The 120,708-nt window shown below is 39.9% G+C and overlaps 2 protein-coding genes across 4 annotated transcripts; one reads left to right on the top strand and one right to left on the bottom strand.

The window, feature by feature from the left end:
* Positions 1-9,285: 9,285 nt before the first annotated feature.
* APOO (apolipoprotein O) lies at positions 9,286-64,092 on the bottom strand. Of its 3 annotated transcripts, XM_041741902.1 has the most exons (9): positions 63,837-64,089; positions 43,039-43,146; positions 41,839-41,958; positions 39,261-39,315; positions 36,175-36,270; positions 28,946-29,037; positions 24,899-24,979; positions 14,326-14,391; positions 9,286-9,537 (listed from the first exon to the last, which is right to left on the bottom strand). In XM_041741902.1, the coding sequence occupies exons 1-8, from the start codon at positions 63,843-63,845 to the stop codon at positions 14,356-14,358; spliced, it is 597 nt and encodes a 198-aa protein (XP_041597836.1). In that variant the 5' UTR covers positions 63,846-64,089; the 3' UTR covers positions 9,286-9,537; positions 14,326-14,355. The 3 variants fall into 3 exon arrangements, with proteins under 3 accessions (XP_041597836.1, XP_041597839.1, XP_041597838.1); XM_041741905.1 differs by lacking the exon at positions 24,899-24,979 and having other exon boundaries at positions 63,837-64,092; XM_041741904.1 differs by lacking the exon at positions 14,326-14,391 and having other exon boundaries at positions 63,837-64,092.
* Positions 64,093-64,312: 220 nt separating this feature from the next.
* On the top strand, positions 64,313-89,288 carry CXHXorf58 (chromosome X CXorf58 homolog). The gene is made up of 9 exons (XM_041741901.1): positions 64,313-64,363; positions 67,411-67,546; positions 70,617-70,716; positions 73,035-73,129; positions 73,918-74,029; positions 80,427-80,558; positions 85,796-86,025; positions 88,201-88,363; positions 89,111-89,288. The coding sequence occupies exons 2-9, from the start codon at positions 67,431-67,433 to the stop codon at positions 89,285-89,287; spliced, it is 1,125 nt and encodes a 374-aa protein (XP_041597835.1). The 5' UTR covers positions 64,313-64,363; positions 67,411-67,430; the 3' UTR covers position 89,288.
* Positions 89,289-120,708: the final 31,420 nt, after the last annotated feature.

Here is a 120,708-nt window from a genome sequence, read left to right on the forward strand (position 1 = left end):
TGGTTTTGTAACTAAGAAAGCATTGCCAAATAGAAGGTCATGATTTACTCCTATGTCGTCTTCTGAGAGTTCTAGTTTTAGCTCGTACATTTAAGTCTATGATTCCTTTACAGTTTCCTAAAAGTCTTACCTATTTGGTAGTGCTTTCCCAGAAAATATTTATGGCACTATTAAAAAACAATTAAACTGTTGTGTTAAAAACAAAATGTGCAATGTGTGCTCTTTAGCATTCTAATCTAGCCTGAGAACAATATTTGAAATGAGCCAGTACTCTCTCTGTAGGACAAATAAATGCTTTCATAAGTACGTCACTTTTGAATGGAGTGCAGTTTATGACCTATTTACTTATGAACCAGCCCAAACAGCTTGCTTCCATAGTGTGAGGGAAGGAAGAAAGACTCTATTGTGAGAATCAGAAAAAATCTAATCGCTAATTTGGTCTAAACAACAGAGCTTAGAGCTTTCTGTGGCTTTCAAAAACTACTTTCTCTTTGCTTGAGAAAGATGAATAAAAACTGTTTTTTAATGTCTTGTGACCTGGAAATATTTAATGTAAATATAACAGTCCTTTTATTTATATTTTTCCTCTAATGCTGAAGGGAAGATAGCATAACATGAATGAAACAAGTATCATCTCAACATGCTGTTTCAGGGGATCCCCAAGATTATTCACACGTGGCAATTCACTAAAATAACTCACAGGACTTGGTATACAGTTGTACTTAGGCTTGACTTATTATAGCAAAGGGCATATGACAAGACCAGCCAAGGAAAAAGATACAGGCAGAGTGTGAGGAAATCCATGCACAGGCTTCCTTCATAGGCTTTCCTTCCCCGCCTGCGAGGGATACACTGAATGTGTTCCTTTTCTGGCAGAAAAAATGCAGCCACATTTGTATAATGCTTCTACCTAGACAAGTCCATTAGAGACTCAGCACCCAAGATTTTTATTGGGGGCTAGTCACATAGGCAGGCTAGCCTAGCAAATACCAAAATTCCCAACCAGAAGGAAATCAAGTGTTTGTTATAAATCACATCATTTACACAAACAATATATGTGTAAGGTCTGGTGTCCCAGCTTTTACCAGCTTGGGAAACTTCTGAGAAGCTGAGTTTCCTAAGGCCAACCATGCAAGCAGGTCTTTCTAAAGATGGCAGTCTTGCACCTGCTATGTTAACTGTCTTCTGCACAGAGGCCGTGGTACTCATTCAAGTGGTAGTTTAAAGTTTACTTAAGGAAACACTCAAATTTGGTGTCTAGGACTATTCTGAATTTATCATCATTTCAGTGAGTGGAAGTTTATCCCATCTATGAATTTTTAAAGAGTCAGTATATTACTATAGTAAATACTGTCTAGTGGCACGTTTAAGCTACTAAGAGATTTTTAAAGGTCAGTGGCATTTGGGTCTTAATTTTAAATAAAACATATCTATTCATTAAAGCAGGACATTCAGGATCTCATCTGGTACTACTCCTTAGGCAGATGTTGAAATTCCCATTTGTACTTGAAAGTAATAAAATATTAAATCTTATCCGCAATAACATTAAGAATGAGCTAGAGGAATCCATCAAGGGTGCCCCCAAAGCCCAACCCTAAGGTAACTTTTGCCAGTCTTGCTGGGGACAGAAGGTGTTCTGAAAGGAAAACAATAAGCACACAAAGAAAGCATAGGTTAGGTCCTAACAGACTAAAAAGTAAAACATTCATATAAAAGCAATATCTTGTTGTACGAGGCTTGTTTCCTCTGATTACTCTTCTTCCTTCTCTAAAAAAGTTAGTGTACAAAAAAATGTAAAATCACTCCTAGGCACCTTATGTTCCCGTTTTAGACAAATATCCTTGGGTGCTTTTTTGCATAAGACCAATGGAATCACTATCTGTCTGATAGTTAATCTGTACATTATGATGGCGTTGCCTCTAATTACCGTTTTGTGTACTTGCTTTGTCTTCACATCTGAACTGTACACTGTATTTCTCTTCCCTGTACAATATAACAGGATATCTAGACCAGGCACTCAAGGGGTGCTTAATCAATCTAAGGGGAAAAGTCACGGGGATTAAAGGCCTTTAAAGAGTACCAAGCTCAATCTCCTCTGTTTTTAGATTCCAAAGTCAGAAACAGAGGGACACACACTCTTGGATCGGTGGCAATCAAACAAACCAATGCTTATGGGTATCCTCAAAAGCTCAAATAAAACCAAATCATAATGCTATTTTGAACATTAAAGAATACACCCAACACACATTTGGCCACGTATACATCAGTGCATTAGGTCAGCGCTGTGGGCACGCTAGGGAGAAAGACACTCGCCCTGGTCTCAGGGAGAGCAGTCTGCTAGAGAGCAGGTGTAAACTAACAAGGGTAGAACATGCACGAGGACGCAGAAAATCTACAAAGTGATCCAGGACTTCAGAAAGAGAAGGTTTTCATGTCAGGAAATTTAGTTCTTTAGAAACAGAAGAGCAGGGACTCAGTGCTCAGCGGTTGAGCGTCTGCCTTCGGCTCAGGGCGTGATCCCAGGCAGAAAGGATCCCAGGGAGCCTGCTTCTCCCTCTGCCTGTGTCTCTGCCTCTCAAATAAATAAATAAATAAATAAATAAATAAATAAATAAATAGTAAAAAAAAAAAAAAGAAAGAAAGAAAAAGAAATGGAAGAGTGATGGTGAATTCAATAGGAATGCCAAACAACTTAAAAAGGTTTTATAAAGGTGCAAGCTTTTCCTACATCTCACAACCTGCCGAGAAATGAGGAACAAGAACAGAAGAAGGAAACCCAAGGGAAAAGGAAGAGTTACACAAAGAATCTATTAGTAAATTAAGCATCTTTAGATCAGTGGGGCCCACAAAGAGCCAGGAGCACAAAGCGAGGAGCAGAAAACAATGTCACGTTGCCTGACAGGACAGAGAGGAGATGCAGAAAGGAGGACGTGCCTCCTCAGCAGCCTCACCAGCAGGAGGCAAGTGCGGACTGCGAAGTGGGGAAGGCCCTGGGGCACGATGGCCGCTTCCAGGTCTAGAGAGCTTCGCCTAGTTGAATACACGAAGCAGTCTGTCTTTCTTCATGGAAACTACACGACTTTCGATCCTGGGGAACATGCCCCCAAACGAATCAGAGCCTCCCTCTGTAGTAATGTTGTAATCAAGGGTTGCATTCCTGAAGAAGGAATCAGAAAGTAAATCAGAGAGAGATGACCCACAAAATGCCATAGATAAAAGTCACACCAGAACCTTCTAAAAATTGACAAAACGGAGAGCAATGGATCATACTGCACTCATGACAGGAAAGGCCCCATTGAACGAAAGCACGGAACCGAAGCTTACAAAGTAAGTAGGAGACTTTTAATGTTAACTTCCTTGCTTTTCTTAGAATTCTTTTAAGAAATGTTTTTGTGGGGACCCCTGGGTGGTGCAGCGGTTTGGCGCCTGCCTTTGGCTCAGGGCCCGATCCTGGAGACCTGGGATCGAATCCCACGTCGGGCTCCCTGCATGGAGCCTGCTTCTGCCTCTCTCTCTCTCTCTCTCTCTATCATAAATTTAAAAAAAAAAGAAATGTTTTTGTTACTTTTGTTTGTGTCACTGTTATATGGGTGCAGGGTTTCAAGGGTCAAACAGTTCCACTAAGTGTGTTGCAAAAACCAGGAGTCCCATTGTTTCCCTCTCCCCATCCTTTCCTTGAGTGCTAATGCCAACTTAAAAAATCCCTCTTCCTAAGGGGGAAAAGCATTCCCTCTCTTACCATCTTCCTGGGGTCTCAGGAGAAAGTCATACATACGTGCATTCAGACACTCATTACCTGAGGGCCATTTTCTCCCAGTTTAGAAGAGATATGAAAAATAAACCAGACAGCTGATTTTTAAAAGCAGTCTGCAGCGAACAAAGCATTTAAAATCATGCCCCCCCCCCAAAAAAAATAAAATAAAAATAAAATCATGCCCCCAACCACACTGAAATTTGGAGTCACTAACAAAATCTGAGTATCGCGTCCTCTAAGTTTTGGAAGGACTGGCTACGACTTCACTTTTGAGTGTGGGGAGCAGTCTCTGAATCCTGGATTCTCCAGCTTTGCCTTGACTTCTGTGCCCACTTGTCCTTTACACTCCCAAGGCAGGCCAGCGCTGGATGGAGAGTGTTCCAGGGTGTACCTGAGAAGAGAGAGTTTACGGACTGACTCTGCAGGTACTGAGTCTGAAGACTCTTTCACAGGTTGGGGGTGGGCAGGGAGAAGAGTCACGTCCTACGCTGTTCTGCCTTCCAGAAGAACTGTTGCCTGCAATAACAAAGCTCTAGAATTAACTGAGAAGACAAAGGCCCTTAAATATGAAATACAGGTCACTCATTCAGCACTGCTAAGTGAACAAAATGTAAAACAGTGAAACTCTTTGCTTATGAGAACAAACCTGCTCCATCCAGAAATTTCTTTGGCTATCATTTCCCAAATATAAATAAGCCTGAACTTCGGTCATGTCTAGAGTCTGATCTAATTGTACCTTTAGAACTATGTCCAAGCTAATTGTGGACTTGCAATTTGAATCTATCAAAAGGGAAACAAAACATCAGACAGGAGGTGTACAGGGTAAAAACCAAAACTGCAAGTTTCTTTCAGCTGGTCGTGAACGAAAACATTATTTATCATTTTTTTTCCATCATGATAGGTGTACTCTTTAATTTCCATCTCCTATTTCACCCATTCCCACACCCTCCTCTCCTCTGGTAACCATCAGTTTGTTCTCTATAGTAGACTCCATTTCTTTCTTAGTTTGTCTCTTTTTCTTTGCTCATTTGTTTCTTAAATTCCACATATCAGTGAGATCATACAGTATTTGTCTTTCTCTGACTTATTTCACTTAGAGGAACTCTCTCTGGCTCCAGCCATGTTGTTGCAAATGGCAAGATTTCATTCTTTTTCATGGCTGAATTATATATATATATATATATATGTATATATATATATATGTATGTATATCTGTATGTAACTGTATCCACTTCTTTATTCATTAATTGATGGGATAGTTGGGCTACTATTTCCATAGTTTGGCTATTGCAAATAATGCTGCTTCAAACATACAAGTACATGTAACCATCTAAATTAGTGTTTTTGCATTTTGGGGGGTAAATATCCAGGAATGCAATTACTGGATCATAGATAGTTCTATTTTTATTTTTTTTTTTGAAGAACCTCCATACTGTTTTCCACAGTAGCTGCACCAGTTTACATTCCCACCAATGGTGCACAAGGGTTCCTTTATCTCCACATCCTCACCAACACTTACTGTTTCTTGTGTTTTTGATTTTAGCCATTCTGACAGGTGTGAGCTGATATCTCATTGTGGTTTTGATTTGTACTCCCCTGATAATGAGTGACAATGAACTTCTTTTCAAGTGTCTATTGGCCATCTGGATGTCTTCTTTGGAGAAATGTCTGTTCATGTCTTCTGTCAACTTTTTTTCACTGGATTATTTTTTTTGGGGGGGTGTTGAGCTGTATCAGATATATATATATATATATATATATATATATATATATATATATATATATATATATATGAGAGATACTAATCCTTTATTGGATATGTCATTTGCAAGTATCTTCTCCCATTCTGTATGTTGCCTTTTAGTTTTGTTGATTATTTCCTTTGCTGTGTAGAAACTGTTTATTTTGATGTAGTCCCAATAGTTTATTTTTGCTTTTATTGCCCTTGCCTCAGGAGACATACCTTGAAAACTGCTGCTACTGCCAATGTATGATAAATTACTGCCTGTGCTCTCCTGAAGAATTTTAAGGGTTTTATTTATTTATTTGACAGAGACAGTACAAGCAAGGGGAGAGGCAGGCAGAGAGAGAGAGAGGGAGAAACAGGCTCCCTGCTGAGCAGAGAGCCTTGTGGTGGGGCTTGATCCCAGGACCCTGGGATCATGACCTGAGCTGAAGGCAGATGCTTAACTGATTGAATCACCCAGGTACTCCTCCTAGAGGATTTTTATGAGTTCCAGTCTCAGATTTAAGTCTTCAACCCATCTTGAGTTTATTTTTGTGTATGGTGAAAGAAAGTGGTTCAGTTTTCATTCTCTTATCCTGTTTTTGTTTTTGTTTTTTTTTTTAATTTTTATTTATTTATGATAGTCAGAGAGAGAGAGAGAGGCAGAGACACAGGCGGAGGAAGAAGCAGGCTCCATGCACCGGGAGCCCGATGTGGGACTCGATCCCGGGTCTCCAGGATCGCGCCCTGGGCCAAAGGCAGGCGCCAAACTTTTTTCCCACTGTATATTCATCCCCTCTTTGTCAAAAATTAATTGACAATATAATTGTGGGTTTATTTCTGAGTTTTCTGTTCTATTCCATTGGTCTAGGTGTCTATTTTTATGCTGGTACCATACTGTTTTAATGATTACCCTTTTGTAATATAACTTGAAACCTAGGATTGTAATACCTCCAGTCTTGTTTTTCTTTTTCAAAATCACTCTGGCTATTTGAGGTCTTTTGTGGTTCCATACAAATTTTAGTATTGTTGGTTTAAGTTCTATGAAAAATGCTCTTGGTACTTTGGTAGGGATTGCATTAAATGTGTGGACTGCTTTGGGTAGGACAACCCAATTATTCCAACCCATGAGCAAGGAATGTCTTTTCATGTCTTTATGTCATCTTGAATTTCTTTCATCAGTGTTTTATAGTTTTCAGAGTATAGGTCTTCCACCTCTTTGATTAAGTTTATCCCTAGATATTTTATTGTTTTTGGTGTAACTGCAAATGGCATTTTAATTTCACCTTCTGTAGCTTTATTTTTAGCATACAAGAACACAACAGGCTTCTATACATTGATTCTGTATCCTGAGACTTTACTGAATTCATGTCATTGATCCACTAGGGAAGTACTTTGCAGTACAGGGGCCACTTGTGGGCTGGGATCCAGCAGTGCATTTATAATAAAAACTGCTAATCCACTGGCCCAGGCACCTGCTACTGTACCACCAAGGTAGGCATTCCCTCAGCTGGCCCTGGTTCTTCTAGCTACTACTATTGTTTTGATTTTGTCCCAAATGGCAGCACAGGTGGTAAGATTGATGAAGGCATTCTTTAGCATCTCTAGTCCCTTTCCTCCCACTGAAACAACTGCTTTACAATCTTGATTTGCGATAAAGCAATCTTTCTTAGGACTCCAACCACCACATTATTACAGAACAGACTACACCACATTTGTCTCTTCGGAGTCCCTTAAATCACTCTGTATGGTAGAGAGCGTTCCCTCCAAAGTCTCTAAAGTTATTAAAATAGAATTGTCCTGGGCAGCCCGGGTGGCTCAGCAGTTTGGCGCTGCCCACAGCCTGGGGGATGATCCTGGAGACCTGGGATCGAGTCTCACGTCGGGCTCCCTACATGGAGCCTGCTTCTCCCTCTGCCTGTCTCTGCCTCTCTCTCTCTCTCTGTGTCTCTCATGGATAAATAAATCAAAAATCTTAAAAAAACAGAATTGTCCTGATTAAGTCACAGATAAACTGAATTGAGATTCACAGTTTTATCATAAGGGTAATTGGTCATAAAAAAACAATAAAAAGGGGGATCCCTGGGTGGCTCAGCAGTTTGGCGCCTGCCTTTGGCTCAGGGCGTGATCCTGGAGTCCCGGGATCGAGTCCCGCGTCAGGCTCCTGGCGTGGAGCCTGCTTCTCCCTCTGCCTGTGTCTGCCTCTCTCTCTCTCTCTCTCTCTCTCTCTCTCTCATAAATAAATAAATAAATCTTTAAAAAAAACAATAAAAAATATAAACATAAAAACAGAGTACTGATGTCAGGAATAAGCCAAGGAAGGAAAGATATAAACTAGTACTGTGAAAACTAGAAAGAGCTGGAAAAATGCAAGATCTTATAATATGCAGATGTTTTATTTTCTACAGTTCAGGGTTCATGGAAGGCAAGTAAAAAGTGATAAATGTAAAAGGCAAGCAGCATTGGATAAAAATCACCAGATAAGGAAAAGATTATATAATATAAAGAGCAACTGAGTTAGCCTGGTTGGAAAGTGATGACCTTGCTGACCTAAACAGAGACCACATACTGCTCCGAGCCGGCTCTGTGACCCCCACCCCCATTCCCACCACTTGGAGGATTTAAGAGGTTTTAAGGCAATGTTTCAGTATCATCTAAAGGATTAAAAATGGAAGTAATACTTTACAGTTAGGAGGCACTCAAATACCTTTTGATTAATGATCTCAAGAGCAATTTCTTCTCTAGATAAGCAATCTCAAGAACGAGGAAACTTGGGGAGTTTCTACTTTCTGTGGGTGATATAGGAAGCCAAGCCAATGGGAAAAGCCTGAAATAATAATAATATATTTATGAGATATTAAATTTTGGGCACAGTAACACAAACGTATCTCAGCAAAAAAAAAGAAATACAGACTTCTGGATCACTATGGGGATTATTCTAGGGACAAATTTGCTTCACCTCATTAGTCCGGTGATAATGCTGGAAACATTCTTTGCCATTTTGGCTCTATCATATGTATTTAACATTAACACGAGCACATTCCATTTGTGTACTACTATCATACCAAATGCTATCAAATCTGGAAGGTCAACAATTAGGGATTAAATTGACACTACAAGAATACAAAGATACCTTTTAACTTCCAATCTCATTTCAATTCGGAAATTCTCAATTTTGCTTCAGAGGCCGCTCCCCGGCCATCTTCCCTCACTGGCTGACATGTCAAAAGGGGCTCCTGCTGTTCCCATTGGCACTGAAAATACAAAGCTTAATAAGCTGCGCATTCAGGGGTCACAAAAGTGAATAAACGGCCTACATACACAAAATCAACACACATGACCACATGTCATTCCTCCGCTGGCAGAGGACAGAGACTACTTCATTACGTATCTCCCACTGGCATTCAAGAAGTGCAAGATCTGTATAAGCTGGGAGGCAACAGAATGCAACCAGGGGTCACAGTTACTGTTTTCTTTTGTATGTCTTCTAATCACCGTCAGGCCAACTATTACTTACAAGTTATGTTCTCGTGCTGGCCATTGAAGCATTGTCTGTCATCTCTAGAGCCACTCTGCTTGACTCCACACTTGTGGGGCTTGGATCTGGGGCTTGGACTGTGCAGACTGCCAGCTGGTGCTGCCCTGAGGGGAGTTAACGGTTTTCTTTAACACACACCCACATCACACACATACATGCACAGAGAGACATACCACACGTACAACCATGCATACATACCACACACATGGGCACCAGATATGCTTAAACTGTCACTCAATAATACATATTAACAAAAACCAGAACAACTTTTTTTTAATTCAGAATTTTAATTATGTACATAAATAGCAACATGAGAACCAGGAGTTCTAATGCTGGACATTATCTCTAGGTGAAAGGATTTCCGATTAGTCCACTGGTAGTATGGTATCATCCAAGATAACAAAGAAGCCTGGTATATAGTTTTTCCTGAAGAAGAAAGCCAATTTACTACATTCAGTACTGACTTCTCTGCCATTTTTTCTGTAGAAAATGCATGGAGTTTCCAATGTTTACCTATAACTAAAAGAAAAAGAAAACCATAAGTAAATTGCCAGAAAAAAAAGACTTTAAAATTTGGCTTTTTGGGGATCCCTGGGTGGCGCAGTGGTTTGGCGCTTGCCTTTGGCCCAGGGCGCGATCCTGGAGACCCGGGATCGAATCCCACATCGGGCTCCCGGTGCATGGAGCCTGCTTCTCCCTCTGCCTGTGTCTCTGCCTCTCTCTCTCTCTCTCTGTGACTATCGTAAATAAATAAAAATTAAAAAAAAAAATTTGGCTTTTTGAAAATTCACTAGGGTTAAATTGAGAAACCATATCAAATATTTACATTACCATTATATGACCATGAGGATCATAATGAGCCATAAAAAAACTTATTTCCATTTTACAGACACTTAAACTACAAAGCAGAAAGGTTTTGTGTTTCATCCAAAGTACATTCAGAGTCTCAACTGGCTATGTACCTGAGCATAATTAAACAGATGGATGGATGAATAAATAAAAAATAAATGCTTAAATGGCACAGCACACACCACATGTCTCCCCTTCTGAAAAACCAAACAACTACATTTCTGTCCATCTGCTGAAGGAGAACGTGATTATATCTCCGTCCGTCTGACGTATGTATACCTTTCTTCATATCATACCATTATTCTTCTCTGGAATGCAACACACATCATCCAAAGACACATCAAAGACAAACTGATTATTTTTTCCTGCCCCGCCCCCTAACAAACTGATTCTTCTTCAGATTGCTTTTTCCCCCTAATACGTAAGTAATCTACTTAGCAGTTAGAGATTTTAGAGATATATTTTTAGAAATAAATATATCTTCTATTTTTTTTAAAGATTTTTATTTTATTTATTCATGAAAGACACAGGGAGAGACAGAGAGAGAGAGAGAGAGTCAGAGACATAGGCAGAGGGAGAAGCAGGCTCCACGCGGGGAGCCCGACGTGGGACTTGATCCCGTGGACTCCAGGATCACGCCCTGGGCCAAAGGCAGGAGCTAAACCACTGAGTCACTCAGGGATTCCCAAATATATCTTTTAATATAAAACCAAAACTTAAGTTAAACATATACACCTCTAGCTTACCTTTTCCATCTCAGTTTATTGATCTGTTTTGGACTTATCTAAGAATCCAATACATTTACTGAATTGTTAAAACTGCAAAATGGAAATGACCAAATTGATAAGGATTCAATAGGCCATGGTAGTCCATATTAGGAAGTTATTAAGCAGCTAAGAGGAGGAATGAGATAGATCTCTAAATACTATGAGAAAAAGCAGCACATAATATATTAAGTGAAAAAAGGAAAGTTACTTCATTTGTTCAACACAGCTAAACATAGCACTGTCTATGAAGTATCCTTACCAAAACTAAACCTAAATCTGATGGAGCCTTCGGATCTATCATCTTATGGGAAATGCAGAGAAGAGAAGAACCAAGAGATAAACAGAATGACACTAAATGGATGCCCTCAGCCAGCCAGAATATGGGATCTTCTAATGAATAGGCCTGTTTTTCAAAAAAAATAATGACGGGGGGAAATGAAGGAGATGGAACTATTACAATTTATTTTTTTAAGATTTTATTTATTTACTCATGAGAGACAGAGAGAGAGAGAGAGATGCAGAGACACAGGCAGAGGGAGAAGCAGGCTCCATGCAGGGAGCCCGACATGGGACTCAATCCCGGGTCTCCAAGATCACACCCTGGGCTGGAGGTGGTGCTAAACCACTGAGCCACCTGGGCTGCCCCACTGTTACAGTTTAAAAAGGACTTCAGAGACCTTCGGTCAACTGTAATGGGTAGATCTTGTTTGGATCCAGATTCAAATAAACCAAGTGCAAAAAGACAATCAGGGAAATCTGCATACTACCTGAATATGAAATATTAGACAATTAGTGTTAATTTTTTTAGGTGTGATAATAAAATTGTGATACGTTCCTTCATGGAGGTTTCAGTGTACTTGCAAAACAATTCAAGAAATATGAGCTCATTCTGTCAAAAAAACAAAAGCAGGTATGGATGTGCACACATTTATTTACATAGAGAAAAAAAGTCAAATGGTATGCCAAACTATTAATAGAAATTAACCATGGAAAAGGAATAGAGGATAAGACAAATTTTTAAAATATTTATCTAAGAAAATTTTTTTCTTAAAGATTTTATTATTTATTTGAGAGAGAGAGAGAGAGCGAGAGAGCATAAGTAGGGGGAGGGGCAAAGCAGACTCCCTGCTGAGCAGGGAGCTGGACTTGGGGCTCAATCCCAGGACCCTGAGATCATGACCTGAGCCAAAGTGAGACACTTAATCAACTGAGCCACCCAGGCACCCGTAAACAAATTTCTTTACAACAAATATGTATCACTTTTATAGATGAAAACTCCATCTCCAATAGAGAAATAAAAAAATAATCAAGAAATCAAGGTTGTGCATACAGTAAGCTGAAGTCTGGCCCAGAGTATTTTGGAAAGATGAAAGAGATATTTAAGTAGTTTCCCTATATTCCAAGTTTCATGGTTTCTGAAGAGAAACATAATATATTCAATGTCAAGTTTCTGGAGGACATATGTTGTTTCCTGGCTGCTCGTGTTCTAGTCTCTCTTCCAATAGCAGATCCATCCAGTGCACATCTCGCCCTGCTCTCCAGAGATGCTGGGAATTCTTGGGTGGGGCTTAGGCCTCTTTTAACAAGCTCCTGCGGTAATTTGTTTGTATAATAAAATTTGGGAAGTACAACTTGGGGTTACCATATGAAGGGCTGTGATGTGAAAGAGGATCTGTGTTTGTTTTCTGTGACCTCTACGGCAGGATCAGAACCACTGCACAGGAGTTACAAAAAGACATATTTTTGCTTAGTGTAGCAAAGTGATTAGTAACGCTTACTGATTCCGAAAAATCAGAAGCGTCCCAAGATGGCTGCCCTGTGGGGTGAGCTGCCTATCAGTGAAGATGAAAGGTGAGACCACACAGGGCTACAGGGTATTTATGCTTGAGGCTTGCTCGGGAGCCAGATGACCCCTCTCAAATTCTAAGAGTATATGACTCTGCGTCTCTAAAAATATGGAGAAAGCTTGAAAAAGAAAGACTTCAGGGGATCCCTGGGTGGCGCAGTGGTTTGGCGCCTGCCTTTGGCCCAGGGCGCGATCCTGGAGACCCGGGATCGAATCCCACATCAGGCTCCCAGTGCATGGAGCCTGCTTCTCCCTCTACCTATGTCTCTGCCTCTCACTCTTTCTCTCTCTGTGACTATCATAAATAAATTTAAAAAATTAAAAAAAAAAAAAAAAAAAGAAAGACTTCACAACTGAGTGCTTTCATGGACTGTAAACAGCAGTCATGATTTATAATAAATATAGTGGTGATTTTAAAAAAAGACTATAAAAGAAAATTCATATTTGCTGCAGAAAATTTTAAAACAGGACGTTAGGGATCCCTGGGTGGCGCAGCGATTTAGCGCCTGCCTTTGGCCCAGGGCACGATCCTGGAGACCCGGGATCAAATCCCACATCGGGCTCCCGGTGCATGGAGCCTGCTTCTCCCTCTGCCTGTGTCTCTGCCTCTCTCTCTCACTGTGTGCCTATCATAAATAAATAAAAAATTAAAAAAAAATAAAACAGGACGTTATATAGAAGAAAAACTATTTAAAAAATCCATAATTCAAAAAAAAAATCCATAATTCTACCATCCCAAGATATATACTTAAATTTTTTGTTGTATTTCCTGGTCTTTATCCTCTCTAAAAACGTATCATACTACGTTTTTTTTTTCATTTAACAAGTTTCCATGCAATTAGGTATTACTGAAACATAATAACATTCTTCTTCATGGATATACCAGAATTAAGCCACTTTTTAAGAAGATTTTTATTTATTTATTCATAAGAGACAGAGAGAGACAGAGAGAGAGAGAGAGAGAGAGAGATGCAGAGACACAGGCAGAGGGAAAAGTAGGCTCCATGCAAGGAGCCCAATATGGGGCCTGAACCCAGGAATCTGGAATCACGCCCTAGGACAAAGGCAGGCGCTCAATCACTGAGCTACTCAGGCGTCCCAAATTAAGCCACTTTCTGCAGCTAAATATTTAGATTGTTTCCAAACTCAATATAATCTTATATAATGAAGAAATCACAAGTGCCATTATATAATTTTTAATATATATAAAAACCAATATTAATATAACTAGGGTTTTGTACTTAGCTGGTACTCATGAGTAAATATTGAATAAATGAATGAAAATAGTGAATTGAGTGTGAGAAGGAATAATACTGATTTTTCTGACTTCATCTGGTATCCTAAATTTCTCTAGCCTCAGGTTACTCAATTTTTAAAGAAAGAATAATTATACCTATGAATTCCCTATGGCACTTATAATATTTCTATATAATCTTGAGCTTCTCTACAACCATCATTCATTCAATAAATGTTTATTTAATGACTATCAGATGAATACAAGGGTACCTACTATAGTAAAGTGCTATTTGAAAAAAAAACATAAACCTAAGAAATAATGACACTTTTCAATTGTTTGAAACAGTTTTGTAGACAAATCCCAACTGCCAAGTTCTAGCTTGTCTAAAAAAAAATAAAAACAAAAAACCCAGGTGCTTAAGAATGAACACAAACAAGTGAAGGCACTTAAGTCCACAAATTAAGGATGGAATGAAACATTATCCCAGCCCTTTTATGTATCTACATGAGGCTGAAACTGATATAATTAATTAAGTTAAATTAAGGACAAGTCATTTCAGCTGATGCTAACAATACTAAAAATGACTATAGCATTCTCTTGTTCTTTACCTGATTAAAATGGGCAGAGCATGGAGCATTCTACTTATTTCCAGGTGAATTCTTCACATTTCCTGGCTTGTAAGACAAAAAGTAAGAATATTAATACAGTTTAAAAAGGAAATAGTGAAACTTCTAAAGAAAGAGTGGAATGTCTCAAAGTGCCCATCTTTAGTATTTGGCTGAATACAACATTAAATATTCTTATAATGCAACCTGACCTACTTCTTAGTTAACTGAAGGAATTACTAGGGTTCCCTGAGGGCTCCACTGTAGACAGTGACTTAGGCTTGGAGTAGAGCTGGGACTAAAGCTTCATTAATCCTCACCACAGAGATTCAGCCTAACAGCTGATTCTATAAAAAAATCAAGAGTGAAAAGATCTCTTTACTATTTCATGCTGCTACCATTGTTCAAGTATTAAAAAAAATAAAGAATAAAGCTGTTCTGTGTGCATCATCCACCATAGGGGTCAAATCACAAAACACGTTTACAATGAAAGTGGTTATAATTGGAACACACCCATTCCACCTGGCCGCATCTGGGAATGTATAATTAGGTCATGTCATCTACCAGAAGTGATGTAGGAAAGTTTCTAGTAGGAAAATTACATGCGCCAGATGTTTAAGGCTTTACTTCCTATATGTTTTCAATACTCTATTTGCGGAAACATGTTGGTAAGAACTGATATCCACCATGGACGTGAACGTTCATGACATGGCAACTGCAAACAGTAGGCTCCAAGTGAGTGGTCAATGGGGCTGGAATTCTGGAGTCTAGACTGGGCACAGATTCTCTTGGTGGCCTTCTCGCAGTTATCCATGGGTGAAGGAGCAGGGGGAGTGAGAAAGCAAGAATACATAACTAACCCCGTAATTTCAGAGCATGGTTTCTAAGCAACTCCAGGCTTACTGAAGTGATTGAAAACTGGTCTCTCAACACAGTGATCATATATCCCGGCTTGCCAAGTTATACTGATTTATGCCCACTGTCCTAGCATAATTAATAGCACCCCCTTCACTTTCAAGCCTATTCTGACTTGGATGATAAATTATATGGTTACCCTATCTACAGACCACATCCATTTGATGATGAACTTCTGGGCAACAAGGCCTTATGTATTACTTGGTGGATCATCATACAACACCCATGTCTACTTATTGCTCTGAACAGAGCTCTACAGAACTCAGTACTGTGTGCCTTGCTGTATTCTTTGAGAGCCACAATCACACAAACACAAACAAACACACCCAGAGGCCTTCTTGCTGTTGCTTTTTCAACCTGCCAAGCTCTTTCCTAGGATGAGAACTTTGCAAAATGTATCTTTGACCTAGATTGGTCAAACTCAATTTCTGCCTAGCTAAATGCTATTCATCCTCTAGATCAAGGCTGTCACATGTCCTTCAATTTACATGAGAACCTTTTATTCACATTCACAGCATCATATGCTTCCTGATTTGTATAATTCTTCCATTCATTTACTAATACATAAGTTGAATCATTTACCAATATATAGGCTTCATGAAGGCACAATATTCCTAGAACCTCCTAGCACATGGTATTTAAACATTTGTTGAATAAAAAAATTAAATGCAGTACAACCTAGAGATCTGATGAGGTTAAAAAAATGTTTGGGTATGTAATTAATGAAGAAAAGAAATAAAAAAAAAGAGGCTTCATTTATGAAGCTAAGTGAGATAACCACGTCCGGCAGTGGGGTCTGTCATAAAAACCATGGAGTTCTCTACCTAGTTAAATATATTTTAGGTGTGAACTACCTTATGTAATGCTTGCCAAGTACTTCTAGTGATAGTCTTATATATTTTACTATCTATACTTGCCAGCATCTCAATCTCAAAAATATAATTCATAAGTTTTTTTTAATCTTTTGGACATTAAGAAAATGAGCACATGAAATATTCTGGTTGAGGAAAACAACTCTGTTGCTAGGAAATTTTTCTTGTTTGGTTATGTATCACTTATAGTATAACAAAACATGACAGTCAAATATCTCACTAAAGAAATATTGAGCCCATCCACCCTATTACAAATCAGATCTCTCTTGGCATAAACTGACATGATCTCAGAAAAAAAATAAAATTCTCCAACTTCAAAAGACAGATTGTGATTTAGTACAAGCCAGAAATTAATTTTTTTTGCATTTTTCAGACAGCTGTATTTGAAATATTTTATAACTAATTCTCCTTATAATTTAATTTTGATACCTATCAGGTTTCATTTTTTTTAAGATTTATTTATTTAGGGGTGCCCTGGTAGGGCGCCTGTTCTCAGATTTATTTATTTTAGAGAGAGACCACACGCATGACTGGGGGGGGGGGGGGTGGAGAGGGAGAGAATCTTAAGCAGACTCCCCACTGAGTGCAGAGTCTGACACAGGGCTCAATCCCAGGGCCCTGAGACCATGACCTGAGACAAAATCAAGAGTCCGAAGCTCAACTGACTAAGCCACTGAGGTGCCCAGGTTTCATAATTTTTAAGCAATTATTATATTTTATTTAACCCAACATATCTAAAATACTATTATTTTAACATATCAGTATAAAAATGAGATAGTTTACATTCTTTTTATTTGTACCATGTCTTCTAAATTTGCTGTGAATTTATACTTACAGCACACACCTCAATTCACACTAGCTATACTTCCAGTCCTCAATAGCTTGTGGCTGCCATATTGGACTATATAGGGCTAGAGGAATAAGCTAAATAGCACTGTTATGGTTAGTTTGATGTGTCAACTTGGCTAGGCTAGAAAAGAAAATTTATTTCCTTACCACATCCATGAACATGAATGATCATTTCTATTAGCAAAATCAAAACATTTGTTTTAGTCTAAACATTTATTCCTAATTAGTATGCACTACCATGTAAAGAGGGATTTCTGGACAAATCTCTGAGGTATAGCATCCCACTGAAATGTCTGAGCTCCTCACTAGTTGATTATTTTAATTACTTAACTTCCCCAAATGCAGTTTCCTCATTTGTAAAATGGGAATAATAACAGAACCTGCCTCAGAGACTCTTCGTGAACAAAGAGTTTAGTACCCAGGGCCAAGCTCACAGCAAGTGCTCGATAAACATTACTTATCCTATGTAAAAAGTCACTTAACTTTTTGACGAGGAAACAAAAGGTACAGATAAACAATCTGTTAAAGACCCCAATGAAATCCCAGTTCACTGATACCGTCAGCAGAATACTGCCTCCCCCAAAGATGTCTGCATCCTAATCCTGGAAACTGTGACTCTGTTACTTTACCTGGCAAAGGAGAGTTTATGTGGCATGGGGATTTGGGTTGGTAATCAGCTGACTTTCCAACAGGGAGATTAGTTTGGATTGTTACATGGGTTCCTATAGTCAAAGAGGGAGGCAGAAGACAGGGGCAGAGAAATGGGACATGAAAAGAATTTAACTTGCAGTGGCCGGCTTTGAAGATGGAGGAAGAGGGCTGTGAGCCAACGAAAGCTGCAGCCTCTAGAAGCTAGGAACAGCCCTCCACTGGCAGCCAGCAAAACAGACCTTGACCCTACAACCACAGGAACTGAAAAGAATTCTGTCAACAACCTGCATGAGGGGGGAAATGGATTCTCCCCTGGAGCCGCCAGAAAGGAATGCAGCCTTGCTGACACCTTGATTTAGCGCCAGACTTCTGACCTACTGAGTCTAAGATAATATAAATTTGTATTACTTTCAGCCACTAAATTTGTGGTCATTTGTTATGGCAGGATAGGAGACTAAAACACGGGGGGCAGGACTCTTGACTAATGGATATAAGCCCTATGTTTCCATTTCCCATCAGAGGATGTTATCTTCTCAAGCAGAAGCAAAACTGTGCAGTGTCCTGTGACATCTGTCATGGCTCTTGTGTGCTAGAGTCTGTCCATTTTATAAGTTTCTTACAAGGATAAACTCATTTAGTCCTCAAAGCAGCCCCTGAGGTCCTACTCGCATTTCCCAGAGTGCCAGAGCAATTTCCCAAGGTTTCATGGTTTGTAAGAAGTGAGGACGGGGCGGGGTGGGGCGGAGCCTGGAGCACTCATTCCAGAGTCCAGTCTCTTGGCCATCAGGCTATGCTGCATTCTGCTTGGTCCACCTTTTCTGATACGAAAGCTTTATGCCTTTCGAAAAAGGAGATGCTCCCCACTGCCCTGCTGCCCAGAATTTTTAACTTTTTATTTTGCTAAGTAATGATGTTAAAAAAAAAAAAAAGAAAAATCATTGCCTAGGACCTTGATTTTTTAAACAGCCAAAACTGGAAAGGGCACAAATTCAGAACAAATTTAGCTTTATGGAAAACCCACCACATTGTCCTTATGTTTACTTTTATTTTATTGGGTTAAGAACACTTAATATGAGATTTACTCTCCTGACAAATTTTTAAGTGTATGCTTTACAGTACTATTGACTTACAGGCACTATGCTGTACAGCAGATCTCTAGAACACATTCATCTTCCATGACTGAGACTTTACACCCATTGTACAGGAACTCCCCAATCCCCTTCCCTGTAGCCCCTGGCAACCAGCATTCCTCTTTCTGTTCCTATGACTTTGACTCTGTCAGATACTTCATATAAGGTGAATTATGCAGTATTTCTCCATTTGTGATAGAAATATCCGAGAGGATCACTTTGAAACCACGTAACTTATGGAGAGCTAAACTTGAGTGTGTTTAGCAAGCTGAGGAATTTGGAATGGAGGAAGAGAAAGCAGGGCATATTTACTCAGGGTGGTGGCTGCTGCTTCCCTTTCATTTTCCTGCTGAGCCAGCAGGGGCCTGAACACAACTATTAAAAGCCCAGCTTTAGAAGTTCTGCTCAGTTTTCACGTTAGTAACAGGTTTATATTTCTTCATGGATTTTCTTGCCCTTTAAAGACTTATTAAGATTTTGCTTTTTAGTTATTGTTGGCCTTTAAGAGTCATTCTGCAATTCTTTCAATAGTAACTTGTTATATTTTTTTAAAAACCTAGTGAAAACTAAACATGCCATTTACCGAGACACTGCTGTGTTTGGCTAATTATAGGACAACTCCAAAAGAGCCATCTGTGACCCTGGGGCCCCACGCCCACAACTGGCTTCCATCTCAGATACTCCGAGGACGTTGGGCTGATACTATTGTGAAAGGGTTTCAGATTAGCAATGGACAATCAGTAAATAGTTTCAGGCTTTTATTAAGCTCCTAGACTCAGAGTGAAAACCATAATGGAAAAAAATCAATAAAACCAACTACAATAAGAACTTCTGATGGTCAAAAGACACCCAAACTGAAAAGAAACCATCTGCCAACACATGATGAACAATATTAGCATCTAGGAAAAAATAAAGAACCTTTATAAATGATTAAGGAACGAACAAATTACTCATGCAAAAAATGGCCAAAAAACACAAGTAGGCATTTCAAGGAGAAACCAATAAACACGTGAAAAGATGTTCAACCTCATTAGTGATCAAGGAAATATATATTACAACTACAATGAGAAATTCTGAGACCGTTGTGACATGCTAGATAGCGAGGAAACTATCATATTTAGGTCATGTCAAAAGGACTCAAAGACAACTTCTATCAGCCAAAGTGTGACAATTTTAATAAGGAGTAAGGAATTTTATTAAGGAATTTTAATAAGGAGTAAGAATCATGAAGCATTCAAATCCAAATATGTATAAATCTACAAATTCATAGCTATATTTAAAAAACTAACTAGTGACCTTCTGAGGATGAGAGGGAACCAATCCATTATTTTGAAAACTGGATACATAGGAGAAAAAATAAAGCATCTATCCTGTCTCTCCTCTAACTGAATGAGTAAATAGTAGATGAGGGGAAGTGGTTCCTTATTAAAGTATTCCAGGTAATATGTGAAAAATGACATGACAGAGGTAGAATATAACCATTTTCTAACTCTCAGTGAATTAATGGATCTGGGCACTGGGCATCAATAACCACTAACCCCAAAACAGCAAAGTAAAAACCAGACTTAGGTGCCTACATAGATCTACAGCCTTGCCAAAAGGATCAAACACAAACCTCATAAAACAGTCATCTGAACCCAGCTGCCAATCTGCAGGAAATGCAGAGAAGAGAGGAACATGGTCAACTGCATCTTAAGTGTGCCATCAGCATCTCAAACTAACAGAAAGTCTCTAGGTCCAATATGCTGGGTTCTTTTAACAAACACATTGTAAGGAAAATAAAAAGATAGAAGAAGAAACTGTAGATTAAAAGTGACTTAAAAAGGGTGAAGGGAGACTTAAAAGGCATCTAAAGTCAGAAATAATAAGAGGAAAAACTCAAGTGACAGGGATAAATACTTGGGTGATAAAACCATAAAGAAAAATAAGAAGGCTATTACTATAGAAGTCAGGGTAGTAGGTAATTTTGGATGGAGGGAGAGAACTGTAATTGGAGTAGGCTACATGGAACGGGTTCTGGGAAGGCTGGCAAAATTCTGTTTTTGTCCTTAGATGATGGTCATGAAGGAGTTTGCCTTATTCTAATTCATTAACTATAAAAAATGAATTAAGAACCGGGGAAACCTGAATATGGACTGCATACAAGGTAATGTTTATATAAACAAGGAAATGTTACTTTTCCCTGATGTGATAATGGTATTGCGATAATAGTGTCTGCATTCTTTGGAAATACATGCTGAATTGCGTATGTGTAGAAAGCACAATGATGCCTACAACTAAGTCTCACATAGTTCAGAAAAAGAAAATACGTGTGTGTAAACACCCACACATGTGTAAAATATGGCAAAGCAAATGTAGAAAATGTTAACTGGTGAATCCAAGTGAAAAGGATAGTAATTGTGTACTATTTCTGCAACTTTCTGTAGTTTTGAAATTTTTTCAAAATAAAAATTGAAGAATAAAGCAAAACCACACACACACACACACACACACAAACACACACCTCATAGTGAAAAACTATTTTAAAGCTACCAGAATGGCAAAATTAGAAATAACCACTTATTAAGTAAGACTATTTAACGTCACCTAGTAAAACTGATGTGCAGACCCTATGAACCAGGGATCCTGCCCTAGGAACACTCTTAATAAAACAACTAGTCATCAACATGGCTATTTTCCCACAAAGGAATATTTTATAGGAGTGAAAAGGAATCAACCATAGACATATGTGGCCCATAAACATGTTAACAGGACAAAATGAGTTACAGAATAGTACAGATAGAAAGACTCTACCTAGATAAAAATCTTTATATGTGTATTTGATACGTTTATTTATATTTTCAAGACAAAAACCAGGCAAGCTCAACTACAATGTTTTAGAAGAACAAGGAAATGAAAAACTAAATTCTGGACAGTAGTTCCCTCTGGGGAGAGAGAGGCAGGAGGAGGAGGGCATGAAGAACTTGGAAGGCACTGGTAATTTCCTATCTTTTATTTTTTATTTTTTAAAAATTTTTATTTATTTATGATAGAGAGAGAGGCAGAGACATAGGCAGAGGGAGAAGCAGGCTCCATGCACCAGGAGCCCGACGTGGGATTCGATCCCGGGTCTCCAGGATCGCGCCCTGGGCCAAAGACAGGCACTAAACTGCTGCGCCACCCAGGGATCCCCAATTTCCTATCTTTTAAAGGTGGATGGATGATTGTATATATGTGGTCATTATACTGTTGGATTTTAAACTCTGCTTCTGTGTGTTTGTCTATAAACAGAGGGTTTTTTTAAGATTTTTTTTTAAGTAATCTCTATAGACACCCAATGTAGGGCTTGAGCTTACAATCCTGAGATCAAGAGTCGCATGCTCCACAACTGAGCAAGTGGGGTGCCCCTGTAAACAGAGTTTAAAATCTAACAGATATCTTCTATCTGAAAAAACAAACAAACCCCAGACCACACTAGGCTGACAAGATTTCTGGACACACCCAGCATTGCTTCACAGTTCTTACAAAGAGTTCATTTTAGCTGAAGCAGATAAATTTCTCTTAACTGACCAAAGACAATGACAGAACTGAAAGACTACCTCATCCGAACTTTATTGGTCGAAGACTCAGTGCAAACATTTAGTGTTAATTCCTAAATGTGGCAGAGCAGAAAAATGCCACTGGCTTATTTAGGGTCTTTGAGAGTACTACAGCTCCACAGAGCAAATAATATAATTGAGAACTGAGCCATCATTCATACCATTGAAAATTTCAGAGCCCTGTTTTAAACACGATGTCCACAATTTCCTTTTGACTATTTAGAAACAAAAGCACATACATTTGTTAGATCACTACAGTGATAACTACGAACCACCATGAGTTAGACTGCATCTAACTGAGACTGCTAATTTCAAGCCTGACTTGAAAACCAATTTCCAAATAAGCTAAGAAACAAACAAAAATCTCAATCATGAAGTGTCCTGTCCCCCAGGTCTCCTCAAAGAGACAGTTCCTGGGCCCCAAAGGACTCCTGTTCCAGGGTAACTTAAATCTTTGCTCTCATTAATAAAACAAAACAAAAACCACTGAAACCCACAAAATTCAACAAGAAGGGGGAAGAGTGATCAATAAAAAAAAATGGCATTTCACTATCAAATAATTCCTGAAATCTAAGTATATCAAAATTTGATTAGCGTTTTCTGTTGTTCTTCATTTAAAACTTGTGCTAAAAATAAATAAATAAATAAATAAATAAATAAATAAAACTTGTGCTAAAGGTTTAAGTAGTCAACATCAATTTTATTACCTCCACCAAGAACACACAACCATCAGGAAGATTGTGCTTTCACAGTTAACAAATGAAAGAACATTCATTACATTCTCAGTGACTGAAGAGGACAAGGGTGCAGAAGACTAATGAAAAAAAATGCAGGCCAACCATGAGCTAATTAGACATCTTTACTATCTCACTCCCCAAAGACTCACATATAAATGTGAGTAGCTTTAATATCCAATGTTTTCAAATTACCATAAAATGCTACCCTGTATAACTTACATCCCAACCACAGTCCTGTTGCTTCTGCCCTGGGCTGAAGTAGAGAAAGCTATTTCCAAGCTAGACGCTATGGAGGGATTCCCTCCCTGGTTTTCATGTGCAGCGGGTCTGAGCTGCCCACGGACACCACAGCAAGCACTCAGAGGCTCCAGGGGACACCTCCCAACTGGCTTTGGTGCACATGTGTCTATGTTACCCCCACGGTGAGCAACTGGAACTGAGGATGAGTTTCGTTTTCCATGTTTCTTTCTAGGGCTCTGTAGAGCCTTCCCAACATTCTATTTCCTTTCCCATATAAAACTCAGTGTGGACCTAAGGAATTCTTTAAACAGGAAAGCAAGCTTCCAAAGAAAATGTCAGAGGAATGAAAACAAAACTATGAGTGTTTATTCTTTAAAGGGGGTTGCCAAAGGGCACTTGATATTAATGTCGAACTTCCTACTCAAAGCTAGCTTAAACAGGCTCCATAGAGACTAACTCCTTTAAATACCACTAACACAAAAATGAGTCTTTAAGATTTCATTGGTAGATTATTTATGTAAATAATGAGGAGGGCTTATGACTTTTTAAAAATTTTCATTTATCCATTCATGAGAGTCATACAGAGAGAGAGACAGAGACACAGACAGAGGGAGAAGCAGGCTCCCTGCAGGGAGCCCGATGCGGGACCCAGTCCCCAGATCTGGGATTATGCCCTGAGCCGAAGGCAGAGGCTCAACCACTGAGCCACCCAGGCATCCTTATAATTGATTCTATAACATTACATCCAAATTCCAGTTCAAAATTCTGGATTTCAATTTTGACAGAATTCTTTATATTTTTTTAAGAGTATTTTAATTTGAGATGACGAAGTCAAAATGAATTTCCTTCAATCTATAATGTAGAAGGTATGTTAAATGTAAAAACCCTAATTCTTCCTTATTGAGCAGTGCCTCCAAGGGCTTGGAGGAGACATGTTGCTTTGTTCTATATTCACTCTTATCAGAGGAAAGAATGTTCCAGCAAACAGGGGCAACATTCAATCAGCTATGGGGCTGCAAGAAGAGATGAAAGATGACACCTTCTTACAATTATGCAACGTTCTCCCTCTGCTGCTCATCCACCAGTCAGCACAGAGAATATGGTCTGTAGCTGGTGGCTGATTCCCAATACACCACGACACATGCCCTTAAATGGGCCAAGAAGGCTAGGGGATGAAGAGATACGGTCCTGCTAAAGGAAAGGAGGAAGGCAGTAATAAGTGAAATAGCAAGAGGAGGAGACTTGGTTAGTTTTCTTGCCTGGGAACACAGTATGTTCCCTATGAATCCAATTTTGATAAAACTTTCAGATAATATGCTACACTTTGAGCACATTATAAATACAATAGAGAGAAAATTATGACCTAAGACTACAGTGGAATGCCTTTCATGGTCACCACTTATTCAGCCCTGCTGATAATAACCAAAAGCACAGAGGTTCTATTGCTCCTCCAATAAAGGCCACCAACAGAGAATCTGAACTAGAGGTGTAAAGAAAAACAAAAAAAGCAAGTTCAGGCAATAGGATTATCAAGAATCTTACAAAATCCTAGAGAAACCATACATTCAAACCAAAAGGAAGATAATGAAAAAGATCTTTCTCACCTTTTGAAAGTTCTCCTTCCACAAATCTTCTACGACTATGTATCCTCGTAAACCCCAGTCATATAATTTCTCCCCACTGACCTTGAAACAAAATATAAAAGATCCATTGCTATTCCATACATGACTGGTATGAATGAGAATATTCCACTTTCCTTTTTCCTGTTTCCAAAACAACTGTATTTAAGCATGATGACCCCAGAAGCCGTGGGACATACATATTCAGGCTGTGCAATGTAAGCAAATAAAAAGATAATGAGAATCGCAGCATAAGAAGAAAACACAGTTTGGTCATGTAGTTACTGTGCAAAATAATCTGCCATAAATTATAGGTGTATAAGGAAAAAAAAAGTAGTAGGTCAACTGGTGATATGTGAAACTCCTGAAAAAGAGACATAGAAAGAAGGCTTCTGCCTATCACATCTAGCACGTCAGAGCCAACCAAGGCACATTTGCCCAGCTGAAAATCAATCATTCATTTCAAGGGCCTGGGTAAAAAATACGTGAACCTAATGAAGATGTTAGTTTTCCCAGGTCCCCCAAAACATAAGGTATTCACCGAAGATTCTTTCTACAATATCCTGAGAGGTAGGCCCCCAGGTCAGAGAATACTTCGGAGCCAAGGAGCTCACTACTTAGTATGATATTGTAATAGCTCTGCACAGTGATGGATGGTAGCTACCCTTGTGGTGAGCATGGCATAATGTAAAGACTTGTCAAAAAAAAAAAAAAAGACTTTTCAAATCACTATGTTGTACGCCTGAAACTAATGTAATATTGTGTGGCAACTATACTCACATTAAAAAAAAATTAAAAATTAAGGGCGGCCCAGGTGGCTCAGCAGTTTAGCGCCACTTGCAGCCCAGGGAGTGATCCTGGGGATCCAGAATCAAGTCCCGCGTGGGGCTCCTGGCAGGGAGCCTGCTTCTCCTTCTGCCTGTGTCTCTGCCTCTCTCTGTCATGAATAAACAAATAAAATCTTTTAAAAAAATAAAAATTAAAAAAAAAACACTGGTCTACCTTTTGCTAGCTAACTTTAACTGTTGGAAATTTTTTTTAAGTACTGAGCTTTTTTTTTTGACAATTTTATTCATTTATTTGACAGAGAGAGCACAAGCAGGGGGAGCAGGAGAGGGAGAGGCCTGATGCAGGGCTCGATTCCAAGACCCTAGGCTCACAACCTGAGCTGAAGGAAGACACTTAACCCACTGGGCCGCCCAGGCATTCCAGTACTGAGCTTTCTTTAAAAAAAAAAAAGAAAGAAAGAAAAAAAATGCTTCTAGTGGGGCACCTGGCTGGCTCAGTTGGTAGAGCATTCAACTCTTGATCTCAGGGTCATTGAGTTCAAGCCCATGTTGGGCATGGAGCCTACTTAAAAAAATGCTTCTAGTAATTTGCATTCATTGGTCCTACATATGACAAACTATGGAGTTTCCACTTCACATTTCTGAAAGCAGTTATTATTCTCTTTCTCGTTTTTGTAATAATTCATCTATGAATGGCATTTTAGTTTACAAAGCACTTTCACATGAATTATCTCTATTCTAAATAACAACTCTGTGCAGTAAGTACATAAAATTATAAGGAAATATTCAGAGGCTAAGTGACTAATCTAACTAAGGTCATGGTGCTAGTAAATCCAGTGGTCATTGCAAGACACTGGTTTCTTACAATTTATATTCTTCCAGTTGTTCTGTTCTTAAAATATATGATTCTCAGACGCACTGGTAGACATAGCAAGCATTTACCACATATATGACACTACTCTTGGTGCTTTAAATTTGAGTGGAAAACAACATTTGCCAGGTTTTTTTTTTTTACAATACTTCTCTCCAAACATGACTGAACAGAAAACAATGTGAGCAATTAAGTGGCTGGTCCAAGGTCAGGGTATTCCTTAAAAAAAATTAAAACTGTGAAATAGGAACTAAATGACACTAAAACAGTAACAGAAAATCTCTTTTAATCACTGGTGTCTCTTTTGTTTTACTGTAGCAAAATATACATACAATTTACCATTTCATCCATTTTGAGGTGTACAATTCAGTGGCATTAAATACATTCACAGTGTTTTGAAACCATCACCACTATCCATTTCCAGAACTTTCTCATCAGCCCAAACAGATCACTAATGTTTTATGTCTAGTGAAAATAAAGTTAATTGTTGTGTTCTGGCTTACTCTGAATACAAAATAAAAGACAAAATTCCTTCCCACTGACTTTAAAAATAAATTAGAATACAACTCATAGTTGCATCCTACTATCTTGGCTGTGAATACAAAAGATCTTTTGCAACATATGCTGTGGAATATAAATAAAAAAGACCTCTCTACTCAGGGGGCAGCCACATATGCTTCTCAACCAGCAGCTAAGCCCACTCTCCATACCCTACCCATTTACTGTTTAAACCACAACACATTGAGATGATGTATGATTATGTTTATGATCCAGGGCAGGCAGATGTGATTCACTGTTCCTGAGCTGGGGCTGAAGCAGGCAGAGGGATATTAACTGTCTGCCTCCAGGACTGCTATAAACAATGTCGAGCCCATGCTATAAAGATCTTACTGGCATCTGCTAACCAAAGCCACCAATTTCTCACAGCTGGAGCCACTGGCCTCCCACATACAATGGCAGTGCAATCTAGGAATCCAGACTCAATCCTGTCCTAAGCGCTCCAGGGAGCTCAGCATTGGATCAGTCTGGCTCAGAGCCCTGAGGGCCCAACTCCAATGACGGCACTGCTGCTCCTCCTGGGACCAAGCCTCCGCGTGACAGAGTACCTCCAATGACTGGGTCCATGTCTCCATATGCTGTCCAGGACTTCAAAACCTAGAGCTTGCCTTGTCCTTGCCAATTTTCCATGGCACTCTGTGTCTAGAGTTGCACTAAGTCCAGACACCACTGCCCTAAGGAAGTCTAGTCTATGTCAGTGGTTCTCAAACATCAAGGACATCTGAATCCCCTGGAGGGCTGGCCAAGACACAGATCACTAGCCCTAATCCTCAGAATGTCTGAGTTAGTCAGGCCGAGCTAGGGCCTGAGAAATGTGCATTCCTAACAAGCCAAGTGATCCTGATGTTGCTGGGCTAGGGACCAGATTTTGCGAACAGTTGGTCACAATGAATTGTGTCCCTGGAAATGCACATGTTGAAGTCCTAACTCATAGTATGACTGTATTTGGAGATAGGGCCTTTAAAGTAGTAATTAAGGTTACATGAGGTGATAAGAATAGGGCTCTAATCCAATATGACTGGTGTCATCATAAGACAAGGACGAGACCCCAGGGATGTCCACAAAGAGTGGAAAGTTGGTCACCTACAAGCCAAGGAGAGAAGCCTTAGGAGAAACCAACCATACTAACACCTTGATCTTGGACTTCCAGCCTCCAGAACAATGAGAAAATATATTTTTGATGTTCAAGACACTAAGCCTGTGGTATTTTGCTACCGAACTTTGAGCAGACTAAATCATTGCTTGACCCATCTTGCCTGCCAACTCTGTTCTCTGAATTGACAGGATGCCATCAAGCTGAGGTCTGAGGGGAAAGAAAGGAGCAGCCAACTGAGAGCCCTAAGAGAGGCATTCCCAGCAGAGAGGACCATACTCCTTGAAGGCCCCAGCAAGGAAAGTGAGGCTGGGACCAGGACCAGGGAGAAGGTGCAGAGGGCCAGGGCACAGGCCTACGCCTGCAACTCCAAGGAGGACTAGGTACATTCCAAATGGAAAATGACCGCTAACCATCAGCATTGGAGTCTGAGTCTTCATGTACTTGAGACTTCTAGGTAAATGTGCCAAAAAAGTATCTTAATTTTATTTGACTAATATTCAAATTAGTGTGCACTCTCTGAATACTGACACGATTGGAGGGAAGGCCAGAAGTGAGGCACATGGCAGAGAAAGACATTTAAATTTGTGGTGGTTAAGTACATATGCAAACAAACTTTAGCCTCATGCTATAAAAGCTGCAAAATAAAATATATTAAGCCATAAACCCAAACATGCATAAGCAAGAACAAGGAACACTCCAGCTTTCTGGGTCTAACTTACCTGGACAAATACGATGGCTTGTTGTGGATAATAAAGAGAGGCAGCTAGTCCCATGAACCCAGGTGGATACACCAGCTTCTTTATTTTTGACCCTATTAAATAAAAGGTTGTAGATACCATCAGACAATTCACTACCCTTAACATCACAGTTTGCCCTGGACACCTAACACTGAAAAAGACTAATTTTCTTTGGACCTAGATTAACAGAGAACATAACATGCCTGATAATGTCATATGCACCAAAAAGAACCACCACACTTTCACAGCTTTTGTGAGATAAATTCACATCACTCACCCATTTAAAGTGTACACTCAATGGCTTTTGGTGTATTCACAGAGATATGCAACTAGCACTACAATCAATTTTAGAATATTTTCTTCACCCCAAAAAGAAACGCCATAGCCATTAGCTGTCACCCTCCCTACTCCCCCATTCTGGCATCCCTGGGGAACCACTAATGTACTTTCTGTGTCTACAGATTTGCCTACTCTGGAAATTTCACATAAATGTAGTTACATAATATGTGGTCCTTGGGGACGGGCTTCTTTCATCAGCACAATGTTTTCAAGAGAACCAACACTTGTAAGGGAGCAAAAACAAAGAATGTTTTGAAAAGAAGCACACGGCTGGTTTCTAAGGTTTATGTTCTTTTAGAGTAAACTGGCTTCCTCTTTAAGTACTCAACCCAAGCACTGCTCTCCTCTCCTTTCTAATACTCCATAAAAATAACAGTAAAAGGATAAAATACAGGTAATAAACCCAAGACCAAGAGGAAACGAGTGGAGGGGCCATGGGGAGAAAGAAGTCTCATCCAATTTACAGAAAGTGGAGAGTGGACAGAAGCAAGAGGACACATGGCTTTTAGGTCCAGAGGAGGGGCTGCAGGGAAGGAGGGAGCAGAATGGCCCTGGCAGCCCAGAGAGAGCAGGTGCTGTGGAGACCTGAGGGCAGCCACAGATCAAGGTGAGGGGAGGCGGGGAAACAGGAGGACTACCAACATGCAAATGCAAGTCCTGTGCAGAGCCTAGGTGATTTTCTCCTTCTTCTGTGCTATCTTAGTGCAAAACTGCCTGTGGTCACGCAGTCTATCCAGCCAGAATTTTATAAAGGTGGACAAGTGTCTCTAAAGAGGGGCGCCTGGGGGGCTCAGTCAGTTAAGCATCAGACTCTTGAGCTCAGCTCAGGTGTTAATCTCAGGGTGAGTTCAAGCCCTGCACTGGGCTCCACACTGGGCATGGAGTCTACTTTAAAAAAAAGAAAGGGAGTATCTCTAAAGAAATGCTATCAATTTTCTGCTGAGAACCAAGACAGCTGGTGTGTGTGGTGCGAATGTTACTACTGAAGAACAGAACTTCCCTCGCACAGAGCCCCGACTGTAGGCACCTTCCATGTAAAGTCAGTTTCTTTTCAGCTCACCCTGAGGTAGAACCTGCTGGCCAGTAAGCCCCACCTGTACACAAAAAGATCCTGTTAGCATTTCAATCACCTTGCTCTTAAACATGACTGTACAACCAAGGATCACTAGTTATTTGAGGAAAGCCTACAACATAAAAGAGGAGATAAAGACAAGCAAGAAAGGGGAAAAATGACCCTACAGGAAACAAAAGAACTTAAAAACAAAACTATACCTGTTATTAAGTATCACTGAATAAATCCAAGAAGCTACTACCTTAAAAGAAAAAAAAATGTTCTATGAAAAAGGAACAATCAAAGAATAAGAAAGAGCTACTTGGAAATGACAAAAGTAAAACAAATCAAAAGGAATACAACAAAATTATCAGGAAAATAAAAGAGACATATTAGGGTTGCTTAAACAGCTCCATTGCTAATTAACAGGAGTTCAGGAAGGAAAAAGAATAAGAGTAAATTGTCCAGGAAATACAAAACAGATCATCTTCCTACAGCTGAGGGCTGCAGGCCACCAAGATGCTCAACCAGGAATGAGATGTCTATGTGTTAGTCATAACACCCTGGAAGTCCAGAACACTGAAGATTAAAAGATCCTCAAAGCTTCTGGGGGGATGATGGAGAGGAATGAATCACTTCAGAAGGAACAAGCATCCAAACTGGCTGCTGACACTCACATCTGCAATGCCAGATGCTAGAAGACATGGACTTCAAAGTTTGGATGGAAAACAAATTCTATATCCAACCAACTTGATATGAAGGTAGAAAGTAATTTTCAGATTTGCAAGGATTTGAAAGTTTCCTTCCGACATGTGCTTTTTCTGAAAGTGACTTGAGCATGTAGTTCAACAACATGGCAGAGCAAACCAAGGAGAAGATGACATGGAACCCAAGGGAGTCAAACCCAAGAGAGTATAGAGTCCTGTCTCAAGACCACAGAAGTATTGAGCCTCCATCCAGATTGCAAGAGGATGTATGAAAGAGGGCTTCAACTACCTCCATTTTGACCTCAGTCTGCACTTTTGCAAAATTTTTAAAGATTTTATTTTTAAGTAATCTCTACACCCAATGTGGGGCTTGAACTACAGCTCTGAAATCCAGAGTCACATGCTCTAAAGATTGAGCCAACCAGGTACCCATCAATCTGCACTTTCTGAAAGATTAAATTTCCCTTTCCAGTTTATCTCTTAACTCAGGCAAAAGACCCTGCATGCAAAACATCCCCTGAAAGGAATCAAAACTACCCCCTCAAACAATAGGGACTGCCCTGAACCAGCAAGACTCCATGTGACTAACCCTATGACAACTATGGGCTTGACCTTCACTGACTACCTGCACTTGCCCACTGAACTTTGTCCCACATTTTCCTTACATAAGCCTGGAAATATTTTCGTCACTTTGGAGACTATCTCTGAGACGCAAGTCCACTGTCTTCCAGGTGCTGGCCTCACTGAAATAAATTCCTTTCTTGTTTCAACACCACTCCCTTCTCTGCCTTTGGATTTTGTCAGTGACTACTGACCAAACCTGGTCTATTTAAGACTCCCAAAGACAGCTGCTCTTACACCCCTGTACCCCAGCTACATGTAGAGCCCTGGGAAAGGGGGAATGGGCAGAAGAGGCAGCAGCATGGAGAACTGGAGAAGCCTGAGAATGAGGTGAAGAAAACTGGTAGAGGGTGAAACAGGAGAATCCTCTAGAAATGAACTTGGACCTAGAGAGTCTCTGCTGAGAGGCACAGGGTTTTTCACATGGGACACAGACAGATGATAGTGCAATGTATGTTACTAACACGCAATCAGGATAATCTAAGTGCTGTTTATTGGTTTTAAACTTTAAACAGACATATATCTCCAAAGATGGAACTGGGGTTACAGGAGACAAAACAAACGTTATCAATCTAGACTCTTCATAAATTAATATTTCTCTCTCAATCCTACTGCCTTGATTGAAAGGACAAAATTATTCTAGAAAACACTCTCTTATCCCTGGGGTCCCACCTGTACCCTTGAAGCTTTAAGTTTCTGAGCAGCTCATACAAGTGAGGTCCAGGTAAAGGGCAGCACACCTGACAACCAATCATTTCTGGGTCATTTACAGAAAACTGATAAGCAGCAGCTCTTGGGCCTCCAGCTTCTAATGGTTCCTACAATGAGCTGGGGCCCCAAAAATTCAGGAAGGAGGTGGGGAGGGGAAGAGCCACCAGAAGACAACAGTGGGCAAGAACCACCTGCCACCCTTGAGTGACCTGGCTGAGTCTACTTACTTTGAATGATCACCCGCTCACCTCCTACTAGAGAGGTGCCTCTTGTCACCACCAGTCATGGCCATTCGCATCAAATGAGGAGGATTACCTTCGCATTTATGCTCAAGAAACCCTATCATATGATCCAGTAATCCCTCTTCTGGTATACCCCCAAAGAAAATGAAATCAGTTATCTCTTTTTTTAAAAAAAATTATTTATTCATTCATGAGAGACACACAGAGAGAGAGAGAGAGAGGCACAGACACAGGCAGAGGGAGAAGCAGGCTCCATGCAGGGAACCTGACGTGGGACTCGATCCTGGGTCTCCAAGATCACACCCCGGGCTGCAGGCGGTGCTAAACTGCTGCGCCACCGGGGCTGCCCAGTATCTTTTTCTTCAAAAAAATATTTTATGTATTCATTCATGAGAGACACGGTGGGGGGGGGGGTGCACAGACACAGGCAGAGGGAGAAGCAGGCTCCGTGCAGGGAGCCCGACGTGGGACTCGATCCCGGGTCTCCAGGATCACGCCCTGGGCTGAAGGCGGCGCTAAACTGCTGAGCCACCCGGGCTGCCCGAAATCAGTATCTCAAAGAGATATCTCTGCTCCCATGTTCACTGCAGCATTAGTCACAACAGCTAAGACACGGAAACAACCTAAGTGTCAATGGATGAGTAGGTAAAGAATGGAGTATACCTATATGAATGGAGTATTATTCAGCTTTAAAAAAGGAGACCCTACCATTTGCAACAACATGGATGAACACAAAGGACATCATACTATGTGAAATAAGCCTTAAACAGAAAGAACAAAAACTGCACTATCTCACTGATATCTAGAATCTTAAAGAATCAAAATGTATAGAAGCAGACAGTAGAAGTGTGGCTACTAGAAGCAGAGTGGTGGGGAAAATGAGGAAATGCTGGTCATGGGGTACAAAATTGCAGTTATGTACAATGAATAAGTCTAGAGAGCAATATATGGCAAAATGACTACAGTTAATAATACTGAATCTTGGAGATTTACTAAGAGATTACAGGTGCTTTCATCTCAAAAAAAGTTAACTATGATAGAAGATATGTTAAGCAGCTTGACTGGAGTAATCATTTCACTATGCATATGGATATACATACATGAGAGGGAGCTGGGGAAGCTTATATATATATATATATCACATCATACATCTTAAATACATACCATTTTTACTAAAAAATAAATTTTTTTAAAAGTTAGACAAAAAAAAAGAAATGAAACTGCCAGGAGGAATCTTCTGAGCCCATCTTGCTGCTGCCAGCATAGGGGGGCCATCCACCTGGAGGGGGCTGCAAACCACTGCAGACACCCAAAAAACATACCTACCATCCTGCTCATCTTACTCAGTATCTTTTTTTTTAAGATTTTATTTATTTATGCATGAGAGACACGGAGAGAGAGAGAGAGAGAGAGAGAGAGGCAGAGACACAGGCAGAGGGAGAAGCAGGCTTCACGCAGGGAGCCCGACATGGGACTTAGTCCCGGGACTCCAGGATCACGCCCTGGGCCGAAGGCAGATGCTTAACCACTGAGCCACCCAGGGATCCCTCTTACTCAGTATCTTATTCAGTGACCAAACCTGACGTTGTTTATCTCAGGCCTTTCTACCCCAGCACCCCGAGGAAAAGACCCATAGTTGAATATTTGTGCATGAATGTGTGTGCACATACATACTTTTTTAAAAAAGATTTATTTAGGTCAGCCCGGGTGGCTCAGCAGTTTAGCGCCACCTTCACGCCAAGGCGTGATCCTGGAGACCCGGGATCGAGTTCCACGTCAGGCTTCCTGCGTGGAGCCTGCTTCACCCTCTGCCTGTGTCTCTACCTCTCTCTTTCTCTGTGTGTCTCTCATGAATAAATAAATAAAATCTCTAAAAAATAAAAAATTAAAAAGATTTATTTATTTGAGAGAGAGAGCAAGAGAGAGAGAGCATGAGCAGGGGAATGGACAGAGGGAGAGAATATCCAAACAGATTCCCACTGAACTCGGAGCCCAATGCAGGGCTCGATCTCACCACCCATGAGATCAGGACCTGAGCCAAAACCAAGAGTTGAACGCTTAACCAACTCAGCCAACCAGGTGTCCCCATGTGTACTTTTTTGAAATAGAATTATTGGAGTTTTACATTATTTTAGTGCTACTGAGTCCTCCGTGGAAAAGGAAAAGGAGAGAGGAACAAATAAACCAGCAAGCAAAAACAAAGGAATAGAACCCGCTGTAGTGGGTGTCCTTATATTGCTGTTCTGCCGGGGAAAGCATAGTCCCCAATTTTTCTCAGAATGGTCACCCCAGTGGATGTGCAGGGGGATAAACACCAGACAGCACAGCAACGCACTGCAAGCATCTGCACACGCACAGCAGAAGCAGCTTTCTTTAGGGCCATGCTCTAACCCTGAGAGGAAGGTGGGGAAGCTAATTTCACTTGATTCCACATTCCTGGCTCCCCAACAGTAGCCAAGACTCCAACTCCCTGGCCTTGAGAGCTTCATAAATTTCAAACACTATCTAAATAAGATACGAATGCTTTTTGGGACAGCTTTACAAGAAGGAGGCAAATAATGTTTCGAATAATGGGGCAAGGGAGAAAAGTTAGTTCAAGTCTTCCACAAGTTGATTAGTAAAAATGAACTCTAACTTTAGTTCTTCTATATTGTGCACAGGCTGGGAGGAGGGGCATAGAAACTATGACAGGAGGTCATTGTAACAAGTTGAGGGAGTGGCACCAGTGCCGCCTGGCTCCAGATTCTGAGATAACACTTAAGGCATGCACAGAAGAGCTTTTTAAAACTGGAGGAATGGGTACCAAAGCAGTCATGATAGTTAATCTTTTACGAGAGTCTGATCACAGCGTTCATCAATTCTCTATTTTAGGAATTTTTGTAAAGCCTGAATTTTATCACCAGTGAAACCTCAGTAGTTTATAACAAATTTATGTCATTATAGTGAAGTACCTTATCACCCTTTATCCTATAAATTTTACAATCCAGCAGCATAGTGTAGTAATATGTTTCAGTTGACATTTGTTAGCTTTTAAGTGTTTAAAAAATTTTAATATCCTCACTGATGACTGAAGCTATGACACATCCAGAAATTAATAAAATTTCTATGAAATCACTATTCTATTTACTGTGATTAATAGCCTGATCTCAATAGTGAAACAAATAGAGACAGTTTCTCAGGTGTGACAGACTTTAGTTAACAAAAATTTACTCTTTTTGTACCAGAGGGATAGTAATTTGATCAAGTAAAAGTGCCTATAAAGGATAACTATATTCTATTTTTAACCAGGAGTATACAATTTCTTCCATTTCATATTTTTATAACTTAAAAGTTATATTTATATAACTTTTATATAACTTATATATGCTTAAAATCAGATATACCAGAGAAAACAACCATATTAATTATATATTAAGAAGTCCATATTTCAGGAACCAACTCATTATTCTGACAGCCAGCAAATAAAAAGAAAGAACCAAGTATCCATCTTATCTTTCCCTTATGAGCTGTTTTTTAAAAAACCCACAAAATTGCACCTACCTCTAGCCAAAAGAAGTCCAACAATGCCAGCAAAACCAATAACACCAAGTCTTGGAAAAAATCCAGGAGGTGCATTTTGTAGATATTCATAGCTGTCTACAATAGAATCAGACCAGGAAACAGTTCGGTAAATTGCCCATTAAGAAACAAACCCCAAAAATCTTACACATGGCTAGTATATATAGTATCAAATGCTTCTCAAATAATGTGTTCTTTGCTCTACGCTAATACGTTTATTTCAACATTCTTTTTACATGATATATACACATGGTTTATTATTTACATGGCAAGTAGCCAATTTCCAAACACTTCTGGTCTGATGACCTACTGACAAGAAAGTAATGTTAGATTATCTTCATATTCCTGAAAGCAACAGATCTGAATCTACGCACAGGGGGAGAAATACCAACACAGGGATTCCTTGCCTTCCAAACACAGAAACAATAGATTTGGATAGATCTGCCGCTATCTTGAAGCTTTGCTGTTTGTTCTCTGAAACTCAGGAACCAGATACATGAGGCTTGAGGGAAAAAAACGTGTCCTTTGCCATCTGAATTCATGACTCAAACTCGAGAACAGAATCAATCTGGAGAATGAAGGAAACTTGTAGCGCAAGTATATGTGGGAAATAGTCACCGGTGATAGATAAACACAAAGAAATGCAGCATGTCCAGAAAAAAAAATAGAAATGCAGCATGTGAGCCTGTGTGCCATGCCTGAGCATGCCTTATGACCTCATCTGAATGATGACTCGTCTTCTGTCCGCTGAACCAATCCCACCAAGTAAGAGCCATCTGCATTCCTAACCTCCTCAGAAAAGCCTTTGCTAGACTTCTCAGCCCATGCCTCCCTCCCTCCCTCCTCTAAAGTCCCATTGTATTTCTTCTCTGTATCATTACTTGCTACATAATCCTATTATGTAATCCTATATAAATCCTATATCCTATATTCTATATGAAGCACCCTGTGCTTCATTCTTCAGGAGTGAATTTTATGTCTCCTCAAGGAGAACATATGCTCCTCAGTGGTACACTGCATAGACTTCTACATTATTTTCCTTCAGTGGGAAGAGGGGATGTTCGTCTGACAGATAGTTGCTAAAAGCACTGCTAGGTGTTGAATGTTTCAGAGAGGCTGTCACTGAAAAACCCTGCATGTCTCTCTCTCTCTCACTCTCTCTCTCTCTCTCTCTCTCTCTCTCTCTCAAGCCTATCTGCAGCACTCCCAATCTGCTTCCAGTTTCCAGTGCGGGAAACAAAGTCACTCCTCCGAGCCCGGATTGTGCTGGACCCTCCAACGTGGAATGCTGCCGAAGTTCCACCTTCATGTAGCAGCGTGGCTGACTCAACTCTAGGGTTCATCTCAGAAATCCTTCCCTGACTCTTCCCATTCCCTCTGAACTCTATGAGACAAATATCCTTCCTCTGTACCTTCCACAGTGGTCTGAGACTTTCTCTGTATTTGTGCTCATGTTGAAAATGTGTCATGGGCCCCTCAGGGGCTGTGACCACGGTCTTAATCAGCCATAATTTTCCATGCCTGCCATGATGGTGACTTAACAAATGTGTGCAGAACTGAACTAACTTGAATACTCAGTAATCTTCTCCCCCAGAAATGAGCCAACACATGCTGGTTTATCATTTCCTGGGCTGTTTGGGAAACTCAGTGATCATTTTAAATACTTCTATAGGGCTTGTGCTATGCACACAAATTCCTGTCTGGCCTTGTACTTATTTTGCCCTTAACTTAGTTTTCACTTTCCATCTCTTTGTCTGGGTCATCTGAGGCAATTTTCTACTTCCCTTTATTTTTGCCTACCAGCACAGTGTTTTTGATTCAAGACGTGCACACAGAGCAGTTGATAGGAAGTCACCCAGATGGCCTTGGTGAACAGAGCTGAGGTGGGTAAATCACAGAGAAATGGCAAAGAAGATATGCTAAAAGGCTGCGATGAAGCCTAAGCCCAGCTTCTGGTAACATGTCCTGGCTGTGACTGCCAGGAAATGGACGGATTGCCTTGGCAGACAACAACACAACTCATAATGGAATGTTTCTTCTTAAGAGCTTTTGCAGTAACCAGTCCAAGAGAAGAAAGACAAGATTTAGGTTGCAAATAATGCCTACCGCTATGCATCAATGAGAAGTGATAGGTAACAATAAAGAGACCCCTCCTCCATCACACACGTACTGACAAGAGATCAGGAGTTCTTTAGTCTCTTCAGATTAAAAGATGAAGGTAATAAAAGCACTTTCCTGTCAGGGTTATGAGGATTATACATAAATTAATATTTTAAAGCACTTAGATTAGTTCCTGGCATGTAATAAAAATTGAATAAGTGCTTATGAAATTAATAAAATTAGGATGTTACTTATTAACATACATATTATTCATGGATGCTCAAATCCTGTATCAGCACATCAACACTCAATGATCTTCAGAAGGAAATAAACTTTATTTATCTTTGTTTTATGTGGTCATGAAAGCAAACACTTTAATCCAATCAGTGTCCATTAATTCACCAGTTTCTGATGGAGACAAGTCAGAATATGGACTATGAACCCAGTTTCTGAGTGTATGGGATAAGTGGATGTGAACAACAGTCAAGGACAAGAAAAACCCAATTTAAAAAATATAAGAACACTACTCATGCAGTAGGCCTTTCCTGGGCACACCAGCCCAGTTCCTTCTTGCCTCTAAACTTCTGTAGCATGTATTAACAGCCATACAAATGAGCTACCCTGATTCTAAAAACCTACTAATGAGCTAGTAGGGGTGAGTATGTGTGAGTCAGTGTCACTGAACTTGGAAATTGATTTCAGAAAAAAAAAAAATCCAGCGTATCTGAACTTGTTAACCCAAAAATCTTAATGATTGTGAAGAGACTTCCCAAATATTTAGGGACACTAGTCCTCTGAAATCTGATGAACACAACAGATCTTCTTTCGAGAAAAATCCACATAGCTCTAAGATTCTGCGTAAAATTTTAAGGAATTCCTGGATCTCCTGGAGCCCATCCATGGAACCCCTGTTAAAGAGTTCAATGCTAATGAAGAAACAAATTGTGTTTAATTAAAAATCAACTTACCTAACCCCCATTGAACCAAGCTCTGCATCTTGGGCTTTGTTTGCGAGTACATTTCCTAAAAAGGTGAAAAGAAAATGAATGAGAAGAGAAGAGTATGCTGATTAGAAAGCAACAATATATTTGTCTTTACTGCATAAATTATCATGTTATTAACACTTTTTGAACAAAGGGATATACTGTCTATCTGCGTTTTTTTTTTTTTTTGTCTTTTTCTCTTGTGTAAGTTCCCCTTCACCACAGATTGCTCAGTAGAACAGTTTATTATTGCCACAGGAAGCAAAGATTTCAAGTCGAATGATTTCAACAACCCAGCCTTTTTATTCTTCTATTAAATTCAAAGAGAATGGACAAAAATCAATCCCTCTGATCATTAAAGTGGCAATGCTTTCCCTGTGAGATTAAATCTGTCTTTCATACTAAGTCTATTTCTTGATCTGTCATGATTTTAGAGTCTGTATCTGAAAACTGCCCTTCAGAAGCAGGAATGATCACCTGGAATGGGATGTAAGGAGTCTACATCCAAGTTTGAGAGACGCTTACCCCAATCCCGGAGCAAATGAAGTATTAACATTCTCTTAACAACAACAACAATAAAATGGCTTGGTACAAGAACAACATATATCCTAAAGAAAACAACAGACTAGCTAGAAGGTATCCCACCTTCAAGAAGTCTACAATAAGGGCGCCTGGGTGGCTCAGCCGGTTGGGCGTCTGTCTTCGGCTCAGGTCATGATCCCGGAGTCCTGGGATTGAGCCCCATGTTAGGCTCCCTGCTCAGCGGGGAGCCAGCTTCTCCCTCTCCCTTGCCCCCCCCCTCATGTTCTCTCTCTCTCTCTCTCTCAAATAAATAAAATCGTTTCAAAAAAAGAAGACTAAAATAAAGATAGGAAAAGAGACATGTGGGCATCAAAAGGTATTAGAACCAGTTGCCACTTGGAAAAGGATTTGTTTTGTTTAATTTGGTCCAAGTCAGAATAAGTTATGCAGTATTGTTAAATGCCTTTAAACAACAAATAGTGAATTTAGGGGAGGACAATATAGAACATTAAAAAATTGAATACTGCTTCATTAAAATCCATTATTGGTATTTTATGCCCATAAAAAGAAAGAAAACCTACAGATAAATGTCTAGGGTGATGACCTATTTCTTTTGCTGGATTATCTTCTCACTAAAAAGAAAAATTAAATTAGTTATTAAAGAAAGGGGCTAGAAATTATTGGCCTGAAAAAGGAGCCAGGAAGTAGAAATACTTCTATTGAAGAAACATCATTCTGTAGAAAAATAAAGCCATCGTAATCATAAAACTCTTTTTTTATTTAGAAGTAGTACAAACATGTTGATAATTATTCTATCATTTAACGAGGTATTTTGCTGCACTGAGCATCATGCACAGATGAAAAAGTAAAAAACAAAAAGCAATCTTAGGTTGAAAGGTTAAGAGACAAAGTGCTTTTATAATCCCCCAAAAAAACCCCACAAAATAATAGCAGTCATACCTACATGACACATGTTTGCATAAATTTGCCGACCTTATCTTAACCAGCAGATGGTTTAAAAATCTTCTAGAATGAGACAATAAAGTCTAAGCTTTTTACAACACATTATGTAAAAGATAAAGATATTTTTAGATATTTGTAACTCAAGAATATGGTTATGATACTTAAGTATACTGGCGTAATTTATATTGTTGACAGAGTCTATGCTTACTATTTTCTTCTAAATTGGTGACAAGAAGTTCAGCATTGGCAGAGACATTGAAATTAAAAATTTTAAGACAAGTTCTGGATGAAAATTCAGTTTGTAAATCTCAAGCAAAGTATAGCTAGACCATGTCACACACATCTACATGATTTTTACTAATCTGCCATCAATTTTTGAAACCCAGATCAAGTATGGCAAATACTTTATGTATCAAAGCCCACAAAAGCATTCTGTAGACTGTAAACTTCCATTTCAGGTGTTAAAAATTGCAGAAATGCTTCCATGAACATAATAACCAGGGCCTGATCTAAAACCTGAGCAGTGACAGAAGCCCATCTGTATATGTAGCTCTTTGGTCACTGGGACAAATAGTTCAGTACTCAAATACATAATCCCACACTTTTCTAGTTATCTACTCTATTACAGTATTCAAAATGTTCTGTAACTGTTCCTGTTAAAATGGTTCTGATGTGTAGACTCTCTGGGAGGAGAAAAACTTTCCAATTTTGATATAAATGCTTACATTATATCTTTTTCCTTATACTTGACTTCTAGCCCCAAGTCCTCTCCTGGGAAACAATCATGCTTTCATAGCTGCGACCAACAAGATAGTCACAGTCCACTCTCTAGTCAAGGTACCACACCTTGGTAGGTGCCTGGTAAGGGAAATTCTCTCTGCAGCTATGACAACAGCCACTACCAGGAAGCTGGGGCTCTCTGTTCCCCTCAGAAATGGCACTGATGACACTGTAAGTCAGGCACTCTTAAGCTGGTGCCCACTATCATGCCTTTTTCTGAAAACATGCAGCCAATACAGACTTTTCACTACTGACTCTAAAACAGAAATGTGTCACTCTACTTTTAGAACAGCTGTACCTGACACCAACTCGTATATGGCTCGCAATGATGTCGGAGATGTGAAATGCTTTCTTCAAGCTGGGTCCTTGGCTCCTCCACATATTTAGATTGACCCTCAGGAACCGAGTAGAGTGAAAGCTGCATATGTTAAAAACAAAACAAAGAAAAATTAAAAAGTAGATATAGTCATGAGATAATGTAATCAATCGTCAAATTTGTAAGCATCATTATCTCTAATAATTCATGAACTGCAGTGACTCTAAGGATTTTGTGCACCCTGAACTTACGTCCGAGGATCTTTGTACCTGGTTTATCAATACAGACAAGTCCAAGAGGACAGAACTATGAGGGGTCCTGCCCTCCTCCCACTCCTGTAGTAGCAGAGAAAGCAGCCCCCTTTCTCCATTTTATATACTGGCATTTGGTATTTCACCTTAGATTCAGTCTGGAAAAAGGATTCTATTAAAGTGGTGAGGGGATGTAAAAAAAAAATTGAGTTTAAATGATTAGTCTGGTGCTAATCCAAGAAGGATAGCAAGTTTGTTCTCCACCCAGAGAAGAAATTGTTCAGTCACTACTGGCTGCCTTCTTTGCCCACAAAAAAACACATTGCTACAAGGTCTGAGAAGAAGAGTATAAAGGGCAAAAGAGAAACTCATATTAGCCTTATGTCAACACCATTCAAGTAACCTGGTCCATGATCGAAGGTAGGTCTTTTGTCTACTTTAAGTCAAAAGAAAGCAAATATCTAAGATAATCAGTGGGAAGTACAGACAAAAAAGAATGTAAACAATGGAGAGAAGATTTCCTGCTTTATTTATTTAGTATTTATTAAGCATCTCCTTATGAGCCTCTAATCTGGCCAAGAAGAAGAACATACCCAGGTGTTTAATTTCTTAGAGAGGGAAAATGCAAATGTTTTCTTGGCTTGAAAGCAGTCTTGGAATGAGGCAAATCGCTTAGAGGTAATGAGCAGACTTCCCACAAAAAAATCTAGGAAATATTTAAGTATGCCTTTAGCTAACATCATTAATTAAAGTTTATTTGTTGAAAAAGCTACATCTTAGTAGCTTCCCACGAAGAAAAACTAAGCAAATATATTTCCTCTTTTTAAGTGTCTTCTAAACTATCTTGTCTCCTGACATACAATTTGTATACTTCGTATAGTAACTAATAAGCAGATGTTCAAAATATATCACAACATGAACGGCATGTTACCTCATTAACCTTCACAGAAGTTTTGTGAGGTGAGTCCCTTTTAGGTGACGCATAGACTTTAAAGGTGAGCAGACTCAGGCTGGCTGGCCCCACAGACCTCTGAATTACCTGAAACACAGAAGTAATCTTAAGCCTTGTGTCAGTGCAATAAACTGGATGTACATAATGTGAGCACATTTATAACCTCAGCGACTTCTGCCCTGGAAGGCTTATTATGGTTTATGAGAAACAGATGCATTCCTGAAGTTTTATGGAAGTCAGAAACTAAAAAGTATATAGTTGTGGACTTAAAATTTCAGGTCACCTTCACCTAAATTTCTAAGACAGTAAGTAGTTCCCAAGTTTTTCTACTTAGCTTGTCAAGTAAAACAGAAGATACTTGCACACACACATATACACATGTGTGCCCTTTTAAAAATAAGAGAAATGCTATGGAATGATTTTAAAATTATAAAATAGTCTCGATCTCTCTCTCACACACACACATACACACTCTCCCCCACCAACCAACAATGGATGAGGTTTCTTTCTAGTGATTCACTGAACACAGTGAAGATTATTTCTGTAATTCTAATAATCAAACTTTCACAAGCTTTCCCTTTCCATTCCCACACAGAGCTGGTCTCCCATGATCTAAGTTCTCTGAGTATCTTTTTGTGCCTTGCTCTCCCCTCCTGGGTCACTCACACCCAGGAGCTGCAACTTGAAGCCAGTGCCTCCCAGATATGCAACCCCAGCCCAGAGCTCCCTCCTGACCTTCACTTATCCCATACTTTTGGTCATTTCTACTTTTCTACAAGCCATGTCCAAAATCAACTCATCAGGATCTTGTCTGTGTCTCCAAGTCCACATTTGGCCTGATGGGTGTGTGTGTGCTATGGAATCAAGTCAGAAACTTTTTTTCAATAATAATCCCCTACCTTTACATAGCACTTGACCATCTAACGTCTTTACCCCAGACCTGGCCCTTCTTCCTCTACTTCCTCTCAGGCATGGTGGCACCATCCAACCAGACAACCCAGTCAGAAACTCTGAGGTCACATTCATCACCACCTTGTCTCATTGGTCATTAAGTCTTGTTAATTCTGTTACACAATCTCAATTCACTCTCTCCACTTTATCCCCTCCTGTACAATCTTCCCTTGGGCCCTCATTTCTTTCTTGGATTGTTTCTAGCGCATTCTAACTGCTCACCTGGCCCTCTGATGACTCGAACCACCACAATGTAAAAGAATGAGGTTTCTGAACTACAAACTGATTATCTTCTACCCTTATTTGAGAGTCTTTGTTATTTATTTTCTACTTATGTGGGCCAAAGAAGGCCCATTCTGAGGCAACTCCAACCATCTTCTTCCACCTTATCTCTGCAGCTCTGGCTTCTCCCACAACACACCAACTCCATAGATCTCTCCCATGCTATTGCCCAGCTTCATGGGTTTGTACATGCTGCTTGCTCTGCCTGGAATGTCCTATACTTGCTTTGTCCTTCTGTACAACTGCCTAAGAGCAGGGAGATATATTGCATTTTTCTTTTCTTTTCTTATTTCTATCTATTTATGGATATCAAGTTCTCCCTACCAGATGGGAAGACCTTTCACTATTGTGTCACGTCTCACTATCTCCCTTGTGACCCTGACTGTGCATAGCACATAAGAAATGTTCTGTAACCATATACTGCCTGCATGAATGAATGGAACAGAGATGGAAAATAAATGAGTGGCTGATTTGTTTTAACTCTGTAGGCATGCTTTAGCATCATGGAAATCATATTACTGAGATCTGCAGTGCCTACAGTGTGAAATGCCATAATGCTCACAAAACATATAATGCTAAATAAAACACGACAAAAATGTCTGTTGAAATGTATGCCAGGAGTTACACGCAAAAAGGGCAATTCCTGTTTCAGAAGCAAATAAAGAGCTAGAAGCTATTTTAAAAAGAGTGGCTATGACTTTAACTGGTTTAAAAATAATTAACATACCCTGAAGTAGTACATGTTCATCTTGAAAGTACTTAGTTTCAAGGCAATATTGCTACAAATTTTTCTTGTTTCTGTAGAGTCAAGGTTAACCAGCTACTGCAGACAGTGTGGCCCCTCCAGGCACCCGAGGAGAGGGCCTATACTAGGCTGCTAGTACATGGAGGTGCCAACTCAGTGCTCTCTGCCCCCTGGGTCTGTCCACAACCTACTGACAACACTGCCTTGAACTGGGGACTTTCCACTGAGCCAGCTGGCCCCACTCTGGACTTTCACTCTCTTCTTCATTGGCAAGAGCTGGCGTCTTACCCTTTCCCACTCCTTATCCAGCACTGGAGCCCCCAAACATTGGAGTTCATTCTGTCCTCTGCCTCCATCCTTCTTTGATATAATGCTTTATCCTGGCATTTTAAATTCTCAAGTCCTGCTTTCAATCCTTAATCCTATCTACCGCTCATATATTTCATTTTTCATCTCATAGCCTTCTGTTGTTTTAATTCAGATTTCCACCTTTCTGTTCTTAGTGATTATTTTCACTCCCTTTCATCTTTTCAATCTCAACTTACTGACTTTTTAAATATAACATTTTATTAGACTCCTGATTACTTTTACTTTATTTTTCCCTCTCATCCACTTTCCTAATTGTAATATTAAGCAAAGCCTGGCCCTTCATTGCTCAAGTTGTTTTCTTCCTCTTCTCCTGCCAGTCTTCCACACCATCCAAAGCCACCCCCACTTTCATCCCACAGCAAGAACTGTGGCCACAAGGGCAGGAGCACCCAAGAAAGGCTCCTCCTGCAGCTGCCCTTTCAGCTTCCTGAAGACCCTCAACAAATAAAAAATAAACAAACCTCACAACAGGAGACTTGGGAGATCTACAGATTAACACTCTCTAGAACCACAATTCTCCCTGCAGAGAGCACATAATTTACTTCAGGGATTCTCATTCTCAACAATATTAACACTTTGGGCTGGATCATTTTTTGATGTGAGGGCTGTCCTGTTCACTACTGTTGGGTTGCCCTGTGTGAGCCTAGAACACAGAGGCATTCTCTTTCCATGAAGGGTCTTGACCTATTATGTTACAACCAGACTGAAAATACCTCCTGGGAAGTGAGATCTCCCCTGGACCTTTTCTGGTGAGAGGCTAGAACCTCTGGGCTGTAGCACTCCCTGCCCCACGTGACAGTCCTTGAGAATCATTGTTTGCGAGGTTCACACTCTACCCAGGACAGATGGCTTGGCTCAGAAAATGGGTACATATGCACCTTCCAAGAGCTGATTAGACATGCTCTAGTTCAGATTCAATGAGTTTGGCTTGATAGACCGAAGTCGAGCCCACTCTGTTGAGAACTGCATCTTCAATGAGGGGCTAAACTACAGCTACAGAAGAACTAGATTCAACAGCTTTACTGCTTCAGATCCAGCCTATCCTCTGAAATGTATCCTTTAGCTACTAGATGCCTCTTCTGGAACACAGACCGCTGGGGGTGTCAAAGTAAGGACTCCAACGTGTTGACTTGTCTGAGGTTTTGCATATAGTGGTATGAGACCCTCAGTCATAGAGAAAACTAAAATCGATTTAAAGGTGAGTTGGTGACCCCTAGGCTTTGAGTTCCCTGGCTCATGTGGCTAAGCCTTCTTTCCGTCTGATTCTATTCCCCAGTGAGGTATCCTAACCTTTCCCTTAAGGTATATTCTCCACCTCAGACATTTGGATTCTTTGCCTTTCAACATCTATTTTTACATAGCCCACAGAGGGTTTAATCATCAGTGTAAACTGAGCACTAGGATTGGCAGGTAGTAGGATGGGGCTCTAACAAGGCATTTTGTAAATGGTGTAGGCCAGCAGTGTCTTCAAGGATTTCTGCTCCTTACCCTCTGCAGTGAAGGTCATCAGGGACTGGCAAGAGCAAAACAAATCTGGCTGGAGAAGCAGGGTTACATATGACAAAACAATTAGAAGAGGTCAACTGCAATTTTATTTCAAAAACAAGTATTTTTTGTAGACCTACTCCCATGTCGGGCTCAGTGCTAAATATGACACAACATTTAGGGAGACATGGTCCTTGCCCTTACAGAGTTTCCAGGAAGCTAATGAGTTTACTCAAAAGGACTCAGGTCATAATTAAAAAACACACACACAACACAACTCGGGCCTGAGATGGAGTTCAGCCTTTAGCTCCAGCAGCAAAGGAGATTCTTGGACACAGTTAACCAAGATATGAATCTAGTGAGGTCATAAACACTCAGCTCATAATGGGTACCCAGAAGGCTAACCTGTCCTTGTTTTGCAAATAAACACTGCCCTAGACTCTGTAGCTCCAGGACCACTTTCTGATTGTATGCCAGTAAAATTGCCTTCAAGACAAAAATCTCAGGCTAAATAAGCCATTTTCAGAATTACTCAAGGATGTTCATGAACGGCAGGGTTTAAACCCTGACAACTTGTTTTGTTTTGTTTTGTTTTTAACTTTATGGAGAACCCAGTATATAGTCTCTCTCATTTTTAAGTAGGGTGACCCTTTATTCTCCCCAAGTTAAAGATCTATTATCTTATTAGGCCTTTCATTTAAAATATATTAAATGAATATAATGGATAAAATTGTGGATAAAATCTAAGCCTCACTTTGCAAACCTGCATACACAAGAGGTTTTAGAATCACCTGGGGAGTTTTGTTTTGTTTTAAGGAACAGAGATTCCAAATATTCCTCCCATGGTATCTGATTCAGTAAATCTATAAGGGGACCCAAGAACCTATTCCCACAATCAGCCAAGTTTAGAAAACCAGTATTCCACAAGCAGATGCTTGGGAAACAGGTATTCAGCTTAGGTTTGTATAAGCACTCAAACATACTTACCTTTAAAAACATATGAAAGCATGAAATGAAAATTGCCCTAAACATAAAAAATAAAACAGCGACTGGACACCCACTACTAGAGAAGTTATGGGATTTATTTACATCCAAGAAAATCTTTCCCATCGTAAACACAACACAATCAATGCTCTCCACCCCTAATTCTCATTCTACCATCCCATCCTTCTATCTCCCTTCACTGATAAATTAAAAATAGACTATGGTTAGGAGGGAGAAGAGTGAATATCCTTGGGACACCTGGCTGGTTCAGCAGGAAGGGCATGTGACTCTTGATCTTGCGGTTTTGAGTTTGAGCCCTACACTGGATGTAGAGATCATTTAAATAAGTGACTATTAAAAAAAAAAGTGGATGCAAGCTGAGTGACAAGAAGGACCATGAGAGGTTCTAGAGTACTAGTTATGCTAGTATGGTAGGTTTGTAAAAATTCATTTGTGATCTGGGCACTTTTCTGTATGTGAGATCGCAACACAAAGTTAGAAAAATGGATTCTTACTTGCTTTCTTTACTTCATTCTCTCCTCCCTTCACTACTCAAGATACCTAAAATCATTCTTCCCAAGGCCACCCATGGCCTACCAATTGCTAAACTCCAATGGACATCTGGCATCCTGGCTGCACCCTGAAACTGGTGACCCCTCCACCATCTTCATACTCTCTCTTGCTTCCATTGCCAAGATTGTACTCTAGCTCCATTGTACATGCTTTGTAGGGCCCTCTTTCCCTCTCTTTTTGGGCCTTCTCTTCCTCTGCCCTTTCTTCAGAGTTGGTGAGTCAGAGTAGTCCTTAACCCTCTCCCCTTCTCACTCTAGAGCAGTTTCATTAAAATCTAAGCCTTTGACTTCCACCCTACACTACTGATGCCCAAATCAGTATTCCCAACCCCAGCCTCTCCCTAAGCCGCAGGCTTGTGTGTGGAACTCCCTGTGGGCTTCCTCACTAAGTGTTTCAATTGCCACCTCATAATGAATTTCCTTTATCCAAAACCCTGTTTTTCTCAGTTTCCCTACCTCATTTCATGGCCCTACAAGCCACACAAAGGACAACATCAAAGCAACTCTTTGATGAAACCATGAAAATGGACTTCAAAGACCGTAAGATGTGGTTGCTGCTTCCATCGTCTAAAAAAGTGGACAAATAATTACACTGCTGTGATGAGGGCGCTAACCCACAGAGGACCAGAGTAACACAGAGAAGAGAATAATGAGCCACAACTGGAAATGCTGGCAAACAGCTGCAGGGAGAAGGCAAAATCGACAATCGAAAGTTTACGCATTTCTTTCTCTTGGCAGCCACCCAACACACTGATGTTAAGACTTAAGTGTCACTAGGACTGGCCTCTGTAAAGAGCAGTAACAAGAGAAACCAAAGGTTTGGAACGGGAGGATGGTTTTTTGTTGTTTTTTCTTAAAGATTTTATTTATTTATTCATGAGAGAGAGAGAGAGAGAGAGAGAGAGGCAGAGACACAGGCAGAGGGAGAAGCAGGCTCCATGCAGGGAGCCTGACGCGGGACTCGATCCCATGACTCCAGGATCATGCCCTGGGCTGAAGGTGGCGCTAAACCGCTGAGCCACCCGGGCTGCCCAGGATGATTTTTTGAAACACCACACTCTTTTCAGCTATACCCATGAGTAGGTACAATCTCTAAACACAGCAAATACAGAATCATAAACCATGGCTGATGCTTTAATAATACCAAACATTCTCAATCAAAAAGTTTCCTTTTAATATCAAGGTCAGACAGGTTTGGATGATAACATACTCAAAATTATTTGGTATCAAAAACTGCATAAATAAACTTAATGCCTAAATTATTGCATTTTAGCTATTATATAACTTAGTGGTCATATAATCTGTACATTAAAATGCGCAGCTGTTTCCAAAGTTATTATACAAGACCATTTTTATATCTGTCACTGTGGAAAATAAGTGCATGTGGGGACATTTTTATAGTAAATGTCATTTAAAATTAGATATTCTCCTATTTATAGGAAATGAGGCATAATTATATATTTTTCCTCCAAATGTTATACTGGTTCTTTGATCTTCAGTCAACCTTTCCTGTAATAATTTCCATCTGAAAGCATTTTCCATTAAAAACAAAATGGGGGGGGGGGCCAGGGTGGCTCAGTCAGTTAAGCATCTGCCTTTGGCCAGGGTCATGATCCCAGGGTCCTGGAATTGAGCCCCATGTTGGGTCTCCCTGCTCAGCGGGAAGTCTGCTTCTCCCTCTCCCTCTGCCACTCCCCCCTGCTTGTACTTGTGCTCTGTGAAATAAATAAATAAAATATTTTAAATAAAATAAAAAAATGTTTTACATATGATTCTTTTTAGTTATTTAAGAGATAAAAATCTGAAACGGATTTTAAAAAAAAGATCTATGGAAACTGACAATACTTTTGAGGATATTCTTGTTCCAAAAAAAAAAAAAAAAGAGGACATAAAATGAAAAATAAACTACATGTGGGCAGCCCAGGTGGCTCAGCGGTTTAGTGCCGCCTTTGGTTCAGGGCGTGATCCTGGAGGCCTGGGATCGAGTCCCACGTCAGGCTCCCTGCATGGAGCCTGCTTCTCTCTCTGCCTGTGTCTCTCTGCCTCTCTCTCTCTCTCTGTGTTTCTCATGAATAAATAAATAAAATCTTTAAAAAAATAAATAAACTACATGAAAGAATTTAGGGTCAAACAAAATGATGAAAACAATCAACAATTTTGCCCAAGTCTGGCTATACTGCTGCCCTTAGTAATGTATTGTACACTGAATCAAAAATAAAGATAAATGAGTCCATATTTGTGAAATATCAAAAAAACTATGCCTTCCTGTCATAATGATCGTTCAGTACAGTACCTACATTTCTCATCTGGAGGCCACATGCCAACTGATAATAGAGGCTTTTCTTTCTCTGAGAAGGGGGCTAGAGGGATACAGACAATGGGAGCCTGAAAATGATCTTCACTGTACTGTTTTGACTTTAAACAAAAAGTTGATTCAGTATTACTTACACACTATTTTTTTTAAATTTTTTTTATTTATTTATGATAGTCACACAGAGAGAGAGAGAGAGAGAGGCAGAGACATAGGCAGAGGGAGAAGCAGGCTCCATGCACCAGGAGCCCGACGTGGGATTCGATCCCGGGTCTCCAGGATTGCGCCCTGGGCCAAAGGCAGGCGCCAAACCGCTGCGCCACCCAGGGATCCCCTACACACTATTTTTTAAAAATAGGTATTTTCTCGCCTCATATGCCTTAGGATGGGCACTATCAAAAAAACAGAAAATAGCAAGTGTTAGCAAGGGTATATTATAGAGACAGTGGATTCCTTGTGCACTGCAGGTGGGATTGTGAAATGGTGCAACATCTAAGGAAAACAGTGTGGAGGTTCCTCAAAAAATTAAAAATAGAATTATCACATGACCTGGCTATTCCATGTCTGGATATGTATCCCAAAAAACTGAAAGCAGGGTCTTGAGGATATATTCACGTTCACAGAAGCATTATTCACAATAGCCAAAAAGTGGAAGCAACCTGTCTGTCAAGGACATTATGCTAAACAAAATAAACCAGTCACAAAAGACAAGTACTATATGAGCTCATTTCACAAGGCATCTAAAGTAGTCAAATTCATAGGAACAGAAAGTGAAATGGGGGTTACCTGGGGGTTAAGGGAGGAAGAAATGGGGAGCAGTTTAATGGATAGAGAGTTTCAGTGTCCCAAGATAAAAAAATTCTGGAGATTATTATGCATCAATGTGAATATATTTAGCACTACTGAACTGTATACTTCAAAATGGCTAAGATGGTAAAATTTTTGTTATGTGTGGAGTTTTTTACTTCAATACAAAAAAGTGAAACTAAAAAAATGGTTAAGATGGTAAAAAAAAAAAAAAAAGTGAATGCAGCCAGAGAGAAAAATAAATAGTACGCCCCTCAAAAAAAGTTTTTTCTCTTCAAAGTAGTAACCTGGATAGATCAAATAGGGAGCCAGAATTTCTTGCAACTATTTATATAACAAAGTAATAAAGGGAATCTACTTTTAATATATGATCATATGGCTTCCATTTCTAAATGCTTTCAGATCCAATTTTAAGCCTGTAAGAAAAACAGTCTCTGTACATTTGAAATACAAGTGAGAAAAGCAGATTAGGAAATGGTATTGTTTAAAGGGTAGGGGACTGTAAGTTTTCTGAAAATGTGAAACTGAGGGTATGTGTAAGTATACCCACAAACAAGTCTGAAAAGATGTTAACAGTGGCTATCTATAAAGATGGTGGAATTAAGAGCAATTCTTTAGTTGTCTTCTGTATTTCCTAAAGTTTTTATAACATACATTGATTCATTCTTTAATATGCAAAGAACAAAAGTGGCTGACTCCAGTGTATAAAGTATCTGTCACAAAGTATGAAGATAACTCCAAATGAAGAGAGGCTGAAATATTTTGATGAAGATATTTTTCGAATAAATCTACTGCTCAGTGACACCATGTCTAGGGAGAAATGTATTGCCAGGATAATTAAATCTGTCCTCTTAAAATGACCACCTGGATGGGCATTCATTTGGATGTCTGAATTTGGGAGCACTTATACTTTTATTTTACAACAGTCACCACAATCATTTCAATGTCTGTTTCATAGTAAATGGGTCATGAAGTCAGTATTTTAAGAGTTCAGACTTTAACCTACAAATAGAAAAATGGTCTTCCAACTATGATAAATATAGAACTATTTTGTGAGAAACTCCATTCTGTAATTCTGTGGTACAGTAAGTGATATCTCCCAGTTCTTTCTCATTCACGACAAACGAACTGTGATCTAAAGAGATAAGGGAAGAAAATGAGGCTATCTTCAAGATTAACATTATCTTAGGCTTACATAAAACCAACTTCTATTTTATCTTTGGAGGGCAGAACTCACCACAGAATTAGGTCAGCAAAGCAACTACCTTTCATCTGCGACTGTTTCACATTCTACTCTTTAAAAACAGTCGCCAGTTTTTGTTAAATTCATGCAAAAAGGAATAAACGTGTCTGATAAACAGGAAGGAAACTTCAAGGCCAAAGAGTGAGATTACTGTTCCTTCAAGCACGTTTTGAGTCATCTGGTTGCGCCGTACTGGCGTCACAGACTTATAACACACATGACACATAATCTACCACGTCTCAAATTCATCTAGAACTTCCTCATTCAGACAGAAATTTACCGCTGCTTACCTAAACTCCTATGCATCTCTCCTCTTTCTCTTTCGGAATGGCACCCCAAGATCCGTTCAATCTTTTCTGAGTTAAGGGAATACAGGGAGGAAAAAAATCAGAGGGGAACAACTTACCTCAAGAATTATCTTTCAAACGCTTTTTCAAGTAACTAAAAAATCTACATTTTCTAAGAGGAAGAGCTATTTTGTCAAAGCAAAGTCTATCTAAACCCAGGTTTCATTTCCTAAGAAACCACTTTGGGTACAAAGAACACCAACTGCAACTGTCTCCAATCTCATCTCATCTATTCACAGATTTTTCTTCCTCAAGGAAAAAAAAACTTCACAATTTTTCTAGAAAAAAAGTGGCTGTGTAAGGCTCAATTCAGCTGATGATAATCCAGATTCATAATGAAAATCTCTGTAAAAATACAGCACAAAAACAAGAAAAGTCAATATTTAGACTATACACAGCAACTTCTAACAGTGCTCCCAAATGATATGACTCCACAAACAGGCTCAGGGTCAATATTTGCCAAGTGAGGTAAGCCATCAATAGAGGATTCAGGAAACTTGTTGGAGTCCTAGTATCACTTGGTGCTTACTTACTCAATTGCCAGTTTTACCCATGTCATAACACAACACATGAATCAGCACCTCTAATGGGAGAGGAGATTCATTTCAGCAAGCACAAAGAAAAACATTCTGTTATTTCACAAGTACTGACGTCTATGGGATGGGGGAGAAAAGAAAAAGAAACCTTTACTATTTTCATATATCCTATTTTAAAAGACTAGTCAAAGTTCAAGCTGTATTACAAAGTTGTGATCATCAAGACAGTATGGTAATGGCACAATAAAGACACATAGATCAATACGACAGAACAGAGAACCCAGAAATGGACCCTCAACTCTACTGACAAAGCAGGCAAGAATGTCCAATGGAAAAAAGTCTCTTCAACAAATGGTGTTGGGAAAATTGGACATCCACAGGCAGAAGAATGAAAAATGGACCACTTTCTTACACCATACACAAAAACAGATTCAAAATGGATGAAACACCTAATGTGAGACCGGAATCCATCAAAATCCTAGACTGGAACACAGGCAGCAACCTCTTTGACCTCGGCTACAGCAACTTCTTGCTAGACACGTCTCTGGAGGCAAGGGAAACAAAAGCAAAAACAAACTTTGGGACTTCATCAAGATAAAAAGCTTTTGCACAGCAAAGGAAACAGTCAACAAAACCAAAAGGCAACATATGGAATGGGAGAAGATATTTTTGCAAATGACCTATCAGAAAAAGGGCTAGTATCCAAAATCTATAAAGAACTTACCAAACTCATGTTGGCAAGTTGAATTTCAATAAAATACTAAAAAAAAAGAATTTATTAAACTCAACATCCAAAAAACAAATAATCCAACCAAGAAATAGGCAGAAAACATGAACAGACATTTCTCTAGAGAAGACATACAATTGGCCAAGAGACACATGAAAAAATGCTCAACATCACTCGTCATCAGAGAAATACAAATCAAAACCATGAGATACCACCTCACACCTGTCAGAATGGCTACAATTAAAAAAAAAAAAAGAATGGCTATGATGAACAAATCAGGAAATGACAGAAGTTGGCAAGGATGTGGAGAAAGGGGAACCCTCTTACACTGTTGGTGGGAATGCAAGCTGGTGCAGCCACTCTGGAAAATACGATGGAGGTTCTTCAAAAAGTTAAAAATAGAAGTACCCTACAACTCAGCAATTTCACTACTAGGTATTTATCCAAAGGATACAAACAGTCATTTGAAGAGGCACATGCACCCCAATGTTTACAGCAGCAATGTCCAAAATAGCCAAAATATGGAAAGAGCCCAGATGTCCATCAACAGATCAATAAAAAAGATGTGGTATGTGTACACACACACATGGGGGGGGGGAATATTACTCAGCCATCAAAAAGAATGAAATCTTGCCATTTGCAGCAACGTAGATGAACTAGAGGGTATTATGCTATAAGGGAAATAACTCAATCAGAGAAAGACAAATACCGTATGATTTCACTCATATGGAATTTAAGATACAAAACAGATGAACATAGGGGTAAGGGAAGAAAAAAATAAAACAAGATGAAAACAGGAGGGAGGCAAACCATAAGAGACTCTTAACTCTAGGGAACACACTAAGGGTTGCTGGAGGGTAGGTGGTTGGGGGGATAGGGTAACTGGGTGATGGGCATTAAGGAGGCACATGATAATGAGCACTGGGTGTTATATGCAATTGATGAATTCCTAAATTTTACCCCTGAAACTAATATTTTTATACAGTATATGTTAACTAAATTGAATTTAAATAAAAAACTAAAATATAAATAAAATAAAAAGATCAAATGAATGAACAGACACTTCTGAAAAAAAGAAACCATTGGCTATCCCTCCCAACCAGAGCTATTTTTTTTTAATGTCTTTTTTTACAGTTGGTTTATTTGGATCTCGATTCAAAGTCTACATACTGCATTTGGTTTATATATTTGTTCAGTCTTATAAAATCTGTAACAGTTTCTCCTTTTTATTTTTTTTTAATTTTTATTTATTTATGATAGTCAGAGAGAGAGAGAGGCAGAGACACAGGCAGAGGGAGAAGCAGGCTTCATGCACCGGGAGCCCGACGTGGGATTCGATCCCGGATCTCCAGGATCGCGCCCTGGGCCAAAGGCAGGCGCTAAACCGCTGCGCCACCCAGGGATCCCCCAACCAGAGCTATTAACACATTTGTGAATCTATCTCTAACTCCCACAAAGGGCTCCTCATCCTCACCCAGCCAACCAAAGACATCCTTAAGTTGGAGCCAGTATGGTCTTTGAATAAAACACTGCATTGCTTCAAAGAGTCAGAAAGAAGTAGGAAGACAAAGGGTGCCCGTATTTAAAGTGCGTTTAGGGGCATCTGGATGGCTCAGTGGTTGAACATCTGCCTTTGGCTCAGGTCATGATCCTGTGATCCTGGGATCGAGTCCTGCATCGAGCTTGCCACAAGTGAGCCTGCTTCTCCCTCTGCCTATGTCTCTGCCTCTCCCTGTGTGTCGCTCATGAATAATTAAAATATTTTTTAAAAATTTTAAAAAGTAAAAAAAAATTTTTTTTAAAAGTGCCTTTAAAACAATATTCATTCAAAATACACCTATACTATCTATAATGATATTATGATTAAAATACAGCTTAATATTCAAAGTTATAGGCTCTCAGCTATTGAAAACTCTCCAACCCTTGCTCTAAATTCTTGCTGCTGCCACTTTTAGTACACAATGAACACAGGTTTTAAAATCCACACATTAAGAAATTGGCACTGTTCAAGTTTTCTAAAAGAACTGGCATAAGGCCATGCAGAAATTAGGAAAAACTCACAGTGAAAAAGAAGTAACTTCCAAATTCTAAGATTTATCTTCAGACTGAGATTTTTTTTCCCCTGAAAATATCTAATTGAACTTTCATGTTGTATGCACTAACCATAAAATTCCACTTACGCATTACTGGAGAAGATCAACTCTTTTAACTTTCATTTCAAAAATCTTTTGGCACTTTCCTGTCATAATATAAAAAAAGTCAACTGTCAAGTTTTGGAAATGGATACATTTCTTTGCTATAGAGATGTCTTATGCATCTGATTACTTGCAGTAATTTTAAATGTACCACACAAACAAATCTCAAAGTTCATTTGTTAGCCTCTAAAAACTCCCAGTCTAGCCTAGAAGAGACAGAAGAGTCGAGCACGTATACATAAAGGTCCTCTAATCAGGAAAGTCTACAAATATGTACAGGCCTCATAGGGTAATAAATTCATTTATCATAAATATCTAGTCAACTGTATGCTATTCCATTTGTCTCTGTTCCCCATGCTTTTAAGGTACAATTCATGTATATCTTCCTTTTCCAGTGTTAGTGGCAAACAAGAGGCCATTAGCGTTTTAGATGGAAGAGCGTTATGGTGTCCTAAGAATTCAGTTCTATATGGGAAGTGAATTTACCCAAGTTGCATCTACTTTTGACTGTCCTAAGTCCAGGGTGCTAACCTGAAACTCCAGATCACTTCGGGAGACATGGGTGATGCAGAAGGGATCGAAAATAGCTTACATTCATACAGTACCTCACAGTTTATGGTTCTTTCCATATGTTATCACATTTGAACCTCCCAACAATCCTGTGCCAATTGGAGGGGCACGTTACTGTCCTCACAGTACCTTGATAAAAGGGGACTCTGAAAAATTAAGAAATCTCATTAAAGTTGCTCAGCCAGAAACCAAAAACAAACCTGAGCCCACACTTTCTGACTGCATCCAGCTGGGCAGTTTTTCTTCTTTGGGATATACCACCCAACATCTTTGAAGGGTAAGAAAGGAAAAAAATCTAATTGATCCTGTACATAAATACATATGTATTATATACATATATAATAAATATATATACACAGTAAACATATATGTGTATGTATGAATGTATGTGTTCACTATAATTTCTCAAGAAGCCCTTTGGAGATGCTTACATTGTAGAGGAGAAATCTTTATTTCTTTCAAAATATGCACCATTTAAAATAATAGTCAAGTAAAATAAAGTTAGAGCACTTCTTTTGCAATTTACAGGTGATTTTCCTTTTTCACTTAGCAGTGTTAGTCTCCCCTCAGTTTGTACTAGTGATATACTATTTATGGTAAGTAAAATAATTTCAGAAAGTCAGACACGCAATAAAGGCATTACATCAAGACGAAACAGCCACAAAGAGTGTGTGAGGTAATAATGCCTTAGAGCCAAGGACACGGTCACCTCAGGCTCCTCCGAGCAGGGAGCTCTGAGTGCAGGTCATAGATAGCTCTGTCCTTCAGGAACAAACTGCCAGAGTTTTCTTCAAGAGGCCAAGTTTTCTCCCTCAAGGTGGCTGACAACTCCATCTCCAACCCACATCTCTCGTGAAAACGTCATAGCCTTGGGTTCCACGTCAGCTGATCACTACATGATAATATCCACAGATAGTTCAATGAGGCCAACTTGTTCAAAAGCAAATTATCACCTCCCTCCCCCCAACCCACCTCAGCCTTCTTCCACCTTCCCATCTCACCAAGTGGTTCCAAGAGCCACTCAATTTTCCAGGCTAAAAGCCCAGGCAGCATTCTTAAATTCTCTTCTCCTCTGCCACATACAGTCAACAACCCCATTTTGAAATTAAAAAATACTTCTGGAAAGCCCTAAGATCGTGCACCATCATAATACTACTATAGCCGCCTCCTACGAGAAGCCAACTAAAAGTAACAGCTCATGGTTATCCATTCCTCACTTTATCCCAAGCACTGCGAAGTTTTGGGTCTGAGTCAATTTAACCCACACAAAAATGTGAGGTCAGTGCTAGTCTCATCCTTGTTTCACAGATAAGGTTGCAGTTACAGAGAATTGGAGTATCTTGCCCACGGGAACACGGTGAAGCCTAAGGTCTTAGCAGAGTGTCAAATTCTTCTGGAACTCCTCTGTGTCCTCACACCCGCTTTTCTGCTCAGCTTGGAAGGGGCCCCGCAATTGTGTCCACCCAGCTTCAGAGGTCAGCGCAGGCAGGTTCTCCTCTACAAAGTCTCCTCATGCCCCCTGCTGGCACTCACTCCTCTAAGTCAGTGGTTCTCAAGGTTGGCTACACACACTGCAAACTAGATCCCTACATCTCAATTCTAAAGATTGGCCTGCGTGCAGCCTGGGCAGCAGGGCTTGCTCCCTAAATGATTCTAACGTGTAGCCGAAGTTGAGACCCCATTGCTCTATATTTCCCACAACTCTTTCACATCAGAACACTTACCATGCTGCATCAGAATGGGCCATTTCTGAGCCACGGGGGCAGGGGGTGTCCCAAACCAGAGGTTCCTGGACCTTCACTTAAAAAGGAAATCAGGGGACGCTGGGGTGGCTCGGTGGTTGAGCATCTGCCTTTGGCTCAGGGCGTGATCCTGGGGTCTGAAGACAAGTTCTACACCAGGTTCTGTGAGAAGCCTGCTTCTCCCTCTGCCTATGTCTCTGCCTCTCTCTGTGTCTCTCATGAATAAATAAATAAAATATTTTAAAAAAAAAGGAAATCAGATCTTTGGGCAGGGCCCTGGAAAATGTCTATCGAATAATTCTGGTGTGTGGCCAAATCTACAGACTCTCTCCTAGGTAAGAACTAGGACTTATTTGTACCCACGAAGGTGTAGCATGGTGCTCAGTCATAGCTGGACCTTGATAAACATTTGTGTAATGAATGAAGTCTAGTAACATGAATCTGGGGACTAGGTGTATATATTCAATTCCAACAGCAGCACCTGGAAAAACTACTTCCTGGAACAGAATGCAAATTCAGACTGGGCAGCTTTTCAAATGTGTTTTTTAATCCACCAGTGCCCCCTACTGATCTGAAGATGGATAAATCAAAACAATGGTTACAGTTCAAATATTTTAATTGTATATGCACATAACTAACTAGTCACACACACAGTACACTTTTTTCCACCAACACCTATACTATCAATTCCTTTCCGCTCCAGTCCTAGTTAACTTAGGGCTCATAACTCTCAAACCTAGATCTATCCTACCATTTGTTGGTCCCCACTTCCAGGAGGCAGTCATGATAGAGCTCCAAAAGTAGTTCTCGGAAAAGTCCTCAGAGCCTCTCACTGATCTTTTTTGTTCTTTGGTCAGTGTCTCTTGCAAATCCCACCACACTCATAAAATCACTACCTTTTTAAAAACACAAGAAACCATGGGACACCTGGGTGGATAAGTGTTTGAGTATCTGTCTTTGGCTCAGGGGATCAAGTCCCACACTGGGCTCCCTGCAGGGAGCCTGTTTCCCCTCTGTCTATGTCTCTGCCTCTCTCTCTCTCTGTCTCTCATGAATAAATAAAATCTTTAAAAATAATAAAATAAAAACACAAGAATCCATTCACCTACCAATCTGCTTCAGTTCCTGCTATTCAAAGTATAATGGAGCACCAGCAGCATCTATATCATCCAGAAGCTTGCTAAAAAATGGACACCCTGAGGCCCCACCCCAGGCGAACTGAAGCGGAGTTGCATGTACATTAAAGTTTGAGAAGCACCAGTTCTCAACTTTCTCAACTACTAGACCTAACACCACCATTTTTATGACAAAGATTTGTCTAAGTAAGTGTTTTGCTATCTTGAAATAAAAGTTATCACCCATCTACACAAGTAAGACCAAAAAAAAGAGAGACCACTATACTGATCTGATGGAAATGTAATGGGAGAACAAAAGGGCAAGATTTATAGTAAGAATTGTATTCCGGCATATAAATGTTCAACACAACTAAATAAAAGACATGCAGAACAATCCAAGTTCCCAAAATATATCCCAAATGGATGGTACTGTCTGGCTGAGAACTGCTGCTCTACTAACACTCCCAATCTTTTCTTTCTAGCTCACAGAAAGAAGGCAACATCTTTCTTCCTTTTTGAAGCTGAGGGATTGATTCTCTCTTGTAAAAGCCCCCTTCCTACATTCCTCCCTAAGGCAATAAACATTGCCAAATCTTGAATACCAAAACAACCACAAAAACAACTCTACAATCTTGACCCAACATGTCCCTCTAGTTACCATATTCTTGCTCCTTCCTTTGAAGGAGAAAGTCAAACTTATCAACCCTACCATTGTATCCACTTACTCATGTCTCAGTCACCAACCCATACTAATACAGCTTTTGCTTCCATCAGTAAATCCACATATATAAAGGTCATGAAAGCCTTCCAAATTGCCCAAATTAACAAACACTTCTCGAAATTCATCTAACTTATCTCTCTGTAATGGGCATTGCTGGTCACACATCCAAACTCCATTCCCCACTGTATTCATAAATTCATTTCTCCCATGTGACTAAGACAAATTGACCCCACCCCTAGCTGCTCCTGTTTAGTTCAAGCCAATCAGAGCATGGCATTCCCCTGGCACTGGCTATCAGGTCAGGGGCAGACACATGACCTAGGTTGGTCCAATCAGACTGAAGGAAGAGTGTAATCCAAGCGTGGGAGTTGTCCTCTCCCCTGCTTTAGTGAATGAGAAAGCATGTGTTACTACTGCCAGACATGCTATACAACCATAGGGGGAATCGATCTTACCTTGGAAAGCCAAGAAATGAGATCAGGTCCTTGACAACACTGTTGATCCACTGGAGTCCACCCTTCCTCTAGACTTTGTGAGAGAATTCTTCTTACTATTTAAGTAACTGTATTTTCCCAGCTGAAAGCATCCTAACATGGCCTGTCCTCCTTGAAACGTTTTTCCCTTGATTTTCTAAACATCACCCTTTTGTACACCTACTTATCAGAAGTTGCTTCTCAAACATCTCTGGCTTCCCCTCTTCCTCTGCCTATTCTTTACATTTTGGTGTCTGGTAAGGTTTGTTGTGATCTCTTCTACTCAAACTACATGTTTGAATAATTTAAGCTGAGCTATATTAGCACTTCCCCCAAAGGAGTACCACTGCTGATGCTCCCCAGCTCATCCACCTATGGAACTCCTACTTGTCTTTCAAAGCTAAATGTAAATGTTTCCTCTGTGAAGCCTCCCCTGAAGTTCCCAGGGGTTCATTGCCCCTTTTTTGTGCCATTTTTTTGTCCGTTTTTGTACGGACCTGTTCTCAAAATAATGCTTCTAACTGCATAAACTGCCAACTATACTTCAATAGTATAAAAACATTTTTAAATCACAACATATGATATAGTAATATATACTCATTACCTCATTAAATAAAAAGACCTAACAGTCTTACAACTACTATAATTTTGAAGTAGTGATGACCATAAATGATGCCTTGAGATCTGTAACAACTGTGATATGAAAATGTCTGTGACATGTATTGGTCCTGTGACTTCTACTGATGACAGGTACTGTTAATATTACTGTGATTTATTGCTGTACTAGCTTATTAAATCAATTGATCCCAATGAACCTCCTTATATCCATGCTCTTGTGTAGTGCCCCCATACTGACTCTGGGCTTGGCTATGTGACTTGTTTTGACATGAGCAAATGTGATGCAAGCAGTTAAGTGTTTGTGCAATCAGACTTGCCTTCTTGGAACCCAGTGGCCAGGTGAGGAAGCTTAAGGTAGGCACAATGAGGGGCACCAAGCTGCCATATATGGCAGTAAGGCCACCTTATAGTCTAGCCACCAGCTGAATTCACCCACTAGGGATGCCAACAAGACTGCCCAGGCAACCCACTGACAGTGAGAAATAATAAATCATTGTAGTTTTAAGGCACTGGTTTGCACTGGCTTGTTATCCAGCAACATCTAACTGAAAGTTACCTACACTCACAACCAAAGTAAATGCTACATTTCAGCTCCAGATTGGTGAAAATAAAGACTTTTTCCCATCAGAGTTTAAGGACTGAATTCTATCTACAGGCCCTCTGAGGGGCTGAAGACCACAGGTTAAGAACCCCCACCCAGTGCAGAAGGAAACCCCTGAAGCAGAGGACATCCTGCTCTCCTTTCTACTACCATGGTACATTATCGATACCCATATAAACTGATCACAGCATATCCTTTGCTGTTGCAACCCTAAAATTGAGCTAAGCTCCTAGCACATAATAGGTATTCACAACACAAATTTATCGAATGAATGCAAGTTGCTTATAGGATCTGCCGTGGTAACTAAACTGGGAGCAGCCTGAAAGCAAAATAAAAGCAAATACTTAGATGGCACCTCTATATACCAAGGGCTGTTCCAAGTGCTTTACATATACTAACTTATTTATTCCTTATAACAACCCTATGAAGTATATGCTATTCCCTCCAATTTCATGGATAAGAAAACAGGCACAGAAAAGTGATGTGCCCAAGGTCACCCACCTAGAAAGTGGCAATGGCAGAACTGGAAGGCCAAATCCATGCTGATTTTATAACCTGTCCTAATGTGCCCAAAGCACATTGCAGACGCACAATAAAACCTTTCAATGAGTAGTACAAATTTGAGATTTCATTAGCACCATCTTATGGGTGCTAGGCTTCTTGAAGACTCAATTTTGTAGAGTAATATCTGGTAGCTTGCAATTTCTCATGATGGAAAACATCGTTTATTTTTTTAAAAAGTAGAATAATGGCTTCAGGTTAAAAAAGAAGATTTTCGAAAATCTTCACTGTGAAAGGCGATTTCTTTCAAAAGACATAAGTTTGCAAAATGTAAAGGAGGGGGTCGACTTGTTCATACTAAATAATGCCCACTCAGGAGGGGAACTAAGTTGTAGCTTCCCACCCTTCCAGCCATTCCCATACCAGCTTCCCCAAATCCTGCAGTAGCCTCTCCAAAGGTGACCCTCCCCCATTCACACATTAGGTTCTGAAACCTGACTCCACCAGGCAACCAAAGCCGAACTCTGCAGTGCCCTGAGCTGGCCTCTCCTTACCCACGAACCCAACAGGGCACCATTGGACGGTGGGGTGCGTGACTACTTTGGGGGGTACTTTAACTTTTCAAAGTGTTTTATTCAAGAGAGTAAGACCCAGAGGGCCCACCCACCTACCCATCACGGGGTCTCACGCCTCCGCCCGCCAACCTCTAGCTCCCCGCGGACTAGTGAATGGACCATGAGGTTGGGACGCAGCCGCCCCGGAGGCGGGAAAAGCCTTGGGGCAAACTGGGCCTGCCCTCGGAAAAGCCCACGAGAGCGCAGCCAGGGCTCCCCGAGGCCGGGAGGGGGCGATGACAGCTGTGACCCGGCTCCACGCTCTCACCTTGAACATGTTGCTGGCAGAGGTGGCTCCGGCGGGGTCACCCCGGCCCCGGCCCCGCCCACTACGGAGAGGCGGCTACGGCGGCCGGGTAGGGCCCTGATTCCTCTGTCCCCTAGTGGGCCGCGGGGCGGGTGACTGCCGTACAGCCAATTCGATCCCGCGAAGGATTAGCTCGGAAGCCTGGTCTCGGAGCGGCGTCGCTGAGCTGTAGCGCGTAGCTCCTCAGGCCTCGAGCGAACGCAAGCCCCGCCTCCCGGAGGCTCCTCCCCTGCGGCGGTCGTTGCTAGGCGGCAGGAAAGCGCCAGCTCAGTGTGGGCGGCCCGCGGGGGCGCCGGGAGGGAGGTGCCGGGCGTCGCGCCGCGCTGGGAATTGGCCTTCGCTGCCGCGATTGGGTGCCCAGAGGCGTGGGCTGGGAATCCTGTGCGCCGAGGCCGCCGGGCGGGGGCGCTCGGCTGGTCTCGGGCGGCTTTGAAAGTCTCACAGCCGGAAGCAGCCGACCCCTGGGGCCTGGAATTATCTCACAAAAGGTTTTCAGATTTTTTTTTTTTTTTTTTTTTTTTTTACTGTGGGCTGGAAGTTCCTAAGATTTTGAATTTAATCTAATTCGCCATGTCCTTTAGTCTCGAAAGGCCCTGGGTTTTTTTTTTCCCTTTAAAATACTTAAACATATGCCCCTCTCTGAATCAGATGTCCCTTAATGCTACTAGAAAAGGCAATAATGAGAATAATTATCTAATTAACAAGAATAGCAAACACTAACACGGTGCTTACTATATGCTCAGCTCTGATCTAAACTCGTTACACATACTCATCTAATCTTTCCGACAACCCAGGTAGGTGAGTACGATTATTATTTTTAATATAGTAGAACACGAAACCGAGGCACAGAGAGGAAGGCCACATGGAAAAAGTGGGAAGCCTGTGATCTCGCCTAAATAATTGTTATACTGTCTCATAATGGGGGTGTATTTCATATTTCAATCTGTATTACACGTCCTCACCCCATAGAAAGTGTAAATTCATCCAGGCGAGCATCCGCAAGATTGTGGGGGCTTGTGTGGGGCCGTGTCTCTGCCCTCCAGCCAAAGACCACTGGGAACACATCTGTAGTTGAACAAGTTGGGTTTATTATGTCTCGTTGCTGCGAGGAAAACACGCAACTTGGCACAGCGGGGCATCTCAGTGAGTGCGTGCTAGATTTATTACAAGATTTGGGCTGATTTGCCTGGGGTGGCGCAGTGGGTTAAGGATCTAATTGTCCATCTCAGCTCCGGTCTTGATCTCAGTGTCTTGAGTTCAAGACCCACCTTGGGCTCCACGGTGGCCTTGGTGTTGCAGCCTACTTAAGAAAAAAGATTTGGGCGACGCCTCAGCAGCTCAGGGGCTGAGCGTCTGCCTAGGGCTCAGGGCGTGATCCCGCGGTCCTGGGATTGAGTCCCGCATCCGGCTCCTCACAGGGAGCCTGCCTCTCCCTCTGCCTATGTCTCTGTGTGTCTCTCATGAAAAAATAATATCTTAAAAAGAAAATTAATAAGAAAAAAGATTTGGGCTTTGGTTGAGTGATTTGGGGGCAAATTCAAAGAAGCCAGGCTTTGTTCTAGATTGGGTGTTGTTAGGAAGCCAGGATAGCACCAAAGCCCAGCTGTGAGTGCCAGGCCAACTCCCATATGTTAAGGGCTGCTTTTTCTCTTTCTCAAGAGAATTGTATGTGCCAAGCCGTCCCCATTCCTATACCCAAGGACAAATACTGAGAAGACTCTGAAGGCTCTGCATTTGTAATGGAATGTCACATGTGTATAAAAGTGTGAAGTATAGTGACAAATTAGGGCAGGAGTTCTTAAATCTTTTTTTTAACCAAGATTTATTTATTTGAAAGAGAAAGAAAGCAGGGGGAGGTGCAGAAGGAGAAAAGTTTCAAGCATACTCCTGGTTGAGCATGGATTGTAGTGGGGCTTGATCCCAAGACCAATGAGATCATGACCTGAGCCAAAAGCAAGAGTTGAATGCTCAACCTGACTGAGCCACCCAGGCACCCCAGGGCAGGAATTCCTGATTCAAGGGGTATATGAACTTAGATGGGGAAAGAAATTACAACTTTATTTGCGCTCATCTCTAACTGAACTTCAGCATTTCTTTCAATTTTAGTGTAGGCAATAAAGGACAGAAGTATCAGCAGTATCTGGGACTTTGTCATCGGTAGAAAGCACAGATATTTTCATACAATGTTACACTCATGGCAGATTTCTTGACATACCATTTCTGCTAATTACCAATTCACAAATACAGGAGTTATTAGAGCTCTCATTTTATTTAATGCATAAAGAGGATAGATTCCTATAATTTTGTTTTTGGAAGTATTTTGCAGTGATTTCAATATAGAGTCCTTTGTGATCCTATGTGTTTTATGTTATGCATTTAAAAAACGTAATTCTTGGTAGTTGTCCATAAGAGTCCATCCATAGAAGTCCACAACACCAAAAGAAAATTAAGAGCCCCCGCTTTAATAGAAGAGACTAAGCAGTGAGTAAGAATTTGGGAACTGCATCCAAATCAGAGTAAGGCATCAAAAGATAGAAAACCAAAGATAGAATCAGTTCATTTAGTACACACCCTTTTAACTTTATCACAAGGGGAACTGAGCTACCAAAAGGTTAAGGAACTTGCCTTAAGTCCCACAGCTATTCCATGATAAAACTAGGACAGAAATTTCTTAGACAAGCATGTAAAAATTCTCCACTCTCACTAGACATGGAGGATTCCATAGTTAGCAAGATGTTTCTGGCCCTCAATGAGCCTTGTTGGGGTGACAGCCAAGAAAACAGATTATGGCATAACATGAGAAGTACTGTAAAAGAAAAACATGTACAGTATTATGGGACCTTGGAGATAGGGTGAACAGTTGTATGAAAAAGAGGATGGAAAACGTCAGAGAAGAGGCATCAATTAGCTGGGGTCTTGAAAGCTGAATTGATGTTTGCTGGCAGTAGGAAAGAAGAAAGAGAAGAGAGAAGAAATGGTGCGTCAATGGCACAGAGTTGAAAAACATTAATTTTGGTGAGAAGTTCTTGTTCTCACAGAGTCTAGAAGACGAATGCTGGTGAAAGTTGGTATTTTGATATTTGAAAGAATAGACCGTAGATTGAGAAAAGTCTAGAACACCATTCTAAGGAGTCTGGACTTCAATGTGGAGGAAATGAAGTGTCCCTGAAAGACTTTAAGCTGGGAAGTAAGAAGGCTGGATTATTGCTCTACAGAATTAACTCCAGCTGCAATGTGGAGGAGGGCCAGAAGGAAACAGACTAGAGACTGAGGGACCAGTTAGAAGACTATGGATAGATGCACTTGTCTTTTCCACATCCCTCAGAATATTTTTAGTACCTAAAGCATGTAAACTGAAAAAAAATAAAAAATAAAAATAAAGCATGTAAACTGTAAGCAACATTAAGACATCCATGGTGCCTTCCTTTGTAAAGGATTCTGGAAATAGCCCAACAATCATATGGCACTTGAGCCTTGTCCAAACGGTGCAGTAATATAGACTATGACCTCAAATGCTGAATCCATGTACTTTCAGAATACTTCATCATAAGGAAAATGAAGCACTCCTCAAAGGTGTCAGTTAGTGGTGTTCCAAAATCAGATAATCCACGCTCAGGAAAAGACTACAAAATGCATTTGTTAAATATTGGAAAGAGAAAAGCAGTACAACAGTAAGTAGTCATCTTTCAACCTTTATCATTTTCCACAACTGGTCAGTTTCCATACCGTATTTGCCCAGCTAACATCAAACACTTCTTGTTTTGTAAATTAGAGGGCTTTTTGTGTGTTTTAAAATTACTTTTGGGAAAAAATAAATAAATAAAATTACTTTTGAATTGAATAGTAATTATTATAATTAGTTTTTCATAATTTGCAAAGCATGTTAACACACATTTCTTTGATCCTGACAACTCTGTGAAGCAGTCTTATTATTACATTTTATAAGTGAGGAAGCAGCAACTGGGAGAAGGTAAGTGATTTGCATAAGGTTAAACAGCTAATAAATGGCATCATCTAGGAGTTAAAGCTTTGTTTCTGTAAGTCAAGCCTTTTCTTTTTGTTCGTTCTATCTGTTAAATAGGACTTATTTTTAAAATTAAATTCAAGTAATTAACATGTAATATGTTATTGGTTTCAGGGGTAGAGGTCAATGATTCATCAGTCTTATATAATGCCCAGTGCTCAGTAATATAGACTATGCCCTCCTTAATGTCCATCACCCAGTTACCCTGTCCCCCACTTCCCTCCAGCTATCCTCAGTTCCCTATGGTTAAGAGTTTCTTATGGTTTGTTTCCCACTCTGATTTCATCTTGTTTTATTTTTTCCTCTCTTCCCCTATAATCCTCTGTTTTGTTTCTTAAATTTTACATATGAGTGAAATCATATGATAACTATTTTTCTCTGATTGAGTTATTTCACTTAGCATTATACCCTCTAGTTCCATCCACATTGTTACAAATGGCAAGATTTCATTTTTTTTGATGGCTGAATAGTAGTCCATTGTGTGTGTGTGTGTGTGTGTGTGTGTGTGTGTGTGTGTGTACATCTTCGTTATCTATTCATCTGTTGATGGACTTCTGGGCTCTTTCCATAGTTTGGCTATTGTGGACATTGCTGCTATAAACACTGGGGTATGGGTGCCCCTTCAGATCACTACATTTGTATCTTTGGAACAAATGCCCAGCAGGGCAGTTGGTGGGTCATGGGGTAGCACTATTTTCAACTTTTTAAGGAGCCTCCATACTCTTTTCCAGAGTGACTGCACCAGCTTGCATTCTCGCCAACGGTGTAAGAGGGTTCCCCTTTCTCTGCATCCTTGCCAACATCTGTCATTTCCTGACTTGTTTATTTTAGCCATTCTGACAGGTGTGAGGTGGTATCCCATTGTAGTTTTGATATCTATTTCCCTGATGGTAAGTGATGTGGAGCATTTTTTTCAGGTGCCTGTTGGCCATTTGTATGTCTTCTTTGGAGAAATATCTTTTCATGTCTTCTGCCCATTTCTTGATTGGATTACTTGTTTTTTGGCTGTTGAGTTTGATAAGTTCTTTATAGATTTTGGATACTAGTCCTTTATCTGATAAGACATTTGCAGATATCTTCTCCCATTCTGTCAGTTGTCTTTTGGTTTTGTTGACTATTTCTGTTGCTGTTCGAAAGCTTTTTATCTTGATGAAGTCCCAATAGGTCATTTTTGCCTTTATTTCCCTTGGTCTTTGGAGACATGTCTGGCAAGAAGTTCCTGTGGCCGAGGTTACAGAGGTTGCTGCCTGTTCTCCTCTAGGACTTTTAAAATTTTTTATTTATTTATTCATGAGAGACACACAGAGAGAGGCAGAGGCACGAACAGAGGGAGAAGCAGGCTCCATGCAGGAAGCCTGATGTGGGACTCAATCCCGGGACTCTAGGATCATGCCCTGAGCTGAAGGCAGATGCTCAACCACTGAGCCAAGGCATCCCTCCTCTAGGATTTTGATGGATTCCTGTCTCACATTTAGGTGTTTCATCCATTCTGAGTCTATTTTTTTGTGTATTGTTTATGGAAATGGTCCAGTTTCATTCTTCTGCATTTGGCTGTCCAATTTTCCCAACACCATTTGTTGAAGAGATTGTCATTTTTTTCCATTGGAAAAAATACTCTGTCAAGGATTAGTGACTGTTGAATTGAGAGTCCATTTTTGGGTTCTCTGTTCCATTGATCTATGTGTCTATCTTGGGCCAGTACCATACTGTCTCGATGATTACAGCTTTGTGATATCGCTTGAAGTCTGGAATTGTGATGCCACCAGTTTTGGTTTTCTTTTTCAACATTCCTCTGGCTATTTGGGGTCTTTTCTGGTTCCATACAAATTTTAGGAGTATTTGTTCCAGCTCTGTGAAAAAAGTTGGATGATATTTTGATAGGGATTGCATTGAATGTATAGTTTGCTCTAGGTGGCATAGGCATTTTAATGATATTTTTCTTCCAATCCATGAGCATGGAATGTTTTTCCATTTCTTTGTGTTTTCCTCAATTTCTTTCATGAGTGTTCTATAGTTTTCAGAATACAGATCCTTTAGTCAGACCGTTTCTACTCTACATCTTATAGTCTGCATTTTGCCAGCCAATGGTGACATTATACAGGAGTATCTTTCTTCACATGTAGCTTTGTGAGGGGTAAGGATGGGATTGGGGGGTTTTGGAGAGAGTAATCCCTACAATCTGCTGAGATGTGAGCAAAAGTAAAATGATTCTCTGACCTGACTGGAATGAGCCTGGTTCAAGCCAAGATCAGAGAAGGGGGTTTCTTTTTTAGGGCCTGGTTGTCTGTTCCCAGAAAAGAATTGGACTTACTGTAACTTTGAGTATTCTATGTTCTATTTTCATAGCACTTGGACTAGTTGGACAGTGTTTTTAAGAACTAACTATAATGAAATCATTTTAGGTCATGGATGTTTTTAGAAAGCAAATTTGTCTCTTCCTACGTTTTTAGTTATAATATATATGCCTTTTGCTGATAAAGTTTTAGCTGGGACTTTTTTTATCTCAAGGGAAAGATTCTCAAATATCTTATATCCTCATTCTGACTAGATTCTGCAAATGACCAGTTCCAATTACCACATCCAAATGTTCCTTATCAGATCAGTCTTAGGGTGGAGAATGGGAGGGTGCAGGGGGAAGAAGCATAAATTGAGTTCCCCAAGATTTTAGGAAAATGAAAACTACTTCACTAATCTTAATCTCTTGTTTTTCTTCTCAGAACTAATAGAGCTATTTCAGCTCGAAGGATACAGAGAGCTTGGTTATCTCATGTGAACAAAAGAATATTTAAACTCCTAAAGCACACAGTTTGTGCAGCGGTATGTATTTTGCTTTTTGTTTTCTCTGACACATCTAATTACTTATCAGCTAAAAGGTCTGTTAAGTAAAGATAAAGTATGTAACCTTTTAAAAATCTCTTCTATATGAATATAATAGTGCATGGGATTCTGAGATTGCTCCTTTGTTTATCCCTAAATGAATATTTCTGGATTTATTTGTAAATAATGTGGGTGACTGTTATTTCCTTTTCTGAAATTAAAATGATGTTTTTAAAAAATCAATTTCTTATTTGAAGATGTGGGACACTGATCTTCCAACCAGAAAAATCTCTGAATTAAGTGCCCTTACCTTCCACCCAGCAATTTTACTTCTAAGAATCCATTCTACAATATTTGTACAACTTCATTGCAGTATTGTCTGTAACAGCAAAGAAAGTAAACCATAAAATGTTCACCAATGGGATGCTGGTTAAATAAGTATTGGTGCTTTCATAGCATTTAACCTTGCAGCCTTATATGTGACTCTGCAATATAAAGATAGCTAAGATATCTCATTAAGGAAAAAAGCAAATATAGAATAGTATGAATAATATGGTCCTATTTAAGCAAAAACAAAAACCTCCAAAGGTGCATATCCCCTCACCCCTCTGAAAAACAACTCTGGCAATGCTAATAGAGTATATAAAGCTTTCCTTCATATAGTACCAAGTATTCTAATAAAATCACCCATGATTACAATAGTTTATAATTAGTAATAGCCACATTAAGGGAATTTTAGCAGCTCTGAAAAAAATCATGGAGTCTGAGCAGTTTATACACTTCTTCACCATCTGACCCACAGATGCATTTCTGATGCCAGTAAAAGCAGAATACCTCAGAGAAAACCCGCTCAGTAAAGAGGTGACATTTCAGGTCCATTACCCATTGTCTTCACATATGGAACTTGCATTTAATTATCATAATACTGATTTTGTTATAACTTTAGATGTTTATAGTAACAGAAAGAAGGAAATTAATTCTTTTTTAAAAATCTGTTATCCTAACACTTTAAATTCCTACCTGACATTAATAATGCTTTGTCATTTTGAAAGCCCTTTGGTGTACATTTTTATGTGATTGTCATTGGCATAGAGGTTGGCAGGGTCATTTTGGGGGTGGAGTGGGGGCTTTATTTTTTTTAACTTGCAAACACTATTTATTTGTTTATTTATTTATTTATTATTGGTGTTCAATTTGCCAACATATAGCATAACACCCAATGCTCATCCCATCAAGTGCCCCCCTCAGTGCCTGTTACCCAGTCATCCCCACCCCCCGCCTACCTCCCTTTCTACCACCCCTTGTTCGTTTCCCAGAGTTAGGAGTCTCTAATGTTCTGTCTCCCTCTCTGATATTTCCCACTCATTTTTTTCTCCTTTCAAGTGGGGGCTCTCTCATGTTCTGTCTCCCTCTCTGATATTTCCCACTCATTTTTTCTCCTTTTGAGTGGGGGCTCCTTTCGAGTAGAGTCAAATAGATCTCTATTTGTATCTTGGCTTGCCCATGTACTACCTGTATGCCTTTGAATAAGTTACAGACACTCCCAGAGTCTCAGCCTGCTCATTGGAAAGATGGGAATGATAATATTTGAATAATACTGCTGAGTTGTAAGGATTAAATGAAGTTATGTATATAAGGCATGTAACAGAATATGCGGTATATAAAAGGTGCTTAAAAACTAGTAGCATTACTATTACCATCCTCATTTTACAGTTTTTTTTTAGATTTTATTTATTTATTCATGAGAGACACACAGAGATAGGCACAGACACAGGCAGAGGGAGAAGCAGGCTCCATGCAGGGAGCCCGACGTGGGACTCAATCCCGGGTCTCCGGGATCACACCCTAGGCCAAAGGTGGCGTTAAACCCCTGAGCCACCCAGGCTGCCCATTTTACAGTTATTTATTCAATATCAAATACTTGCTAAACCTGCTGTGTTCCAAGGACTGTACTAGATGCTAGGAGTATGGTAAGGAATAAAGACATGATCAGTACTTTCACGCCACTTACAGTCTAGTAGAAGACACAGATTAATTCATAGTTAGTTATAATACGTGGTGAAAAGTGTTGTCATAAGGAAAGACCAGTGCCTGGGATGTCAAGGAGGGACACCTACTCAAGCTTGAAGGCTAGAAGGATAAAGTAATTGATTCAAGATTACACAGGTACTAAATGGAGGAGCCCAGACCAGAACCCAGGTCTTCAGAACTCCAAGCCTGGTGCACTGTTCACTTTACCATGCCACCTCTGTTATTCTCAGTAAGTTACACCTGGACAGAGTACCATTTTCCATTTATAGCATCATCATCTATTTCAGGAATATTGTGTGACACGTGAAATACTGAAGAAAGTGAGCCCTTTAGAGGCTGAGCTTGTGAAAGATCCTAGCATGAAGTATAAAGTTAGATTCAGGTAATATTTCTATACTGGTTTATTTCAAGAAGCACTTAGTTAAAATGAAAAAAAACCTTATAAATGTATTTTCTTGTTTTTTAAGATTTTATTTATTCATGCGAGACACACAGAGAGAGGCAGAGACATAGGCAGAGGGAGAAGCAGGCTCCCTATGAGGAGCCCAGTGTGAGATTCGATCCCAGGACCCTGGGATCACAACCCGAACTGAAGGCAGGCGTTCAACCACTGGGCTACTCACGTGCCTCTAGAAATGTATTTTCTTAAGTCCTCATAAGTTCTCAGGGTTGTTCTTAAATTTACATTTATTATGTGAGGAAACTGAGGTATGACTCTTGGGCTAAAAGTTGGCTTGAGAGTGGCTCATCTCCCATGATGTGTCCAGTCTGACACGTGAATGAGAATAGTTTTGAGCACACACACCCCAATGTGGCTCTTTCATCTCTGTAATCGATTTCATTACCCATTCTTTTTTTTTTCTTAAAGATTTTATTTATTTATTCATGAGAGACACAGAGAGGCAGAGACATAGGCAGAGGGAGAAGCAGGCTCCTCGCAGGGAGCCTAATGTGGCCCTCAATCCCAGACCCTGGGATCACGCCCTGACCCGAAGGCAGACACTCAACTGCTGAGCCACCCAGGCATCCCTTCATTACCCATTCTTTCTGTGCTCTGGCGTAGATTTTACCCTGCATGCAGGAAACTATGAGAATAATCTTAAGTAGAGGAGGAAGGTAACTAAGCCCTAACCCTGATGCCAAACGACTAATTATTGGTCTTTATTTCAGATTCAGTGGTGAAACATTTCCACCTTTCATCGTATTTAAAATTTTTCTGCATACTGAAGGCCATGGTAACAAGTATTTCAACGGAAAAAATTTATTAAAGCCATCAAGTGAGGTGATGTTTCATGATGTACACTTTATGTTACTTTATTTTTTAAAGATTTTTGTTTATTTATGAAAGAGGGAGACAGAGATTGAGCATGAGTGGGGAGGAGAGGGAGAAGCAGGCTCCTCTCCCCAGGATCATGACCTAAGCCAAAGGCAGACGCTTAACCGACTGAGCCACCCAGGCACCTCCATTTTATGTTACTTTAGCTTCTTAATATCTGCGTGGTATCTGAATTGCATTCGAAGTATACAGACTAAGTGATTTCACCATTGAACATCCCAGCAGCCAGGTAGCATTTTTTTTAATCTCATGTTTCAGGGTGTCTCTGTTTATTAGCTAAAAAAATATTTGGAATGAATTACTGATAGAGGCCCTAAAAAATACTTATCAGTTTTCTTTGTATTAAAATTTTGGTTTAAAAAATAAAAATAAAAATAAAAATAAATAAAATGTTGGTTTGTGGGACACCTGGGTGGCTCAGGGGTTAAGTGTCTGCCTTCAGCTCAGGGTGTGATCCCGGGATCCAGGATCGAGATCCAGGATCGAGTCCCACATCGAGCTCCCTGTGAGGGAGGGGCCTGCTTCTCCCTCTGCCTGTGTCTCTGCCTCTCTCTCTCTCTCTGTCTCTCATGAATAAATAAATAAATCCTTAAAAAATAATAAAATAAAATTTTGGTTTGTTCATGAGAGACTCTTTTTTTGGTATTTTTTTTTATTGGAGTTCGATTTGCCAACATATAGTATAATACCCAGTGCTCATCCCATCAAGTGCCCCCCTCAGTGCCCATCACCCAGTCACCCCATCCCCCTGCCCACCTCCCCTTCCACTACCCCTTATTCATTTCCCAGAGTTTCTATGGGAAAGAAACTGAGGGTTGCTGGAAGGCAGGTGGGTCAGGGGATGAGGTAACTGGGTGACAGGCATTAGAGAGGACACGTGATGTGATGAGCACTGGGTGTTACATGCAACTGATGAATTAGTGAACTCCAAATCTGAAACTAATGATGTTCTGTATGTTGGCTAATTTAATTTAAATTAAAAAAAGAAAAAGAAAATTTTGGTTAGTAATGGACTAAAGCGGCCTATTAGGGCTTTTAAATTATGCAGACCATTTGATGCCATTCTATTTGTTTTAATGGTATTTTATCATTGTTTCTTTGATTCTGGTAGCATATTTAGAGAAAAGTGAGCTGGACTATTGAAAATGAACTTTTAAAATATTTATCTTTCTTTATATGAGTTCTCATACTTTTAAGTTTCAAGTATATTTACCATAATTGTGTCTGCAGGATAGGAATCACCTGAGAATATTGTTAAACAATATAGTTTCTGATTTAGTAAATCTGGGATAGGACATGAGAGTCTGCATTACTAACCGGTTCCCAGGTGTTGCTGCTACTGCTGGTTCTTGGACCCCACGTTTAATAGCAAGGATCTGCAATGCTACTACAGCATAGATTTTGCTCCTTTGGCCCTTATACATGACTATAATTGAGAAAAAATGCATGCATTCTCATTCTCAGCCTTTCATAAATCATACATCAAAGGTTATTTTCCTATAGCCTTCTGGAGATATTTTACTTGAAAAGTATGGCCCATCTGAAGTCATCAGTAATGGTATGTGTTCAGAATAGAAGACCACATAGCCTGGGAGTTTCTGATCAGATCCAGAATGTACAGCATTTATTCTCTGAAGAATGTTAGAAAAGAAAAAGAGACTGCCTTTCTCTGTGTTCTCAGGCAACGTCAGAGAACATTTCATTCAGTTTCAGGATATATCAAATGGACTATGTGTTTTCATATGGAATATGGTGTTCCAGAGTCATTAATATTTGTTCATTTATGTAGAATGACTTCACATGCAAAAGTTGATATTTATCTTACATTCAGGGAATAAATTCATGCCACATTTATGTACAGAATAAGCTTATCATACCTATAAAATATCATCAATTGTTGCTTTTCTGAGATTACATGATGAGACTTTTCCAGGAACAGAAATTCTCCTGGGTCCGCTCCCGGTGGCCCCTGCTGTCTGCAGGCTAGAGCAAATGAGAAACTTAGAAGCCGTGACTGGAAAGGACTCTGTGTATATTAAAACTCATTAAAATGCTGCATAATAACTTCAGTTTTTATTTAAATTACAAAGTAACTTGGGAAAAAAGGAAATAGCACAGATTTTTTTTAAAAAGGAAACTATGAAAAAAAAAAAAAAAAAAGGAAACTATGCCTCATGCCTTTCTGTGCTGTGACTTTCACTTGCCTGGGGTTATCACTGTTAATAGTTTACTGTGTATCCTTCATTTTTTGCCCATAAAAATACACAAACATGTTTTTAAAAAATTTTTGTTTTTATTATGAAAATGTAATAACACTAGTTTGAGTATTTCACTAAACATTCTGAGAGAATTTAAACGATCAGAACATGAAAGAACAGTTTAGGATTCCTTTTTGAGCTACATAACAAACTCTGCTAACACCTGGATTCATGGTTGATAGAAAACCTATAGAATTATTCTTACTATAAGTTTACGCCAGTCCTTTGAATGTAGAAATTGTGTGTTTAGCAAGCCGATCCAACTTTCCTAAGTTCATTTCTTTCTTTTTGTTTATTTTATTTATTTTTAAAGATGTTATTTATTTATTCATGAGAGACACACAGAGAGGGAGGCAGAGACATACGCAGAGGGAGAAGCAGGCACCATGCAGGGAGCCTAACGTGGAACTCGATCCCAAGACTCTGGGATCAAGCCCTGAGCCAAAGGAAGATGCTTAACCGCTGAGCCACCCAGGCGTCCCTCTTTCTTTTTTTTAAAGATTTATTTTTTAAAAGTAATCTCTATACCCATCTTGGGGCTTGAACCCACAACTCCAAGATCAAGAGTTTCACACTCTACCAACTGAGCCAGCCAGGCACCCCCCACTTATTTCTTAGTATGAAATAAATAAGTCAGTTTTAGTTCAGACATATAATCTAAGTTCACTTATGAAGAAGGGGAGTTTCACAGTTTTGTTGTTGTTCAGTCTTTTCCCTGGTACTTATTTCCATTTCTAGTTTCATTTCCTTATCATTTCCCAGTAGCATTTCTCATGTGTTCACACTTCGCGTGTGTGTGCGCAGACACACACACATACACAAAGTGAAAACAAGTGAAAAGATATAGAATAGCCTAAGCCATTTTAGAGAAGAACAAAGATTTACATTAACTGATTTCAAGAACTAAAAAGCTGCAGTGATCCCACAGTGTTGTGATGGCCTAAAGACAGACATGTAAATCAATGAGATAGAATAGAGAATTCAGAAATACACCCACTCATAGATGATCCATTGATTTTCATCAAATGTGCCAAGTCAGTTCAAATGGTGCTCGAACAATTGGATAGCCATGTGTACAAAAGAGAGATCTCATTTCAGTTACCTACTTCGATGATCTATTTTCAGAGCAATGCTTATTTACAGAGGGTTGTCACTATAGTTCATCCTCCAACTATATTTAGAATATTCTAAAGCCTTGCTACTCAAGAGTGTGGTCTACAGACCCACAGCACTGGCATTCCCTGGAACTTACTAAAAATGAGGACTATCAAGCCCCTCCCCAGACCCACTGAATGAGCACCTGCATTTTAACAATCCCCCCAGATGATCCTAGGCACAATCTAGTTTGACAAGCACTGTCTTACAGGTGCCCCCCCACACACACACACACAGCGTGGCCTAGAATGCCTCTGGGTAATTGACAGTTCTTAAACATGAACATCCAGCAACCATTAGTTTAAATTGAAGATCCCTGTTCTTTTTGAGGATTAGGCATTTATGTAAAAAGAAAAAACACCATTATTAATAATAACTGCCCTCATTGAGCACCATTGAGTCCTGTGTTAAACATTTTGTGTGCATTATCATTTAATTCTCATAAACTCTAGAATGTAGATTCTGTTATCTTCAGTTTTAAAAGACCAAGTAACTTGCTGAAGGTCACAAGCTAGAAAGGGAAGGAACCGATATTAAAACCCAGTGATCCTGACTCCAGTGCCTGTGCTCATAATTAACCACTCCTGAGCCAGGACGCCTGCTAAATATGTTCTCTTATACAGGCTCCTGATAACTCCAGCACAGTCCATGTTATTCCCATTCAGCCTGTGAGGAAGCCGGGACTTGGAGAGGCTTGCCAGGGGCAGAACTGACACTTGAATACTTCTCCATCTATCCACTGCACTGTGCACACTTCGAGGTTGAAACCACACCAGCAGCTGTGCTGGTTTCATTAATTCTGAACTCACGTATAATCGAACTGTTCCAAACCGAGAAACCCTGTTCCTGTGCAGGATACCAGTTCATGCTACCTTCGTAAGAATTTCCAGCTGGGCGGGGAAGTGACTTGAGATAGTCGCTTGACAAGGGCAGGTGTGGATCTAGGCCAGCATGTACCTGTGGGGCCATGGGGGCTTCTGGGCCACAGTGATGCCAGGTATCAGGGGAAGTGTCAAATTTAGAGATGCCTGCCTTTGACCTTTTGTTTGAGTCACCCACTAAGAATGGAGCCTGCCTCTTGAATCCTAGTCTGATTGGCTGCTGTCCTGGGCTTTTCGCCTCATTTCGGCCCTTCCCTTTCACCTGGGGCTGGGCACTTCTTTCCCATCCCTTCCTACCCAGAAGTACTTTCCTGAAGCTAGCCATACAGCAGATGCCTGAGAAAAAAAGAATGGCCTCCATGCTGGCCATTGGAGGGCAAACTTTTTTCAAACCCCTGTCGCAAGTGGGCAGCGAGCCCTCCCCGTGCTGCCCGGCATAGGGATTTTTGGCTGGATCCTGGGATGGGCCTCACACAGCTGAGCCACACAGCTGAGGCAGTGTACAAATAAGGAAACCGGGGCTTGGAGAGGTTGTGGGTGGTGGCTGAGTGGAGTAGAGTGGGGAGGGACTGGCAAGAAATACCCTTACTAAGTAGCTTGAGCTAAAGTAAAATACAGTTATATCTAAAGAAATTCTCAAAGCAGAAATTATACAGCTTTCAGATGTGTTCACTGTATAGTTTATTTGCTTTTACCTTTAGCATCACCATGAGGGTAGTTAATGAGAACCCACGGGAAATTAATTGCAAGAAAGCATAATGGTGACACGTGCCAATACTGTCTTTTCTTTAGATGCGTAGTATGTAAAGAAACTAATGAAACAGAAAACAGAGATGATCTGCCTAAAGGAAGGTTCATCACAGAAACTGTTTCTGTCCCTTCCATGTAGTACATTAGGAGTAAAACTACCACCATTTGAATATTCTTTCATTTTCCATGTATGTCCGTGTGCTAAGCTTTGGAATTAGAAAAATAAATAAAAAAGGAATATTCTCAATAACAAAAGTGAAAATTGAAATGGAAACTATATCCTCCAGGCTCATTGTCGTATTGTGTGTTAAGTAAAAAGAACAGATTCCAAATTCTGATCTCATCTCAAGCGGCCTCACATCAACATTATAACCTGGAGTTCCCATGTTTTCACAAATACACATTCTGAGATTCAGAGGGAAAGAGAAACTGATCTGGAATCCAGAGATATTTGAATTTTATTCTACGCCAGTCTCCATTCTCATAAGCATATGCTTTGTGGCCAGAAGCATAGATATGTAATATAAATATGTGTTAGAAGAGTCAGCACATACTTATGGGGGGTGGGAACGAGGGTGGGGAGAACTTAAGTCTCTACTCAGTCTATGTATAGCTCTTAGCAAAGGATGGGCGTATGTGGAACGGTATGGTACAGACAGGGCCAGATGAGATTTGGGCCTCCATATTTTCTGGCATTCTTCTACCTCTGCCCTCTCAGGTATTTTCCTTTAGTACAAAATGCCAGCGTTTCGGAGAGAAAAAAAAATGCTTCACTACTCTTTGGCCACAGAGAATGAAGTCTGAAGGAGAGGAAGGTCTAAGCAATGTGAAACATACATGTTTCCATTTGGGGGTGAGGTATTAACTAGTGCATAAAAGAGAGTTGGCCCAGTAATACCTTTCACTGCAGTTCCTAGGGCAACCTGTTTAATAACCAAGGAAGTTTTCTCTGCCTTGACAGCATGAATGACGCTACAGATTTGTTTTGTTAAGGGAAAAGAATGTTTTTTAAGAGGGGAAAAAACATTTTTAAAACACTGTGGTTCTCTGAGGGTTGGAGACTCAGCTACATTACATTTTAAAACTATGTAGATATGGTTATGGAAACGAATTTTAAGTGGTTTAAAAACTCTTATACAATCTTTTTTTTGTAAATACAGTCTTTTTATTGAATAGCAAGCTGCTAGAAGAAAGGAACAGTATTTGATGTGTTTGTCAGAAGAAATATGTAAAGTGTGCACTGATAATTATTGCTATTATACTACTGTTTTAAAAATCTGTTTTCTATTCTCTTTATAGGCAGTGGCTGATGCTTGCAAAATTATGGGGAAAAAGAAGTTTTACCATCAGGTTATGGAAGATGAATGTCTTTTCCAGAAGTTCAAAATAACTGATAAAATAGATATTGTCACCCTGAAAGACTACATGCAAGTAAGGAATTGAGATTTAGATATTAGAAACAACAATTTTTAAAAAAGCTTTCTGTGGGCACCTGAGTGGCTCAGTTGGTTAGGCGCCTGCTTTCAGCTCAGGTCATGATCCCAGGGTGCTGGGATCGAGTCCTACATCGGGCTTCCTGCTCATTGGGGAGCCTGCTTCTCCCTCTGCCCCTTACCCTGCTCATGCTCTCAAATGAATAAGTAAAATCTTTTAAAATAAATAATCTTTAAAAACTCTTCTGACCTTATCCTCCAAGAGGAAAGGATCATATATTTTTTCACTATAGAAAAATAAGCATAATATAAAATTTACCATCTTAAATGGTATAATTCAGTGACATTAAGTATATTCACAGTGTTGTTCAGACACCACCACTATCTAGTTCCTGAACTTTATCACCCCAAAAGGAAACCTCCCTTGTATTAAGCTGTCACTCCCTGTCCCTCCATCACTCCAGCCCCTATCACTCACTAATCAGCTTCCTGTCTCCCTGAGTTTACCTATTCTGGATAGCTTGTATTCATGGAATCATAAAATATTTGGCTCTTTGCATCTGGAGAATGATAGCTAATGAATGTGGCTTTTCTTTTGGGGTTGATGGAAATGTTTTGGAATTAGATAGTAGTGCTATGTAGAGTTAATTTACTAAATGCACTGGATTGGTACATTTAAAATGGTTAAAATGGTGAATTTTATATTTTGTGAATTTTATCTTGGTAAAAAGTAAAAAAATCAAGTACGTGTTGCTAAGAGAGTGCATGATGGAGATTTGACCTAGTGAGAAGGGGTTATTATTATTATTTGGGTGCTTTGTGGTACAAGTGACAGATTATTCCCAACCACAGGAGGCTTAAACAGCAAGGGAATTGTACTGTCCCATGTCTGAAGTCTACAAAGAGGTGGGTCTCAGGCCAGCTAATAATACAGCAGCTCAAGGACATCAGGGTCCTCTACATGCTCTTGTCTTCCTCCACATGGTAACAAGATGACTATCACATTCTTAACTTCCTTTAAAGTCAGAAACAAGGGGACTCTTAAGCACCATTTTCCTTTTTATCTCAAGAAGAAATATCTCTGGGGGTGCTTGGCTGGCTCAGTTGGTAAAGCATCCAATTCTTGATCTCAGCTCAGGTCTTGATCTCAGGGTTGTGAGTTCAAGCGCCCCGTGTTGGGCTCCATGCTGGACATGGAGCCTACTTAAAAAAAAAAAAAAAAAAAAAAAAAAGGAAAGAAAGAAAGAAGAGAAAAATCTTTGCCAGAAGTCCCCAACAGACTTCCCCTCAGATCCCATTGATCAGAATCCTAACCTAATTGCTGATAAAAGGAAATGAGATCATTTTCCACCATTGACTTAGAACCATCATGGTTCATGTGCTGGGGCCCTCCTTCCTAGAACACGTGGCTGCTCCATACTTGAAAAAAAAAAAATCAGGGCTCTGGAGGCAAGGAAGTAGTGGGAAATGGTTGATGGGCAGGCAATCAACAATGTGTCACAGCCTCAGTCTGGGGCTGAGCAGGTGCTGTGCCCCAGGCAGAGGCTCTGTGGCAGGAGGAACTGCAGGTCTGTGGAGCTGGAGAAGAGAGAGCAGAGGTTTGGGCAGGCAGCCTGGAGGGCTGGCAAGAGAGCATCAGACAGGCCTTTTGACAATAGCAAGGTATTTTTCTTTTTCTTGATCCTGTGTGCAGGTAGAAGCTGGTGCTTCTTAATGTGTTAAGAAATGAGATGATCTAATGAGTGAAGGGATCTGTCTGGCTGCAGTATAGGGAATGGATTAGAGTACAGCAAGAGCCTTCTCTTAGTTTGGATGTTCCTGCTGTATTTCAGGAGAGACGGTGGTATCTTGGCTGAGGGCTGTGAGGCTGGAGACACAAGAGATAATTAGAGAGTAAAAGCAATGGGCCTTGGTGACAGACAGCAAGGCAGGCTAAGGGGAGGTGTCTGGCATGGCTCCTAGGTTCCTGGTTTGCATAATGGATTGGACAGCAGTACTAAGTCAGGAACCTTAAACTAGATACCTGAATAATAATAATAATAATAATAATAATAATAATAGCAAATGCTGGTGTAGTACCACCTCCTTTTATTCTCACAACAATTCTAAGAGGTAGGTACTATTATTACTGCCATTTTACAAGTTCTAAAGAAACAATGGATACAAAATTTCTGGATAATAATAATAATAATAATAATAAATGGCCTTAACTGTCCACTCAGCTAGTTTATTGTGACACATGAAATTAATGCAGTGCCTTGGAGACTCCCAATTCTGTTTTCTTTCCTTTAGATTCTTAACCTGGAAAATGAGGGAATTCAACCCTCATTTGAAATAATAGAAATAAATAGCACTTTGGGATGCCAACTATCTTTGCAAAGGATGTGGCTCACATACTTGGAGCGTATGACTGTGCCAAGGATTGGTGTCTTAGGAAGAAGTCCCCAATAGACATGTTGGGAGAGAGAAGCATGGTGATTGCTGACAATCATTTTATCAATTTATTGAGCCCCTTACAGATACAAGCACTATTGCTGGCTCTTTTTATGTATAGTATATCTCCTTTAATCTTCAAGTTTGTAGATTATGTGACCCTTTAACAGATGAGAAAAATGGAGTTTAATAAGATTTCTTAAAACTTGGGACACCTGAGTGGCTCAGCAGTTAAAGCATCTGCCTTTGGCTCAGGGCGTGATCCCTGGGTCCTGGGATTGAATCCTGCATCAGGCTCCCTGTATGGAGCCTGCTTCTCCCTCTGCCTCTATTTCTGCCTCTCTATCTCTCTGTCTCTCTCATGAATAAATAAATAATTTTTTAAAAACTTGCCCAAGTCACTTAGCAAAGCGCAGAGAAGGTCATTGACAGTTCTGAGATGTTTACTCATTTTACTACTACACTCTCAGCAAGTAAAATATGTAGTCAGTCCTCACTTTGCACAGTAGTGCAGGGTCATGAAAATGTACAGCAGTACCTCGCTGGCTTGGTTGGTGGAGCATGCCACCTTGATCTCAGGGTTATGGGTTCAAGCCTCACAATACACGTAGAGATTGCTTAAAGATAAAATCCTTTGGGCAGTCCCGGTGGCACAGCGGTTTGGTGCCGCCTGTAGCCTGGGGTGTGATCCTGGATACCCGGGATCGAGTCCCACATCAGGCTCCCTGCATGGAGCCTGCTTCTCCCTCTCCCTCTGCTTGTGTCTCTGCCCCTCTCTCTCTGAGTCTATGAATAAATAAATAAAAATCTTTAAAAAAAAAAAGATAAAATCCTTTAAAAAAATGACCGTGCAGGCAGCCCCAGTGGCGCAGCGGTTTGGCGCCGCCTTCGGCCCGGGGTGTGATCCTGGAGACCCTGGATCGAGTCCCCCGTCAGGCTCCCTGCATGGAGCCTTTTTCTCTCCCTTTCCCTCTGCCTCTCTCTCTCTCTCTGTCTGTTATGAATAAATAAAATCTTTTAAAAAAATGACCGTGCAAGCTGAAACCATGCAAATCGAATTTAATAATCAATGGGAAAAATCATGATTGTTCCATACCTTTAAAAAAAAAAAAGCTTGTCAAAACTAAAAACTCTCTGTTATAAATATATAGGAAAATGAAAAACAAAACATTTACTACATGATAATTTAAAACACTGGAAACGTTGAGGATTAAAACGTTTTATTTCCTTGTAAAAACTTTATCAACGATAAATATACTAAAAAACCATTGAACTATATACTTTAAATGGGTGAATTGTATGGGATGTGAATCTCAATAAAACTTTAAAAAAACAGTTTATGAGGAATAGTTTAAACAGCGCTTACCTTCTTAGTCTTCTCATATAACTTAAAATACATAGTAAGCCTCTTTTCTATGCCTTAGTGAATCGCCACACTCCTTTCTAAGTTCAGATTACCTACCAACATTTTATCCTTTGCACTTTAAATGTTATGAAATCTCTCAAAGTTCCTTTAATGTGAAGAGTCTTTTGTCAGCGTCACTTCCCCTGGAACAGCTGCATCCTTTTCATCACAACCACTTTCCTCATTTATGCTGCTAAGTTCACCTTCACCACTTTCCTTCCTCTTGCTGCCCACCCGCAGTCTCTTGAATGACGGCAATGTCAATATCCCTTATTTCTTCTAACTGCATTTACGTTTAATTTGAATTTCATTTCCAACATTATCACTTTTTTGTTTCTCTGTTGGCCTATTCTTTTGATTATCTTTTTTTTTTTTTTTTTGTAAAATGGCACATGTGTTTATTACTGGGAAACAAAGAGGTGACACAACTACATACTTTGCTCTCTGTGTGTGACCTGAATAACAGATCATCAGTGGCCAATCACTGACACTTTGGAAGAAGGGACATGATTTGTCACTATTCACTACACATATCTGTTATTTCTGTAGTGATCTATGGACTGGAAAGCTATCAGCAAAGTTTGTACTTCATACAGTTATTGAGTTATACTGCAGAAACTGAAATTTGAGACATGTTGAAGGACTGGGGTCATTCAGTCAAATGGTAGTAATTAAAATCTGTGCATGCCTAAATGATACAAAATAAAGACTGCTTGTGGGGGTGTAGGGGTGTGTGTGCATGTGAGAGAGAGAGAGAGAAAGAGAGAGAGAGAGAGAGAGAGAGACATACCTTAAATACCTAGCTGATATTCTGTCCCAGCATTGTAGATCCTCTAGCCCTATTCCTGTCTCTTAAATGAACATTTTATAAGGTTGATTATATATATATATGCATTTTAACATTCCTAATTTGTTATTTTAAATTTAAAAATAAATACATAAACGTGAGATTTCTACAAATGCTCCAAATGAAAATAGTGAAATTCACCACTTGGTACCAGAGGTGAACTCATTATTTATTGTGCAAATGTCCTCTCGATCCAAGCATATTATGAACTAGCACTACCAGGTATGCAGATCATGTATTTGGCATTAAAATGTTTATTCATTAAATTAAAAAATATTTATCATTAAATAAAGATTGAGTGAGTGGGATACTATGTGTGTGATGCTGTATGACAAGGATCCTGCCTTGTGGTGGGGGCGCTAAGTACACAGCTAAAACATCAAGTAGTCAGTAATAAGCCATAGAAGAAAGTTGCTGATTAATTTCAGAGATGGGATCAAGGAATACTTTTTGGATGAAGTGACACTGGACATTGGAACCTTGGGAAATGTGTGTAAAACCATTCTGGAGTACCCACAGCCGATCATTCTTACTTGTTTTTTCCATATAGTATTCCAGTCTTCTGGACGAGACCCCTGCATCTTCTGGTGGTAGAAATAACTACTGGCGAAAATTAGACCTCAAAAACATCCCCAGGACAATGATAATATATGACATAGTTGATTATGCAGAGTCTGGAATAATATCAAACCGTCTACAAAAAGAAATGAAGTATCTATTACAGAGACCACAAACAGAAGAGATGCGTCAGCGTCAGCTACGGATTGTTTCTGAAGTTAGGTAAAAGTAACAGTTTCCTGGGGTTACAATACTAGGGGCGTTTCTGAAAATGTTCACATTCTGCCAAATAGCTCATGAAATATAATAATAGGGCATATGGGAAAAATAGGGTTGGGGCAGATTGCTCAAAACGTACACATCTTTGTAAGTAGAGCACTAACCAAAAGGACAATTGGAACCTGGGGAGATAACTCGCACCACCAGACAGGCAGCTCAGGATGGCTAGAGGGGGCCACAGCAAATATTAAAAAACGGACAATAGAGTTGAAACGCTGGCAACTCTTTAATCGGAGCGGGTAGTCAACACAGAGGTAATGCAGATGGAGGTGGAGCCCTGGGCTGGCATGGCTGCCTTTTCAGGGTATGTGAGAGGCAGTGCAACCCGCCAATAACCAGAAAGCCCCCCCCCAAGGTGGGAAGTATGGTGGGGGCAGCAAGGGTGGACTGTGGGGTCAAGGGTGCCTCTGGGGCGAGAGCCCTAGATGCAGGTGCTAATTCTTTTCATAAATACAGCCCAAAGGGCCCCTGTTGCCTATGCGACACAGAGCTGAGGACCTTTTCCTTTTCTGCTGAAGGTTATAATTCTACTCTTGCGATTCTGGCTCCCCTTGCTGAGGACAAATTGCATATAAATTACAGTGACATTATTCTCTTCTTTAGCAATAGCATGTGAGCCAATTCACATTATAGAAGCTCCTGTTGTAGCAAAAGAGACTGTATTATGATCTGAAACAATGCGGACAGAATATGACTGCTCCAATTATATTCCTTTTTTCTTTCCATTACAAGTCTCACCTAGCCCATCTTATTTACAAATGAAGCTTGCTTTCTTAAGAAAAAGAGATAATCAGATTGAAGAGCATCTATTGGTAGTCTATTTCCATGGAGTCACATTTGAAATGAAAAAATACTCCTTTGGTACACAGAGGAGACACTGGTCTTCTTGTCAGGCAAACACACTGGGTTTTTTTCAGGGCTAGAGATGAGTGGTACTGACCCAATAATATAATTTAGCCCATATATTTTATGATCGAGGCTATACATTTGCCAGACAGATGGCCTGGTGTAGGGTACAGTCTGTCATCATGAAATAGATTTTCTCTAACTCATCCATATAGACACTGAATATAGAACCACCCTATTACCACCAAGGTCAAATAAATGATGTAATTTTCCCTGCCACCATATATAACCCTAGGCTCCCTGCTATTTGGACTCTTGCTACTGATTATCTAAGAATGAGCCACTTGAAGAGCCAAATTAAGTAGCCAAATTCTAAATCAATTAAAGAGGGAAAAATACTTTCTTTTTTTTTTTTTTTTGGAAAAATACTTTCTTGCAGATTTCTTTGAATGCGGTGTTAGTTTGGGATCTCTCAGGAGATCAAATATTTGAGTATGAGTAGTTTATTTGGGAGGTGATTCCCAGAATCACTGATGAAAGGGAGACAAGGAAGGGCAGGCATCCAAAACAGCGTTTGTTAGCAAACAGATTACTTCTGCGGGTGAGGGGAGCTTAATCCCTCCTGGGAGTATCCAAGCCATTACAGAACATGCACCTCAAGTTATCTTGTGGGGGCAAGGAAGTTGGGATATTTATAGGCTGATGTGCATCACTCAGTGGCTAAGGACTGTTTCTGAGGGAAAGTGCTAATTCTCAGGCACTTTCCCAGAGCATGGGCTCTCATTTCCACAAGAAAGCTGTCATGCCAAGAGAGGCCAATGCTGGCAGTTGGAAGTTGGGCCTATGTACTTCGTGGTGGTAAGGCCTAGGGGACTGTGGGCATGGTACCACCTGTATCTGATCCCAACACTGATAAAGACAGCTTGTTTTTTCAGCCATTATGAGATTTAATACTCTTTTGTGTTACTATGACTACTACATGGTATTTTCCAGGAAAACTGATTTTAAATTGATACCATGTTCTATAATTTTCATCATCATTGTGATCCACATCATCATTTATACACCTTCATAAGTGCCAAATAAAGAGCTATGCCCTATAATTTAAGCAGAAATGATGCCTTTGGCCTAAAAACTTACATACAGTATTGCTCCAAATACAGAGGCCTATGATCTAGTTGCTAGAAGATGCTTTAATAAAATTTGCAACTTGCTTTACATTTAAATGTTATTTTGTGCATTTTTTCTGTCTACAATTCAAATCTTTTCTAGATGCCCTTCATCCGTTTCAGCTATCAAACCTTTATATCGGCCCTACCAACAGCAGAATCAAATTAAACATCTGGGTCGTCAATCCAAGCAAGCTCTAATGAATGTGGAAAAAATGAAAAAAGCTTATAAGATGGCTAAAGAAAAAAATGCTTCCATGGGGACTGTAAGTTGAACTCGTACTGAATTCATTGTTTTGGACACTAGTCAAACTGTTAGTAATTCTTCTTCTGTAAGTAGAATTTTCCTAATTTACAAGTTCAAGGCTAAAACACCTTTGGTATATATGTGGATAGTATAAAGCTGTGTTCCTCTTGGTAACACATGTTTTAAAAATTCTTCAACAATATAGCTAATCTGATAAATACCAGCTGTTTTGGCCTCACATCTGTATAAAGTGGCAAACAACAACAGTCATCTCTGTATGTTGACACTATTGATTCAGCACATCTCAAATAGTGCTTTTCTCAAAATAAAAGTCATTTCTATCTAGACTTATTTAAAACTATATGCATAAAGTCTGCCTCAGTATATTCCTACATTGTAGGAATATTTACAACTAACATAGCTATGTATTACTTTGTAATTCTTTAAAAATCTATATATGGGGATCCCTGGGTGGCGCAGCGGTTTGGCGCCTGCCTTTGGCCCAGGGCAGGATCCTGGAGACCCGGGATCGAATCCCACGTCAGGCTCCCGGTGCATGGAGCCTGCTTCTCCCTCTGCCTATGTCTCTGCCTCTCTCTCTCTGTGTGTGTGTGTGACTATCATAAATAAAAAAAAAAATTAAAAAAATCTATATATGGTATAAATTTTTTGAAATGAGGCTAAGTATAAACAGTCCATATAAAAACAGAAAGTAGTAAAAAACCAAATGTAAAATCCTTTCCTCTTTATTTATAATTCTACTTAGGAACCACAAACGGACAAACCAGGCACAAAGCAACAACAGTCAATCATCTTCTCTACCCCATCTTTTGACATTGTGAAAGTTGATGAGCTTGTGTCAGATGAGGAATTGAGAAAAGAAGAAAAGGAATTATTTGCCTGGTATCAAGACTTGTATATTAATAGTTCTCCATCATGTTAATATACAGCTAACTGATAGAAAACCAAATTATTTAACAGTCTGTCTTGCTAATATGCATATTAAAGGAAAATGAAATATAAACAAGCCCTCAGAATGCTCTCTTAACCAAATGTGTGACCGATTTTTAAGCCATTTTAGTCTTACCATAAGTACTAATATTTTTTTACTGACAGAATTTTAATCTGAATAAATTATTTCTACTATATGCCCTTGAACTAGCTGTATATAGTTTTACTCAAGAAATGATTAGTAAATTAATCCCTGGAACTTTTATTCAATTCTGATTTTCCTTCATTTTTAAAAACATCTAAACAGGCCATGCTTAACATAAATATTAGAATTCACAGAATAAAAGGCTGCTCTTGCATCAGCTTTTTTTTAAACTGGCATGTTGTTTTTACAAAGCACCTTTTGATTGACCTATTCTAAATTATAATACAAATAATAATGAATTTGTTACTACAGTAGACACAACCTAGCATACCTAATCATTATCGAGGATTGTAAGGACCTGGGGCAGAATGTCTCATCTGCTTCAATGTTGTATTGGGATATTTTTCAAGTATAAAAAAGGTTTTGAGTAATATTTACTGATCTCCTTTTGATCTGATCATCTTATTCCTGGTATAGTACAAATTATTGATATTTTTTGTGATCTAGGCTGTTAGATTATATCAAACCTTACCAGGAACTATGATAATTAAACAAAGTACATTCTTTTTTTTTTTAGTTTTTTGCCTTTTTAAAATATTTTATTTATTTATTGGAGAGAGAGCAGAGCTAGAGAGAGAGCATAAGCAGTGGAGGTGGGGGCCCAGAGGGAGTGGAAGAAGCAGACTCTCCACTGTGCAGGGAGCCCAATGTGGGGCTTGATCCCAGGGCCCTGGGATGGTGACCTGAGCTGCAGGCAGACGCCTAACCAACTGAGCCACCCAGGCACCCCAACAAAGTGCATTCTTTATTGAACTTTAAAAATACAATTTTTGATTTTGTTTAACATTTAAAATATGGAGGTTGATAGCTGATTTAACTCAGGCAAAGCAGTCTATAAATAGATCTCATTCTCTATTAAAACATTTTCTTAAGTGATAAGGAATATTGGAGTATATGTGTATGATTCCCACTAGAATATATTTAACATAAACATGTACTCTTCCATATTAATGTATTATTATTTGATATCCAAAATTAGGATGGATAATCCCCTTGTTTTCAGAGCTTGTACTGGGCACCAGTTGAATAGAAAATATGTATTTATCCTCATGAGTCATACATACTCATTCATTAAGTTGGGAAGCAGTCCCTCATCCAATCAAATTCCATTCAGGTTCAATCTACCCATAGTATGTGCAATAACAAAGCTAGGGAAGATTTCAGGTAACAGGTTGAACGAAAAAGACAAAAGAACAGACTCTACATTTCAGGGCACCCACTTCTCATATTTCATTAGCTCTGACTTTGTCCCATTGTAACGCCTAGCTACGAGGGAGGCTGGGAAATGTACACTTGTTTTAGGCAGTTATGTACCCAACTAAAATTCTATTGTTATAAAAGAAAAGGATAATGGATATTAAGGCATAAATAGCATCCACTGCCAGACAGAGATCAGGTCTTCTATTGATTATTTTAACTCACATTAAACAGTGTAACCACATCACAGAAAATCTTTTTAAAGGTAGAATTACACATAATCTCATCACTGTAAAATAACAACTGCTTTCATTTGCTTATATCTTTCTAAATACATACATATTTTCACATGGTTGTAATCATAAGTAACAGATTTAAAATTTTCACTTAATATATCTTAAACATAGTCCATTAAAAATTAATTTTTAATTTTTTAATTATTTATTTATTTATTCATGAGACACACAGAGATGCAGAAACATAGGCAGAGGGAGAAGCAGGCTCCCCGCAGGGAGCCTGATGCAGCACTCAATACCAGGACTCCGGGATCGTGACCTGAGCCAAGGGCAGGCACTCAACCACTGAGGCACCCAGGTGCCCCAATTTTTATTTTATTTTATTATTTTTTTTCCAATTTTTATTTTTGAAACATTTTTTTTTACTTTAAATTCAGTTATCCAACAACATCATTAGTTTCAGATGTAGTGTTTGAGCACCCAGGTACTCCAGACACCTGGGTGGCTCAGTGGTTGAGCATCTCCCTTTGGCTCAGAACATGATCCCGCGGTCCCAGGATCAAGTCCCTCATTGGGCTCCCTGAATGGAGTTGCTTCTCCCTCTGCCTCTCTCTGTTTCTCATGAATAAATAGATAAAATCTTTTTAAAAAAATAACACCCAGTGCTCATCACATCATGTGCCCTCCTTAGTGTCCATTACCCAGTTATCCTCTCCCCCCCTGGCCTCCCCTCTAGCAACCCTCAGTTTGTTTCCTATAGTTAAGAGTCTATCATGGTTTTTCTCCCTCTCTGATGACTTCCCATTCAGTTTTCCCCTCTCTTCTCCTATGACCCTCTGTAAAAAAATAATTTTTAATGGCCACATGATAGCCCATCGGATTGATGTGGCATAATTTACTTCAGTGATTCTAATTTTTCATTTTGCTAATTAACGCTAGAATGAATATCTTCATACAGTCTTTTTCCTTTGGTTTTCTTTCTGATACTTATTTTTTACCTAATTGCACTGTAATCAGAAAACATGATTTGTACGATACTGATTCTTGGAAAATTGTTGACTTTATGGCCAAGTATATGATCAGTTTTCATAAATGTTTCTTGAACTTTTAAGAAAGAATGTACATTTTCTTTAGCTGGATACAAGGTTCTACTCATGTCCTTTTGATCAAGCTTGTTAATTATATTATTTCTGTTTTCTATATACTACTAATTTTTGGTCTATGTGACAAGAGTTAATGAGGAAGGTATATGTTCTATAATTTTCTCCTTGTGTCAATTTTTGCTTTTTGTTTTTTGAAGATATCATCAGGTACATACATAGTTTCAGAATTAATGTCTCTTGAATGTTATCTTTTTGTGGTTACTGTCTTTATTCCTAATAACCCATTTTGCCTTGGAGACTATTTTGTCCAATATAAACAGAGCTACTCTAGCTTTCTTCTGGTTAGTGTCTACCTGGCGTATCCTTTTCCATCTCTTCATATTTTCATCCTTTTTATGTTTCAGAGACTGGCTAGATGCTCACTAATTCCATTTCTTCTTCCTGGAAACTCAGGAAGAAGCCCAGCTCTTTGCAGTTATGTTGGGACCCGGAGAATGTGGGTAGCAGCGATGTATGCCACTTCTAGGCTTGGCCCTTAAAATGCCATCCATACTCTTTATATGTTCTCTCTCCTGTGCTCACGTGGCTCAAGGCAAAGAACTCCAAGACTGTGGAACTAGGATCGATGGATCCCAGATTCCTATATCACTGATTGAAGGAGTGACAGCCAGAGCAGCAGCCTGACCTGATGAACTGTGATGTGAGCAAAAATTAAACCTTGTTGTGTTAAGCCCCAGTGATCTTAGGGGTCGATTGTTCCAGCAGCTAACATTAATTATTCTTATATACTATGTCTTTGTATTTTAGTTTTTCTCTGCGGTACCACAAATATCTGGATTGTTTTGTTTTGTTTCATTTTAGTCCAATCTGAGGATATCTTTCTTTTGACTGGTGAGTTTAGAACATTTACACTTTACTGTGATTTTAATTGATTGTTGGCATGTGCCATTCTCTTTACCATTTTATCTTGTGATATCTATCCTGCTTTTTCTATATCTTCTTCCCCTTCCACGTTTTTTTTTCAGATTATTCTTTTGATTCCATACTGTTCCCTCTATTGGTCTATTTCTCTTCTTTGTGATTACTCTTAAATTTTAGCATGTGTGCTTAAAATCTAAATCAATAGCTCCAGCCCCCTCCCAAACTATCCAGGGGCCTTCAGATGGCTAATCACCATCTTCTTGGTCTTAAAAGTCATTGTTTATCCAATATTTGAGTGCACCATCTTATTTTTAACCTCCAAATTAGACGTTGTTTTATAAATCTCCAACTTTCCTTCTGGGATCGTTTCTCTTTATCCTAATATGTACTCTTAAAAGTTCCTTTTTATTTATTTACCCATGAGAGACACAGAGAGAGGCAGAAACATAGGCAGAGGGAGAAGCAGGCTCCCCACAGGGAACCCAATGTGGGACTTGATCCCAAAACCCGGGGATCACGACCTGTGCTAAAGGCAGACACCCAACCACTGAACTACCCAGGTGCCGGTTCACCCTATTCTTAAATACATAATTTAAGTTGGTATCAAATTCTATGTAGATGGTGGTATTCTCTCAGCAATCTGAAATTAATGTTCCACTGTTGCTGCCAGGCTAGTTGTTGCCTTTTACCTGACCTCTCTTTTCTGACAACTTTTAAGGTTTTCTCTTCCCATTTTGTGTTCTTCAGTTATGTAGAAGATTGTCCCACATTCTCTCTCATCTACCTCCATTTTCTTTCACTTTACTGTCCTGTGAGAGTCTGACTTTATGCAGATGTCTCAGTTCCAATTCCCTACTTTCCCTGTTCCAAGACCTTGTCTCACACACATACATGAAGTCATTCAAACCCAAGACTTAAGGTTCCTGAGAGGTGATGGATATGCTTAGGGTCCTCAGTCACAGACCATAGTTAGTTTGGAGCTCCCTCTTTATTTCTCACTCCTGAGGATTTTCCTACTTAGAAGTTTAATGATACCTTTTTTTTTTAAGGTTTATTTATTTGAGAAAGAGAGAGAGCACGCACATGCATGGGGCGGGGCAGAAGGGAGAAGGACAAGCAGATTCCGTGCTGAGCAGGGAGCCTAACACAGGGCTCAATCTCAGGACGCTGAAACCATGACCCAAGTTGAAACCAAGAGTTGGACTCTTAACCAACTGCACCACCCAGGCAACCCTCGATGATACCTTTTATTTATTTTTATTTTAGAGATTTTATTTATTTATTTGAGAGAGAGAGAGGGAGAGAGTGAGAGCAAAAGAGCACAAGCAAGGGGGAGAGGCAGAGACAGAAGGAGAACCCGATGTGGGGCTTGATCCCAGGACCCTGGGACCACGACCTGAGCCGAAGGCACAAGCTTAACTGACCGAGCCACCCAGGCACCCCAAAACAACACATTTTTTTCAATGACACATTTTTTAAAGATGTTTTTCTGTATTTTATTTAGGGTTTCTGTGGTTTTTGCAGTGGAATGGTTTTTCAGAATATTTAGTTCACCATTTTCTCATCATAAGTGAAAGTCCACATTGTCGCTTCATTCTTTTGAATTATATCCTCAGGATTAAAATCTTGAGTGGTACTACTTACTGCATCAGAGAATTTAAACATTTTTATAACAGTTCACATGCATTGTTGAACTGCTTTCCAGCCGTTCTCTTTTTGAGGGGTAAGTACTATATTTGTTTATCTACTTCATGGAGGCAGATTGATATCGAGAGACTATGGGCTTTGAATCAATTGAACTTGGCTCTCCCTCCCCCTACCCCATCTCTCTCTATTTTTCCACTCTTCACATATATAGAGATTAGAGAAGTATTTTCCTTAAATGTTTTGTGGTTTGAGATGTCAGAGAATTAAGAAAGAAGGTACCACTTGAGAGGCAGAGAATGAAGATACACGTAGAAGAACTTCTGGCTAAAAATGTAGGCTTCGATACCTTAGTTTCAGCTGCATGCTCAAACTCCAATAAAATTATAGTGAAGAGATTTTTTTTAAAGGTATAAGCCTTCAATGATAAAGAGAACAGAAACAGAATTTTGTCAGTTGGAAAACTTCTAAGTGGTAGTTGACGTAGCAGGTCTGAGAACCTAACTTAAACTGGCCTTGAGGAAAACTAAGAAACCACTTTACCCCATGGGACCCCCACAAGACTCGAGAATTGGCAACAGCAAACAAGTTACCTTTGGAAGCGAAGGGTGAAGGAAAAGGATTTGGCTGAAAATCTGTGTAAGAAGTAATTAGAACACCAAATCCCTTCCCCACTGTTATGGGTTGAATTGTGTCCTGTCCTCTCCCTGGGAAAAGATATTTTGAAGTCCTAACCCTCAGTACCTCGGAATGTGACCTTATTTGGAAATAGAGTTGTGGCAGATGCAATTAGTTAGGATGAGGTCATACTAGAGTAGGGGGGCCCCTAATCCATTTGGACTGGTGTCTTCAACAGAATTTGTTAAAACAGGAATTGAAAAGGTTGCCTCTAAGGATCAGAAAATGGGGGAAAGAAAGGCAGAGCCTAGTGGATTTTATAATAATCATTGTAGAACCATCTGACCTTTAAAACTCTGTGCAAGTATACATTTGATTTTAAAAACAAAAAAAAATTTAAACACAAGAAAACAGGAGAATTGTTGGGACGGAGATACAAGTGTGCCAGAATAGACCATGTTTATCTTGCTCAAGCTGGTTGTGAAATTTCTGGAAATTTCATGAACCACTTGTTAAATACAGCCATTATTAAAACTAAAATTGTATAACCTTATAATTAAGTAAACTATTATATTAAAAGCACAGTTAGTTACTCAAAACTCATCACTTCTGGGGCACCTGGGTGGCTCAGTTGGTTAAGCGTCTGCCTTTGGCTCAGGTCATGATCCCAGGGTCCTGTGATTGAGTCCCACATTGGGCTCCATGCTCAGCGGAGAGTCTGCTTCTCCCTCTGCCTCTCCCTCTGGCTTGTGCTGTCTCTCTCTCTCTCTGTCTCTCTCAAATAAATAAGGAAAATCTTAAAAAAAAAAAAACACCTCACTTCCTAATTACTTTACATTTTACTATGATCCTGTGGTCTCGAGGTTATTTTTATGTATTGCATCTGTCTGGTAGAAATGCCAAATAACAGCGTGCTACTGGACATCTCTGCTCACCTCTGTGTTGTGATATCATGCTGGTTGTTTATTTCTTAAACTTTTTAATTAAGTATAACACACAGGAAACCATATAAAACAAATATATAGTTTAATGAATTATTGTAAGGCAACAGACCTTTGTAACTACCATCCATGTCAGAAAAAGCAGCAAGGCCGACCACCGCAGAAGCTCTCCACTGGCTCCCCCTCCCCTAGGAGTACCATACTTCTGATCTTTATGGTAACCGTGACATTACTTTATAGTTTTATCACCTAAGTATGCATCCGCAAACACAAACACTACGGTTTCGTTTCCTCTATTATTTTTATATGGCTTTTACCTCTTTTTAATCTGTAGGTTCCCGCCCACTTCTTTTGTTCCTCCTTATAATTTGTTGACAAACCAGAGTGTTTATCTGTCGAATCTCCCATGATCTGAATTTTGCTGATTGAATTCCTGTGGGATAGCTTAATATGTTCTTTTGGCCTCTGTGCTTCCTGGAAATTGGTAGGTGGACCTAGAGATTCGATCTTTATTATCAACAACAATGACAACAACCAAAATACTAATTGAGTAACTATGTATTGAACATTTAGTACATGCCTGAATGGGATGCTATAAAAACACGAAGTAATTTTTGAAGAACTGTCATTAATTCAGGCAACTGACAGAATGTCCTCAAGGGACGAATTGCTCTGGCTCACTCTGTAACATTAGCTTGGTTGCCAACTCAGACGGCATCTCCAAAAGTGTTAGGCCTTATGGGTGAAGCATATATGAACTGACAAAGGGGACATACTACTGATACTAGTGTAGCCATGCCTTCCTGAAGAAATAATTAAATGTAGAACCACTTGTACAGAAACCTCTGGTTTTCAAGGCTGGTTTAAACACCAGTACATTTCCCAAGCGCTACTGACAGTGATCACAAATTTCATAGGGACAGTTTGTAGGAACTCAGCAAGAAAGGGTTTTTTAAAAAGAAGAGGGGGGAAATATCATTAGATATTTCTAAGTAATAGAGCCTTAAGTTAACAAAAGCACACAGATTAATATGTTATAACTTGATGCTCTCTAAAACTTCTTCCTATGATAAAGCAATAATAGTCTCTCTAATTAATGCTAATGACTTTTAGTATAGTACTGACAACTTGAAGAAATGTTGATTTGCTGAAAAACCAAACATCAAGGCTTCCTATTCATGAACAGTACTTGGCTGGCTAAATTGTTTTAACTGGTTTAATTTAAGAGTTTTGTGGCTTATTTTCATAGTGTACTAGTGAACATTTTATGTTACATATATATTATGTTTACAAAATGGGGTTTTAGGAACATGAATTTAATTCACCTCTACTATTAAATCTTTGCTTAGAAGTAAGGTAAGATGTTCAGATTTGTGGACCAACAAGATAGGAAAGAGTGAAGATTGCCCCAAACCTCAAAATTTTCAACCCTACTCTATAATTTTACAATATTATATTCAGCTATGATTCATAGAAATGACATTAAGTTTAAAATATTCATGTGTATCATTTTTTAAAGTTCTCCAAGAGGAAGTCATTTCCTTCTGTATTTTTGGAAAAGTGAATATTCATTTCTCCCTCATAATATTAAATTATGACAATCCTTGGCATTCAAATTAACCTGTCAAATTATATGCTTCAAAATTCTCCAGGATTTGCAGAGATATGAGAATTTCTAAAAGTGAAAAATTTCAAGATATAATGGCTATCAGCCAGACTAAAAAAATAAATATGAAAAATTATACCATCCCATCATAGAATATTAAGAATCAAACACAACCTGAGCTTATTTTGGATCAATAATTATAACAGGTTTCTATAAATAAAAAGCCTCCAGTGTTAAAAGACGTTGGATCAGCATTTCCGGAAATCTATGACTAATGCCATTATACTATCTGTCCCAGGGAGTTTTATTATGACATCATCTCTTCAGAAACTTTAAATATTAATCCATAAGTTATTCTCAGCATGCAACCCATTGCTTTTTTTTTTCTCATTCAGAGTACTTTCTCATTTAGCACAAGCAAGTTAATGTAATTCTTTCAATATTCTAAAGGAAATAGGATCAGATCATGATATTCAGATTTATGTCAATTTAAAGTAAAAATGCTCGATGCAAAGACTATGCATTGCCAGTCCCTTTTTGCCTTCCCAGATTATTTCTGAAAGCACAACATCAAAGGAACATTATTTCTGACAAAAATTTTACAGTGTCACTCCCAGGAATGTATTTCTACAGTTTGAGCAATTTTGGAATAAATTAAATCATGATATTCCTATTTTCCTACTAAAAAAAAAAAAAAACAAATCTTTCTCTGGAAGGTAATTTTTCTCTCTGTCTCCAAAATGTGATTCCCCTACCCAGCTGTGGCAGGTGCTGTGGACGTCCTGCCATTTCCCATTCGCCTTTACTGCTTTGCAGCAGGCAGCCTAACTGCCAACTAGCAGCCCCTCACCACCTTTCTTTTCTTATTCATAAAAATCTCTATTCATATTTAATGGTATCATTAGGAAGACCACTGCAACGTGCTGATGATAAACAGCTTTTCACAATTAAACCTGAAAGAGTGCCTGGGTGGCTCAGTTGAGCTTCTGCCTTTGGCTCAGATCGTGATCCCAGGATCCCCGCATCAGTCTCCCTGCTTGGCAGGGAGTCTGCTTCTCCCTCTGCCTCTGCTCCTCCCTCGCTCATCTCTCTTGCTCTCTCTGGCTCAAATAAATAATATCCTTAAAAATAAATAAATTGAAATCTGGGAAATTGTGATTTTGTAAATGTCAGTATAGAGAAACAGCTGCAAAAAGAAGAACAGAGGGCAGCCCGGGTGGCTCAGCGGTTTCACACTGCCTTCAGCCCAGGGCGTGATCCTGGAGACCCGGAATCCAGTCCCACGTCAGGCTCCCTGCATGGAACCTGCTTCTCCCTCTGCCTGTGTCTCTGCCCCCACCCCCTCTGTGTGTCTCTCATGAATAAATAAATAAAATCTTAAAACAAAAAAAAAAGAGCAGAGTGGATTGAAAGACAAATGCAAAACCTGGAAAAGGAATATTTATTCCTTTCCTACTTGGAGCAACAGGTAAAACTGATGGTTTTGTTTTGTTTTTGATAAGCAGACTGACTTTGTTCAGGGGACTTTGCTGCTGGAGCCCACCGCTGCTGGTTTTTGCACTGCAGGCCCGAAGTGCCAATTAATCCCCCTCCTGAGTGACCCTCACTCGGCTCCCAAAAGAAGTTGGTGGATAAAGATCCTGGCTCCTGTCTCTGGTAGAATAACTGAGGTGTGTGTGTGTTCTCAGAACCTCCCCTGCACAAGTAAATCCTGGTCACCCTCAGTGGTGAGAAACTTAATAACACACATTATTGGCTGGCTGGTCTTCCTTGTCTTACTTCTCTAGTAACTTCCTCATTCTCCTACTGAGATTTCCATTCATTTGTTTGTTTTTGTACCTTCCAGATAAACTACTTGCCCTGGAATCCTTAGTCAGCTTCTGGGAAAGCCAACCTAAGACAGACCAGTCCTTACTGCTTTGGTTCATTCTTTCCTCAATATTTGAATTCAGTTGTCATTTCCTGATTTTATAGTGCAGTGAAGAGAGCAAATGTCAACTGTAGTTAGGAAATGAGTCTTCCACTCCTCTGACCATCCTATCTTCTTTTGACTCTGTGTCAAGGATAGTCACTTTAGTTCCTTTGCTAATGCTCCAAAATGATTTGGGAAGTATTCCCTCCTTTTCAATTTTCTGAAATAGTTTCCATAGAATTGGTGCTACAACTCATAGAATTTTAAGCCTGGAAGACACTCATGAAATTACCAAGTACTGGCTGGGACCTTGATTTGACTAGAGAGACCCCAGAGACCCCCCTCCCTTTTCTTCTCTACAATTGAATATGGCTACCTGGAGAGAAGAATCATTTTGAGTATAACATAGTACCCCAAACAGACAAAAGCAGTACAAAAAAGAAAACTACACAATGGTATCACTCATGAGCTTAGACACCAAAATCCTGAAATACAATTTAGCAAATTAGGGATGCCTGGGTGGCTCAGTGGCTGAGCTTCTGCCTTCGGCTTAGGGTGTGATCCTGGGGTCCTGGGATCGAGTCCCATATTGGGCTCCCCGCAGGAAGCCTGCTTCTCCCTCTGCCTATGTCTCTGCCTCTCTCGCTCTCTGTCTCTCATGAATAAATAAATATTTAAAAATTAGCAAATCAAACCCAGGAATATGTAAAAAGAAGTATACACCATGACCAAGTGGAGTTTATTCCAGGATGTAAAGGTTCAATATCCAAAAGTCAGTGTAATCCATCATATCAACATGCTAAAGTAGAATAATCACATGATGATATAAGTGAAGCAGAAGCATTTAACAAAGTTAAACACTCATTCATAATAAATACTCTCAGCAAATTAGGAATTAGGGGAAGTTCCTCACTTTGATAAAGAGCATCTAAAAAATATTCTATAGCTAACCTCAGACATAATGGTAAAAGACTGAATACTTTCCTCCTAAGATCAGGAAGAGGACAAGAATGTCCACTTTCACTACTCTTTTTTGTAAGTTTCCATTTAAATTCCAGTTAGTTAACATACAGTGTACTATTAGTTTCAGGTGTACAATATAGTGATTCGGCCCTTCTGTACATCACCGGGTGCTCATCACAAGTGCCCTCCTTCATCACCATCGCCTATTTCCCCCATTCCCCCCACCTCCCCTCTGGTGACCATCAGTTTGTTCTTTATAGTTAAGAGTCTGTCTCTTGGTTTGTTTCTCTCTTATTTTTTCCCCTTGTTTGTTTTGTTTCTTAAATTCCACATATGAGTGAAATCATATGGTATTTGTCTTTCTCTGACTGACTTATTTTGCTTAGCATAATACTCTAGCTCCATCCGTGTCACTGCAAATGGCAAGATTTCATTCTCTTTTACAGCTGAAAAAAATATATATATCCATTCATCAGTCGATGGACACTTGGGCTGCTTCCATATCTTGGCTATTGGAAATAATGCTGCTATAAACATAGAAGTGCATGTATCCCTTTGAATTAATGTTTTTGTATTCCTTGGGTAAGTTGCTGGATCATAGGGTAGTTCTATTTTGAACTTCTTGAGGAACTCCATCCTGTCTTCCACAGTGGCTGCACTAGTTTGCATTCCCACCAACCAACATCGCCCAAGTGTTCCTTTTTCTCCACATCCTCACCAGCACCTGTTGTTTCTTGTGTTGTTGATTTCAGCCATTCTGACAGGTGTGAGGTGATAACTCGTGCATTTGATTTGCATTTCCCTGATGGTAAGGGATGTGGAGCATCTTTCTATGTGTCTGTTAGCCATCTGAATGTCTTTTTTGGAGAAATGTCTGTTCATGTCTTCTGTCCATTTTTTTATTGGATTGTTTTTTGGGTGTTGAGTTATATCAGTTCTTTATATGTTTTGGATACTAACCCTTTATCAAATATGTTATTTGCAATTATCTTCTTCCATTCTGCAGGTTGCCTTTAGTTTTGTTGATTGTTTCCTTTGCTGTGCAGAAGCTTTTCATTTTGATGTAGTCCCAATAGGTTTTTTTTTTCCAATAGGTTTCTTTTTGCTTTTATTTTCCTTGCCTCAGGAGACATGTCTAGAAAAATGTTGCTATGGCCAATGTCTGAGAAATTGCTCCCTATGATCTCTTCTAGTTTTTATAGTTTCAGGTCTCACCTTTAGGTCTTTCATCTATTTTGAATTTTTGTGTGTGTGTGGTGTAAAAAAAGTAGTCCAGTTTCTTTCTTTTGCATATTGCTCTCCAATTTTCCCAATACCATTTGTTGAAGAGACTGTCCTTTTTCCATTAGATATTCTCTCTTCCTTTGTCAAAGATTAATTGACCGCATAATTGTGGGTTTATTTCTGGATTTTCTATTCTGTACTGTTTATCCATATGTCTATTTTTGTGCCAGTACTATAGTGTTTTGATAACTATAGCTTTGTTATATAATTTGAAGTTCAAAATTGTGATGCCTTTAACCTTGCTTTTCTTTTTCAAAATTGCTGTGGCCATTCGGGGTCTTTTGTGGTTCCATACAAATTTTAGGATTGTTTTTTCTAGTTCTGTGAAAAAAGCTGTTGGTATTTTGATATGGATTGCATTAAATGTGTAGTTTGCTTTGGGTAATATAGACATTTTAACAATGTTTATTCTTCCAATCCACGAGCATGGAATGTCTTTCCATTGCCTTATGTCCTCTTCGGTTTCTTTCATCAGTGTTTTATAGTTTTCAGAGTCCGGTCTTTCACCTCTTTGGTCGGTTTATTCCTAGGTATCCTACTGTTTTTGGTGTGTTTGTAAATGGGATTGTTTTCTTAATTTCTCCTTTTGCTGCTTCATTATTAATGTCTAGAAGTGCAACAGGTTTCTCTATATTGAGTCTGTATCCTGTGACTTTACTGAATTTGTTTATCAGTTATAGCAGTTTTTTGGTAGATTCTTTAGGGTTTTCTATATATATATGGTATTATGTCATCTGCAAATAGCGAAAGTTTTACTTCTTCCTTACCAATTTGAATGCCTTTATTTCTTTTTTTTAAAATATTTATTTATTTATTTATTTATTTATTTATTTATTTATTCATTTATGAGAGACACAGAGGGAGAGGCAGAGACACAGGCAGAGGGAGACGCAGGCTCCATGCAGGGAGCCCAATGTGGGACTCGATCCCGGGACTCCAGAATCACACCCTGGGCTGAAGGCAGGCACCAAACCGCTGAGCCACCCAGGGATCCCCCCGAATGCTTTTATTTCTTTTTGTTGTCCGATTGCTGTGGTTAGGACTTCCAGTACTATGTTGAATTGAAGTGGTGAGAGTAGACATCCTGGTCTTATTCCTGACCTTAGGGGAAAAGCTCCCAGTTTTTCCCCATTAGGATGATGTCAGCTGTGGGTTTTTCATATATGGCCTTTATTATGTTGAGGTATAGTCCCTCTAAACCTACTCTGTCGAGGATTTTTACCATGAATGGATTACTTTCACCATTCTTATTCAGCATAGTACTGTGAGTCTTAGCCAGTGCTTTATTGTAAAAAATAAAAAGGCAAAGGGGGAAAAAGGAAATAAGATCAGAAAAAAAGATTGAAAACTATCCCTATTTGCAAATGGCATTATTGTCTACATAGAAAATCCTAAGGAATCTACAGGAAAAAAAACACAAAACTTGTAGTACTAACGAGTTCAGCAAGGCTGCAGAGTACAAGATAAATACACAAAACCCCATCTATTCCTGTAAACTAGCAATAAACATGTGGAAACTGAAATTTAAAACAATACCATTTAAAATCACTATCCCCCCAAAAAACTAAAACAAAGTAGGAATCTTTAAAAAATGTGTAAAGGATCTGTATGCTGAAAAATTCTAAATGTTGCTGAAGGAAACCAAAGATTTAAATAAACGAAGAAACACACTGTGTTCATGAATTGGCAGACAATATAGTAAAGATGTCAGTTCTCCCCAAACCTGATATACAGGTTTAACACAATTCCTATCAAAATCCAGCAAGACTTTCTTATAGACAAACTTATTCTAAAAGTTATATGGAAAGGCAAAGGAACTCAAATAGCTAAACAATTTTGAAGAGGAAGAAAATGGAAACAATCACTCTATCAGAAGTTAATACACTCTATAGCTACAGTATAAATGACAGTGTGATTGATATTGGCAGAGAAAGAGACACATGGATCAACAGAATAGAACCCAGACATAGACCGAAACAAAAAAATCAAATTGATTTTGGATAAGCCTGCATAAGCCATTCAATGGAGGAAGAATAGTCTTTTCAGCAAATGATGCTTAAATAATTGGATATCCATAGCAAAAGAAGAAGGAAGACGGAAGAAGAAGGGAGGGGCAGGAGGAGGAAGAAGAGGAGAAGGGGAGGAAGGAGGGGGAGGGGAGAGGTAAAAGGAGAAGAAAGAGGAGAAGATTACCTTGAACCTTACGCCAATGTTTCTCATTTTTGGAGCTTGTCTCATTCTGGTTAATTTTTCATATGCCATTAATAGTGCTTCCAGTTATCTTTTCCTTAAATGTCTGAAAAATGTTTGCCCTTGCACAGGAAGAAGAGCTGGAACAGGGGCTGAATTATAGAGTAACTTTCCTTTTCTGACAAAACTGCATTTTTTTCTCTCCTTTGGTTCCAGACTTGAAGCTCCATGGTGGTGAAATTAATAGTACCAATATTCTGGTCAGACTGAGATGAGAGATCAACAGTGATAACAGGCAAAGCAGTGTGAAAAAAATTTTTTAATTTAAGTTTTATGTTTTCTTACCTTTTATTTATTTCCTCCCTGACTTTCCTAAAATGGTTCCCATTTTGGCCAAATGTTGAAGTACATTGATTGAAGAAGTTTAAATCTGCAAGTAAAAAAATGAATAATTTTCAAAGAGGAGAAACACAACAGCCTTTTAATCCCTGTTTTTCTGCTTCTGATAACTAATAAATGGTAGGTGCCCAGTCAAGCATGACTATGATTACAATCTTCACATAGAAAATTGGGCCAGGGAAAAATATTCTCAATACACAATGCACAAATTTTAATTTAAAAAAATTTCAACTGCTTTGTTGAGGTATAATTGACACACAGTGAATTGCACATATTGAAAGGACAATTTGATAAGTTTTGACATATGTATGTACCCGTAAAACCACCGCCACAATCAAAATAGTGAACATATATCCTCCAGCATCCACAGAAGTGTCCTTGTGCCACTTTAGACCCTCCCTTCTGCCTTTCCCAGCCCCCGTCTCCCAGCAACCACTAATCTGCTCCGTGTCAGTATAAATGAGTTTGCAATTTCTAGAGTTCTGTAATAAATGGAATCAAATAGCATGTGCTCCTTTTTGGTCTGGCTTCTTTCACTCAACATAATTATTTTGAGATTCCTCATGTTGTTGCATGTATCAGTAGTTCATGTGAGAGGCATTCCATTGTTTGGATAGACCACGTTTTATTTATCTGTTCATCAGTTGATGGATATTTGGATTGTCTTTACTTTTTGGCTCTTGAAAATAATGCTGCTATGAATACTTGTGTGCAGTCTTTACTCCCTACCTCTGGAAACCACTGATCTCTATTTTATCTTTATAGTTTTGCCTTTTTCCAAAATGCCGTATAAATGGAATCACACAGTGTGTAGCTTTTTGAGCTTTGCTTCTGTCGCTTACCATAGTGCATTTGACGTTCTTCCATTGTTGCATTCATCAGTATCTCACTCCTTTTATTTTTTTTTTTAAGAGAGAGAGTGAGCGCCTGAGCCAGGTGGTGGGGGAGGGGCAGAGGGAGAGGGAGAGAGAGAATCTTAAGCACCATCACAGGGCTTGATCTCCTGACCCTGAGATCATGACCTGAGCCAAAATCAAGAATTGGATGCTTAACCAATCGAGCCACCTAGGCACTCAAAATTCATTCTTTTTAAACGATTAATATTATTCCATCTTATTGATGTACCACCGTTTGTTTACCCACTCACTAGTTGAAGAATATTTGGATTGTGTCCAGTTTTTTATGATTCTGAATAAAGCTCCCATACACATTAGCATGCAGAGTTTTGTCTAAACAAAACATAACATATGTTTTCATTTCTCTTGGGTAAATAGGAGTGGGATTGCTGAGTGGTATGGCAAGTTATATTAGTTTCCTATTGCTGCTAAAACAAATTACCAAAAACTTAGTGGCTTAAAAGAACTCAAATGTATTCTCTTATAGTTCCAGAGGACAGAAGTCCAGCATGAGTCTTATGTGGCTAAAATCAAGGTGTTACTTTTGGAGGCCTAGAGTAGAGACTCATTCTCTTTGCCTTTTTCAGCTTCTAGTGGCCACTTGTATTCCTCCTTCAGTTAGAATAGAGGAGGATGGATGAAGGCCCCTTTTTCCATCTTCAAAGCGTATCACTCCAGTCTCTACTTCCATCATCACACCACCCTCTCCTCTTACTCTGAATCCTTCCGTCCCTCTTAGAAGGACCATTGTGATTACATCATCCCCACCCAGATAATCCAAGATAATCTCCTCATTTCAGTATCTTTAATTGAATCACATCTGCATGGTCTTTTTTTACCATAGAAAAGAACTTTAACAAATGCCAGGGATTGGTATGTGGGCATATTTGGGGGGGCTATTATTTAATCTATGTATATTTAACTTTATAAGAAACTGCTCAACTGGTTTCCAAAGTGGCTATAACATTTCCAATTCTCACCAGCAGTGCATGAAATTTCTAGTTGCCCGACATCCTTGCTTTGCCCTTGATACTATCAGTCTTTCTAATCTTAGCCATTTTTGAGGGAATAGAGTGGTATTTCATTATGGTTTTAATTTGCATTTCCCTAATGACCAATGATGTCGAGCAACTTAATTTTTGCTTTTTTTTTTTAGTCATCCAGACATCTTGTTTAGTGAAGTGCCTGTTAAAATTTTTTTGACTATTTTTTAGTTGGGTTGTTTGTGTTCTTATTACTGAGTTTTGAGAGTTCATCATGTATTCTGCTTACCATATTTTTTATCAGATATGTGTTTTGCGAACATTTTTTCTCAGGCTATGATTTGTCTTCTACCTTATTTTTTCCTTTTTCCTTTTCTCAACAGTGTTTTTCCAAGAGTGGAATTTTGTTGAAGTCCAATTAATCAATTTTTTGTAGATTGTCTTTATAGTGTCAGAGAGAAGAAATCTTTGTCTAACCCAAGTCACAAAGATTTTCTTCTAAAAGTTTTATTGTCTTAGGTTTTACATCTGGGCCTATGATCTATATTTAATTCATTTGTGTACATCATGTGAGATATCCAATGAGGTTCTTTTGTTTTGCATATGAATGTGTTTGTTTTGCATATGAATGTTCAGTGGTTCCAGCAATATCTGTTGAAGATATCATCTTTCTAAAAATTGCCTTTTCGCCTTTGTCAAAAATCAATTGACCAGGGACGCCTGGGTGGCTCAGAGGTTGGGCATCTGCCTTCGGCTCAAGGCCTGATCCCAGGATCTGGAATCAAGTCCCACATCGAGCTCCCTGTGAGAAGCCTGCTTCTCCCTCTGCCTGTGTCTCCACCTCTCTCTGTGTGTCTCTCACGAATAAATAAATCTTTTAAAAATATCAGTTGACCATATAAGTGTGGGTTTATCTCTGGACTCTCTGTTCGGGTCCACAAATCTATCAGTCTACCTTTCTACCAATGCCACAATGTCTTGATTACTCTAGCTTTATTATCATATCTAAAAATCAGGCACTGTGAGTCTTCCAGCTTTGTTCTTCTTTTTCAAAACTGTTTTGACTATTCTAGTTCCTTTGCCTTGCTGTATAAATTTTACAGTCTGCTTGACAATTTCTACAAAAAGTCTTCCTGGGATTTTGGCTGAGATTGCATGGAGTCTACCTGTCAATTAGGGGAGAATTGACATTGTGTTATCTATTACTGCATAACAATTTAGCCCCCAAATTAAGCAGTCTACAACATCAAATATTTATTATCTCACAGGTTCTGTGCATAGGGAATGTGGATGCAGCTTAGCTGAGTAACTGCCTGAAGGCTTTTCACAAGGTTGCCATCAAGTTGTCAGCCAGGGCTGAGTTGAAGGCTCAACTAGGGGGAAGTTCTGCTTCTGAACTCACTCACATGGTTATTGGCAAGATTCAGTTCCTTGCAGGCTATTGGCTGGAATCCTACCTCAGTTCCTTGACCTGTGGGCCTCTCTATGGAGCAGATCACAAGATGGCAGCTAGCTTTCCTCAGAGCAGGAGAGTGAGAGAGTGCTAAAGACCAAAGCCACAGACTCTTTACAATCTCATCTAGGAAGCAACATCATTTTTGGCACTTTTTAAATTAGAGGTGCATGACTAGGTGTTGCCCACACTCTAGGGAAGGGAATTATGCAAGGATGTGAATACCAGAGGCAGGGACTATTAGGGGCCATCTTAAAGGCTACCTACAACAGACATCTTAACAATGAGTCTTCCAATTTATGAAGACATTATTTATCTAGATCTTGATTTTTTTCATTGATGTTTTATAAATTTCAGCATACAGATCTTGCACATAATTTGTAAGAATCATACCTAAGGATTTCATGTTTCTGGTGCTTCTGTAAATAGCACTATTTAAAATTTTAAATTTCAAATTGTTTATTGCTAGTATACAGAAATACAGTTGATTTTTCTATATTGACCTCATGTTCTATGACTTTGGTAAAGCCACTTACTAGTTCTAGTAGTTTTTTGGTAGACTCCTTGGGTTTTTCTACATAGGCAAGTTGTTTGTCTATAGGTTTTATTTCTTCTTTTCTGATATGTATGCCTTTTCTTTTTCTGGCCTTTTTCACTGGCTAGGACTTCCATTACAATATTGACTATTGTACACTATTCCTTCTTATGTCCCAGATGTTCTTCCTAGAATCATTTTTATCCTTCTGGGACATGTTCTTTAAAATTTCTTTTAATAAAAAATAAATAAATAAAAGTTATTTTAATGATGCCTGTTTATGAAAACACATTTATTTCACCCTCATTCATAAAAGTTTATTTGCTGGGTATAAAATTCTAGGTTGACAGTTATTTCTTTTGCTACTTCAAAAATACCATTCCACTGCCTTCTGGCTACTGTTATTGGAAAATCTTCTGCTTGTCTTTTGTTATCCTGCAGTTTTGTTACTATGTGCCTAAGTGTGGTTTTTTTTTTTTTTTTAATTACCCTGCTTGGAATTCTTGGGTTTCTGAATCTGAATATTGTTGTCTTTCATAATTCCTGAGACTTTATCTCTTTGTATATTGACTTTTCCTCTATAATTGTTCTTCTCTTCTTCTGGAACATACATTGAGCCTTTCCTATGCTCTACTTCTCTTAACCCCTAATTAATATTTTCTATCATGCTATCTTTTTTGTCTTATTGGTAATTTATTTATATCTATCTTCTAATTCTTTAATTTTTCCCTGAGTTCTATCTGCTATTTATAGCATCCTCTGTGTTTCTAATTTAATTATTACTTTTTGGGGCACCAGGGTGGCTCAGTTGGTTAAACATCAGCTCAGTTGGTTAAACATCAGCCTCTGGCTAAGGTCATGATCCCAGAGTCCTGGGATCAAGCCCCACATTGGACTCCATGCTCAACGGAGAGTCTGTTTCTACCTCTGCCTCTCCCTCTGCCTCTCTCTCTCTCTCTCCCACTTTCTCTCTCAAATAAAATCTTTAAAAATTTTTAAAAATTAACTCTTACTTTTTATTAAACTATTTGATTTTCTTCTGAATCTGTCCAGTCAGTTCTCACACTCTCTGCACCCTTATTCCAGTAACCCTATCTTTAATTCTTTATACACAATTCACATCACTGTTTTATACTCTGTGTTTGAACGTCTCACGATCTATAGTTTGGTGTGTGTGTGTGTGTGTGTGTGTGTGTGTGCACACCTGATCCTGAAGTTTGATGTGTATGCTGATCCTTGGAGATTTAGTGTTTTTTAAAATTCTGAATTTGTAACTTTATGGTAATTCCTTGAAAGCTGTCAAGGTATTCCTCCAAAGAAAAAATTTATTTTCTTCTGGTAGTTTTCTATGGGTACTACCAAGATCCACTTTGAACTCTGTCTTTGGCACAGGGATTATTTTGGATCACAGAGATTCAGGTTTAGATCTGGCCCACACCCATATGAGTTTGCTTGAACTTGGCTGTTCCCATGGAGGTCATGTCTTCCGGCTCTGTCTGCAGGGTGGGCTTTGTCCAGTTGAACTTCTTGAGGCTGTTGCTCTTGGGCTCTCCTGCCTTTATGAAAGGGTCTCCAAACTGACCTCTCATGCTGCTTGGGCTCTAGGCTTTGTCTCCTGTCCCCCATAGCAATGACTCATTAGAACTTGGCTCTAGGCTGTCAGGAATCAGCAGATACCTTCACAGTACATATGACCTCTAGTTCTTGTGGATTTGTGCTTTCCTATCATTTCTGTCCCTCACCCCATTACTTACCCACCACTGCTCTATATATTGAAGTATTAAAACTGCTTTCTGAACTAGGACTTTCTCCAAACATCTAGCCAGCACATTCTTGAAAACATAAGACTTGCTGTTAAAATATTAGTGTTTTCCCTGGCAGAAATTTTTCCTGTGTTGATGTATAATCTAATAAGAAAACCACTTGTTTAGTGTGGTTTTGTATAGTGCTTCCTAACCTGTATAGTGCATGTATAGTGCTTGTATAGTGCTTTCTAACCTGTTGTTTATCTTTTAGCAACATAATTTCAAACAACTTTTTACATAAAGAAATGTGGTCAGTGATGCTGTGGGTGTAGAAAGCAGACACCCAGACCAAGATTTGAGTGCAGGGAGTTCATTAGGGAGTGCTTTTAAGATCAATACCATCGGAGAAGAGGGTAAAGTAGGTTTAAGCAGAAGGAGGACTTCAGGCAGAAGTGTAGTTGTCAGTCACAGGGCTTTGGCTCTGGCGCTGGGAGGGCCATACAGAGTTGTCCCAAATTGAAGAAAGAAGACTGGGCCTTTATACTCTTGTGAAGTTTGATGTGGGCTGCCTCTGGGAAGGGGATGTGACACTGGGCAAGGCAGCCAACCTCAAGTGAGTGCAATTCCTGGAGATAGCTGGCAGATGAAGACTGTCAGCCCATAGAATTCCCAATATCTGAAGTCCTAAAGGGGGATCTTGGGAAGCACATCATAGTATCTGCCACCATGAGGTACACTTTGGGGTCCAAATAACAGAAAATCCAACCAACTTTTGCTTAAGAAATGGTTAATTATTCTCAATATAAGATCTGCAGTGGATAAATTTTTTTTTCATCAACAGCATCTTTCCTTTTATTAGGAAAGCAAAACAAACAAACAAACAAACAAAAAACCAAAAAACTTTCTCAAAGCTTCCAGTAGACTTCTTATATTTCATTGACCGGAACTGGATCACATGGCCACTTCTAGGCATGAGGGAAGCTGGGAAAGTGGGAACTGGATTTTCATGATTTTGTGCCTGGAGTGGTGAACATTGATGCCCTTAACAGTATCTGGGTTCTGTCTGTTAGTATAAAAGAAGAGGGAAAGTATTTTAGACATGCATCTAACAGCCTGCCACAAATAGATCTCTACAAAATTATTTTGGATAATACATGGAGATAACTTACTGAAAAAGACCCCATATTGCTGGAAATTTTTATTGTTGCCAACATTTTGCTATTATCCACGGTGCTACAATAAACATCCATGTTTGCCCATATCCTCAATTCTTTGCTCCAGATGAAATGCCAAATATGTAATTTCTGGGCCAAGAGAATGTACCTTTTTAAGGATTTTGATACAGATTACCATGATATACCAGGAATAGTTCTATAAATGTATGTTTGCAGTAGCAGTGAATGAAGAGGCCTACTTCCCCTAGATCCTTGCTGATGCTAGATATTAACATTCTTATTAATTTTCATCAGACTTACATTCTTCAAAAAGTATCTTGTTTTAATTTGCATTTTGATTACTTTGTATTCATCACATTTATTCATTTTTTTGAGTTGTGGTCCAAAAATAGAGTTTGTGTGGTTTCAGCATTTTGGAAACTATTGAAATATACTTAGTGTTTTGCTACTGCACTGCAAAGGTTAATTACAGCAGGTCTGTAATTAACCTGAGTTGTTTGCTTAAATTAAGGCCCCTGCTTAACACTGACTCTTGGTCAAAGCATGAATAGTCGATGTATAATGTCTCTGTGACCACAAGTCCAAAGAGTTTCAGAGCAGTCTGACACAGCTGGTCAGCACTGTTTCTTAATAACGATAAGATTGAATACTTGTACCTGTATCACTTGGAGTGATACTCCCCAGTCCCCACCCCAGGGTTCTGTTGGTTCTGTAGCCAAGATATGCCTAGGTGACCAGCAACATATAAACAACCTCAGCAACTACTTCATTTTAGTCTCCCTGCTTCCAAAGCGTTCTGTGAGCACATCAGTGGCTCCAGATCCAGGAGACATCCGGCCGGACCCTTACAGAAAAGGGACATTAGGAGCCTGCACCTGGCTTCTGCAAATGCCTACTGTGAGTCAAAGGCTGTGATGTATATTCTGATATTCATGCTCTTGCTATAGCATGTCCTTTCCCTATAATAAACTGTACATTTGCAGGCTTTGTTCTTTTGGGTTCTGTGAGTCTTCTTCAGCAGTTGAACCCTGCTTACATGCCCCTGTTAATAGAGCTATACAGACAGTGTTTGTACATGTTCCATGGACTTTGGGGGAAAAGTCGTAATGTCTAGAATACATACATGTTTCTTTCCAGGAAACTATTAAATAAGACATTAATTATATCATTAATTGAATCTCTGTCCTTCATATTTTGATTGTCTACATTTCAGTGCTGTTTCCTGGATTTTTGTCTCAAATTCTTCTAACTTAAGTATTTTGATCTTAGGTTTTCTTTCATTTGTGTCTGCTTCTCATCGTCTACCTTCCCATTCTCCTACATTGATCTTTTTGTGTGCTTGTATGATTGTTTTTAATTAACATAGAAATGATTTTTTTGAAATCTAGTCTGAGAAATTTTATTTTTAAATATGAGAGTAAGTTCCATTTATACTTCTCATTATAATGAATACATTTAATGAATTATGTTTCATCTTCTATGCTATTTTTTTTTAAGATTTTATTTATTTATTCATGAAAGACACACAGAGAGAGAGAAGCAGAGACACAGGCAGAGGGAGAAACAGGCTCCATGCAGGGAGCCGGATGTGGGACTCGATCCCGGGACTCCAGGATCACGCCCTGGGCCAAAGGCAGGCGCTAAACCGCTGCGCCACCCAGGGATCCCTTCTATGCTATTTTTAAATGCTTCTTTGCCATTTCCTTTGTTTGATGATTTGTTTCTCTCTTATGAGTACTGGCTTTTATCTTCTTCATTGCTTTGGAAGGCATATATATTCCTCTTAGAACTGGGATATATGGACTTTAAGCATTCCTTGGGTCTTGTTTTGATAGCAATAAATCTATCAGACATATTAGGATATGACAAAAGGACTCAGGGGCCAGCTCAAACATCCCCTTACCCACAGCTGGGATAATTTGAGTAATAATAAGCATAATTGCAGTGGCTAGAAACACATCAAATACGTGTGAATCTGTGAGTTCATATTACAAAAAAAACCTCTATTTACCTTTTAAAAAAGACAAAAACCTTATTGTTTTCCTTTAATGGATATTATGGCACCAGCTGTATTTGGAAAACTGCTAAATAAAATATTGAAGTAGGACAACAATTTTAAAAGGCATTCTGTGGCCTGTATTTCTTAAATTATCAGAATTTTAAAAAACGATCATCTTTTAGTACCTACTGATTTGGCCAAATTGAGCTTACTTTTATTATCCTTCCTCCTTCTTCTCTCTATTACTAAAATCTTAGATTCGGATACAGAGTAATCATGTAGACTTTTAAAAACTGTCATTTTGACACAATTTTCTCATTTTTGAATTTGGGTTTTTTTAATCCCTTGTTATTATGGTGTACATTCAATTTTTTTCAGGAAATGTGTGTTGACGGTATGAATTTGAACCCTGGAAGTATGGAAGAGCAGTTCACAGCACAGGCTCAAAGATCCAATTGCCTGGGCCCCAGCCCGCCTCTTAGGTAAGTTATCTAAACTCTTAGTTCTCTCATCTCTAACATGAGGGGTGGTGGTAGAGTGATTGAGTCAGTATATATAAAGCACTTAGAACAGTTCCTATCACACAGCGTGTGCTTAATATTTGTTAGCTATTATTGTAAAAGACAATTTGGCAGAGTGTGTGAATCTTCAGTTAGCAATCCTTTTCTCTAAAAACTCGCTGTGGCTCCATTTTCTTCTGAAAGCTGATGCTACAGAGAAGCCTGAAATCAAACTGAATTTGTTGCCTTATAGCTTGGTGCCTGAGAGCTCTAGATGTGTCACCTCGGGCAACTTATTGGACTTTTCCAGCCCTTGCTGTCATCATCTGTAAAGTGGGGCAACTCAGAGACCTCCCTGTCTTGGGCTCTTTGCATTTGCTGGCCAAACCATCCTTCCTCTCTTTTATTTGCTAATTTTTCCTCACTCCAACCTTTTAATTCTGCCTGGGCTTATAATCATAGCACCCTGAGGCTCTAGCCACTTATCTCACTCCATCCTCTTGGCCGCTGCACTGGACTCAATGACGAGCACATGGCACAGGGACAATGGAGTCCTTCTGTGGCAAAACCAGAAGAGAGACTCTCTCTCTTTCTTCCAGGGGGACTGGGCTGCGATGACCTGAGCCCAGAGCTGCCTGTGCCCATCTAGAAGAAGCCTGTCTCCTCCAGTGTGGGCTCGAAGAGAGCCGAGGTAGCCAGAGAGCAGAGGGGTCCTGACCAAACCGTTGGACTTCCTGAATCCAGTCCGCTTGAAGATGGGCATCACCACTTTATTGGGATGCCATGAGGTTTAGATGAGAGAACTCAGGGAAAGCACCAAGGAGCGTGCAGAACACAAGGTGAGCCCTCAATAAATGATGAGTTTTTCTCCTGTCTTAGTGATCGCAGGGGTTTTTGTAATGAAAAGTTGTCCTTAAAAATCGTTGCCCCACTGTGTGGATGTGCGGGTGGGCGATTTTCCCTGAGGCGGGGTGAGTTCTTTCAGTCTGCAGATAGAGATGTGTCTCAGGCTGAGGAAAACCTTTTTCCAGAAGATCTTTCGTTATGGCCTCTGTTGGCCAGGAGCAGCAAGTACCTGTGTGTTGGTGTTGGCTGTCTGTTCTCCGTGTCTACCATCTCTCTCCTCCCCCTCTGAATGTTGAGCTCCCCGGGGCGTGGACACAGGTGATGGTATTCATCTCCATCGCGGTTCCCCTGGCTCTTCCCCCCTGCTCTTGGGCCACAGGAGACCCAGGCAAGGCCTCAGAGCCACTGGCTGTCACCAGCTGGACCACATCGGGAACCAGCTTCTGGGCCTCCCGGTCCCACTGGCCTTGTAGCAGCAGCGTCCGGGAGCTGCGAGGGAGGTGAGGGAGGCGTGATGGGGGGCTTGAAGCAGAGTGAGCAGGACGAGCCACTGAGTCGCTGGGTCCCAGGAACCCCCTCTGCTCAAGATGGACACAGCTCGAATATAAAAGGGATTAAAGGGGAAAGGAGAGAAAATGAGTGGGAAATATCAGAGAAGGTGACAGAGCATGAGAAACTCCTAACTCTGGGAAACGAACAAGGGGTAGTGAAAGGGAGGTGGGCAGGGGGTTGGGTGACTGGGTGATGGGCACTGAGGGGGGCACTTGACGGAATGAGCACTGGGTGTTATGCTATATGTTGGCAAATTGAACTCCAATAAAAAAAATAATAAAATAAAGCTGCAAAAAAATTTTAAAAAAAAGGATGGACCCAGCTCTTCTCCGGTACCTCGTATAAGCACTTGTCGTCAGGCTGTGCCAACAGTAACCTCCAGAGGTTGTCGGAGCGCCACCCACTCCGCGGACACCGTTGCCCTAGCGCTCAGCCCCCCTCAGGCTGCCCTGGCCCCTCCTGGCTCTCATGCTTCCCCCTTTCAGGGACCAGACGACCTTTTAAAACGTAAATCACGTCAGCCACCTACTTAGAACCCTTCCATGACTTCCCATTTCCCTTAGAATAAAATAGAGACTTCTCACCCAGCCTCAGGTGGCCTCGGGGGATCTGGCGCTGGTATCTGCCACATCGTGCGTGACACAGCCCTGCCCGCTTTCTACTCTGTGGGTTTCTCCTACCGATCCTTTAGCTCCAGCTACATATTCCTCCTTTAGAGAGATGCTCTCTAACCACCCAACCTGACCTGGCTTCTCCCAGGCAGCCTTTCTAGGACCAGTTGTTGGGTGTGGCCACCGTCATCATTGGCAGTGGTGGTAGTTTGCACCGCCGGTTCGAGGGCTGCCCCTCGCACTCCGATGGTACCGCGAGGGCCTTTAGATCCAGTGCCTAGGAGTGACCGGCGCGTAGTAGGTGTTCATGAGGCATGTGGTGAAGAACTGAATGTCTTCTTCATTTTCACCTGCATTCTGGGAAAGGATGTCTTTTTTTTTTAAGATTTTATTTATTTATTCATGAGAGACACAGAGAGTGACAGAGAGGCAGAGACAGAAGCAGGCTCCATGCAGGGAGCCCGACGTGGGACTCGATCCCGGGTCTCCAGGGTAACGCCCTGGACCGAAGGCGGCGCCAAACCGCTGAGCCACCAGAGCTGCCCAAGGAGGTCTTTTCTTATCAGCAGGTGAATTTCCTATAAGAGCCTCTCTATTCTTTACTGACTGCATATGCATTTTAATTCTGTTGTTGCTCGAGGAATTTTCTTACAATCTTCCTTGAGTCAACTACCTTTTAGACTTTTGCTCTTCATCTACCTGGGACCTTTTTGCTTCTTGTGCACAGAGGTCATTGGTTATTTGCAATCTTTGGAAGATGCCAAATAGTTTGGACTTTTTCTTCCGGATCTGAAAGCCAGGAATTTTCCAGAAGTATTTCCTTTGAGTCTTCCATAATTTCTTGTATGCCATAGTCTTTGCTTGTAGATCCCAATTTGGTTTTTTTGTTTAATCCATACATAAGTAGGGGAAGACCCTTCCTGACCCAGTGTGTCAACAGAACGTGGGCATGGCCGTTAGTCCCAACCTGTTATGCACTCGGGTAGTATTCCCACCCCCTCGATAAATCTATAGCTGGGAAGTGGGTTAGTTGATGGGCATGGCTTCCTGTCCACACTCCAGCTTCTAACAGGCTTTCCCTTATTGTACCTCCTTATGCTATTGTGGTTTATCACCTTCCTCTTGTCGTCTTCATCTGTGAGACTGGAAGCCAATGACAGCAAGTGAGACGGTTCTTCCTATGTCTGTGGTCACCTACTGTGAGTGAGTAATGAGGGAGGATACGTTTTATACCACGGCCAGTCTGCCCTTACTTCCTGCCTAGTTGATTAACAGGGTTGCTCTGTTTCAATGTAAAAATGGAAAAAGGCAGTGGGTAGACTAGAGGGGGTGGGGGTTGAGGGGCGAGAGCAGGGTGGGTAGAAGACACAGAGGGATTTCAAGGCCAGGGGCAAAACTCAGGAAGAAAACTTCCTGCCTCATAGTATAGCTCCTTGGGATCAAGAGCTATGAGTGCCCAGGCTTCTGGCTAGTAAAGGCCCAAATTCTTGCATCAGGGCACAATTGGTGTTGCAAGAACAATGTACCTTTAAAAAAAAAATCTTTCTCCAGTTGCTCTCTTTCATGAAGAGAAGCCTGAGTATCCCATAAGGTGAAGTATGCATCTCTTCTCAGTCTGTTTGCCTTAAAATTATTTTCAAGGCTGTTCACAATTTTATATTATGTTGTCCATCAATCTCTCATCATTTTAATGGATTTTTATTATTTTTCTATAAGGTCATGGGACTTTTTTTTTTTTTTTCATGGGACGTTTTAATAAAAAGTTGTGAGGACTTTTACTGGTGGACTGTAAGATCCAATTTTTCTCTTATCCTTCAACAAAGAAATCTGCAGATCCACAGAATATTCATGAATATGATTTTTTTTTTTTTGCTTAACATCTGCTCCCATAGCTCTGTCAGTAAGGAATTCATCATTCCCAAAGCATTCCATATGCTTTTCCACTCTGCATTTACCCATGCAATTTCCCCTGGCACAAAACCTCTTCATTTTTTGGCCTCTAGCAACTCAAGAACAGGATGTTTCGATCCTCTTCTTGTTTTGAGCCCGAGGACACTGTGACTCCATGTTTGTTAGTACAAACATTCTAATCAGAATCATGCCAACATCGAAGAAATTTTATGAAGAACATATTTTCCCAAGCAAACTCAAATCACTTTAATTCCTTGATATCAATTTTCTATATAAGGCAGATAAAATGTTTCTAGTATTTTTATTTGCTTTTATTTTAATGCAATTATTTTCATCTGGACAATTCTTATTCATAAAAATGTCACCATGATTAGTTTTAAAATTCGTCCAAATAAAAATTTTTACATTTTAACCTCTTTTGTAAGAGATAAACTCACTTATGTGAGTTTACTTTCATGGCAATTAGGTCTGCCAGTTTCTCGTGTTGCAAATTTTATGGGCCTAAATTTTGTCAAGAAAATGTGGTTCTTCCAATTGTCTTGAACCACTAACAAACAGCAGATAGTAGTGGTGACTCACCCGTACCACCCTGGTGCTCACCCTTCAGTACGGAAAAATGGTAGTTGGCCCCTGAGTGCAAACACCTGCAACTGCCCCCAATCCTAAGCCAATGACAGATGTGAGTTGGAGGGTAAATACCCTAGCTTCCACGTCCTCTGGTGGGATGACTCCCAGGTTTTTCCTAGGATCGAACCCAGTTACCTCCAGTGGAAAACTGCTTGAAGATGTACCCTTTACTGGCTCATCCCTGTCTTAACTTCCCCCTCCCTACTAATGATGCTTTCTGGAACGACCTCTTCAGTAAATTCCTTATACTCTCATTCTTCTCTAGGAGTCAGTTTCCAGGGATCCCAACTTAAGGCTACAGATGTGTAAAGTCTTGTCATTGTCAGTTTTATTGTGTCATTTTTATGCAGTCTATGTTTTCCATGGTCAGTGGGTTTTTTTTAATTCTCAGAGTTAAAAAATGTTTTCATGAGTTAAAATGAACTCACTTTTCAGCTGGTTGTTTTTGCATCCAGAGCAAATATCCTAGGTGCTGTTTTATGTTGAGTATTTCTACCAGTACTAGAATGCACTTGGATAGAAGACTGATAGACTGGATCTGGGTGCATGCTTCATGTGACCTCCTGTGCTTTCTCTGCACATCCTTTCTTGAAACCCTTTTGTGTATTCACCACTTTGAGAAATCTTAATTGCCGTGACCAAGTAAAAATGCCAATAGCTCCATGAACCTTTCCTTGACTCTCATCAATAGTAACTGATATGGTATAGCCATACTATGGAACACTAAACAATCATGAAATGTATTTTCAAAGAAATTTTAATGAATATTGAAATTATTTCTAATACAATTTTATGTGAAATACAGGACACAAAGCTATAGTCATAGTGACTTCCATGAGCACTCTGAGCCCTTAGATGTCTACTGACTCCTTATCTTCCTGGCATGGCTCAGACTATCCTGTTTCCTTGCAGGTCTCATCATTTTTTGTTGGAAACTTGACGTTTTGGATACTATATGGTAGCAGCTCTGCATTCCGTGGGGCGTTTAAAAGAAATTTTTTTTAAAGATTTATTTATTTATTCATAAGCGACACAGAGAGAGAGGCAGAGACACAGGCAGCGGGAGAAGCAGGCTCCATGTGGGAGCCAGACGCGGGCCTCCATCCCGGGTCTCCAGGGTCATGCCCCCGGGCGAAGACGACGCTCAACCGCGGGGCCACGGCCGCCCTCCATGAGGCGCTTTTGCTCCCTTGGTTCCTAGGCGCTCTGTGATTTGCCTGCTAGATTTCTGCCAAGTCTCTTCCCTTCCTCCTCCCCCCCCACCCCCGTGTGTGGCCCCTGAGGACTCAGCTCAATTTTTTTTAGTTTTTTTTTTTTTTTTTTAACTTGGATTCCCAGAGATCACCCAGGTCAGCAGAGCTAAGCAGCCAGCGACCAACTGGAACTTACACTTCCATCTTGAGCCAGTAAGGCCTCCACTCTTCGCTCCGGAACCTGGGCGACCCCGGGAACGCATTCGAAGTTGGAGCAGCTTGCTAGGGCCGTCTCAGGCCCCCCTTGAGTGCACACAGCCTTGTCCGTGAACACGACCGTCTGGACCACCAAGGTCTGTTCAAGTTTCTGGCTGCTCCTGTCGGCCAATCTGCTAACACCAATCACTGCTGAGACCTCAGGCTAGCGGCAGCGTGGGCAACGATGACAGGGGCTTGCCCATGCTCCAGATAAGGGCAGGTCCCCCTGAGGGCCCCGTGAACCTTTGTGCCACATAGGCGGGGGGGGGGGGGGGGGGGGCTGAGATGGGAGTAGGCCCTGGCTCAAATAGCAGACTCCCACCGCTCTTACAGTGGGTCTGCACATCTTGCATAAATGTTTCTCCGATTTGAGGTATGCCTTTGATCGATCTCCAGAATCTTTTCTTTTTACTAGTTTGCTCAGCTTTATCATTGTTTTTTAGGGAAAGGATCTGCTGACCTCCTTAATTGGCGACTCTGGAAGTCCTACTCTGTAAAACTATCAAAGTTGTACAGATTAATGATACAAACTCATCCTACTCCTTGGGAGAGGAAGTGGAACCTTCCTTGGGTTGTCAAATCCCCAGGGTAAGGTCACCTTAGCAAAATGTCGACTTCAGCCTGGAAACTAACTGGATCTGCAGGAGGAAACCCAATTGTACAGACCAGAGCACCTGAATTAGTGGTCCTCTGTACTTGTTTTCTTCCAGTTATTCCCTAGCCAGGTTTTTTCAAGAGCACTCAAGGATCATATACATTCCACACAAAAAAAAGAGTTCTGTGGTCAACAATTTGATTTACACTAAGCTAAACAAAATCAAAAGGCGTTAACATCAGGACTTCTCAGAGCTTTTAATATGCTGCTGAGATTTTCTAGGAAAAGAAAAAATATGTGTACTGTTTTCTCGAC

The sequence above is a fragment of the Vulpes lagopus genome, chromosome X, assembly GCF_018345385.1.
Source record: "Vulpes lagopus strain Blue_001 chromosome X, ASM1834538v1, whole genome shotgun sequence".
Taxonomy (NCBI): Eukaryota; Metazoa; Chordata; class Mammalia; order Carnivora; family Canidae; genus Vulpes; species Vulpes lagopus.

Bases quoted from the DNA above. Each gene is read 5' to 3' on its own strand.
- APOO (XM_041741902.1), bottom strand. The intron at 36,271-39,260 runs GTAAGTTGATTT...ATTCTATTGTAG, and splicing joins CTTGGTTCAATGGGGGTTAG to ACAGCTATGAATATCTACAA. The intron at 29,038-36,174 runs GTAGGTGCAATT...TTTATTTAATAG, and splicing joins TGGACTTCTTTTGGCTAGAG to GGTCAAAAATAAAGAAGCTG.
- CXHXorf58 (XM_041741901.1), top strand. From the start codon at position 67,431: ATGAAGCACTCCTCAAAGGTGTCAGTTAGTGGTGTTCCAAAATCAGAT. The intron at 74,030-80,426 runs GTGATGTTTCAT...TTCTCTTTATAG, and splicing joins TATTAAAGCCATCAAGTGAG to GCAGTGGCTGATGCTTGCAA. The intron at 80,559-85,795 runs GTAAGGAATTGA...TTTTCCATATAG, and splicing joins CCCTGAAAGACTACATGCAA to TATTCCAGTCTTCTGGACGA.